At 35.9% G+C, this 126,495-nt stretch overlaps 2 protein-coding genes across 4 annotated transcripts; one reads left to right on the forward strand and one right to left on the reverse strand.

Annotated features, from left to right (window-relative positions):
* The first annotated feature begins 30,064 nt into the window (after positions 1 to 30,064).
* LOC131152395 (3-ketoacyl-CoA thiolase 2, peroxisomal) lies at positions 30,065 to 37,788 on the forward strand. 2 transcript variants are annotated; one of them, XM_058104250.1, is made up of 14 exons: positions 30,065 to 30,531; positions 31,707 to 31,783; positions 31,936 to 32,020; positions 32,175 to 32,301; positions 32,397 to 32,495; positions 32,580 to 32,647; positions 32,808 to 32,915; positions 32,995 to 33,072; positions 33,384 to 33,516; positions 33,592 to 33,688; positions 35,954 to 36,077; positions 36,170 to 36,278; positions 37,277 to 37,360; positions 37,450 to 37,788. In XM_058104250.1, the coding sequence occupies exons 1-14, from the start codon at positions 30,451 to 30,453 to the stop codon at positions 37,557 to 37,559; spliced, it is 1,380 nt and encodes a 459-aa protein (XP_057960233.1). In that variant the 5' UTR covers positions 30,065 to 30,450; the 3' UTR covers positions 37,560 to 37,788. The 2 variants fall into 2 exon arrangements, with proteins under 2 accessions (XP_057960233.1, XP_057960232.1); XM_058104249.1 differs by having other exon boundaries at positions 30,087 to 30,531; positions 37,277 to 37,788.
* Positions 37,789 to 47,597: 9,809 nt separating this feature from the next.
* Positions 47,598 to 114,964, reverse strand: LOC131152396 (uncharacterized). Of its 2 annotated transcripts, none has more exons than XM_058104251.1 (9): positions 114,549 to 114,964; positions 82,929 to 83,968; positions 68,407 to 69,091; positions 68,171 to 68,257; positions 61,644 to 61,844; positions 59,789 to 59,886; positions 48,405 to 48,504; positions 48,220 to 48,318; positions 47,598 to 48,126 (listed from the first exon to the last, which is right to left on the reverse strand). In XM_058104251.1, exons 1-9 carry the CDS (start codon positions 114,636 to 114,638, stop codon positions 48,064 to 48,066), a joined length of 2,463 nt encoding a protein of 820 aa, XP_057960234.1. In that variant the 5' UTR covers positions 114,639 to 114,964; the 3' UTR covers positions 47,598 to 48,063. The 2 variants fall into 2 exon arrangements, with proteins under 2 accessions (XP_057960234.1, XP_057960236.1); XM_058104253.1 differs by having other exon boundaries at positions 68,171 to 68,227; positions 114,549 to 114,952.
* Positions 114,965 to 126,495: the final 11,531 nt, after the last annotated feature.

The following is a 126,495-nucleotide window of genomic DNA, read 5'->3' on the forward strand; positions in this document are numbered from 1 at the left end:
TTATGCTTAAAAGATTATGCTTTAATCCATCAGCTAACAAAATATCATCAATTGTAAGGGAGGGTTCTTTACCTATTTTACCAATATCGACGATTTTACCTTTAGCGTTGTCACCGAAGGTCACATACCCTCCTTTTTTTTGAACTACGGTGATGAACTTTGTTTTATCTCCGGTCATATGTATTGAGCACCCGCTATCCAAGTACCATTTTTCCTTTGATGGAGTGGTCATAAAGCATACCTACAAGGAAGGATTTATGGAGTTAATTTTGTAACTTAAACCTTCTTAATTCTTTTTAAGTCATATCTATTTTTAGTGTTCACTTTTCATTCATTTTTTATTTTGATATACTTGTTTTTAAGTGGACAATTAAACTTTATGTGTCCCTTATTCCTACATAAGAAGCAAGTAGTGTGTTCTTGAAAATTTGTAGAAGATGTACTAGCATAGTATTTTGTTTCTTTTACAAAATATTCCATAAATAAGTTCTTCTTCTTTTTGTTTTCAATTCCATTATAACCAATTCCTTCTTTGTTACTAAGTATCCTTTGTTGTTCAACCATATTTTCAAAATTCTCTTTTCCTCTACTAAAATTATAAATGATTTTGTCTTTATCTTCAATTTTACTTTTAAGATTACTTATTTCTAAGTTTTTCTTACTTTCACCATTTACTTGTAGTTTTATTAACTCTTGAGACATGATAATTTTCTTCATTAGGTCATCAATATGAGATTCCTTTTCTTCTTCTTTTTTATAATTCTTAATTTATAGGGTTTGTGGTTGTCACACCATCAACACGATGCCCTGCACTACAGAAGGATGCAACTTTTGATTTTTTTTTTTTTTATTTTTTTTTGTTATCTGAACATACGAGATTCATGTATTAAACATTCGGAATTTGTATAATATATTTGTATTTAATTTTGAATTAGAATTTTTAATAATTTATGAATCTTTTTAATAATTGTGGTTTAATGTTATCTATGCGACAAGGTAATTATAGATTTTCACAGGAATTAATGATTTAAAAAATATTAATTTTAAATTATTAGTGAAAGTTTCTATAGATATATTAGTGAAGGATCAAAACAGTCACTAATACTATACTATTAATAACGAATATTGATCCTTCACTAAAGGCCAAGTATTAGTGACGGTTTTGATCCTTCACTTAAGCCCAACTATTAGTAAAGAATTTAAAACCGTCACTAATACTACACTATTAGTGACGAATTATGATCCTTCACTAAAGGCTAATAAGTACTAGTGACGATTTTGATCCTTCACTAATTCTCTTCTATTAGTGACGATTTTAGGATTCGTCACTAATAGTAGAGTATTAGTGTCGGTTTTGATCCTTCATTAATACTACACTATTAGTGACGGTTTTGAAATTCATCACTAATACCCTATTATTAGTGACGAATTTGTGTCGAGTCAATATAGAATTTATAGTGATGGTATTGAGGTTTTAGTGATGGTTATAATTCATCACTAATACTAAATTATTAGTGACGGTTTCAAAATTCGTCATTAATAATTAGTAGTAACAGCAGATATAACAACTAATTTAAAATCGTCACTAATGCTTATAAATTTGTCACTAATACTATTAGTGACTAATTTATAAATATTAGTGACGGTTTTGATCCTTCACTAATAACCATATTTTTTGTAGTGTAAACTTAGTTCATTTTAAGCACTCATGTGTCCAAGTTGGGCATATGAGATCTAAATCGAGTGTGGTCAATCATGACACCTCCGTGACATTGAGCTCAACGTGTCAGAGCTGACAGTGCCAAAAAACTCTATGTCAATTGAAAATTATGCACTTAGAGGCAAACTTAGTAAACTTGGTTAAATTTAACCACCCAAGTGTCCAATTTAGGGATACAAGGTCCAAACTGAGTTGGGTTAGTCTAGACACATCCATCACATCAAACTAGACGTGCAAGTTCTGATGGTGCCCAAAAGCTCCTCCCTGGGAGTTTTTTCCTCATTTTGAAGTAAAGTTAGAATACAAACAAACTTAGTAAACTTAGTTCATTTTAAGAACTCAGGTGTCCAAGTCGAGCATACGAGGTCCAAATCGAGTGTGGTAAGTCCCGACACGTCCGTCACATTGACTTGGATGTGCAAGAGCTAACGATGTCCAAAAACTCCTCCCTATGAGCATTTTTCCCACTTAGAAGTAAAATTAGAATACAAACATAATAATTAAACTTAGTTCATTTTAAGCACCCAGGTGTCCCATTCAGGCATACGAGGTCCAAACTGAATTACGTCAGTCCTGACACGTTCGTCACATCAAACTGAATGTGCCGAATCTAACGATGCCTAAAAACCCCTCCCCGAGAGCTTTTTTCCCACTTAAAAGCAAAGTTGGAATACAAATATAGTAAACTTAATTTATTTTAAGCATCCAGGTGTCCAATTCAGACATACGAGGTCCAAATTGAATGCGGTTAGTCCCGACACATTCGTCACATTGACCTGGGCATGTCGAAGTTGACGATACCTAAAAACTTCCCCCCGAGAGCTTTTTCCCCACTTAGAAGCAAAGTTAGAATACAAACAAACTTAATAAACTTAGTTCATTTTAAGCACTTAGCTTACAATTTGGGCATACGAGGTTTGAGTCGAGTGGGGTGAATTATGACTGATTAAACTTAGTTATTTACAATTGTATAATTTTTTAACACTATGTCCAAAAGTCTGATCATTTTGCTATCAAAACATTTTTAATTATGGTATATACATATATGTTCAAACATTATATACTAATTTTTTGTATAATTATTATTTTGTAGGGTTTACGATTGTCACAACACAATGACGATGCCAGGAACTACAGTCAGATCGGATGCGTGCAGCTTTTGACTTTTCCTCTATTCTTTGTTATTTTAATAGAACTATTTTTTTATTTTTTCAATTTCAATTTGTATTTGCATGTATTTGAATTATGAATAATTTGTATTTTAATTTTGAATAATTTATGAATATTTTAGTAATTCTAGTTTAATTTTATGTATGCTAAAATGTAATTACAGGTTTTTATAAGAATTTTCAAAAAAAAAAAAAAATTATTTCAAAGTATTAGTGACGGTTTTAAAAATCGTTACTAATAATAGCAGGATGAAGTATTAGTGATAGTTTTTAAACCGTCACTAAAGGACTAACACCGTCACTATAGGATTGACATTTTTTGGGCTCAAATTCGTCATTATAGGTCAAATATTAGTAACGGTTTTATAACTGTTACTAATATGACATTATTAGTGATGGTTTTAATAACTGTCACTAAAAGCGTAACTTTAGTGACGATTTATTGACTGTCACTAATAGCATCATATTAGTGATGGTTCTTAAACCATCACTGATACTTGGACTTTAGTGACGATTTAGAGCCGAGAACATGTAAATTTTATAGTGATAGTCTTAGACTTTTAGTGATGGCGTAGAACCGTCACTAATACTACACTTTTAGTGACTGTTATGAATTCATTACTAATAAGTATTAGTAACCGAAGATCTGGTGACTAATTTCAAACCATCACTAATACTAATTGAACCATCACTAATAAGTATTAGTAACAGTTTAGTACTATTAGTGATGGTTTGGAACCGTCACCAAAAACCTTATTTTTTGTAGTGTATATGGACATGACCATAGATGCATGAATATGTATAGATATATGCATGCATGCATATGGGAAAAATCATGGAGGCATGAATATGTGTATATGCATATAAGTGAAAGTAAGTAGGCATGCATATGAGTTTGAATGCATGTGAATGTGAGCATGCATGTGTACATGTGTGGCATGTGTTAGTTGGTATATATGAGTATTTTTTCATTGGTATGTGTATATGTGCGTGCATGTGAGCTTAAGTACGTGTGAATGTTATGGTTATTGTTGTTGATATTGCGGTTGTTGTGATAAAGATCGAAAAACAAAAGGTGCCTATACTTCTTTAAATGTTTGTTATTATCACTGTACTCTCATTATTGTCATTAAAAATTCAAACATATTCAAAACTTTAATTTCTTTTTTAGAAAATAGGACTAAACTTTTGAATTTTTTGTAAAACCTAGGTGATGGAGAACTAAAATGGCTATTAAGACCTTATTTATATTACTCTAAGGAGGCATTTTGTTTGTGTGTTTTTTTTTTCAATCACTTTGAGTTATCTTGGTGATTAATTAGAAAATCTATGATACCTTTTGCATTATTGAAATTTTCTCTTATGTTATTGATTTTTCCCTTTTGAATATTTTTGTGTAATCAAAACAATTATGGAACTCCAAAATAGGGAAATGGAGTCCTTTCAATACTATCAAGTTGAGAGTGATATCCATGATGGGCTATTCAATATTTAAAGGCTAATAATTAAATAAACATCAAGGATTCAATGTAGCCTTATCCGATTAAGTTCAAAAGGGTAATCATTGATAAGTAGGTACCATTCACATAACATATGTGTATTGAGTGTTAATTCCTTTCCTTTGTATAACTATAAGAACCCTATTCCTGTTACATATATCAAGACTACAAGATTTCTTGATCCTAGAATGCAGCTTAAAGATTGTCGATCAATACTAATCAGGTGATCTAACCTCACCCTAGTAAAATAAAAGGTTAGTCATGACTCCATTGAACATTTTGCAAACCCATAAACTTATGTTTATTTGGCTGATTGTCATCGAGTCGAGGTGCTTCAATATGGCCCTAGTTTAGGATGTGTCAAAATTAGCCATCGTGGCTAATTGTTTTTCCAAAATGGTGATCTTTGTTCTGTGTAGCAACACTGCATATGGTACTAATGTTGCTAATATCTACTTTAGAGATATTGTCAAATTCATGTTATTTCGAAAGTAATCACTTCAATTTGGGATTCCAAGTTTATGAGTCATTTTTGGTAATAACTTTGGAGAAACCTTTGAACACATCTTCAATTCAATGCCACTTGTCATAATCTCAAGGAATATCTTATTTTGCCTCCAGATAAATTTTCTTATAATCACTAAACTAGCCAAAGAACTAGTTGCAGTTTCAAGTTGTTTATGGTTGGAATCCATTGAGTTTATTTATATATTTATTTATTTTCATAATATGGGAACTCTAGTTATTATCATACCACTTTAAACACTATGATGCAACACCAAACTAGACGGGGTGAAAGTCACCCGTCCATTGATGTACCCCTGGTAATTCAATCAGGGTAAACTCTTAAGGAGGTATCAAACCTGTGACCTTGGGGTCACCAAAGTCACAACTCACCCTTACCACTTGAACTAACCTGGCTGGTCCATTGAGTTTATTGTATTTCATTCTCTTCCAACTACTTGAAGCTTTACTAATGAAGTTGAAGAAAGAGCTAAATTAATTTAGAAGTTGGAAGAGTAGATTTGTAGGATTATTGCAAAGTAAAATAAAAGGTATTATGCTTAAGCTGACAGGCAGCGACGGATCCAGGAATCACAGCCAAGGGGGCAAGGTATATAAATGTATATAAGATTTATTAAAAATGTTTTTCATCATTTAAATCATCTACTATTTCAAAAATTATTAAATAACACAAAGAAAAAGTTTTATTAATTAGAATCACAAGTAAATATACCCAACCAATGTTATAAAAGAGTCAAAAATTACTTGTCTCACTATGAGCACAATGTACAAAAAAAAATATATTGCCAAAAGATCAACTTTAAACTAATAATCCAACTTAGGTAATAATCCTATAATTGTACTCATCGCTCCTTCATAGCATAAAATGTAAATATATGAAATTAGAATAAACTTAGATTGATTTTTTTCTAAATTCACAAATTTAAATTCAAGACTTATTTACTCCTAAATAAAACTTTAAAGTATTTTACATGAAAGTACAGAGGATGGTTTAAAAAGTAGATATTCAGAATTTGGACTTCAAAGTTTTAATGTGTTAAATTGGAAAAAAAAAATGTAAAAATTGATTCATAAAATTTAAGAGGGGGGGGGGGGGGAAGAGGAAGATTTGGGTGTGATGGGAGCCAATGGGATACCATATTAAAGGAAAGTAATATTTTCAAATGCTTGTGGGGAGGGAGGGGGGGGAGCCCCTGCCAGCCTCCCTTTGAATTTGCCACTACCAACAAACATTGTATGTTTGTTGAATTAGAAAGCTATCTAATTTGGAATCATTTTGAAAAGAGGAGATTATCTTTGGGCCAGCTTGGAAAGCTGAAGCATACAAATTTTTTAAGCAAAATTGTGAAAATTCATACAAGGCTGAGCTTTTAGAAGAATATGTTGTTTCAGGTGCTTTCAGTGTTGTTGATTTATCTCCTTATTTTGGTGATGATAGCAAATGACTCAAGGACGAATTTTCTTTAACCAGGGGAGCATGAGATGGTGTTCTAAAGAATTCTAGTCAAATTAGGTCACTAGAATCTTCAAATTATGAGTTAATTGGAGTTTTCTACTGAAAGGTATAGTCGTTTAATTTAGGTGTACAATCTGTTAGTTTAAGCTTTATATGGGTTTGCATGCATTCTCTATGTAAGAAAACATTTTAAGGAGAGTAATTTGAGTCGTTTAGTCCAAGTTAGTTATTATTTATACCTAGAAAACATGAAGCAGTAGCATTTTCCTACCCTTGGAGGACTGTTTCAAGAAGCCATGTCTTAAGGATGTAGTGTGTTTTTCAATGAAAATTTGAGGCTTTACCCTTTGCTTTCCATTTTGTATCTCTTTGGTGAGTTATGAACTTTATCTTTTAAACTCTTTGTCTTTAAAGTTAATGGCTATCAATATCTTTATAGTGGCGAGTTTCTTAACTTCTATATTTCCTTGGTGGATTTCTAGACCTTTTTTTTTTTTTTTTTGATAAATTTTGACTCAAGGGTCATAATTTCTAGCTCAAGTAACTCACCCTGTAGGGGCTGGACCTTTACTCAAGTGCCCATAAGTTTTAGCTGGAAGGACCATGCATGTAATAAGATTCATAATCTCTATTTCCTATTTTGTAGTATTAAAATATGAATATTTCGTTACATAAACAATTTTTTTTCTAAACAAGAGATGAACTCAAACAAGGCTTTATGATCTTCATTGCATAACTTAGTCTTTTTTTCCTTTTAATGAAAAATAAAAATAAAAAGAGGCTTATCACTGCCAATGCAAATGACATTATTGCTATTATGGTGCTGCCTACTAGATAACAGAAAATTACACTGCATTTTTTTTGACAGCGTAACGAATCAGTAGCACTGCGCCATTATCCAAATCCCATAACAGTGCCTACGCAAGGGAAACCATCCTCAAACTCTCAACCTTCACTACATGCATTCTAAAATGATAAAATACTAGAAAGAGACTTAATTAGCATGTACAGCTCCAAGAGCGCACACAGAATCTTCGCCATGAACCTCTGTATTACCACTTTCTTCTCTAGTTCCCTCTTTAATTTTATTTTTATTTTTTTTACCAAGACAAAAATTAGCCACATGCATAGCATGTCTTTGACACATCATACCATACAAAGTAGATGCAACCAACTTGACACATCATACGACCATGTGAAGAACTAGCAACAAAACATACTATAGTGTTGATTTGATTTAACATATCTAACAGGGAAAATAAATTGATGGATGAAAAAAAATAAATTATCCCGTAGTTCCTACAACCAAAGGAAATTAAAACAATTAGTACGCTCGAGTATATGTTATATAACAAATTAAAATTAAGTGACCAATTCGAATTTAGTGTACAACTCTAGCCAGTGGGCAGCCATGCATCAAATTTACCCCCACACCACATGTCAAAGTGGGGCGCATGCAATTTGAAGTTTGGTTGTTGCGTGAGAAGAGAACACAGTGCCGACGACTGGGCGAGGAGAGCAGCGCGAGTTTTCCATGCTGGAAAGAGAAGTAGCCGAGAGTCCACCCAGCAAGCAAAAAGCGGATAGGAGGGTGCGGCGGCGAGCACATGGGCCTTGCTAGGCGGGGCTGGGTGGTCAACGTGCTCGGACGTACTATACTATTCATTGAGCCATTCCCAACGCAATTCACCTCTATTCTGTTCTTCCAAAACTGAGAACCCATGCACTGGCGTTGGCCTCCTCTCCCATCACTGTCTGCCATGTACTACTTGCTTGTATTCACCACTCACTATTTGGGGCATCAAACAGGGGAACTTGCTTTTGCTTTTGCTTTTGGGTTCTGTCTTTTCATTTTTATTTCACTGTTTGCTGCGTTCAGAGGAGAGCTTAGGCACAATGATAAGGATATGATCGTGTGACAAGGAGAGCTTAGACACAATGATAAGGATATGAACGTGTGACAAGGAGAGCTTAGACACAATGATAAGGATATGAACGTGTGACAAGGAGAGCTTAGACACAATGATAAGGATATGAACGTGTGACAAGGAGAGCTTAGACACAATGATAAGGATATGATCGTGTGACAAGGAGAGCTTAGACACAATGATAAGGGTATGATGGTGTGACATTGAGGTTACAGAAGATGTGGAAATAGTCTTTTATAAAAATATAAAATAAGCTTGTGTACTATAAACTCAGTCCCCTTTTCTGAAATCCTGCATACATGGGAGCTTTAAGCACAGGGCTGTTATTTTTTTGTTTGCTGCTTTTGTCTTCGTTTCCTTCTTTGGGCAAACACCGTCCAGCATTAAGCATAATCACTGCTGGCTTCTTCCTTCCTAGCCACAAAAAACAAAAGGAAAATGCAAAATTAAAGCTGCCACAAACTACGACATACAAAAAGTTGCAGCAATATGTCTTTTGTTTGTTTCGTTGCCTTAAGCTTGGATCACCTTATTAGTCCACAATAAGTCTTTGTCACTTTTAGTTTTGAGAATTTTGAGTTTTAGTCAAAGTAAAAAATTAAGATTGTTTTGGTGTCTTGGGATAAAGGCAAATTAAACGTGAGGGATGGTCGTAGTATTCGTGGGAAAGTGATGGTGCCAGTCCAATTTGTAGAAAAAAAGGACTAGTGGGTTTTGTATGTGACTAGGACATTGATGTGCCCATCTCTGGCTTGTTACAAGGGAGTCAAATTGTGGTCCAAGAGTTACAACTCATACTATTTTTATTGAGAAAAAAAACTAACATAAAATTAATAGTACATCTAAAAGGTAATAATGTTAGTGATTCGTATATCTAGGGCAATATGAAAGAGAGAATCCATGTCGATTTAAGGCTAGAATGGTCTTAGAATAAATGCTAATTTTAACAATAATATATTCGCCAACTCATAGATATGTGGACACTTGAATGGATTTATCTATTGAGTCTTCTTGGAGAAAGATCTTGAGTGTGCAATTATCACGTGTAATTATAATAGTTCTTGGTAATACATTTACAAGATGTAATTATAATAGAGTTAAGAAGGTATTAAATATTTCCATGAAGCATTCTAGATGCTCATTGTAGATCGTAGGATTAATTTATCTCCACCATTGGTTTGGGAGATGGAGTAGTATAAGTAGGGATAGAAATCTCAATTGTAATCATCCAAGTAAAGTGAGTAACATATTCTTCTTACTCACATTATTCCCCTTTCCTTCTTTCATTGATTGCTTTGTAAGCTTTGGTTGCGTAGGTGACTTTGCACTCTAAGTCTTCCAAGGGTGTCTTAAGTGTTTCATAGGAATTGGTGGAAATTTACAAGCCCATGACAAGTAATATCAAAAAATGGTTATGTGGGCATGTGACTAGGCAAGATGTCCTACTCTAGTGCTACCAAGACAAGAAAGAAACATGGACGAGACATGGATACCAACAAGAGAAGGAAGGAGAAGTCTTGATCAAGAAACATTGTGGCTTCCATTAATGCTTTGCTCACAAAGGTGGAGCTTCTATTGTGGTTTATGGACAAGATAGGTTCGAGGAGATGAGTTAATGCATCAATGGGCTCAAGTCAATGGATGATGAGCTTTAAGGGGAGATGCAAGGTGACAGGAATGGTCTATACTCATGAGGGGGGTGAATTGAGACTTAAAATTTCTTCCTAGGTTAAGTGTGTTGAGTTTTAAACCACACTCAATATTACACAACCTAAAGTCTTTCTAAGCAATCTCAAATTCCCCAAATAATCAAGTATGCAAATAGTTAAAACAAATATGACATTCTCAACAAATTAAATATTTACATACAAACACCACATCATATCCCTTTTAAGATTCAAAGCATGTATGTGAAATGATTAGCCGCCGAAAGCAAACATACATGTGGAACATACCTCATTTAAATTAAACATGTGTATGCAAAAAAATTATAACAATAAGAGAGCAAGCATACATGTGCGGAATTTAAAGTACAAAACATAAATGTGTGTGTGTGTGTGTGTGTGTGAGAGAGAGAGAGAGAGAGAGAGAGAGAGAGAGAGAGAAGATTTGTTATCGAGGTTCGGTCAATCCTGCCTATGTCCTCGCCTTGGACCCCCCAAGGATTCTGAGAGGAATGGTGTATTCCCAAGAGGGGGGTGAATTGAGTATTTAAAAAATTTTCTAGGTTCAATTTAAATCGCAATCAGTATTTTATAACCTAGGGTCTTTCTAAGCAGTTACTAATTCCACAGATAATAAGATATGCAAATATATTTAACACAAGATATAGCAAGTTAAATAAAGCATTCAAGTGCGGAAATTAAAGAGCATAGGGAAGAGAGTGACACAGAATATGTTGTTGGGGTTTAGCCAAACTTGCTTACATCCACGCTGAATCCGAAGCTCAAGGATTCCACTAAATGCTCACTTAACCGGACAGAGTGATGCCGTTTACACTCTCCTTACGGGGCGGAGACTCCCCAGCTCAAATTACGAGGCTGAGCCACAACCAATTCTCCTTACGAGGCGGAGACACCTTAGCTCAATTCACCTGGCTGAGTCAAACTATGCACACTTTATAGGATGGTGCAAATCCTAACTTTCCTAACCGAATTTGATCCAATCCAGGACTCATTACAGGGCCGAGTCTCCCTCTTCAAGCCACATCTAGGGTACAAAAGATAGAGAAAATATTTGTACAAATAATTGCTTCTCAAAAGCAGATGTGTACACAATATAGCTCAATGCACTCACATATGATATGATTTTAAGCTCCTGCAATCCTTGAAAATGATGTATATGTCAAAGTAATTTAAAGATTAAACCCTATTAAAAATAATTTTCAATGAAAAAGTAGGAAAACCTAGGGTTTTACTTTCAAATGGCTTATGCCTGAAGAAGTATATATGATCTTTGATATAAAATATGGAGTATGCAATAAATACTTCAAAGATCTTAAACCCTTAAGAAATATTCCCAACAAAGATTTCTAAAAACATAGTTTTAAGGGAATCAAGGGTTTTAGCTCAAAATAATTTTTTCAATGAATAACAAGTGAGCTTTTGAATCTTACAATAAATGTGCAAAGATTCAAAAGTTAGAATAAGTTTTCCAAAAATATTTATCAGGAAATATATATGGGAGAACCTTTTATCTTACTCTCAAGAATGTTTTTAAAAATAAGAAAATGAGAGTATAAAGCTTTGGATGAAGTATGAATGCTTCCAATTAGAAACTGAGTAACGAAGGGGTATATATAGAGTCTAGAAACAATATGACCGTTTAGGATGAGAGGTGTCTCACCCCAGCATTATGAACATTTCAGGTAACCCAGAGAGACGTGCAAGGCTGGCTCAGAGATGGAGGAGGCGGCTGAGTCAGCATAGTTTTGGAGTAAGTCTTGGGCCAAGTAGTAGAGCCCTCGGTGTTTTGGAATTTTTGGGGAATGATGTGCATGTGTGTATATATATGTGTATGGAGGATTTGTAGCACTCTAGTATTGTATATTTCAAGATATGGTTTAGATATTATGTTTTTCACTATTTAGGTATGTTATTTTGTGGACAAGAAGATCCTCAGTGCCCACTTGGGGTTTGAGATGTTATAGTATATATTACAGAAGTATTAGGGTAATTTTATTATATAGAAATAAAAAAAATGGTCAGAAATTTTGGGTCGTTACATTTTTGGTATCAGAGCCTAGGTTGTTAGGTTTTGTAGACTATAGTGTGCAGCAGAAATAATACCAGAATATAGGAATAGATCAGGAATTTGGTGAGTCAATGTTGGGGAATTAAGATGAGTATTTAGGATTTCGTTCTGTGATCGGAAAGCAGGATTTCCATAGCAGTTTCTGTGTTTTTCTTGGGGTGACAATTTTAGGAAAATCATAGTAAACTATTGTCAAGTTGTGTTTCTCAATTACTGGATTGATTCTTAAATTGAGAATAAGGACGATAGATTAATTGATGGCATAAAATTTCAATTAGATGAATATGTTAGATATTTCATGCAGATAGGGTCCTCAGATTATGTTTATGTCCTTTGCAGGATGGACCTTGGGGGTAGTAGTGCATATGCCAATGGAGATGATGGTGTAGGCCCCACTGGAGCGGGTGGTGGCGATTCAGCCTCAGTTCTGCGTAATGTGGCTCCGCAAGTTATGGCTGATATTGCACGAATCTCTTTAGAGCAGGGAGGCCCATTGACAGACCAGGGTTATACCATCGAAAAGTTTACTAAAATGAATCCTCTGGCATTCTCAGGGGGAGCTGACCCTGTGGTGGCCGAATATTGGATGCAAGAAATCGATAAAATACTGACGGTGCTCCACTGTAAGGATGAATAGAGGGTTCTCTATGCTACCTACAAGTTGACAAGCAAGGCTGAGAGGTGGTGGACGGCTGCGAAATTATTGGAGGAGCAGAGACCCACACCAGTGACTATGACCTAGAGCTGGTTCAAGGAGGTATTCTTCAACAGATATTTTCCTGCCACTATCACCGTCACTATAGGATTGACATTTTTTGGGCTCAAATTCGTCATTATAGGTCAAATATTAGTAACGGTTTTATAACTGTTACTAATATGACATTATTAGTGATGGTTTTAATAACTGTCACTAAAAGCGTAACTTTAGTGACGATTTATTGACTGTCACTAATAGCATCATATTAGTGATGGTTCTTAAACCATCACTAATACTTGGACTTTAGTGACGATTTTGAGCCGAGAACATGTAAATTTTATAGTGATAGTCTTAGACTTTTAGTGACGGCGTAGAACAGTCACTAATACTACACTTTTAGTGACTGTTATGAATTCATTACTAATAAGTATTAGTAACCGAAGATCTGGTGACTAATTTCAAACCATCACTAATACTAATTGAACCATCACTAATAAGTATTAGTAACAGTTTAGTACTATTAGTGATGGTTTGGAACCGTCACCAAAAACCTTATTTTTTGTAGTGTATATGGACATGACCATAGATGCATGAATATGTATAGATATATGCATGCATGCATATGGGAAAAATCATGGAGGCATGAATATGTGTATATGCATATAAGTGAAAGTAAGTAGGCATGCATATGAGTTTGAATGCATGTGAATGTGAGCATGCATGTGTACATGTGTGGCATGTGTTAGTTGGTATATATGAGTATTTTTTCATTGGTATGTGTATATGTGCGTGCATGTGAGCTTAAGTACGTGTGAATGTTATGGTTATTGTTGTTGATATTGCGGTTGTTGTGATAAAGATCGAAAAACAAAAGGTGCCTATACTTCTTTAAATGTTTGTTATTATCACTGTACTCTCATTATTGTCATTAAAAAGTCAAACATATTCAAAACTTTAATTTCTTTTTTAGAAAATAGGACTAAACTTTTGAATTTTTTGTAAAACCTAGGTGATGGAGAACTAAAATGGCTTTTAAGACCTTATTTATATTACTCTAAGGAGGCATTTTGTTTGTGTGTTTTTTTTTTCAATCACTTTGAGTTATCTTGGTGATTAATTAGAAAATCTATGATACCTTTTGCATTATTGAAAATTTCTCTTATGTTATTGATTTTTCCCTTTTGAATATTTTTGTGTAATCAAAACAATTATGGAACTCCAAAATAGGGAAATGGAGTCCTTTCAATACTATCAAGTTGAGAGTGATATCCATGATGGGCTATTCAATATTTAAAGGCTAATAATTAAATAAACATCAAGGATTCAATGTAGCCTTATCCGATTAAGTTCAAAAGGGTAATCATTGATAAGTAGGTACCATTCACATAACATATGTGTATTGAGTGTTAATTCCTTTCCTTTGTATAACTATAAGAACCCTATTCCTGTTACATATATCAAGACTACAAGATTTCTTGATCCTAGAATGCAGCTTAAAGATTGTCGATCAATACTAATCAAGTGATCTAACCTCACCCTAGTAAAATAAAAGGTTAGTCATGACTCCATTGAACATTTTGCAAGCCCATAAACTTATGTTTATTTGGCTGATTGTCATCGAGTTGAAGTGCTTCAATATGACCCTAGTTTAGGATGTGTCAAAATTAGCCATCGTGGCTAATTGTTTTTCCAAAATGGTGATCTTTGTTCTGTGTAGCAACACTGCATATGGTACTAATGTTGCTAATATCTACTTTAGAGATATTGTCAAATTCATGTTATTTCGAAAGTAATCACTTCAATTTGGGATTCCAAGTTTATGAGTCATTTTTGGTAATAACTTTGGAGAAACCTTTGAACACATCTTCAATTCAATGCCACTTGCCATAATCTCAAGGAATATCTTATTTTGCCACCAAATAAATTTTCTTGTAATCACTAAACTAGCCAAAGAACTAGTTGTAGTTTCAAGTTGTTTATGGTTGGAATCCATTGAGTTTATTTATTTATTTATTTTCATAATCTGGGGACTCTAACTAATTATCATCGTACCACTTTGAACACTATGGTGTAACACCAAACTCGAGGGGGTGAAAGTCTTCTGTCCATTTATGTACCCCTGATAATTCAATCGGGGTAAACTCTTAAGAAGGTATCGAACCTGTGACCTCCCTTACCACTTGAACTAACCTGGCTGGGCTCCATTGAGTTTATTGTATTTCATTCTCTTTTAACCACTTGAAGCTTTACTAAAGAAGTTGAAGAAAGAGCTAAATTAATTTAGAAGTTGGAAGAGTAGATTTGTAGGATTATTGCAAAGTAAAATAAAAGGTATTATGCTTAAGCTGACAGGCAGCGACAGATCTAGGAATCACAGCCAAGGGGGCAAGGTATATCTATGTGTATAAGATTTATTAAAAATGTTTTTCATCATTTAAATCATCTACTATTTCAAAAATTATTAAATAACAAAAAGAAAAATTTTATTAATTAGAATCACAAGTAAATTTACCCAACCAATGTTATAAAAGAGTCAAAAATTACATGTATCACTATGAGCACAATATATTAAAAAAAATGTATTGCTAAAAGATCAACTTTAAACTAATAATCCAACTTGAGTAATAATCCTATAATTGTACTCATCGCTCCTTCATAGCATAAAAATGTAAATATATAAAATTAGAATAAACTTAGATTGATTTTTGTCTAAATTCACAAATTTAAATTCAAGACTTTAAATTTACTCCTAAATAAAACTTTAAAGTATTTTACATGAGAGGACAGAGGATGGTTCAAAAAGTAGTTGGAAAAAAAATGTAAAAATTGATTCATAAAATTTAAGAGGGAGGGGAGAGATTTGGGTGGGATGGGAGCCAATGGGATACCATATTAAAGGAAAGTAATATTTTCAAATGCTTGTGGGGAGGGAAAGGGGGGGGGGGGGGGAGCCCCTGCCAGCCTCCCTTTGAATCTGCCACTACCAACAAACATTGTATGTTTGTTGAATTAGAAAGATATCTAATTTGGAATCATTTTGAAAAGAGGAGATTATATTTGGGCCAGTTTGGAAAGCTGAAGCATAAAAATTTTTTAAGCAAAATTGTGAAAATTCATACAAAGCTGAGCTTTTAGAAGAATATGTTGTTTCAGGTGCTTTCAGTGTTGTTGATTTGTCTCCTTATTTTGGTGATGATAGCAAATGACTCAATGACGAATTTTCTTTAACCAGGGGAGCATGAGATGTTGTTCTAAAGAATTCTAGTCAAATTAGGTCACTAGAATTTTCAAATTATGAGTTAATTGGAGTTTTCTACTGAAAGGTATAGTCGTTTAATTTAAGTGTACAATCTGTTAGTTTAAGCTTTATATGGGTTTGCATGCATTCCCTATGTAAGAAAACAGTTTAAGGAGAGTAATTTGAGTCGTTTCAGTCCAAGTTAGTTATTATTTATACCTAGAAAACATGAAGCAGTAGCATTTTCCTACCCTTGGAGGACTGTTTCAAGTAGCCATGTCTTAAGGATGTAGTGTGTTTTTCAATGAAAATTTGAGGCTTTACCCTTTGCTTTCCATTTTGTATCTCTTTGGTGAGTTATGAACTTTATCTTTTAAACTCTTTGTCTTTAAAGTTAAGGGCTATCAATATCTTTATAGTGGCGAGTTTCTTAACTTCCATATTTCCTTGGTGGATTTCTAGACCTTTATTTTTTTTGGATAAATTTTGACTCAAGGCTCATCATTTTTAGCTCAAGTAACTCACCCTGTAGGGGCTGGACCTTTACTCAAGTGCCCATAAGTTTTAGCTGGAAGGACCATGCATGTAATAAGATTCATAATCTCTATTTCCTATTTTGTAATATTAAAATATGAATATTTCGTTACATAAACAATTTTTTTTCTAAACAAGAGATGAACTCAAACAAGGCTTTATGATCTTCATTGCATAACTTAGTCTTTTTTTCCTTTTAATGAAAAATAAAAATAAAAAGAGGCTTATCACTGCCAATGCAAATGACATTATTGCTATTATGGTGCTGCCTACTAGATAACAGAAAATTTCACTGCATTTTCTTTGACAGCGTAACGAATCAGTAGCACTGCGCCATTATCCAAATCCCATAACAGTGCCTACGCAAGGGAAACCATCCTCAAACTCTCAACCTTCACTACATGCATTCTAAAATGATAAAATACTAGAAAGAGACTTAATTAGCATGTACAGCTCCAAGAGCGCACACAGAATCTTCGCCATGAACCTCTGTATTACCACTTTCTTCTCTAGTTCCCTCTTTAATTTTATTTTTATTTTTTTTACCAAGACAAAAATTAGCCACATGCATAGCATGTCTTTGACACATCATACCAGACAAAGTAGATGCAGCCAACTTGACACATCCAACGACCATGTGAAGAAGTAGCAACATAACATACTATAGTGTTGATTTGATTTAACATATCTAACAGGGAAAATAAATTTATGGACGAAAAAAATAAAATTATCCCGTAGTTCCTACAACCAAAGGAAATTAAAATAATTAGTACGCTCGAGTATATGTTATATAACAAATTAAAATTAAGTGACCAATTCGAATTTAGTGTACAACTCTAGCCAGTGGGCAGCCATGCATCAAATTTACCCCCACACCACATGTCAAAGTGGGGCGCATGCAATTTGAAGTTTGGTTGTTGCGTGAGAAGAGAACACAGTGCCGACGACTGGGCGAGGAGAGCAGCGCGAGTTTTCCATGCTGGAAAGAGAAGTAGCCGAGAGTCCACCCAGCAAGCAAAAAGCGGATAGGAGGGTGCGGCGGCGAGCACATGGGCCTTGCTAGGCGGGGCTGGGTGGTCAACGTGCTCGGACGTACTATACTATTCATTGAGCCATTCCCAACGCAATTCACCTCTATTCTGTTCTTCCAAAACTGAGAACCCATGCACTGGCGTTGGCCTCCTCTCCCATCACTGTCTGCCATGTACTACTTGCTTGTATTCACCACTCACTATTTGGGGCATCAAACAGGGGAACTTGCTTTTGCTTTTGCTTTTGGGTTCTGTCTTTTCATTTTTATTTCACTGTTTGCTGCGTTCAGAGGAGAGCTTAGGCACAATGATAAGGATATGATCGTGTGACAAGGAGAGCTTAGACACAATGATAAGGATATGAACGTGTGACAAGGAGAGCTTAGACACAATGATAAGGATATGAACGTGTGACAAGGAGAGCTTAGACACAATGATAAGGATATGATCGTGTGACAAGGAGAGCTTAGACACAATGATAAGGGTATGATGGTGTGACATTGAGGTTACAGAAGATGTGGAAATAGTCTTTTATAAAAATATAAAATAAGCTTGTGTACTATAAACTCAGTCCCCTTTTCTGAAATCCTGCATACATGGGAGCTTTAAGCACAGGGCTGTTATTTTTTTGTTTGCTGCTTTTGTCTTCGTTTCCTTCTTTGGGCAAACACCGTCCAGCATTAAGCATAATCACTGCTGGCTTCTTCCTTCCTAGCCACAAAAAACAAAAGGAAAATGCAAAATTAAAGCTGCCACAAACTACGACATACAAAAAGTTGCAGCAATATGTCTTTTGTTTGTTTCGTTGCCTTAAGCTTGGATCACCTTATTAGTCCACAATAAGTCTTTGTCACTTTTAGTTTTGAGAATTTTGAGTTTTAGTCAAAGTAAAAAATTAAGATTGTTTTGGTGTCTTGGGATAAAGGCAAATTAAACGTGAGGGATGGTCGTAGTATTCGTGGGAAAGTGATGGTGCCAGTCCAATTTGTAGAAAAAAAGGACTAGTGGGTTTTGTATGTGACTAGGACATTGATGTGCCCATCTCTGGCTTGTTACAAGGGAGTCAAATTGTGGTCCAAGAGTTACAAACTCATACAATTTTTATTGAGAAAAAAAACTAACATAAAATTAATAGTACATCTAAAAGGTAATAATGTTAGTGATTCGTATATCTAGGGCAATATGAAAGAGAGAATCCATGTCGATTTAAGGCTAGAATGGTCTTAGAATAAATGCTAATTTTAACAATAATATATTCGCCAACTCATAGATATGTGGACACTTGAATGGATTTATCTATTGAGTCTTCTTGGAGAAAGATCTTGAGTGTGCAATTATCACGTGTAATTATAATAGTTCTTGGTAATACATTTACAAGATGTAATTATAATAGAGTTAAGAAGGTATTAAATATTTCCATGAAGCATTCTAGATGCTCATTGTAGATCGTAGGATTAATTTATCTCCACCATTGGTTTGGGAGATGGAGTAGTATAAGTAGGGATAGAAATCTCAATTGTAATCATCCAAGTAAAGTGAGTAACATATTCTTCTTACTCACATTATTCCCCTTTCCTTCTTTCATTGATTGCTTTGTAAGCTTTGGTTGCGTAGGTGACTTTGCACTCTAAGTCTTCCAAGGGTGTCTTAAGTGTTTCATAGGAATTGGTGGAAATTTACAAGCCCATGACAAGTAATATCAAAAAATGGTTATGTGGGCATGTGACTAGGCAAGATGTCCTACTCTAGTGCTACCAAGACAAGAAAGAAACATGGACGAGACATGGATACCAACAAGAGAAGGAAGGAGAAGTCTTGATCAAGAAACATTGTGGCTTCCATTAATGCTTTGCTCACAAAGGTGGAGCTTCTATTGTGGTTTATGGACAAGATAGGTTCGAGGAGATGAGTTAATGCATCAATGGGCTCAAGTCAATGGATGATGAGCTTTAAGGGGAGATGCAAGGTGACAGGAATGGTCTATACTCATGAGGGGGGTGAATTGAGACTTAAAAATTCTTCCTAGGTTAAGTGTGTTGAGTTTTAAACCACAGTCAGTATTACACAACCTAAAGTCTTTCTAAGCAATCTCAAATTCTCCAAATAATCAAGTATGCAAATAGTTAAAACAAATATGACATTCTTAACAAATTAAATATTTACATTCAAACACCACATCATATCCCTTTTAAGATTCAAAGCATGTATGTGAAATGATTAGCCGCCGAAAGGAAACATACATGTGGAACATATCTCATTTAAATTAAACATGTGTATGCAAAATAATTATAACAATAAGAGAGCAAGCATACATGTGCGGAATTTAAAGTACAAAACATAAATGTGAGAGAGAGAGAGAGAGAGAGAGAGAGAGAGAGAGAGAGAGAGAGAGAGAGAAGATTTGTTATCGAGGTTTGGTCAATCCTGCCTATGTCCTCGTCTTGGACCCCCCAAGGATTCTGAGAGGAATGGTGTATTCCCAAGAGGGGGGTGAATTGAGTATTTAAAAAATTATTTTAGGTTCAATTTAAATCGCAATCAGTATTTTACAACCTAGGGCCTTTCTAAGCAGTTACCAATTCCACAGATAATAAGATATGCAAATATATTTAACACAATATATAGCAAGTTAAATAAAGCATTCAAGTGCGTAAATTAAAGAGCATAGGGAAGAGAGTGACACAGAATATGTTGTTGGGGTTCGGCCAAACTTGCTTACATCCCCGCTAAATCTGAAGCTCAAGGTTTCCACTAAATGCTCACTTAACCGGATAGAGTGATGCCGTTTACACTCTCCTTACGGGGCGGAGACTCCCCAGCTCAAATTATGAGGCTGAGTCACAACCAATTCTCCTTACGAGACAGAGACACCTTAGCTCAATTCACCTGACTAAGTCAAGCTATGCAGACTTTATAGGATGGTACAAATCCTAACTTTCCTAACCGGATTTAATCCAATCCAGGACTCATTACAGGGCCGAGTCTCCCTCTTCAAGCCACGTCTAGGATACAAAAGATAGAGAAAATATTTGTACAAATAATTGCTTCTCAAAAGCATATGTGTACACAATATAGCTCAATGCACTCACATATGATATGATTTTAAGCTCCTGCAATCCTTGAAAATGATGTATATGTCAAAGTACTTTAAAGATTAAACCCTATTAAAAATAATTTTCAATGAAAAAGTAGGAAAACCTAGGGTTTTACTTTCAAATGGCTTATGCCCGAAGAAGTATATATGATCTTTGATATAAAATATGTAGTATGCAATAAATACTTCAAAGATCTTAAACCCTTAAGAAATATTCCCAACAAAGATTTCTAAAAACATAGTTTTAAGGGAATCAAGGGTTTTAGCTCAAAATAATTTTTTCAATGAATAACAAGTGAGCTTTTGAATCTTACAATAAATGTGCAAAGATTCAAAAGTTAGAATAAGTTTCCCAAAAATATTTATCAGGAAATATATATGGGAGAACCTTTTAGCTTACTCTCAAGAATGTTTTTAAAAATAAGAAAATGAGAGTATAAAGCTTTGGATGAAGTATGAATGCTTCCAATTAGAAACTGAGTAACGAAGGTGTATATATAGAGTCTAGAAAAAATATGACCGTTTGGGATGAGAGGTGTCTCACCCCAGCATTATGAACATTTTAGGTAACCCAGAGAGACGTGCAAGGCTGGCTCAGAGATGGAGGAGGCGGCTGGGTCGGCATAGTTTTGGGGTAAATCTTGGGCCAAGTAGTAGAGCCCTTGGTATTTTGGAATTTTTGGGGAATGATGTGCATGTGTGTATATATATGTGTATGGAGGATTTGTAGCACTCTGGTATTGTATATTTCAGGATATGGTTTGGATATTATGTTTTTCACTATTTAGGTATGTTATTTTTTGGACAGGAAGATCTTCACTGCCCACTTGGGGTTTGAGATGTTATAGTATATATTACAAAAGTATTAGGGTAATTTTATTATATAGAAATAAAAAAAATGGTCAGAAATTTTGGGTTGTTACATTTTTGGTATCAGAGCCTAGGTTGTTAGGTTTTGTAGACTATAGTGTGCAACAGAAATAATACCAGAATATAGGAATAGATCAGGAATTTAGTGAGTCAATGTTGGGGAATTAAGATGAGTATTTAGGATTTTGTTCCGTGATCGGGAAGCAGGATTTCCATAGCGGTTTCTGTGTTTTTCCTAGGGTGACAATTTTAGGAAAATCATAGTAAACTATTGTCAAGTTGTGTTTCTCAATTACTAGATTGAATCTTAAATTAAGAATAAGGACGATAGATTAATTGATGGCATAAAATTTCAATTAGATGAATATGTTAGATATGTCATGCAGATAGGGTCCTCAGATTATGTTTATGTCCTTTGCAGGATGGACCCTAGGGGTAGTAGTGCACATGCCAATGGAGATGATGGTGTAGGCCCCACTGGAGCGGGTGGTGGCGATTCAGATGCAGTTCTGCGTAATGTGGCTCAGCAAGTTATGGCTGATATTGCACGAATCTCTTGAGAGCATGGAGGCCCATTGACAGACCAGGGTTATACCATCGAAAAGTTTACTAAAATGAATCCTCTGACATTCTCAGGGGGAGTTGACCCTGTGGTGGCCGAATATTGGATGCAAGAAATCGATAAAATATTGACGATGCTCCACTGTAAATATGAATAGAGGGTTCTCTATGCTACCTACAAGTTGACAAGCAAGGCTGAGAGGTGGTGGACGGCTACGAAATTATTGGAGAGACCCACACCAGTGACTATGACCTAGAGCTGGTTCAAGGAGGTATTCTTCAACAGATATTTTCCTGCCACTATCAGAGAGGCTAAGGTAGTGGAATTTCTAAATTTGTCCTAAGGAAACCTCACAGTTCAGCAGTATGCGGCGAAATTTATCGAGTTGTCACAATTTGCTCCCTACGTCATTCTAGATGAAGTTAAAAAGGCAAGGATGTTTGAGAGGGGCTTGAAGCAGGAAATTTATAAACAAGTGGTAGTTCCAAAGCTATAAGACTTCTCTGAATTAGTTTACAGGGCCACAGTAGCATAGGAAAGCGAACATAAAGATGTAGGAGCATCGAGCCAGAAGAAGAGGCCCACGCCTCCGGGTTTCCCAACAGGTCCAGTCGAGACCCTTGGAGAGGAGATAGATATGGTAGAGCTCCGAGACAGGAAAGAGGAGATCATGGGTACCAGGGCAAGCTGACATACCCTATTTGCCCCATATGCGATAGGAGACATATGGGAGCATTTCGATTAGGAAACAATGTTTGCTACAGATGTGGTAGACCAGGACACATAGCACGGGAGTGTCATTGGCCACCAAACAGTGCACTAGCCCCTAGATAGTTTCGAAGAAATTATCAAGTACCTAGGGGTGGTGGTCAGCAAAAAGGAATACAGCTCCGGCGAGAGTTTATGCATTGACACCGGGAGACGCTGAGACTGTTGGAGACATCGTGACAGGTATTCTTACTGCTTTACCATATAAAGTTGTTGTTTTGTTTAACACAGGTGCCATTCATTCTTTTATATCGTCAGGATATGCTAAATTATCTGGAGTCGAGGCACAGTTGTTAGCTATTGAATTGTTAGTAGCCACACTGACTGGATCAGTAGTGAGGTGTAGGAGAGTACTTAAAAACTATCCTGTAGGTATTCAGGAAAAAGTGTTACTAGCCAATCTTGTGGTGTTAGACATGCAAAGGTTTGATGTGATATTGGGTATGGACTGGCTAGTGGCTAATTATGCTACCATTGACTGCCATAAAAAAAATAAAAAATAAAAAAAAAGTGATATTCAGACCCCCGGGTGAGCAAGAATTCATATTCGTGGGATCACGTGTACACGCCTCACCACAATTAGTGTCGGCTATTCAGGTGAGGAGGCTGCTACAGGGTGGTTGCCAAGGGTATGTTGCATATATAAAGGAGATGTCAAAAAAAAAGAATTAAAACATACTAATATTCCAGTAGTTAGAGAATTTTCAGATGTTTTTCCAGAGGAATTACCCAATTTACCACAAGATCGAGAAATAGAATTTTCTGTGGATTTATTACCAGGGTCAGCACCGATATCTAAAGCACCTTACAAAATGGCTCAAACTAAACTGAAGGAATTGAAAGATCAGTTGCAGGAGTTATTGGATCAAGTTTTTATCAAGCCTAGTGTATCGCCTCTGGGAGCATCAATCCTGTTTGTAAAGAAGAAAGATAAGACTATAAGGATGTGTATTGATTATAGAGAAATAAATAAACTGACAGTTAAGAATAAATATTCTCTTCCCAAAATTAATGATTTATTTGATCAGCTCTAGGGGATCTAGATTTACTCCAAGATTGACCTTCAATCGGGATATCACCAAGTGAAAGTTAAAGCGGAGGACGTCTCGAAGAGAGCCTTCCAAACAAGATATAGGCAATATGAGTTCTTGGTAATGTCGTTCAGTCTGACTAATGCACCCGCAGTATTTATGGACCTAATGAATCAGGTGTTCCATCAATACTTAGACCAATTTGTTGTGGTATTTATTAATGATATACTAGTCTACTCAAAGAGTTTTGAGGAGCACAAATAACATCTGAGGCTGGTATTGCAGGTATTGAGGGAGAAGAAATTGTTTGCTAAATTCAATAAATGTGAATTATGGCTAAGGCAGGTCACTTTTATCGGGCATGTAATCTATGGGGATGGCATATCAGTAGATCCGATTAAAATAGAAGCAGTGGTAAGTTGGATAAGACTGGGGAATGCACAGGAGATCAGGAGCTTCCTAGGTCTGGCAGGATACTACAGACATTTTGTGGATGGTTTCTCCAAATTATTGGGTCCACTGACACGACTTACAAGGAAAAATATGAAATTCGAATGGACCGACGAGTGTGAGCAGAGCTTCCAGGAGCTAAAGCAGCAGTTGGCTATGGTGTCGGTGTTATCTATTCCATTAGGAGAAGATGGATTTGTGATATAAAGTGACGCATCCCAAAAGGGACTCAGATGTGTGTTAATGCAGCATGGAAGAGTTATTGTTTATGCTTCTCAGCAGCTTAAAGAGTATGGAAAGAATTACCCAGTACATGATTTAGAGTTAGTTGCAGTGGTGTATGCTCTAAAAATCTAGAGGTATTATCTTTATGGTGGGAGATGTGAAATTTTCACTGACCATAAAAGTTTGAAGTATTTTTTCACCAAAAAAGAACTGAATATGAGGCAAAAAATATGGTTAGAACTCATTAAAGATAATGATTACACTATCAGCTACCACCCAAGGAAAGCAAATTTGGTGGCTAATGCTCGGTGTGGAGTTAATAAAGGGTGATCATCAGGCATTAATTGTCAACCTAGTGTTATAGCCTTAATTTACAAGAAAAGATTAAAGATGCTCAGAGGAATGACGCAGAATTGATAAAGTTGATGGATAAAGTGCAGGACGGACAAGGAGAGGAGTTTACTATTTCAGATGATGGAGCCCTGAGGTTCTGTACTAGACTGTGCATTCCTACATATGCTAAAATTAAGAAAGCTATTCTAGAGAAGGCTCACAGATCCCTTTTACACAGTTTATCCTAGCAATACTAAAATGTATCGCAACCTTCGGGAATCTTTCTAGTGGAGTGGTATGAAGAGGGAAATAGCTGAATTCGTGAAGTAGTGTTTGACGTGCTAGCAGGTAAAGACTGAGCACCAAAGACCGGCAGGACAGTTGCAAACACTCCACATCCCTGAGTGGAAATGAGATCATATTTCTATAGATTTTGTCACAGGTCTACCAATGGCATTGTATGGAAAAAATGCTAAATAGGTGATTGTTAATCAGTTGACGAAGACCACTCATTTTCACCCTATTAAAGTTAACTATTCTATGAACCGACTGGCAGAGTTATACATACAGGAAATAGTTTGGTCTTATGGTATGCTAGTATCTATAATTTTAGATTGAGACCCACGGTTTACATCACAATTTTGGAGGAGTTTGCAGGAAGCTTTGGGGTCTCAATTATCATTCAGCACAACTTTTCATCCTTAGACTGATGGGCAAACAGAGAAGACGATCTAGATACTTTAGGATATGCTACGAGCATGTGTGCTGGATTTCGGGGTTAGTTGGACTCAATATTTGCCGCTAGTAGAGTTCGCATATAATAACAGCTACCAGGCCAGCATCAGGATGACACCTTATGAGACATTATATGGTAGGAGGTGTCGTTCTCCACTATACTGGGATGAAATGGGTGAAATGCAAGTTTTGGGACCAGAATTGGTGCAGCAGGCGTACGATAAGGTCTGACTTATTAAAGACAAAATCAGTGCGGTTCAAAGTCAGTAGAAAAGTTACGCAAATACTCGTCGCCGGGAGTTGGAGTTTGATGTGGGAGATCAAGTATTTTTTAGAATAGCACCGCTGAGAGGAACTATGAGGTTTCGAAAGAGAAGTAAGTTGAGCCCTAGGTTTATTGGCCCATTTGAGATATATGAGAGAATGGTTCTAGTCGCCTACAGGCTAAGTTTATCACCAACTCTATCTAGGATTCATGACGTATTTCATGTTTTCATGCTGAGGAAATACGTCCTAGATCCCTCCCACGTGATCAACTATGAGGAGTTAGAGTTTAGAGATACTTTGGCATATAAGGAAACACCAGTGCTGATTTTAGATAGAAAAGAATAAGAGTTACGCACCAAGAAAATACCATTAGTGAAAGTCCTGTGGATGAATCACGTAGTGGAAGAGGCCTCGTGGGAACTAGAGGAAGAGATACGATAGAAATACCCACATCTATTGAGTGGGGACCAGTATTAGACAAAAAAAAAAAAGAAATAGAGATAGTCCAAATAAATTTCGTTTTGTAATCTTCCAAAACCCTAATTGTAACCACGGTGTTCTTCCGTCATAAGTGATGGTAATTAATAAAATAAGTAGCAAATTTTCCTTAGAGGATGGTGTATAAAATAGATAACAAATTTAGAAAGCGAAATTTTATAAGAAGGAGAGAATGTAAAAACCTAGAAATTATAATGATTGAAAAATAGAGAGAGAGGAAAATTTAAAGGGAACAAAGCAGGGTTCGTCGACGAACGCCCTAGTTTCGTCGACGAACTACCATATAGGTTCATGGACGAATTGTAGTGTTTCTTCGACGAAGAGATACCGAGAGGGGGTAATTTAGACCCATTAGTTCATCGACGAGCTCTATACCTTCGTCGACAAACTCCCTTCTTCGGTTCATTGACGATTCCACGTGTCTCAACGACGAAGCCACATGACAACAGTTTATATATATCTGTAAAATCAGATTTTCAGCGAAATTTCATTTCCTATTTTGCTTTCTCTCTGTACCTACGGTTTCTCTCACTTCTCTCTAAGATTCCAGCTCTGTTTTTCCCCATTTTGACACTCAAAAGCTATCACGTTAATCCTAGGGAAATTCTTTACAACCTAGGCAGAGCAGAATCTTGGTTTGAGAAGTTTGGGCACCATCCTAAAATCAGGGTAAGAAGGTTATTTTAGGGTTTTATAGTTATTAGGCTTTTCTGAACTCAGATTTTGGGTTAGATGAAAATATACTGGTGTTTGGGATGGTTGAACTAGGGTGTTTTGGTTTCAGAATTTGGGTTTCGAAACACCACAAGCATGGATTGAGGATCCCAGCGGGTGTTATTTCAAGAATCCAGGTAAATGATAAATAGTATATAATTTAGACGAACTCAGTTAGTCAGGTAAAGAAAATATGTTATGTTAGTTAATTTAGAAATTTTACCAGTAAAGTATAGTATTTAAAGATGAGTTACAGAGTATGGTTTTTGAATAAATTAAAGCATGAAAATTATACAGTATTACAGATGATATTTATTGAGTTTTATTTCATTTGTATGGCATAAGAAATACTGAAAAATTACAGAATTTTATACAGATCTATAGAATCATGATTATACAGTTTTTACAGAATTATGATATTCAGCTTATACAGTTTTAATTATAGACCCATGGTTATACAGAATCTTACAAAATTACAGTTTACATGGTTATATAGAAATATAATAATACAATATTTTACAGAACCATGTTTATATAGTATTTTACATGACTATGTTTATACAGTATTCTACAGAACCATGTTTATACAGTATTTTACATAACCATATTTATATAGTATTCTACAGAATCATGTTTATACAGTATTTTATAGAACCCTGATATACAGAAGCATAGAATCATGACATACAAAAATATAGATTATACAGAATTACAGATTATACAGAAATACAGTTTTTATAGCATCATGGTTAATACAGTTGATATAAAATCATGGTAAAACATATAAATATTATATAGAAATAGTATTACATTTTATCAGACCCTAATGGAACAGAGCAGTTTATAGAGCACGGTACCGTAACTATACAGTATAGACAATGCAACCATATGTCTTAGATAGAGTATGGTATTGTTGATTGTGCCTCAGGTAGGGTAGAGAGCTCCTTGGCATTCGGACCAGGTAGAGTGGGTCTTTCGTGCTATAGGCATATCAGATATATGCATACAATTAGACTAGCACTGGTAGGCCAACCAGTGTTTAGTCCCGCCTACAGCCTGCACAACCTTGTCATGAGGGGTTAAATCATGACATTCAGTCATCGAGAGAAGTTTTCAGAATTATGTACATATACATTATACACAGTAAACAGAGATTACCTATTATAGTTAGAAGTATGATTAAATAGATATCTCAAAAATTTCCTTATTTTAAATGACATAGGTGTGGGTTATTATACATATATTTTTGCATGATTTCTCATTTATAGTTTTAATTAAAGATGACGTTTGCGTACAGACTCATATGCCACACACTGATAATTATATGTTTCTCCTTACTGAGAGGTGTCTCACCCCAACATTATGAACATTTCAGGTAACCTAGAGAGACGCGCAGGGTCGGCTCAGAGATAGAGGAGGCGGCTAAGTTGGCATAGTTTTGGGGTGAGTCTTAGGCTGAGTAGTAGAACCCTCAACATTTTGGGATTTTTGGGGAATGATGTACATGTGTGTGTATATATGTGTATGGAGAATTTGTAGCACTATGGTATTGTATATTTTGGGATATGGTATGATATTATGCTTTCCGCTATTTAGGTATGTTATTTTGTGGACAGGAAGATCCTCAATGCCCACTTGGGATCTGAGATGTTATAGTATATATTACAGGGATATCAAGATAATTTTATTATATAGAAATAAAAAAAAATGGTTAGAAATTTTGGGTCGTTACAGATAAAATCCAATAATGCTCTTGATTTTTCAAAATATAGCACTACACTCCTTGAGTTTTTGAAAACTACCAAAAACTTCTTAAAGTTTAATTTTATTTAAAAAATAAACTTTCCATTAGTTGACTATTAAGTATATGTGAAAAAAAAAAACAATTTTTTCTATAATATAATGATATTTTAAAATGACACTAGCTTAATAAATTAAATTGAACAAATTGGTTAGTATTTGCAAACTAAACAACTTGAAGACCTAGTTGATTTTTGAATTAACCGTTCTAACAAATACAATCGCTTTAGGTAAACCAATTGACATTAATATTACAAAAAAATTATTATTATTTTAAAATTTTAAAATATATATGACTAAAAATTGACTAATAAATCATAAAAAATATCTAGTAATTATAATGCTACAAAATGTTTTTCAAATGTATTTTTCATACAAATTTAATAACTAACCTCATCATAAAACAAACAAAACATAATTCAATAGTTCTAAATTCAAGTAATTTATCAAATATTATGTTAAAAAATAAATTAAAATTTTAAAATTCTTTATTTATAAATTAAAATTATAAAATTGAATATTAGATCTTCTATGTGTAACATATGAATGTTAAATGGATAAAAAAAACTCAATTTTATATTAATTGGTATTAAATTTTCCTAATTTTATTCAAATTCTAATGCTATTAAATGTGGTATTCAGTCAAATTTAAAAGGAGAGTTGCAGTTCGACCAAACATTTGATCTTGTCCAATTTTTTAAACTATATTTTATTTGTTGAAGATATATTTAGTCATTTAATTTACATAAAATACATCTAACAAATTGTTTGGAAGAATATAAATTTTTTTTAAGTATTATTCTAAATTTAAAGTATTAATTATTTTCATAATTTTTAAATTTTTTTAAAATAATAACTTTATTATGTTTTCATGTTTTTGTCAGGTTGTTGTATTTGATTCACTTATAATTTTAATCTTAATCTTCAAAATATTTTTTAATCAATTGACCAATTTTTTAAACTTAATTTATTAAATTAATGTTATTTTTTAAATTATATTATTAAAATTAAGTGGAACGGTAAATTATTACATTATTAAGGATTAATTTTATATATTTTTTATTAAATTTGACGGTTACCGTCACTTAACTAAAGATTCATATAAAATTTCAAAAAAATTGTGTAATAATTTTCAAAAATTCAAGGTTGAGCGTTATATTTGAAAATTTGTTGTTGAATTTTGTCCTATTAAAATTTTAAAAATTAGGTAACCCTTACGGCCGTTACCGTCTGGGGACGAGAGGATAACGCCTGACGGCACCGGCGAGCCTGACCTTGGCGCCGGCCAACGGCGGTCAACTGCTAAGTAAAACCACGCGCTAAAAGCGAGAGTAGACCAGTGTCATCGTCGTTACCTTCAACAGAAAGCCTCCGGACGCCGTCATCTTATCCCTTCTGACAACAGCTCTTCTGTTCTAACGCTCAGGCAGACTACAAATAAGCATTCGCCCATTCTTATCGCTCTTCGCTTTTCCTCTGCACTCTTCTTCGATCTACGACCTCTTTTGGATTGCGAAACTTCGATTCAGTTTTGCTCGGCGACAGACTCAGTTATGGATAGAGCGATTTACAGACAGAGAGTTCTGCTTGAACATCTCCGTCCTTCTAATCAAAACCACGAGTCTTCAGTATCTGTAAGTTCATGATTCCCCCACTCCCTTTCTAATTTTGATTGTTCGGTTTAGGGATTTCCGACTGATTTCGTAAGTGCTTTTACATTGTAATTTGATGTTTTGTTGTCGTTCGTGGAGCTCTGAGTAGGTGGATTTGGGTTCAATTTTCTTTCCGATCTATGGAATTCAATTTTTTTCGTGTTTTAGGGTTCTTGTTTAATGAGACGCGCGTAAAATAGATCACGGACTCGGTTCAATTTCCTTTTTCTTTTTTTTTTTACCTTGCATTTTAGATTTCTTTCTGCTTTATTATTATTGTGAGTATTAGAAACCCCTTTGATATTTTATGCTTAATATTCACAGAACCCTAATCCGATTATGTGTTCCTTCTGTTTGAATGCTTATTCATAATGTTAGTAGGTAAGGGCTGATTGGTCTCATCTGTGTTTTTTTCTTTTCTATTTTGCTTGTAATATATTGAAGAAATAGGCCGGGACAACACTTCTTCGTTGTTAGTGTTTTTCTGTTGCCAATTTTCAGCTGGCATAATTGAAAATCAGATTTTATTGTTTTGGTTGCCACATAAGTCATAACGTTAATATTTAACAATCACGTGTTTGGACTAAATCGTTTTCACTCAATATTTTTGATGAAAATTTGAAATAAATTTACCATTTGAATTTAAAATAAAATTAAAATAATAAAAGAGTAAATAATCCAAAAATATCCACTATTTTCAATTTCATGTTCAAGATGATTGTTATTGGAATGCTAAAAAGTGAGTGTGAAAACTTAATGATAAATAATTATAATTATGCTGTCTTTAATTTATATATATTTTCCATTTTCACTTTTTTGATAATATTTATTCATTGTTATTTCATCCAAGGAAGAAAAATAAAAAACTGTGTAATTAGTTTTTCATTTGTTTCAGTTCTGAGAATATTCATAACCAAACAAGGTGTCAATTTTCAGTTTCAGTTTTTAGTTTTCACTTTTTTCTTTTCATTTGCATTTTCATAATTTTTGAATACCAAATGATCCCAAAATTTTCAGTTGTTCAACTGCAGTTCTTGTTGTTCTATTGTTTTGTGGTCTTGTTTGGCTGATTTTGTTTCAAATTTTAATTTCCTTCATGCATTTTTCCTTTAAACTTGGGTAACATTTTTCTGAACAAGTCTTTATTTTACTACTAGGCATCTGTTTGTTTGGCTGGTGATAGTGCTGCATACCAGAGAACTGCTGCATTTGGCGATGATGTGGTTATAGTGGCGTAAGTTGCTTTACTGTGCAAATGTTATGTGTAAACTGATGTTGTTTTTAAACAATTGAACTATAACATTAACATAGTTATAGTGGCATCAGTTGCTTTACTGTACATTTGGGCTTTGTATTTTTATAAACTTGTGCCTTTACTTTGTATAGTGCATATCGTACTGCAATGTGCAAGTCCAAAAGGGGTGGTTTTAAGGACACTTTTGCTGATGATCTACTTGCGCCTGTTTTAAAGGTTTGTTGTATTATCTTATCTTATTTTGGGTTGATTTAACTTTTCTGAAACTTGAAATGTAATTGACAGATTCCAAAGCACACAATTTTCCCTTTTTATTTTTATTTCCCGAATTTTGTTTACTTGCCAATTCTATTGATTACTGTTGGTGTAGGCAGTGGTAGAGAAAACAAACCTGAACCCAAGTGAAGTTGGGGATATTGTCGTCGGTACAGTGCTTGCACCAGGTTCCCAAAGAGCAAGTGAATGCAGGATGGCTGCATTTTATGCTGGTTTTCCTGGTACATGTTTACTTATTTATGTTTTCTGTGTTAATTCTTCATGATTCTTAGCATGAAACCCATTTGACTGCTTGAATATATTATTTGTATGGCAGAAACTGTTCCAGTTAAAACTGTAAATAGACAATGTTCCTCTGGCCTTCAGGCAGTTGCCGATGTTGCTGCTGCTATTAAAGCCGGATTCTATGACATTGGTAAGAATTCATTCACTTTAGAGGATTTGGTGTGATTACATCTTTATGAGCATGGAGCGTCATCTTCTTTATTTTTCTGTGTAGGTATTGGGGCAGGGTTGGAATCTATGACAGCAAATCCAATGGCTTTTGATGGGACAGTCAATCCAAAAGTCTTCTCTCCCACTATCTCTTACTCCCTGTCTTTCACACACACGTGCACATGCACGAACACAAGCTCGTGTCTCATGCCCTGATTTCTTCTACATGCACAGGTTCTCAGTTATTTTTAATGGAATTTTTATCCGCTTATAATATCTTTAATTGTACCAGGTAGCAGAATTTGAACAAGCCCAAAATTGTCTTCTCCCCATGGGCGTTACTTCTGAAAATGTGGCTGCTCGTTTTGGAGTAACAAGACAGGAGCAAGACCAGGCTGCAGTGAGTTGAATACATTAAGATGTGTGGTTGTTGCTCCAATGTGGTCATCTTACTGCCTTTTGTGAATTTATGTTTGTAGGTTGAGTCTCATTGGAAGGCTGCTGCTGCAACTGCCCTTGGTAAATTCAAAGATGAAATAATTCCTGTAGCCACCAAGGTTAGACTATTTTGCAGTTATTTTGCAAAATTTTAAAAGAGTTCATTTAATACCTTTTAGGAAGTGAATAAGACAAAACTTAGGAACTAGTGAATGAAAGAGTGCACCTTGCTTTAGGAAATGATGATTTAACCTAGCTTATTGTGTAACTGTAAAAAAAAAAAAACTGAAAAATTGTGTTGAATCATTTTTTTTATGTATAGCATTACTCTTTTTTGCAATTCATTGTTCCCATTCTTCTTTCAGTTATTTTCTTTGCATGTTTATGTGTTGTTCTTGTTTCAATATTAATAATAATTTCATCCAAAAAGATTGTTGACCCAAAGACTGGGGAGGAGAAACCAGTTACAATCTCTGTGGATGATGGTATTCGGCCTAAAACGACAATTTCAGATCTGGGAAAGCTGAAACCTGTGTTTAAGAAAGATGGGAGCACTACTGCTGGTATTGTATATTGCAGATTATCTAGCCTTCCCATTTGGCTCCTTTAGACTTCATTATTTGGGGCTTGCATTGTAGGGAACTCCAGCCAAGTGAGTGATGGTGCTGGAGCTGTTCTCCTTATGAAGAGAAGTGTTGCAATGTGTAAAGGATTACCCATTCTTGGTGTATTTAGGTATGTAATTCCTAGAATAATTCTCACTAAATTTAGAATAAGCTCTCCATTGTTATGGCCTAGGCAATAGCATACGTCTGTCATGCACTTCTCTAAGTTCTTTTGATCTCTTTGCATTGGCCAAGGTACATTTATTGCTCATATTTAAGGTTTCAAGTCTCTGCTTATTTCTTCTTCTTCTTCCTTTTTTTGCATGGGCAGGGGAATGGGGTTGTTTGAGGGTTGAGAGGGGTATCTCCAATATAAGTTGCAGTTGTCAAATTGTTCCAATTGATGTTCCCTACAAGTTATAAATGTGGAAAAAAAAAAAATGTCTCTAACTAAATAGTTTATGTATATATTTAAAGAAAATTTTATTGATAGCAGGAAGAATATGTAAGGACACAAAATCATCCAAAAAAAAGAAGAGAAAATAAAAAGATAAATGACAATAGGAAAGGGTTAAAGGTACACTGCAAGCCAATCACGTTGAAGATCCAAGAAACCTGAGCATCCAAAAAGACTAGAAGAGAAAACCTCATGATGATGCAAAAAGATGATTGTCCCAAATCAAAGCACAATTCTGGAAATGCAGGAATTTCTCTCAGGCCAAACAACCCATGAGTAGTAAAAACTGCACATCGTCATACTGAATAGTTTAGATAATCCTCTTGCTTCCTTTTGCTGCCCAAAACATTTAAACCCAATCTGGCTGTACATCCAAAAAACAACTCCCAAAGCAACCAGATGAAAAACAAATTCAGAGTGAAGCAAAAAAGAAAATCTGATCTCGAATTAAGTCTCTAAAAAAAGCCTGATTTCATAAAATAAGAGCATTTCTTCCCAGCCAAATCACCCAAAAGACAGCAAAAACAGCATATTATTAAAGTTTCCTCACTTCCTTGTGCCTCCCAAATCCTCTGAAATTAGTCAATGAAAAATCCTCTAAAAGAGCCTGTGTACCCAACACTCTCTGTACGCACCAAAGAGCTTGTTCCCTAAGGACCAAGCCAAAGAATAATGAACAAGAACATAAGCATGGGTCTCAACACTCTCATAATGCACCACACAAACATCATGAGACTGCGGTTTTTAAGTTGTTCTAATAACACATATTGTTGGTGTTAAGTCTATTAAGAAGGCCATCCATTCTAGAAGAAGGAACCTTAACTTTCCACAAACTGTTGGCAGCAGGAATGAGTAAGATGAGAAGCATGAAAGAATCCTAGAAGAACCAAATTCCAAACTCTTGACTCCAATGTTATGAGGAGTATAAGAAAGCTCCTCCACTCTCTATTATTAAGATTTCTAGGAAATTGGAAGTTCCAGTATATCCTTCTGTTAACAACCATAAAAGAAGACATAGGTCCATTTTGACATGAAGAAAGATAAAAGAGCGAAAGGGAAAGCAACTAAAGCCAAAGATTTCCCCAAAAAATGATCTATCTCCCTCTTCAAATTTAGTACCCAAGGGGAAGCACCTGTGAAATGAATAATTAAAAGATTATGTCATCGAATCTAATAGAATACATTTTGTTGACAAATCAAATGCCCTGTAAATTTGTATTGAAATTTTCAAGTTGTTATGCTGCATATTTTACTCTGGTTGTAAAATCTATTTCTTTTTCTAACAAAATGCACGCACCAAAACTGTCATCCACACACAAAGTATGTGAGCCACTTGAAGCTTCAGCGGCTCAGCCTACCAGCTTCTGGAAAAGGTCCATTTGTAAGGACTGCATAACCTGAAAGATTTAGAAATGTCAATCAACTTCCCCATGGGAGCTCCATAGATTCCATCTAGTGGAGCGGAAATTCTGAGACTGCCTGCTGATGCTTATTATGCTAGGGAAAAAAAAAAAGGCCCCCTCTACCGAATTTGAAATGGCTGTCATAGCTGGCTGCCGTAGAACTTTGTCCTGCATGAGGATACTGATGATGATGCTTCCCAGCCTTTCATGTGATCATGTAGCATCCACAGAAACATGTTGAGTCCTATGACTTCACTGGCCCCTGAAAATTTCACAATCAGTCCAGCCCAAGACCGCATTTATTATGTTTTTAAACTAAGTGTTCAAACTGCCACTACAAGTTTATACTTTAATATGCTTTACTTCACTTAATACCTCGTCTGAATTGAGCATTACATGGTGCCGGGCATTCCTGATTCTATGCAACTATTATCCCACAGTAGTGTCTGTTTCATGACTAAGCCTCAAAATTGATGAGAAATGACTAAGGCTACTGCTCAAATAATAAGGAAACTATTTGGTGCTACCTGTGCAGGACATTTGCTGCTGTTGGCGTGGATCCCAGCATCATGGGCATTGGCCCAGCTGTTGCAATTCCTGCTGCAGTCAAGTCTGCTGGTCTTGAACTACAGGATATTGATCTTTTTGAAATAAATGAGGTATTGATGAATAACAAAATAGCTTATTCAATTACTCTGAAATTTTTGTGACTTGCCAATTGTGAAAGTAATCCATTTATTCCCTTTTACAGGCATTTGGTTCCCAATTTGTATATTGTCAGAAGAAGCTGGATCTTGATCCAGAAAAGATTAATGTCAATGGAGGTGCAATGGCCATTGGGCACCCTTTAGGTGCAACAGGTATATACAGCGCACAAATTCCAGCGAAAATAGATTTCGTGATCTGTAACTTGGAAGTACTGACTTATGGTTTCCCCCCTTCCCCTGACCAATTCACTTCTCTATACCATAAGAGTTAAGAATTGTTAGATCTTATGTCTGTACATACGGTCTACATGCTCTTACGCATGGATGCGTATGGTCTTTTAGCACAGATGATAATGGGGGAAAAATGCTTGTCAGTTTGGAATGTTGTTGGATAAATTTTTAAATTGGTTGGAACTAGGGAATATATTTTCTTAAATATAGCGCATTAGATACTGTCAAGTCTTGGCATTTTTACTGATTATGGTTGGAGCTGGATGATTCTTGGATTTGGTGGCCCATGGAGTGATGGTCATATTATTGCAAAAAATTCTTGGAAAAAATCTTCATATCACTTCATGTGTTTAACTTTTCTCTGTGTCTTGCAAATGTATGTTCAACAACCATGCACATTTGCTTGCTAACATCGATGCTTTTTCTTTGGGATTTCGAACCCTCCTTTGTTCCAGATAATTGAGCATTTCTTCCTTGTATTCTTGCGAGTGTTGAATCTTTGTGTTAAGGTTGTTATTACCAAACCTGCATTCTAATCATGGAAAATAGTCTTTCCAATTATGGAGGTAGGGCTGCATTTATGTTGCCCTTCATACGCCAATGGCATAGGAGCCATGTGCACAGGTGGTTATTAAAAAAAAATCCTGGCAGTTGATGATGGATTATTAAATGAAATTTGAGTTGGTTTCGTTGGATAATTTTCTTGGCCAAAATTCAGTTAATTTGGGAATATAACCAATTTAATGATAACTGAATGCTCACCCCTAGCCATGTGAGGGCCCCTGATGTGTTTGTTGCTTCATCCTTCCTTGCAGATTTCAAGTTTAGTGTAATTACATTGGGTGTTCTTCATTAAGCTCTGTAATTTAGCATTCTGCTGTCTTTGCATTCTCTTAACTTACCATGGGTTTATTGTATAGGTGCCCGCTGTGTTGCTACTCTATTGCACGAGATGAAGCGCCGTGGCAAAGACTGTCGTTTCGGAGTGGTGTCAATGTGCATAGGTTCTCTCCCTCTCTCTCTCCCTCTCCCTCTCCCTCTCTCTATGATATGGCTGATGACCAATATGTGTGACCCACTTGGTGCACTGCAGGGACAGGAATGGGAGCAGCAGCAGTGCTGGAGAGGGGTGACTGTGTTGATGAACTCCGCAATGCACGGAAAATTGAAACCCACAATCTTTTATCGAGGGATGCCCGGTAGACTTCACCATGCTTCTCCCTGCGTGTCAATCACCTGTCTATTCAATAAAATTTATAGCTGGAAGAGGGATTCATAATAAGGTGGTGTTGTGTAATCAATGACATTATTGAGACGCAGGATTCTATAGCAACCCTCCTCCCTCTTATATAACTTATACCAAGCAAAGGTCTGCCATGTTTTTCTCTTCATTTTATTGCGTATAATGCATTAGTGACCGTGCTTAACAGGCTTTTGATTGGTTCAATGCTTTATAGAATAGTGTAATAAGGTCTTGCATCTATTTAAGGGACCATACCAAACTCGATGACAAATGTGGACATGAAAGGAAAAATGTGGAAAAGGGTTCTTCTTATTTTTTGACTTGGTAAATGATGTTTCCATAAAGTTATCGACATGAAGTTCCCTTCAAATAAATCTCATTTTTAGAGGATTAACCTCCTTACGCAAAATGGTTTTCAGTAAATGCCCTATTATTGACAACCCAGCTCGTCAGAAAATGGCATTCGTCTATGTAAAGCGAGAAACATTGATGGTGGTTGCAGTTGTTCAGGGCTTTAGGCTTTAGAAAGGAATGTATGGAGTTCTTCATATTAGCAACTTTGAGGGGTTGGTTTGCTACGCCTATCTCAATTTTCTTCTTACAATGTGGACTTTAATATAACTATATTACGATTAAACCATGTTCAAGTTTAAATTTTACACTTCCAAATGCAATCTAAGTATCCAAACATATATGGTTTAACTTATTTTTTAAAACTTTGCCTATAAGCAATTACTCCATTCTATGTCAGCTCCTAAACTTTCTATGGTCGAACAAAGAGCAAGCGATGTTGGGCGAAATTGAAGAGAAGCCTTTTTTATTTCCTTATTAATTATTTATAATCATTTTTATAATATTAAATTTCTAGGCCTCATACATTTCTTTAAACTATTGTGTTTTATAGAAGTTCTAATCTAAAATCCCATAATATTTTTTATTTTTATAATTAAGAAAATTAGCTTTTACATTTAACAATATTTATACAAACTACTGCTAGATGCATTATAAAAATTTTTTAAAAAAAGAAACATTACCACGTATTGAAAACTTCAATTCTAAGGGGAAAAAAAGGAATTTTTTTTTTCTTTCCTTTTTTTTTTACTTAAATTTAAAGAAAAGATTTTGAAATATTTGTTGATATTGTTTATATATTGAGTGAGATAGTTTTCATGTTCAACATTCTTATTTTAATTAATTAACAATTTTTATACTTATTCTAATTATAGTTAATGTGATGCTAAACTGTATACACACACACACACACACTAATATAACATTTTAAATTTCTCCATATGAAAAAAATGTTCGAAAAATGATAAGAAACTTTCATTTTAGACACAAATATGTGCCATTTATATAAAATCTAAATTTTTTATTTGATTTCCAAGGTTAGTTTATCATTTAAAAAAAAAAAAACTTATAAAATAGGAATATAGGATAATATATACCTATATACACATTTTTATTTAATCCTTTCAATGTTATTAAATAAAGAAATGAGGTCATTTCTTTCAAATTAAGAGTTATGGAACCACATGACACTTTAAACTAACAATTAATCTTCATCTATTTAATTAAACTCATCATATAATCTAAAATTACCTAAGAGGCATCCAATGGTTAGAGTCAGAAAATTCTGTATTAGAGATATTGAGCTCAAACCTTGGAAGGGGGAGAAGGGTTATAGAATGAGCGATTGACATCTTTCATTATATAGTTCAAACCTAATTAGCTTCAATCAACCAAAAAATATACATCATGTGAGAGGGCATCATGGAAGAAACAAATATTAAAAACCCACTAAGTTTTCTATAATAGCAAACTGCTCCTATAACTTTGACCCATTATATAAAAGACTTGCTAATTTTTTACTTAACAATTTGCTAAATTAAACAACAACAATAACAGACCTTAAGTCTCATTAGATGTGATCAGTTACATGAACCCTTTTTTGACAATTCAAACAATTGAAGGCAAATTCATCAAATGACTTAAGAGTTATTAAATCCTTATTTAATATCTCATTTAACGACTCTACCCGTTTTACTACCAATAACACTAATTAGGTCGCTTCTCTTCATCAATGCACTACTTGGTTTGCATTTCAAATATTCAAACCATATAAATATATGGGTAGGGTTTTAATTCAGGGGATGTTGGACTTATTGAGCTAACTATTGGGACACCTATGTTGAATTTTTTTTATTTTACTACAGTTGATGTCACTCACCACGCACCCGCCACGTGCCAAGCTACGACAACTGTTTGGCATTTGACAAGAATCGTTGTCAGCGATCCAACTGTCGAGAGAAAACACACATTGGATGAGAAAGATTGCGCCACATCACTCACCAATCCCAAATGTGTGGTCTTGGTTATGCCACATGTCCCCATCCGTACGATGACACATGTCCCAGGCAAAGGAGGCAGGGGGGCGGGCTGTGGCGCCAAAAGTTCTCGAATCTCTCCCTTCTCATCTATCTTTCTTCCAAATAGCTCCGAATAGCTCTCTCCCCTCTCTTTTCGTTGCTTACTCTCTCTCTCTCTCTCTCTCTCTCTCTTTGTTCTCTTAACTCTAGAGGAGGGGAAGAAGAGAGAGAAAATAGAGAACAGGAGAGAGAGAGGGAGTTAGAAGGGAAGGAACGGAGGAGCGAAGGATGGAGAGGAAGAGAGAGAGAAAAAGAGAGAGAGAGAAGAGTAGAGAAGAGGAGATAGAGAGAGAGAGAGAGAGAGAGAGAGAGAAGAGAAAAAGAGAGGGAGAGAAAAGATAGGAGCGAGAGAGGGGCGAGAGCGGGAGGGGGGAAGGGGTACAGGGAAGCGGGGAACGAGAAGAGAAGAGGAGAGAGTAGAGAGAGAGCTGCAGATCGCGCGCGAGAGCGAGCGATGATCTCTCTAGGATCTCTCGAGCTCTAAATGTATGTCTCCCCTCATATCTCACCCCCGCCCTTTCTCATTTTGCTGGTTTGGACAATGCCAACCATGGCAAAGAGTTTCAAGCTCTACCTTGCTTTCTAGATCTAAACACAAATCAACCAAAGGTAAAGATCCGATCCATTTCTCTTTAATTTATTTTTTTTTTCATTCATTTTTTTTTTTTGAGAAACAAACAAGGGAAACTGTGGCTTAGGTTTAGTCTGAACTAAAGTTAGGCTCGAGTTGAATTAAACTTAACCTAAGTTGTAGGTTTGGTTTAAGTTGGTTGGGCTAGGGTTTTAATGTAACGACTCGAAAAATAATGATATTTAAATAATAAAGAGAGAGGAAAATGGAAACAATAATAGAAGGAGGCAACCGCCTTCGTCGACGACATTGCATTTTGGAGGTGATAATTTCAAAAAATTTCCTAGGCCTCGTCGACGAAGTTCTGTCTCGTCGACGAGAAGATACCGAGAGAGGATTTCTGGAAGTCTGAAATTCATCGACGAGGGTGCAGGTAGGGGTGAGCAAACGGTCGGTTCGGCCAAATTCGGTTAATTAACCGAATTAACCGAAAATTTCGGTTAAAGAATAGTGTTAACCGAACCATTGGGCTTCACCGAACCGAACCCGACCGAATTTATTTTCGGGTAATTCGGTTAACCTAATTTAACCGAGAAATATGAGGGAAGGGGGAATTGGGAAGGTAAATCCGAACAAGGGAAGGGGGAAGTCAGGAAGGAGTCGGGGGAGATGATTGAGCTCGGGTGAGCTTGACGCCGATGACGATGAGGAGTCGGGGGTTGTTCTAGTTGACGATGGCTGGACCAGTGGCGAAGGCGATGGCATCACGTGAAGAGGTGGTGCCGTGTGCGGAATGAGGCTCGTGAGCGAGAGAGAAGGCAGGACCAGTGAGGGCTTCTGGGACTTCTCACTCAAAGAGCAGTTACTGCGTTGCAATGTTGGTGAGAACTGATGAGGGCCGCGACGGGCGCCCGGCGATGGACACAGATTAAGGCATCGCGTTGAAGATTGGTGCCTGGTGGGTGCAGAGGAGCTCGGGGTAGTTGAGCGAGGAGGAAAGGCGACGACGATTGCCTCTGACTTCAGAGAGCAGTGATGTGTTGGTGATGATGGCCGGGACGGCTGACGGCGATGGCGACGGGCGACGACGACGGCGGAACGAAAGGCATTTGAGGACTTACATGTTCTGGACTTCTGTGAGAATGCTCGCAGTGAGAGTGTGAAGACTGTGAGAAGTATGAGAGGGAATTCGGGAATGATGTGAAAAATTGTGAAAATCCGATTTTAATTAGTACCTTTATATTTAAAATTTAATCATTGTAAAATCGGTTAATCGGTTAAACCAAATTAATATTCTCCATTAAACGAACAGAACCGATTTAACCGATAAGATTGGAAAAACATACGAACCGACAGAACCGAATTTTTTAACCGAACCGAACCGACCAATTTCGGTCGGTTAATTCGGTTTTCCCCGAATTATGCTCACCCCTAGGTGCAGGTTTGTCGATGAACTTTCTACAGGACTCGTCAACGAGGTGATGTGACTCGTCGACGAATCCCGTAGTATAAATAGTGCTTAAACTCAGTTTGTACGCAGAAATTTCAGCAAAGACTCTCTCTCTCTCCTCTCTCTACGGTTCCTCTCCCATTTTTCTTCGATTTCGGCCCCGTCATTCGCCGGATCAACGATCTGAGGCCACCACGACGCTCTTGGCGGAGTTCTCTTCAAGTCTGTTAGATCAGATCATCAGTGGGACGAAGTTGGATTTCCTCACAAATTTAGGGTAAGGTCTTTTAAGAAAAATTTGGCTTTCCAGCAGTTGTAGAAAATGTAGTAGACGTAAAAATAATGATGTTTTGTTCTAAAATATATGATTTTCAGGGTGTTGAGTAGAGAACCTGACGGGTGAAGGACCCATCATAATAGGGGGATTTTAGCATAAATCAGGTAAGGGAAATATGCTATGCTGGGAGTTTTAAGAATGTTAACAGAGATTCCATAGATACATATATACCAATTTATTATACAAATTTTACAGAATAAGAGTTTTAATGTTTGTGTGGCCTGAGTAGATATTTATCGAATGTAGAATTTATACAATGTTTCAACATATAATGTTATATAGTGTATATATATATATACAGATATTCACAGATATTTAACAGACAGATTTATACAAATTTTATTCAGTTCAGTATATTATAGTATTTACAGAACGTCTTATTTTCCTAAAAGCCATAACACACAGTTTATACAGACAGTGATATATCTCGCTTATAGTAATTACAGAATATATGATTATACAGTGATTACAGAACAATTTACAGTCCATGCATACCGTTTTTACAGTTTATTTTAGAAAATATAGTTGATACAGATACAGTTTATCACAACGTCATGGTTTATACAGTTATTACAGACTCATGGTAAAATAGATAATTGTATATAGAGATATATTATACAATATCAGATCCTGTTGAACCATACAGTTTGCAGAACACGGTACCGTTGCTATATACAGATATACAGTATAAAGTGTAACCACCTATTCAGATAATACGTGGTATAAAGGTCGATCGTATAGAGCCCACGAGTGGACAGGCTCCCCATCAGATATGGGTTGAGGAGGGCTGGTCAGACCGATTGAGTATAGTGGTTTATCCTGGTCGGCCAACCAGGATAGATCCCCCCTACGAGGTTAAATCATGAGGGGTTAAATCATGACACACAGTTATCTACAGAGAAGTTTTCAGTTATTATATGTATATACAGATTTACAGAGATAGAAAATATACTTATATATATTAGAAGTATTTGGAGTAGAAACCTAAAGTACAGATATGATAAGCAATAGGGAAAAGGTGATGGTTTATATTACTAGCATTGTATTTACAGAAGATTCAGTGATACATGATTATATAGTAATGAGTTCATAGTATGGTAACTATTTGTCACACACTAGTCAAGCATATTTCGTCTTACTAGCGTTGGCTGTATCACATTATTTTTTTTAACACTTTTTAGGTGAAAAGGCAGGGCAAGAGACCCGGCTAGAGATAAAAGGGCCTTAGTATTGCCCTGACAATAGAGTGAATATTTTAGGAAGTATTTTTGTATAGCCCTAGCCTAGTTGAGGGTATTTTTGGGAAGCAGTCATATATGTATATTTTGAAGAACATTTTAGCACTCTGGTATTATATGTAACTATATATGGTTATATTCATTTGATTTCCACTTCTCGCTGCTTAGGTTGATGGTTTGATTTAATTCAGTTTGGTATCAAAGCATTATAAATGTTATAGTATATAAATAAATAAATAAAAAACACCCCAAGTTAAATAGCAGGTCGTTACAATTAATTTGGGGAATGTTGGACTTACTGAACAAACTATTGGGTCACCTATGTTGAACTTTTTAGAATTTACTATAGTAGGGTGACATCATGTTGGCGTCACTCACCACATGGCAAGCTACGAGCGTTGGGCTTTTAACACGAATCGTTGTCAGCAATCAAACTGTCGAGAGAAAACACACATTGGACAACCAAGATCGCGTCACGTCACTCCCCAGCCCCAAGCGCGCAATCTTAGTTATGTCACATGTCACTTTACGTACAATGAGACGTGTCCCATTAATTATTTCTTTTTTCCAAAATTTTTTTAATCTCTCCTCTCTCTTTCTCTCTCTCTCTCGAACAACCCTCTCTCTCTACTGCTCATTCATCTCTTCTTTCGCTATCACAACTTATATCTCTTTTTCTCCGCTAAGCCCTTATCACGCTCTCTCTCGCAAAACACAATTTTCTTCGCCGAATATCTCTCTCTCTCTCTCTCACACACACACACACACAAACACATTTTTTAGGTTTGGACAAAGCCCCACCATGGCAGAGAGTTTCAAGCTCTACCCTATTTTCCATATCTAAACACAATTCAACCAAAGTTAATTTTATTTTCTTTTTCATTCATTTTGTTTCATTTTTAAAGAAACAAACAAGAGAAACTGAGGCATAGGTTTAGTCTGAACTAAGGTAAGACTTGAGTTGAATTAAACTTAACCTAAGTTGTAGGTTAGGTTTAAGATGGTTAGGCTAGGGTTTTAATTCGGGGAATGATGGACATATTGAGCTAACTATTGGGACACCTATGTCGAATTTTTTTGAATTTACTGCAGTAGGGTGACATCATGCTAACGTCACCCACCACGTGCCAAGCTACAACGGCCGTTTGGCATTTGACATGAATCATTGTTAGCGATCCAACTATCAAGAGAAAAAACACAATGGATGGGAAAGATCGTGCCACGTCGCTCGCTAACCCCAAATGTGCGATCTTGGTTGTGCCACATGTCATCGTCCCTACGGTGAAATGTGTCCTATTAATTATTCTTTTTTATTTTTTTTTTCCAAAAATTCTCGAATCTCTCCTCTCTCTCTCTCTCTCTCTCCTTTGTCTGTTCTCTCTCTATCTCTCTTTATTGTCTCTCTTTCTCCCGAACTCTCTATTGTCTCTCTCTCTCTCTCTCTCTCCTCTCTCTCTCTCTCTCCTTTGTCCTCATCTCTCCCCCTCTCCATTCTCTCTCTATTTCCTTCTCTCACACAACCTTCTCTCCCTTTTTCGATTCTCTCTCCCTACTCTCTCTCTCTCTCTCTCTCTCTCTCTCTCTCTCTCTCTCTCTCTCTCTCTCTCTCTCTCTCTCTCTCTCAATTTATCTCCCCTCATATCTCACCCCCTCCCTTTCTCATTTTGCTGGTTTGGACAGGCAAAGAGTTTCAAGCTCTGCCTTATTTTCCAAATCTAAACACAAATCAACCAAAGGTAAAGACCTGATCCATTTCTCTTTAAAGTTAGGCTCGAGTTGAATTAAGCTAATCCTAAGTTGTAGGTTAGGTTTAAGTTGGTTGGGTTAGGATTTTAATTCGGGGAATGTTGGACTTACTGAGCAAACTATTGGGTCACTTATGTTGAATTTTTTAGAATTTACTATAGTAGGGTGACATCATGTTGGCATCACTCACCACATAGCAAGCTACAATAGGCATTGGGCGTTTGACAAGAATCGTTGTCAGCGATCAAATTGTCGAGAGAACACACATTGGACAACCAAGATCGTGTCACGTCGCTCCCCACCCCCAAACGCACGGTCCTGGTTATGCCACATGTCATTGTCCGTACAATGACATGTGTCCCATTAATTATTCCTTCTTTTTTTTTCCAAAAATTTTTGAATCTCTCTCTCTTTATTGTCTTTTGTTCTTCCGAATAGCTCTCTTTATCTCACCTCTCTTTCCATTGCTTACTCTCTCTCGCTCTCTGTGTTCTCTCTCACTCTCTACTCTGTCCTGCTCTCTCTCTCTCTCTCTCTCTCTCTCTCTCTCTCTCTCTCTCTCTCTCTCTCTCTCTCTTTGTTTCCCCTCATATCTCAACACCTTCCTTTCTCATTTTTCAAGTTTGGACAAAGCCCACCATGGCAGAGAGTTTCAAGTTGTACCCTATTTTCCATATCTAAACACAAATCAACGAAAGTTAAAGACCTGATCCCTTTCTCTTTAATTTTATTTTCTTTTCCATTCATTTTGTTTCATTTATTAAGAAACAAACAAGGGAAACTAAGGCTTAGCTTTAGTCTGAACTAAGGTTAGACTCGAGTTGAATTAATCTTAACCTAAGTTGTAGGTTAGGTTTAAGTTGGTTGGGCTATGGTTTTAATTTGGAGGATGTTGGACTTATCAAGCTAACCATTGGTGCACTTATGTTGAATTTTTTTTTTGAATTTACTACAGTAGGGTGACATCATACTGACGTCACCTGCCATGTGGCTAGCTATGACGGGCATTGGGCATTGGGCATTTGGCATGAATCGTTATCAACGATCCAACTATCGAGAGAAAACACACATTGGACAGCCAAAATCATGTCACATCCCTCCCCAAACCCAAATGCGCAATCATAGTTATGCCACATATCACAGCATCTGTGCGGTGATACGTGTCCCATTAATTATTCCTTTTTTTTTTATTTCTTTCTAAAAACTATTGATTCTCTCTCTCTCTCTCTCTCTCTCTCTCTCTCTCTCTCTCTCCCTTTTTTTTTTTTTTTTTTTTCTGTCTACCTTCATATATCACCCCCTCCCCTAGTTTAAGACTTTGGACTTTAAACTGATTTAAAAAATTATAACATAATAATAAAAAATGTCTGTCTACAATTATGTTTATAACAAATGATACCATAATAATAATATTACTTTCTATGTAACATACACTATCACATGCATGCACATATATTAATATATTATGTAAATAGTTATAAATATATATACATACCTATATACGTACATGCATATATACATATATATATATATATACACATCCATATGCATACGCAAGTATTTATGCATCCATGCATCACATGTCAAAAAATAGAATTTCTTTCAAACTAGAATCGAGAAAGTTTACCTCAATGCTATGTGAAATGAAAATCACAAACCAAACATTAAAAAGGGATCAATCATGATTCTAATTCTTCGAGTCAATAATTATTAATTACCAAAAGCTACCGAAGCTCATCACGTGTTGGAGCTTCGATAAATTCAGCTCCTCCATGCACATACTCTTTTGGTGTAAATCTAATTTCCAAAATTATTGCTCATTTCAAGAACGCAAATTTTGATTTGTAGCTATTAAGGGTATAATAAGCACTTGAAGGAGTTGCGTCCACTTCCATCTAAAATCATGAATCCCTACAAGACATCTTCACTTTTTGGAAGCCATGAATATTATTTTTCGCTAGCGAGGAATGATAGAAGCACCCAAAAAAGCCACGTAGGCTGGTAGGGTGAAATTGGACTAGCGTGTTCAAAGATTCGTGTGGACACAAGTTGCATCAAGAATGTTTCAAACGAGTGAAAATTCCAAAAAGTGTGAACCTATATTTGAGTTCACAGCTTCAATTTGAATTTATATAGATTCAATGTAAAAATCAAATTATTTTGAATTTGGTCTAAATCCAGAAAAATTCAAATCAGAAACATAGAATCATGCTCCTAAACATTGCCATTGAGGGCATCAAATTTGAATCATATCATTAAAATATGACACTTTCTATTATGTGCCGCCTTTGAGAGATCTGTGCAATGGCTTCATTAAAATCTGAAGTTGGTGTAAAGATTGATTGTAGCCAAGAAACCAAAAGCTTGGTTCAATTTCAACCCCAAAAACTTGGGGCTATACTGAACATGATACAAATTAATTCCTGAAAAAAAAAAATGGTATATGCACCCAACCCATTCAACGGCACCAACTTAAACAAGAGTCTTCAAAAAACTTAAGATACCATCGGATTTTCTTCCCACAGACGGGACTCGAGTAAACAAAACACTGCAATGCAGCACCAATGCAAAAACTTTCTGAGGCTGTAGAAGAGAATGTTTACAATTACCTCAACCATCAAAAAATGATAATGCTTGCAGATTGGTACCTACCCAGCTCAATTAAGACCCAGAGCACCTGTATCCTTGTAAAATCAAGTTATGGAGGACTTGCACACAGGGCATGAGGTTCTTCTGCTCAGCCATGGATCAATACACTGCCACAACAAAGTTCAGAAAGAAAAATTAGATCTATAAGGTAACATTTTAAAATAAATGCTTTATCAAGTCGTTAGGACAAGAATTCGAACATCTTTATGAAATTTGTGCAGGCAAGGTAGATGGCGTATGGTATCTCCAATGGTGGGCGTTTCAAGACAAACAGCGCAAGCTTCTTCAAGGTTCTCTGACTGCAAGACAAAAATAAAGCAGAAGCAATCAGTAACAAGCAAATATACTCCCTAGTGCCAACCTTCTGTGTGCGCACGCACTATACCTCTACTGTTGACAGTGGCAAGCTATTAATTTGATGAACAGATGCACCACCATGCTGGTGATTGTTCTCATCAAGGGCCAGTAACATTTCATAATCATTTCTGCAAGAAAGCAAAAGCATGAGTGATACAGGACAAATAATAGAATTCAGAAATACAGAGTTCAAAGAATTAGCTAAAAGAATTACAAGAAGAGGGGACAAAGAAAGATGTGAAGAGGAGAAGCAGTAGGACAGAACCAGAACAAAGGAAGAGGATGACAAAATAGAGAAAGAGACATAATGTAGGAAGACAGAACAGCAGAGAGGCGAGAGAGGAAGAAGGAAAAAGGAAGAATAAGAGAAGCAGGAATCATGTGGGAGAGAAGGACAGAGAAATTGCAGCAATCTGATTTCAAAATAATAACACTGTACATCAACTTGCACATCCAGCACTTGTAACACTTCTACTGCTAACACATTTTTACAAACTAACCCCAACTAAACACATAATTACAAAATATCAAAGGAAGTCACTAAATTATACAAAAAGATTCTAATAAAAGCAAAATTTAATAACCCTAAGCCTAAAATGCATGCACTGAATGGGCAGTCTATAGGGTGTAGATGGTCCTCCATCAATAAGGCATGGATTAATATGAAACCTGTACATTAAATATCTTTGAAGGGAAAAACATACCCAATTTGTCTCTCCTCTTTCCCCTGTGCACATGGGGAAGGGGATGGGGCAACAGCTCTTTATTACGTAAACAGTATGCATTGTGGACTTTGAACTCCTTACTTTCAAGAGTTAGGACCAATTGGAAACCCACCAGTGCAACAAGGATACAATGCCCAAGGTAGGTTGATAAAAAAAGCCAAGCAAAGAAAAAGAAAAAGCAACTCAAGAGAGATGTAGTACAAACTACAGGGCAAGGAAGGAGTATAGAATAAAACTACATTAAAAGCCAAAAATGAAAGAAGGCAAAGGGCTCACATTCATAACCAAAATAAGGGCCTCAAATTTATTCCCCTTAAGGATTATATATTGTTACTGGTTAGCAAGCAAGAGTATTAACGCCATTTGCTGTACATTGAGTTTTATGAATAGAACATGGGACCTAACTATTCCTTTGGTTCCCCATTTCCCACAATTCTACAACAATGGTATCTTCATATCAGAGAAAAGAACAACCTACAACTTAAAACCCTACAGAGCCGCCGCCCGCCAAGCCAAACCCCCAAGTCCCTAAGTGCTATGCCTCTTAATCATCCAGGAGCACTATTCGCACCTAGTCAAGAACCACCAACAATCACCAAAAAACCGCCTGACAAAATCTGTTAGATCAGTTTACCGAACTCTAGTGAACCTTGAGAAAACCAACACCACAACCCTACTAGGCATCACTGATCTGCACTTGTATCTACCAGCTGTCTCGCGTGCCCTCACACAATGATTACAGGCCTAGCTCTGACACCACATGCTGGTGCATTAGATTTCGCAGAAGCCTGTTTTTTATCCATTCTGATTCATTAAGGCTCCACTCCCCCCTCGCTCAAGCCACCAGTTTGGCTAGCATGTTATAATTCCCAAAAATCTATCTTTTGCTGTTGGCTCACGTTCAGATTTTGTGCGAGCTCTATGCCTCTGCTCATGACTGAGTTCCTATGCTTCCTGATCGGTGGTAGTTGGGCTGCCAGTGTATCTTATGTCCTGCTAAAGACAATTGAATTGTTAGTGTAATGTTAGTCTCCTTCATTGTTTCAGTTTTTCACCCTTTGGGATGGAGTCCATGCATACCAAGAGTTTAGTTCCCTTGTCATTGCCACAAATGACTACAAAGTTAAATAGATGTAGTTACTTGCAGTCATTTTTAAGCCTGGCAAATAATATCCGAAAGGAGATCCAAGTTCAGGATGTGTTAATTGCAAGGATGTGTCTGCACCTTTATCTGTGAGAAGATCTAGGACTACGTGAAACTATTGTACTCCAGTAATATGAACCAGCATGTATTACCTTTCCTTGGAGTATTTTCAACTACAATAGCAAGGTAAGAGTTACTTTTGCAGATGAAGTGGCATTCAGGAGGAACTCAATATAATGCAACCCCCATAGCGGCAAATTGTTAATTGAGATGCAAAAAACAAGGAAGACAGTTCTGTGTCTATTCTCATGTGCATCGTGCACCCTCGACCATCCATCTTATAACTCTTCCTAGTTCTTTTGCTCTAAACTTTCGTACAGCACAAGCTGCTGTCATCCCAGTACTCAGCTTGGCAGTTATAGAGGCTCCCAAACTGGTTTATGAAACTGTGGTGTTAGAGATGGGTGCTGTAAAGATGCACCCACGCAGGTATTTATAGAGGACACAGCGACCATACAATTAACTAATGTTGGATCTCTATGGCAAGCCCCTTCACATTGCTAATGCTGCTACCACATCCTCAGCAGTCAGAGCAGCATACAATTACATATATGAAGAAGAGTATATACTATGTTCATTTCAGGCATCTCAGCAAGCCTATCTTCCCATTGCATGTCTTGCCCAGAAACATAAGCCTATCACCTGTTTGTCATCCAATATATCTTCTTCTAGACCTTGAGTCATAGATTCTGCCGCTTCAAATGACCATGTGACATACTTCATCACTTTTTTAAAGCCAATGTGCACCATACACAATGCCACCCTTGCAAATGAGTCTTTAGTGGAACAGGCATTACAAATCTTTGGGACTATTTAGTTGTGGAAAACAATTCTTAATTTCCATTTTTCAGTTTTTATAAAATCATAAAAATGTAATCTTATTTTTAAATTTTCCAAAATTTGTATTAAAGGGGTAGAAAATAAAGGGTTCATTTAGTTGAAAAAATACAGTTTCCATTTTCATTTGTAGATTTCCAAATAATTATGAATATTTCTCCTTTCATAATTTTCCAAAAATTATATAAGAAATCAAAAATCTATGAAACAATAAAAAAATATTTTCCAAATTTCTTATAAAAATTTAAAATAAATTTGTTTGTAATTATTTGAAAAATTGGAAATAAAATATAAAATTAATTTCCGCCAGTAAATAGTGCCAAAACTTTTTATTGCTTTCTAGTTTTTAACTTTTTATAAATATGCCACAAAACTGAAAAATAAGCTAGATTTTTTTGTAAATTTTTGGAAAACTAAAAGTTGGAAAATGAAAAATGCTCTCCACAAGGAGCACAACTAAACACGCCTTTAGTAACTCCATCTCCATTTTCTAGGTTCTGCATATTCCTAAAGTTTCCTTTTATCTTGTGTATTAGTAAACTATCAAAATGTATAAACTTGCTAGAGCTAGAGAAAGAAATAGTAAAGACTTAGGTAATGTAAGATGTATAAAAAGTGAGGATGATATTGTCTTGTTTAAGGAAGAAGACATAAAAGAAAGATGGTAAAGTTACTTTGGTAAACTATTCAATGAAAACCACGTAGAAGAGTTAAACTTAGAAATTGACAAATAAGGAAAAGACTAAAAATATGAGAGTTATTCGTAAAATTAGAGTTAACAAAGTTAAATTTGCACTAAAAAAATATGAAAAATGCAATATCTACAGGAAGTTTGGAAAAGCGTAGGTCATAATGGAATTATATGGTTAACTAACTTATTTAACACAAATCATTAAAGCTAAGAGAATGCCAGACCAATGGAGTAAAAACACTTTAATACCTGTATACAAAAATAAAGAAGATTCAAAATTGTAATAACCATAGTGGAATTAAACTTATGAGTAATACAATGAAATTGTGAGAAAGGGTAGTTGAACAAAGATTAAGGCTAGAAACAAAGGTTACAAAAAAATCAATTTGGTTTTATGCCTAGAAGATCTACTACAGAATCTATATATCTTTTAAGATGATTAATGGAAAAGTTTAGGGAAAAGAAGAGAGACTTGCATATGATATTTATTTACTTAGAGAAAGCATGTGATAGGATACCTAGGGAAGTTCTATGATAGGTTTTAGGAAAAAAAAAAATAGGTGTACGTAGTAAGCATATTAATGTCATTAAGGATATGTAGATTGGAGTAATGACTAGTGTTAAGACTATAGGTGGAGCGACTAGAGAATTTCCAATCATAATATGTGTACATCAAGGATCAATTTAAGTCCATATCTTTTTCCTTTAGTGATGAATGAACTGACTAGGAGTATCCAAAATGAAGTTCCATGGTATATGTTGTTTGCCAATGATTTGTCTTAATTGATGAAACTATGAGTGGAGTAGAATCTAAGTTAGAATTGTTGAGAGAAACTTTAGAATCTAAAAGTTTCAGGATAAATAGAAATAAGACAAAATATATGAAATGTAATTTTAGTCATAGTAAGAGGAATATTGGAGACAAAGTTAAACTTGATGATGAAGAAATCAATAGCACTAGTAGATACATTGGATCTATTATGCAAACTAAAGGAAAAATTAAAGAAGATGCAATGCATAGAGTTAAAGCAAGATGGACGAAATGGAGAAGTACCTTGAGTGTGCTTTGTGATCGTAGAATACCCTTAAACTTAAAAGTGAAGTCTTATAGGACAGATATAAGATTAGTTATGTTATATGGATCAGAAAGTTGGGCGACTAAGAAACAGCATATCCAAAAAGTAAAAGTTGTCAGAGATGAGAATGCTAAGATGGATGAGTGGTATATAATGTTAAAAGATAAATTATGAAATGAACATATTCGCGGTAAGTTAGGTGTAGCTCCTATAGAAGATAAGGTAAGATAGGGACAACTCAGATGGTTTGGGCATTTGTAATGTGGGCCACATGGTGTGCCGATAAGGAAAAGTAAGTTACTGTGAGGGGCAGTAGAAGGGGTAGGGGTAGACCTAAAATAACTTGGAATGAGATAATGTGTAAGGAATTCATAGCCCTGAATTTGCGAAAAAATTGTCCATGATTGCATAAATTGGCGGAAAAGGATTCATATAACTGATCCCACCTAGTGGGACTTAAGCATGGTTTTAAGTAACGGTTGCGACCACTACGTAACGGTTTTTTGGGTTACCGATACCATTACACACCGCAAAATTGGCAGGAAGAAAAATCACGGTCTGTAACAGCCGTTACATAACCACTACATGATTGTTACACCCAAAAAAATTATTTTATTTTTTACTTTTTCTTCTCACTTTTGCCCCCTTTCCATAAATCATTCCCAATATACTATGGCAAGAGGAGGAAAAAATTATAATGAGGATGACAATGATACAAAATTTACTATTTTTTAAGATACTCATAAGAGATGCATTAATTAATAATTTGAAAATACTAACTTGTTAAGAAAATATTTTATTTTGATAATATTAGTAATTTGATTTTTATGTTCTATATTTTTTAACTTCAACTTTCTTTCTTTTCTACTTATTTTATATTTGTATTATTCGTATGTCTTATGTGTCTAATAGATTAATGGAGTACATAATGTATTTTGTTTTATTAATTAATTTATCAGACATAAGAATTTATCACACATAAGAAAAATAAGAAGTATAAATACGCACACGCATGTAATTTTTCTATCAATGGTGGTTTAAAACAAATGTAAACTTCTTGCCTTTACTAAATAACTTAGTCAATTGAACTAAAGGATCCAAAATACACTAAAACTCTTTCTAAGAAGGGTTAAAAAATTAAAAGATGCAAGTACACTAATATTGACAAAGTTGTGTGTGCTTGAAAAAAATTCGCAGCCATTACACCCACTTCCTATTATGTAACATCCGCTACTCCCGCTTTCTGTTACACCCGTTACCGTTATGTTACGCTACCCGCTACCGCAATTTAAAACCATGGACTTAAGACGTGGTTTGTTGTTGTATTAGTAAACTATCAAAATCCTTGGGTTGTTCAATCACCTCTTTGAAGATGAGGACGATTGAGGGAGGAAATGATGTTTGGGGAACTTTACTACTTTGATTTGCTATCCTCATCCAGTGCCTGTACTGCAGCAGCCACACCTATTCAGATTCACCATCACCTTTTGGTCATCCTTCCTTGGATAAATTAAGGTTGTTAATTGCTAGTCTTAGTCCTCAAACTAGTTTAGAATGCATCTTGTTAGTTAGGGAAGCATCATTATCACTTTTTCTTCCAAAGTCGATAAACGGGCAATTAGTCCCATTTCTGATAGTTCGTCCAGACGTATGAAGCCCTAATTCAGTATTTTATAAATTGGGTGTTCAGTGTTTTATTACCTTTATTGATGATCATTCAAGAATGAATTAGCTTCATTTAACGAAAGTCAGCTCTGAATTTTTAGATGTCTTCTATACCTTGTGTTTTGTGTTTAGAATTCCATTGACATGTCTGTATGAATTCTAGGAAGAGATAATGATGAAGGCTACTTCAATTTCCCTTTTACCACATATATGACTACCTAAGAGATGTTTGACAAATCCTTTTTGTATTCATACCTCATCACAAAATGGGTTGCTAAAAAGAAAAACAGACATATCATGGGCATCATCTGATCCTATATCAAAATGTCCTGGAGCAATGCAGTTCTTACTACGTGCTCCAATATGAACTGAAATATCATCAGTTCTGGAAGGCAAAATACCATACTCCGTCTTATTTCTTTTTTATTTTAGATAACAAAACAAATCTAGTAACGAGATCAAATAATTACAATGGTAGGAGGATAAGAAATCCTCCATAAAGAAATGCAAGAAAGAATGTGAAAAAAACAACTAAAAACTATATCATAGCTGCCTTCCAAACCCTTTGGATATCAGACAGCGGGAGACCACCAAAAACCCAGAAGAATGTGCCCAAAAAGAAATAAAAGGAGTAACTTTCTCCCAAAGCAAGTCCGAAGAAGTCTTCTGGTATTTAAAAGTTCTAGCATTCCTTTCTGGCCAACACAACCATAGATTTATACACACTGCACAGTTCCAAAAGACCCTGGCTCTTTCATTCTTCCCCAAACCCCCAAAGTTCACCATCAAAAAATTATGAATAGTTTCCAAAGCCGCCCATTCCCCAACAAAAAATGAGAAAACAAGTTGTTCTACATATACCTTGCTACCTGAAATAGATACGGCTAGTAGTCTCATATACCTCGTGGCACAGCATACATTATTCTATTAATCTTGTGGAGAGTTGGAGCCCAAATGAAAGCCTGAATTTTATATGGAACCTATGCTTTCCAAACAGCTTTTTTTAATCAAAAGGGACTAGGACTTGTGGGTTTAGTAAGATTAGAAAAGAAATAGCATCCCAATCCAAAGCCTTGTATCACCAACAAAGTTGGCAAGAAAGAATTAAGCATGCCCAGCAAACAACTTAACTGAATCAACTCCGCTTTCATTGAGACTGTTAAAGAAAGGGAAATCCCAAGAAAAAAGCCCCTCCCCAAAAACCCAAATATCCTCCCAGAAACAAATTTTATCCACAATTCTAACTTTGAAATGTGTGAGAGGAAAGAGAAAGCAAGCTATTAGGAAACAAACTCCAAAGGGCTCACATGAGTAACTTGTGCCACACCCCCTGAAATCCCACTCATTCCTGTGCATTCCATATTTACACTTTATTACTTGATGCCACAAAGAAATAGATTCTAATGGAAACCTCCATAACCATTTCCTAATTACAGAGGTGTCATTAGAAACCACATTACCAAGCCCCAAGGCTCCCTCAGACTTAGGCCACTTAATAACAACCCAACTAACTAGGTGGTCCCTCTCATCCTTCTCAATACATGATAACAAGAAATTTCTCATTATCTTCTCCAACTTCCTAGCCATTCTAGAAGGTATTTTGAAAAGTGGTAAAATAAATAAATAAATAAATAAGGATATTAATAAGAGAGGTCACTAATAAGAATACCACTTAAAAGTGAGACAAGTGTTCTTCCATCCCTCTAATCTTTTCCCCACTCTCTCGATCATCGGATCCCAAAACACATTTTGACAAAGGATTAGCCCCTAAAGGAAGGCCAAGGTATGACAAAGACTAGGATAGAAATTCATAACCCGCTAAAGATGTAAAAAACTCTAACTCCCTACTACACAAATTGATACCTAATAAGCCAATTTCTCAATAGATTAATGCTCAACCCATGATACATTCTCAAAAGTTCTTAGCAAAGTTAGACCCATATGAAATTGCACAATATTATTAATTCTCAGGAAAAATATAGTGCCGTCCCCAAACTAGAGAGAAGAAACCACCTCCTCCTCCCTTCATATCGAAAGATTGCTAATAAACCTCCAATCCTAAGCGTGATAAGTCATCATACTCAAAATATCAACTACCAAGGTAAACAAAAAGGTGTTTAACAAGTCTTAACCCCAGTGATACACTAAATCGATCCCTGGGCTAACCATTAACAATCGCAAACAAATGAGTTGAATTGGGGCACTTTACTATCCACTTTCTCCAAGAAACCCCAATTAACAATGTCATAGGCTTTTTAAAAATCCAATTTAAAGACTATGCCCTTCTTACCTCTCCTCCGCACATCCACCACCACCTTATTGGCTACCAGTTTGTCTTTAATGAGAGAAAATTGGGCTAAAAACGCCATATTTCTCACCACCTTTTTAATCCTTCTCGAAAGAACCTTAGTAACACCTTATAAATGCTAGTAACAAGACTAATAGGTCTAAAATCCTTCACCCTACTGGGCTTTTCTTTCTCAATAGAAAAGCAATGAAAGTAGAGGAAATGCTTTTGCACACCACTCAGCTCCTGCGGAATTCCTCGAAAAAATTCATGAAATCCTCCTTTAGCACTTCCCAACTAACCTAGAAGAAAACCATCCTAAAATGGTCAGGACTTGGTGCCTTACCACCATCCACACCAAACATTGCCCCTCCAACTTCCTCCAAAACAAACAGCCTCTCCAACAAATTAGCTCTCACTTCCCAAATAGGTCTCCAATCAAGCCATTTCCACCATTAACTTATTCCTACACTCATCATTATATAACCTTGAATAAAAGTCAATGGTCTCATCCCCAAGTTGTTTATGATCTCTCACCATCCTCCCCGAATATAACTCCAATTACTTAATGAGACTTTTCCTCCTCCCATTAGCCACCCTATATGAAAAAATCTAGAATTACAATCCCCCTCTTTGACTCAACCAACCCTTAATTTCTTGCATCAACTCTTCTCTTCCCTCATCAAAAAGCACCTCCAATTCATTGTTAAGGCAAACCCTATTATATTCCTCCCCAAATAAGCATCAGTCCTCTATTCTATCCATACTACCAACATACTTCAAATGTTATTTTCTTCTCTTTAATATTTCCAAACACTACTTTATTCTTAAAGCTTTAGCTTATTTTTGACAATTTTCAATTTTTTTCATCAACTTAGAGACCTTCTACCACTAAACATAGAACTCCTTCCACCAATATCCAATAATATAACAAAAGGAAGGGTGTGAAAGCCACATTCTTGAATCTAAATGGATCTAGCATCAATGAATGGGATTAAAATCTAGAAGAATCAGGCAATGATAAAAGTAGGCCTAACCAATACCTCTCGCACAACGTTGAGGAACAATTATTCACACACATTAGTAAAAAGAAATCTATCGATGCAAGCCAAGGCTTCCTTGTTCCCAGATGCCACCCAAGTAAAACAACCATTGTTCAAGAGGGCATCCCTAAGGCCACAATCCCATATGGAAGCCCCTAAATCCCCAAACTTCTCTCTAGAGGTCCTAAAAACATTGGAATCTCCCGCTACCACCCACCAGGGATTACAAAGCCAAAACAAACTAGCCAGCTCTTGAAAAAAAATGGTCCAAAAATAGAGTTAAACCACCACTCCAAAACACCCCAAATATCAAGCAAAACACAAAAAAAAAAGCCAAAAATAAACCCTTTACAAACAGCTATCCTAGTACCCCATGCCGATAACTAATCTCCCAAAGCTCCTAAAGAGGGGAAAGACGCCCACTCCTTGAATATATAATCCCAGATACTCTTTATTCCTAAAGAAATAAGTGTCAATCTCACCAAATTTATCCTAGACCTCTATCATTCCACAATAAAAGCTTCACTTGGTAACACTATTAACCTTCGAAAACCATCTCTCTCATAATTAGCAGAGGATGCTAATCTAACCAATTCTCTAAATTTATTAGCTTTCTCCTTTCTCATAAGCCCTATTTCTTAAGCCTAACCAAATCCTTTGAGAGGTGTCAAGCTAAGAGCCTAATCATCATGAAGCTCCTAGGCCTCTTGACTTTCTCTCCCGTCCCCCTAAAAGGTAAAAGGTATTTTGATTTCCCTCAACCTATAATTCCTTAGGGTTATTCTATAATTCAAAGTTAATATGAGAAAACTACCCAATTTCGCTCTTGGATTGTCATTTCCCAAATCACTTGTCATCACATTGGAACTTGGGCCTCATGTGGGCCCATATCCTCCATTCGATTTTCAAGACCTAGCTTTAAGTGGCTCTCCTTTAGTTGGGCTAAGTGTTATGCTCCATTGTTTAAAGCCCAGCAAATTTTTTTCTTTTATCCCAATTCCCATTATTTCCCTATCTCCTAACTCCTTTGGTTGGGCTAAGTGTTATGCTCCATTGTTTAAAGCCCAGCAAAATTTTTTCTTTTATCCCAATTCCCATTATTTCCCTATCTCCTAAAATCTCCAACTGTACCTGGAATGCTTCTTCCCTTGTAATTGTGGTGAGAAAACATTGAAATCCCTCCCAATCCCCCCGATTAAGGGGGGGTGGCCAAACCTTTCCCCTGAACAAAAAATTTCCTTTCTTGGTTTCCATGCCAAAGTTCCTCCTGCTCGCTACTCTATAGCCTCACCTAAATCGGCGGTGGATTATTTTCTTTGATGGTGAAGCTAGTCTTTGCTCACAAACTATAGAAGCACATTTGGAACCACAATTCATGCAGTGATTATCGGCATAGACCTATGATTATCAACTTCATCTTGTTTTGCTTCTACAGTTCCTTCCACAATCCCAGAAAACCTCTAGCATGTTAGTAAATGAATTAAGGTTATTTATTGTTCACATTATAAATAGAATAGGAGACCTAACTATTCTTTAGATTCTCCAATTACTATAGTTCTTCAACTCATATATCCACCATGAAGTGATTTATTTAAGTTTGTAGTGGTACAGTTCCTTAGTTCTTTCTTTTGGTTTCAGTTGTGTAGTTTGAAGGACCATCATGCTGCGCCCCCATTTTAATAGTAAAACATTCACTTAATAAAAAAAGACCATGTCCATGTTAAGGTCTTTCTTTAACCATAGTGACACAAAGCACAATGTTGGAACTCCCAGCCATTTGGAAGCTACAAGAGGCATCTAATCCCAAATACATATTACATACTTATAAATTAACTAGGAATTATACATCTATACCAATTATTATCAATAAAACTAAAATCTTACTCATTGAAATCACGTTGAACTCCCAAAATGCTAGTAACTCTTCTCAACCCATTAAGGTCATCAACAGCTGACTCTAATGCTTCCAATATATCCATTCTCTGCATTAGAAAGCAACAGGTTTAGTTTTCCATTGGAAATTGAAACACACCGAAGCCAATAACTATCATCTAATCATATAATATATAAAGCAAAAAACCAATTAAAGTAGTTGACAGATGGCCACATGGCTCAAACATTAACTACTACTGCACTAAATATTGGCCAAGTGCATATTAAATGTTATTTAGAGCCTTTTATTAAACATTACATAAACATTATCCTTTTCAATAAATTTTTATTCTTTTTCCTCAATTAATGAATTAGAAATATCATGCTTTCAGTCTGAACTCCAATTTTACCCACTCGATCCATAATATTCTTTGTTGATTTTGTTTCTTCCAATACTAATCTCAATCCAAAAGAGGACTGCCTCCCCCATCAAATTGCAATTAGCTGTAATTGGCATCAGTCATAACACCCAACACACAGGGGCAGTATCATAGATCTTCTACGCTAGTACCTACATAATGGTTTATCCCTAGTTGAAACCCACTGATTGCCTGAAAATTTTGGACCTCTTGAGATTCCTAACCTAGAAGTAGGCAGCTATATCCAATCAAAAACGATCCTAAATTTGTCCCCATTAATCAAGGTCTTAAATTTCAATTTTGACTCACATTTGGAAGCTCCAAAAGTAAGGAAATTTTGAAGGAATTTTGATTTTAATGTCAATTTTGAAAAATAATGGAAATCAGTCGTAAAGTAGGGAATTCTTTCATGTAACTTTAGAATAGATTTAATAATATAAGCTTTAAGACTAAAATATTACAAGTTAAATACATCTATGTTGTGTATGAGGTGGAAAAGTTGTACATATAATTTGTGTATCAAACATATTTGTAATATAATGTACATTAAACATATTCAGTAAATACAAATGAAATTCCTAAATCATTTAAATATCGTTTATTATACAAATAATGATAACGTAGACAAGAAAGGTTAGATAAAAAATGTCGTTTGTAAGTATTTTTTTCATATAATTTCAAAATCCCTTGTAATAATCTTTTTGTTTCAATAAAATTAAATTAAATTAAATTAAGAGAGAAATTTCACTTTGCTCCTAAATCTCTCATTTGAATTCCAAGGAAATTTTGTTCTATAGTTAAACTTCGACAAGTTTCGCTAAAATTTCAAGATTTCGATAAATTTCAAATGATTCATTGAAATTTCGATGGAAATTATGTAAAACGGAATCAACTGCCATTTCGATTTCGAGGGTGATGGAAATCAGGAATTTCAACAGAAATTTTGACAATTTCGTGGAAATTTAAGACCATGCCTCTAGTAAGGTGATCCTAAAGTGCCCTTAGTTTTATATCAATTTAATAATGTGCTATACAGCTTGCAGCAACAAATAAAACATTAAGTGGACCATTGCAAGATTTTTGCATAAAGATTCATACTTTTCAATATCTTTCTATGTGAGTGTGTCTGTGTGCCTAAACAATCTCAAATTACTAATGTAGAATAACTGAAGTTGTTGCCCAAGTCAAACTTCTTAAGACCACAGAAAACACAATTTGTCTTTCCGGAAGAATCACCACCAAATAGTTGTTATGAAACAACAAAAAATTAAAAAAAAAAAAAATGCTATATGAAAAATTCAGTTAACAGAACATCAACCAAATCACCAAATCTCCCTCTCCCCATCCACAATCACCACTCTTTTGCAGCATATTGAAAGCAACATTTACGCGAAAATAAGCAAAGATACGCATAAAACCAAATAAGAGATTGGAAAACAAACATATACCATGTCCAAATCCATGTGTACAGGAAAAGGGAATATCCTTTCTCTAGATAATGTTGTACGAGGCTGGTTTCGAACATGTCTTCTTAGTTGTGCCATTCTGTTAGAGGCAGCAACACGAGCCTGATTTCCTCTCCCAACTGGATTGCTATGATTTGACCGTGATTGGGACTGTCTACGTAAGTTGGAAGCTAATGAGCCTCTCTGCATAAAGCATAAAAGAATTATCATTCAGAAAACATATTATTAAGAACAAAAAAATAATTCAGCAACTTGAGAATAGAAATCAGTCACAGGGAACAAGTAAAAGAAAAGCTCATTACAACTCAAAAAAATGTGTAAATTAAGAGGCAAAGCATTTGATCTAGGCTAAAATACAAAATCAAATTTAAAAAAAAAAAAAAGCATAAATTATATTCTTTAGATAAGAAAAGCAATATATTAAGAGAGAAAAATTTAAGAATTACAAAATAGTGGATATTTAATGGTGGATATCTATAAACACACAGAATATTTAAAACTGCAAATAAAGCTATGCTCTGTATGCGGTGAGCCCAATGATCTATTACCCTCTCAAGCAATGTTTTAAAAGGAGAAGGCATAAGGTGAGGCATTTTAACCATTAAGAGGCGAGGCGTAAGCCTTTTGAGATTTTGGTTTTAAGGTAAAAATATGTTAGATAAATTATATATATTTAAAATAAAGTAAAAATTAAGAAAGAAAACCACAAATATTATGTAAAAAAGAAAAACTAGATATACTTGGCAAAACACATGTTGGCCATTCAAAAATTGCTCACTTGAATGCATGACATAAATCATGACAAGAGATAGTTATACCATTACAAAGTTCAAACTATTTACTTGATAGATACAACTCTAAGTTATTCTAGAAAGGTTGAGGCTCAATAGTTATAGAAATAAACTCATATTATGACATTTCTTTATACAAACATGCAGTTAAAATTTTCTAACAAATTCTAACTTGAGAATCATACACCCAAAATGCGTAAGCCTCAACTAAAAAGGCACAAAGGGCGTGTTTTTTTTTTTTTCGTTGTAAAAATGTGTAAGCTTTAGCATGTAATGCATTAGCCCTTTTTAAATTTGGTATTTTAGATTGAGCCTCAAGGCATTATAGGCATGCCTTACCTTGAGGAGAGCCTCGATTGAGCCTTTTAAAACATTGCTCTCAAGTGTAATCACATAATTCAATGATCCATTGAGAGGTTTAAAAAACCTCCAAATATTCAAGAAAAAAAGAAAAAACAAAAAGTTTTTGAGCATTTTCCTCCAAAATATGCAATTTCGCAGAGATTACACTAAAAATTCAAAATGACTGCAAAAGACCAACCACATGAAAAAGGTTACAATAAATGGATTTGGAAACTTCCAATATGCCTGGCTATAAAGGGGCCATTTTGTATCACTATAGTACTTAAAAGGCGCGAGGCGTAGAGAGGCGAGGAGGCCAGCGTCTCATCCCATGCAAGGCGAGGTGACCTGCTAGAGGCGTAGTTTGGCGTGATGAGGCGCCGTTAGTCACACCTTGAAAATTTTGAGCCTGTTAAATGAAGAAATAGTCAGAGGCCAGAGCCCTAGCCCTCATTCAATTTGAACAAATAGGAGCCCTAGCCCTCTTCGACCCTTTGAAGCCCCACGACCCTTCGCGAGTTCGTCTTGTACATTTAGAACCAATAGGAGCCCTTGCGAGCCTTCAAACCAGCAGCATGAGTTCATCTGCGAGCCTTCGAACCAGGTGACTTCGTCTTCGTCTTCTTCTTCTACCTACTTCCTTCCTGCTATTGCTTCTTATAATATTATATGTAATTAAATATGTAGTTTAATGTAAGTTTATAACTAACTAATACATAATATTCTTTTTACTGAATTTAGCTACTGTTTTTTAATTTATTTGGAAATGCATTATACAAGTCTTAAATCTTAAATGGGTTATTGGCTGTATTAGACTATTAGCTACTAATACAAAATGACTTATTGCCTGAAATATATGATACATTGTTTTTGCAATTAGGATACCAAGTCTAAAATCTTAAATAGACTCTGGAAGTGGAAACTCTGCCTCTGCAAAGAAAGATCCTACATGGAAGTATGCACATTTGGATGATCAGAAAAATAGAAATTATTTAACTTGCAATTTTTGTGGCAAAGTCATAAGGAGAGGAATATTTCAGGAAAAACAACATATTGTTTGAGGATTTCGAAATGTAAAAGAATGCTCTAAGTGCCCTGCTCATGTACGTGAGGAGATTAAGGAGTATTGTTGAAAAAAGATATAGAAAAGGAGGAAAATGAGTTATTGCCTAACTTTGATGATACAGATCATTATGATGAAGATGAAGAAGATAAGTTCAAGAAATTGGCACTCGTCGCAAGAGAGTGCTTACTGATGGAAGTAGAAGTTGAAATCAAAGTTCATACCAATCCAACTTGAAGAAACCAAAACAGAATGAGCCTATAAACTTGTTTCTTACTCCTGATCCAAAAAAGCGGTTCAAGCTAGGAAAGAAGGGAAGATGAAACAAATATCAATAAATGAGGCGTGAAAGAAGGAATTAAGAAAAAAGGCAATGGGAGATTTTGATAGGTGGATGTATGATGCTGGAATACCATTTAACGTTGTATATTTGAGTAGCTTTGCAGTGCACTTGAATCGATTGGACAATGTGATCCTGGAATAAAGTCACTTAGCTATCATGAAGTGAGACTTTCTTTCCTAAAGCAAGAAGCTAGTCGAATGAAAGAGTTGTTGAAGGTCCACAAGGAGTAATGGGCAAAATATGGCTGCTCGATTATGTCTAATGGTTGGAGAGATTTGGTTGCTAATAAGGACATAATTAACTTCTTAGTTAACTCTCCAAGGGGATCAGTGTTCATCAAGTCTATTGATACTTCTAATCTTGTCAAGAATGCAGATAGAATGTACAAATTGCTTGTTGAGATGGTAGAGGAAATTGGAGAATCAATTGTGATTCAAGTAGTAACTGATAATGCTTCAAACTATGTTGCAGTAGGTAAGAACTTATTTCTAGAACTACATTCTATAGTGTATATATTGTTTATTTTAATATTTTAATGGTTTCACTCCTTCATTTTTTAATAGGGAGATTGTTGGAAGCAAAGAGGCTACATTTATATTAGACACTGTGTGCTACCCATTGCCTTGATTTAATTTCAAAGGATATTGGGAAGATGCCTTCAATTCATAAAACTTTGAAAAGGGCAATGTTTTTGAATGATAATATTTATAGCCGTGTTGGTGTGGCGAACCTGATGAGACAGTTCACTGGAAAAAAGGACTTACTAAGGCCTGCAATTACAAGATTTGCAACTGCCTTCATCACTCTTCGTTTAATCTGCCTTCAAAAGAACAACTTGAAGAAGATGTTTACTTCTGAAGATTGGAATACTACTAAATGGACAAAGGAGGCAGTTGGCAAAAGAGTAGCTAGTATTGTTTTGATGCCCACCTTTTGGAGTACCATCGTCTATTCTCTTAAGTTGATAGGCCCACTTGTCTGTGTACTCCGTTTGATTGATGAGTAAAGAAACTTGCAATGGGATACATTTATGAAATAATGGAAAGGACTAAGGAAGCCAAAGCTAAGGCTTTCGGTGAGAGAGAGGATAAATTCAAGGAGGTATTTGAAATTATTGATACGAGGTGGGGATGCCAACTCCATCAACAGTTGCATGCAGCTGCACACTACTTGAACCCACAATTTTTCTATTCAAACCCCAACATTTTGCAAGATGAAGAAATTATGGCAAGTTTGTACAAATGTATTGCAAGGTTACTACCAACCCTTGAAACGCAAGATAAAGTTGTATATGAGTTGGCAAAATACAATAGCGCTAGTGGCGTCTTTGGAATTCCTTTGACAGTGAGACAAAGGACGATGCAAGCAACGGGTAAAGTGGCATTTTTACTACCTCTTTCTTTTTAAAATTATTTTTGCTATTTACCTAGTAGGTATTCATTTAAAATTTATTTTATAACAACACAATGATGGATGTCATTTGGATCATCAACTCTAAACTTGCAAAAGTTTGCTATGAAAATTCTTAGCCTCACGTGTAGTACTGCCGGCTGCGAAAGAAATTGGAGCATATTCCAACATGTAAGTCATTAGGATATCGTGGATTAATTATTAAAGAACATTGATGATAGTAATGAGTCGTTGATTGGTAGGATGGATGGCGATTTCAATGAGGATGATGAACTTGTGTTTAACATGATGTTTTGACTTGGGATTCTGTTGCTAGTGCTGCTGGACTAAATAACCCCCCCCCCCCCAAAAAACATCACACTAGATCAAGAACAAGTGCAAATATGTCATCATCGTCTAGAGGAAGAGCTTCATCTAGCAATGCAGCCAGTGCTAGGGGCCGGACCACAATGTTGGAACTTGTAGATAAGGATGAAATCCAAGTGGATAGTGCAGAGATGACAGAAGAGGAAAAAGATGCTGGAGAAAACAATTCTAATGATGAAGAGGAAGATGATGATACCTTGGTAGACTTAGTTGATGAGTGATGATTGATGATTGAGGAGGATATTTAGATTTTAGACTTTGAAATCTTTTATTGTACTCTTTTTTTTATATATATTGAACTACGTTAAATTGTTGATGCTTTTGGCCTCGACAATTTCATTAAATTTCCAATTTTTCTATTGAATGTTTTGGCATTTTAAATTCTAATATTACTAGATATTCATATGTTCATATATCAATTACCCCAAATAAGCATTTTACATTATTTTAATAGTTGTGCGCCTCACCTTCGTGATGACCTCGACTTCAAATACCCTTTGCGCCTCAGCTCGCCTCGTGCTTCTGACTACTATGGGTATCACTATCAAAAATTAGAGAAACAAAAACCAAAAACCAAAAACCAAAAACAAAAACTAAAAACTAGAAACCAACAACCTGATTTGCTAACATTTATAAAACTAATACAAATTAAAAACTTAGTTAAAAATGCTCATTTTCATCTTTAAATCAAATACTATTATAAAAACATGATTAAAATATCAAAATTACAAATAATACACTTGAAAAAAATTACTATAATAAAAATAAAATTTATTATAATTACTTTACTTAATTGTTCTACTTTCAAATTTTACTTTACAATAAAAATTTTATTGGACGTGACAATTTAAAAATAGCAAATTATTTTGTAATTGGATTTATTATTATTTTTAGAAATTTATGTATATTTTCTTTTAATTATATTTAAATTCATATGATCATTTAATTTTGATTTTAATTTAAAAGTGTATAAAATAAATAATTTAAACTTTAAAAACTATTTCTGGATATTAAAATTTCTGACAACAAAACAACTGAAAACCATAAAATCTGGTTTTCAGTTTAACAAACAACTGAAAATCGGCAACAGAAGCAGAAAATTGACAACATAAACAAACGCATTTTTATAATATGTTTCTTCACTATGGAGAAACAGAGACAAAAATTAGAAAACAGCAATGATACCAAACAAACCCAAAACATATGAAGTGCATGTTTTTCTCAAGTGTCAACATAATTAAAGTAGATAATTTAGAAAATTCTCCAACAAAAACCCATCCACTCTTGCAGCCTTCATCTAAGAGAGGGTATCAAGATATACGCATGCACACACACAATATAGAGACTTCCAACCATCTGCTTCCTAGGAAACCACATCAAACAATATATGAAGAGTTTTCAAGAGCCCCTAATTAAGATCCATTTCCAAAGGACATAATCACAGGAACAGTATTTAGTTGTCAGACCCCTGCAATTGTTTTTCTGAACAAAATGTTATAGACAAGACGCAAGCCTAAATGACATATAACGCACTAGATGTACATAAACTTGGCCCAATTCGCTTGAATTTGACATTATATTAGCTTGAACTTGACACTTGCTTAACCTATAACTGATCTCAATCAACCAGCCATAATTATAGGGAACACCCCAATGGTTAGAGCTTCTGTTGGAGGTCAGGTTCTAACTTTGTGAGGGCATAGGAAGGGGTATGGGATGGCAAATGGGCAACCTCCCATTGCCTCCAATTTATCAAATAAATAAATAAATAACTATTCATTGGGAAGTGTCCTTTAATTTCCAATACATATTTTTCACATACCATAAGTTCCCTTCATATGTATACAGGCACTAAAATTAAGAGGCATGAGGAGAATGGATGGTCATAGAAAACAGAGAAAAAAGGATAATTCAATGAAAACAACATAGTTCCTATGAACTGCAACTATCACTAGAAACTCAGATGTCTTTGAATTTGTCAAATTTTACAGATTTCAATTTCAGGGGCTCAGTGTCTTTGGCTTGGCCAGTTTAAAAACTCCTTCAGACAGGAATCCTATAACTAAATCAGATATTTCAAAACCAACAATAAATCATATAATTTTCCTTGTTAGTACGAAATGCTGTTATTAAAAGCATTTATTGTCAGCTGCAATGGTATCAATTAATTAATACAGGTTGAGATCACACTTACAAGAAGTGAATTGAGGCGACTTCCACTAGAAGAAGCACGTTGTGCACCCTCCTCCTGCTGCAGCGTCCATGCAATGTGTTCATCAATCTGTTTTTAAGATGATAAACATATGAAGAAAAGTAAAAGTTGCAATTCTCTTTTTTTTTTTTTCATTGGCTATGTCAAAGCATGTACTCAGATAATTAGGTATTAGAGGAAATAAGCAGCAGAAAAAAGGCCACACCACCACCACTTACTATGGGCGCCTCATGATATAACTGCTCTTGGAGTTCACGAGCCAATATCTCATCTGCTTCTACTTGTCTTGCTCGAGCATCTGAATCATCATCATCTGTGCAACCGAAATCTTGAGAACCATTGTGCCTGATCTCAGGGGACAACTCATCAATTTCAATAATTGGATGCAGTGCACCCTGATGGTGATGATTCTGGTCCCTAACTGATCTTGAATTCGATGACTCCCCACTTGAACGAAGGAGCACAATCTCTGAATCATTATAAACTGACGTAGAGCATTCACCAGGATGACTGGGAGTTGATCCTTGCTTCTTTTGCCTTTTGGTAAGCGCATTTGCCGAACGATGTCGCCGATTTACTCGGTCTGGCACAGTCAAAAGACTCGAAGTCGTTTGGGAGAAAGGCTGAGCAGGGCCATGTGGAAACAAGACTGCATCACGAGCTTCAGGATAGCTGGTCACAATGGTTTTTGCACTTTCACTATCTCTTCTCTCTGCTTTATTTCCATTTTGGGCAACAAAACATCTGTCGCTCCTCCTGGAATGTCCTCCAACCCCATCTGGAAGATATATTACCTTTGAACGATTGCGTGTACTTCTCCAACCACCTAATCCCTGAATGCCTTCAAATGCATCTCTACTGCCATCACTAGTTTTATTGGCTTCTTCATTGTGAATTAGTGAACTGCTAAACAAATGATCCAATTAGTGTTTCAAGATAAGAAAAGTTAGGGCAGATACTTAAACCTAGTACACAAGGTTCCCAAGCCACGTAGGAATCTGATATTTAGTTATTTTTGCCTTTTAAATGTCAAATTCTGAAGATGTTGCCCAACCATGAGCTATTCTAAGCTTTTCAATTGATTTGTTATGGGTATTTAGACATCATTTTTTTTTTGTACACACATAAAGAAAGATATTTTTACCTATTTTTAGTAACTCATAGAATACAACTGAAGTACATAAGCATAAGAAATTAATAAAAATAAGAGGTGTGCGCTCCATGAATATATGAGGAATAAAATGTCAATATATATATAAAAGAAGACCAATGATCAACAATATCCTCAAGGCCTCCAAAACCAATTTCAAAAAATAGATACCATAGGAACCAAGACTAAAGTTTGGTTATATGCAGTAAACACATGAAATCATGACCAAACTAAAAAAATAAAAAAATAAATAAAGGGCAGCCTGGTGCACAAAGCTCCTGCGTATGCGGGGTCCAGGGAAGGGGCAGACTACAATACAGATTTTGTGCATCAAGAATGAAGAATGACGAATCAAATTGGAGTGTGACGGAACAAACTCCAAAAAGCATTAGCAAGTTACATGTTTTTTTATCATTAATTTATGATTACAGATACTTGTGCAAACATTACATATATTATAAAATATGATGGTTAAACCAATTGCACATTGCATATCTGCAATTTATTGGATCTACTTAAATGTTCTATGCAATGTACATAAAATACACTTAGAACATAATATGTCTTGTGCTTTTGAATTTTGATAACTATGCATACGGTCCACACTTTTTGATAATTTCACTCAGTTTTGCCGCACTTTGCCTTGTGCCTTGAGCCTCGGCTCCAAAGACCTTTGCACTTTCAAGTACCTTAATTAAATCATAACTATGCACAAGTCCTATATTTTTGGAGATATTGTCACGTACATGGTAGGGGCAGAACTCTTCACACCTTGCAAAGGGCCATGTGGCTCTAGTTGTAGGACTCTTGCTTAAATAGTAAGCCAAAAATATACCAGCATCTCACCACATGAACAAATTCACAACCATCAACTGCAAAGTAAGTGGAAGCAGCAAGCACACGTGAAAGCAAATGACAGTCACAATGTAAACTGTAATGCAATGCAATTCATTATCAACACCTCTGTAGGCAACATGTGTTTAGCAAGGGAGGCGAGTAGGCTAAACCATCTACAAAAGCTAGTGAGTTTCACAATGATTGATGAACATTCACCCTCCCCTAAAGAGATTTCAACTATATTCTAGCTCTAGCACTAGGAAACCTTAAAATGACCAAGGAGTCATGCACCCGTAACATTAAAATGACAAAAGAGTCATACTCCCATTTTGCACTAAGGCATTATCCTGCTCAAAGAAAAAAATTAACCATTATTTACATGATGGTTACCATCCCATGTATACAAGACAAACGGGCAGGCAAGCATAATGCCCTAAACAAGCTTGACTCGTAACATTCTCCCCCACTCTTTGTTGTACAGAGACTGCCCTTTAATGAATTCACTATTTTTTTTTTTCCAGATTTAAATTAAGAAGAAGAAGAAGAAGAAGAAAAATAAGAGATGAATAAGTAAAAGGAATCTATAAAGAATAAAAGTGGCAAAACCCACTTTGAAGACAATGCTCGAAGGTGAAAATTCTCAATTGAATATCCAATTACTCACCCCCCCTCCCCCCCTAAAAAAATAAAAGAAATAAAGGATATTACAAGCCTTTATATAGACCCAAAACCCTAATAACAATCAATTGTTTCCCTTAAAACTAATAGTCAATGGTTTAAGCCTAAAAAAGGATGATCAGAAAGCTTCATACATAAACAGGAGCCCTGAAAATGAAAAGGAAAAAATAATAATTTTTTAAAAAAAAAACCCGTTGAATTTGCTGCCTCAGTAGCATGAAAAGAACTGCAATACAGTGACATGGTAGTGGTTCACCGCAGTAGCGTTTCCATGGTGCCTAGCATACAACAATAATTTGTTTATATAATAGAAAAATTATATTCACAAGAACTAAATGGAAAACAACCAGAAAAATTACATGAGTGCTGCTTGCTTATCCCTAACACGATCTGGCAGAAGCAAACCCCTAAAAAGGAACCTTGTTTCCATTACCCACTTTGAAACGGGTGAGAGAAGAAAAAACTATCAAGTATCAACCTAAAACACAAACTTTCAGGGGCTGGTATGGAAAACAAAGCTACTTTCTCTAGAGTAGAGCCCACTCATTCCAATGAACCCTAGAATTTCTTTTAATCACCTTGTGCCATAAGGTATTTACCTCTAGAAGGAATCTCCACAGCCATTTTCCAATTAAAAAGATGTTTTTAGAAACAACATTCATGAGTCCCAGCCCCCATCTGATTTGGGTCTAGTAAATATCCATCTAAATCCCAGAGTAAATAGGCCTGTAAGGTACTTCATTAGTGATCCTTTTCAAACCTTGGCTTGTACATGAGTCTGGAAGTAATGTACTTCATTAGTGATCCTTTACCCTATAATTTCTTTTAATCACCTTGTGCCATAAGGTATTTACCTATAGAAGGAATCTCCACAGCCATTTTCCAATTAAAGAGATGTTTTTAGAAACCACATTCATGAGTCCCAGCCCCCTTCTGATTTGGGTCTAGTAAATATCCATCTAAATCCCAGAGTAAATAGGTCTCCAAGTAAGGTACTTCATTAGTGATCCTTTTCAAACCTTGGCTTGTACATGAGTCTGGATTTCATAGTTCTGTATGTGAAAAGAAGTATAAATATCTTCATATACCAGACGCTCACTAATGAGTATGAGAGTATCTCATCTTCAGATAAGCAACTAATTCATTTTTTTCCCAAAGCAAGTTCACTGCCAACTGTAGTGGCACCACTTTCTATTTTGTCCCTTTCTAATGCATTTAACCTATTGAACTTGTGATGCATACAAGTCTTTTTGTTAGAATTTTGATGCATAACTAATGGAATTCTTTGAGCATCTCCATTACTTAATAAAATGTTCTTATTAGTATTGGTATAAATGGTCTTGCCCATGTGTTCAGTTATAGCAGCAACCCCTGAATCCAGAGCCACTTGGCATTCCAATTCACTTCCAACAAGCAATTCTCATGCGAAAAAAGTGAAACTGCTTTTGCATATTAGAACTCATTAAAGCCCGCACCCCACCATAGAAAGTCATGCACCATCCTCTCAAGAATCCAAGCCACTCTTGGGAACTCTGAAAAGAGGTAGCAAGTAATTAGGGACATTAGAGAGGGCAAGCACTAATGAGGGTGGTACAACCACCAAGGAAAAGTACCTCCCTTTTCCACCCCTCCAACCTCTACCCAACCCTCACAAGCAAGATCCAAAAAAGCCACTGAATTAGGATTTTTCCTCCAACAGGAAGACCAAGACAAGGATAGTGACCATTCCACAATAGTGCAATCCACCATGGCCTTAAACCCCTCCCAATCCCACTTCTCAGTTCCCACCTTGATGCCCGCTAGCCCCCTCTTTAACAAGTTGAACCTTAATTGCAAAATCCTTTCAAATATTTATTAAAAAAAAAAAAAAAAAAAAGATAAGAGCCTTTTCTTAGAACTAAGCATTTACCTCCAGAAACATCAAAGTGTCATTGGCAAATTAGAGAAGAGGCACCTCGACCTCAAATAGCCTCCTAAACAACCCCAAGTACTGCACATGTGAGAGCCTACTCAAGACATCTACCGCTAGGGTGAACAAAAATAGAGAGAACATGTCCCTTCCATATGACCTTGAGAAGCTCTAAACCAATTTTTGGACAATGGCAAAAATGTTGGTCGAGCTCAAACACCCTCTAATCCATCTCCTTCACACGTCCCAAAAACCTTTTCTACACATCACGTTGTCTGAAAAACCCCAATTCGGCCTATTATAGACCTTGAAATCTAACTTAAAGATAAGCCCACCCCCCCCCCCCCCCCCCCCCGCGGGGGTCCCCTCTCATATCCTTTCCCAACTCATTGGCCATTAAAACTACATCCAAGATCCATATATCTTTAATGAAGGAAAACTATGCCATTAACACAATCTCTCCCACTCTTAAATAAGACTTAGACAAAAACTCATACAAGCTAGAGACTGTGACCATAGGCCTAAAATTTCTCCCCTTGATGTTCTCTCCTTCTTTGGGATGAGGATTAAGAAGGTAGAGTTCGCCTTGTCACTAACTACCCTATTTCTATGGAATTCCCCAAAAACCTCATAATATCCTATTGCAGTATCTCCACTCTTGGAAAAACGCCATCATGAAACCATAGGCATGACCTTAAATTTCCGCAAAATGACAAAATTTTCCAATTCGCACCACCCTCAAAATCCAAATGGCAATCAATTTATGATTTACAAAATGTCCATCTAAATTTCCACAAATCATCCGAAATTTATACAAATCTCAAAATTTCAACAAAATTTGTCAAAATTTTAACTAAACAAAAAGAATTCCTTGAAATTCAAATTTGAAATCCAAAACTTGAATTGAAAGTTCTCTTTTAATTTACCTTCTTTTTATAGTAAAACTAGAGATTATTATAAGGATATGAATTATAGCTTCCAAATTTTGAAGTTATATGCAAAATGAAACTTATGCATGAGCTACAACATTTTAATTATTAAACCATTTATGCCTAAATTATGTGTATTTTCATACTAAATAATTGACTTATGAACTAGTTGAATATATTTAATATGATTATTATAACACAAGTACTGCACATTACACACCACATAACTGTCCTAGACGTATTTTGTTTATAATATTTTAGTTCTAAATCTTACATTATTGTGTCTATTAATAATTTTTAATATTCCATAAAAGAATTCCATTCTTTACTACTCAATTTCCATCACTAAAAACAAAACCTACATCAACATCGAAATTTCCATCAAACTTTTTGGACTTTTGAAGCCATGAAATTTTAGTGAAAAATTAAGTTTCAAACCTTAACCATTAGGGTTGGGGCATTCACCCTACACATGTCAACACTGTTGTTTTTAGCTTCTTCAACTTCAAAAGGCCTCTCAAGCCACTGAGTTGAGGTCGTATCAATGGGATTCCTTTCCAAATCCTCTAGCTCAATCTACTCAAGCATTCCTTTCTAACACTAGCCCTAGAATCTAATTTGAGATCATTAATAAAAGGGCAAAAAGTACCCACCTTCCCCCCTAGGGTTTGCCAAAAAGACAAAGACCTCCCCTGAGGTTTCCAAAATCCAACAAACCTCCCCTCAAGTTTGAATTTATGGACACTCATACCCCCTCATGTTAATTTTTTCTGTCAAAATAAAAAATAAAAAAATTTCCAATTATGCCCTCGACCCTCAGGAGTTGCTAGCTTTCTACATGTGAAATTTTTTTTCCAATTATTTCCTCAACCCTCAACCCACATGTTGCTGGATTTTTTATCAATTATTTGAAATATAATTTACATATTTCGTTTTGGTCATAGGTAAAATTGTAGGAAATTTGATGGGAGCTGTAAATATTGAAGCAATGAGAGCCAAAAATTTATTATTTTTATTTTAATTTGATATGAATGCAAAATTGAAGACTGATTTCCACTTAAAAAAGATGTCTCCTTTGTTTTGAAGATAGGCAAGGTGGGCCGAATAAGGGTAAAGAAGGGGAAAATAAATTTTCAAAGGCAAATGAACCAAGCTGCAGTATGTAATTAAGGGAAAAAATATTTTTAAAGGTATTATGTAAATGAGGGCAAAAAGGGGGAAAATTTTTTCCATCCACGACACATTTAGGAAGCTAGAAGCTAGAAGCTCCTGAGGGCTGAGGGCACAATCAAAAAAATTTATTTTTTTAACTTCTGTTTAAATACTTAAAGAAAGTTGACATGAGGGGGGTATAGCTGTCCATAGATTCAAACTTGAGGGGAGGTCTATGGGATTTTAAAAACCTCAAGGCAGGTCTTTGTCTTTTTGGCAAGCCTTAAGGGAGGTGAGTGTCTTCTGCCCTAAATAAAATTCTTCCTCCTCCCATTAGCCACTCTATGAAGAACCCCGCGTTGCAATTCCCTTCAATAGCCCACTCCACCCTGGGTTTTGCATGCCAGTTCATGTCATCCCTTAATAACAACACCTCCATATCATTCTCATCGTGGCCTCCTCATCTAATAGACCGCACTCCACCGGCCAATCCAAATTAGAAATTCCACCAAAAATGTTAGTTTTGTAGTCTCTTTAACATTCCCAAAAACCTCTACATTCCATTTTTTCAAATTCATCTACATGTACTTTAGTTTTCTTATTAGTCTGGCCTAGAAAAAAAAAAAGAAAAAAATTTTCTCGTTAGTTTTAATTCCTCTCGTCACTAGACAAGATACTCCTCTCACTAGACCCTTAAGCACCCTAAAAATGGAAGCATCAAACACATGTTCTCAAACCTAAACCCACTGCATCGGGTTGGAATGGAGTATTGGGCAATGACCTAAAACAAGCCTCCCAAGGGTTTTTTGTATGACTATGGGTGGGTGTCCCCCCACACAAGCCTCTCCAACTTCCTACTCAATTTCTAAGTTTTTTTTCTGAACCTCAAGCTCCTCTGCCCTCAACCTAACTCTCCCCCTACTAGAATTCACAAGAGACCAACCCAACTCATCTCAAAGATTTTGGGCATCTTGGTTTTCCCTCTCATCCACTAATAAGTCACAATTTTTTAAGATTCCCAAGTGGTAGACTCCTTATGGTGCAAAGATGATAAAAACATTTGTTTGGTGCAACATCAAATTTGGGAGAATATTATCAGAGAATTTGTTTATTTGGTAAGCCTAATGAAGATCATTGCTAAGGTGCGTTGACAGTTGACTACAAAATTAGGTTGGAGTTAGGCGCCAAATACAAATTAGAAAATGGTTTGAGGGCAAGTTGAGTTCCCGAAGGAAGAAGGCCATTTTCTTCTTGATTCAAAACATCATCTAGGCTTGTACCCATACATGGTCTTAAATTTCCATGAAATTGTCAAAATTTGCGTCAAAATTTTCAGTTTTCGTGACCCTCGAAATTGAAATGGTAGTCAATTTTTGTCTTGCATAATTTCCATCGAAATCTCAACGAACGTCCGAAATCTATTGATATCTCGAAATTTTAGTGGAACTTAGTCAAAATTTGAACTATGCAATGAAATTTCCTCGGAATTCAAATGAGAGATTTACGAGTGAAGTGAAATTTCTCTCTTAAATTATTTTTTTTATTTTTTTTATCGAAACAAAAGATTTGAAACTATATGAAAAAATAAACCTACAACAACATTTTACTTAACCATTCATGTCTAATTGATTCACTAATTATGTTTAATGTACATTATCTTACAAATATGTTTGATGCACAATATTATATTACAACTTCTCCACCTAACACACAGCATAAATGTATTTACTCGTAATATATTTGTCCTAAAACTTACATTATAATGTCCATTAATCATTTCTAAAGCTTCATAAAAGAATTCCATGTTTTACTATTGATTTCCATTATTTTTCCAAACCGAAATCGAAATTTCCTTGAAATTTTCGTACTTTTGGAGCTTCGAAATTTGAGTCAAAATCGAATTTTAAGACCATGCACCCATAACAGAATTAGCACCATCTCTGTTAGACTCTTAGCTACTTTTACAAACTTCTCAATTTAAGGTTCTACAAAAGCCTTATAAGCATCTTTAATTTATTTTGCTTCATCTTTATCAAATGTCCCTTCTTTCTTCCACAGTGCCCAATTATAAAATTATTCACATAAGGAAAAAGACTCTGAATTGTCCCCATCAAAGTCTCAAGAGTATGCTTCTCCTTCAGTTTCTGCAATATGCTTCCCTTTATGCCTCGAAATTTGATTGCCTACCTCCATCTTCAACTTCACCCTCTTGTAAACTTCTCTACTCAAGGCCTCGTCAAGCACACGCAAGTCTTCATTGTGCAATATTCCTAGTCTCCCCAAGATAAAACTTTGCTTCTCTTGATTGCCTATGGCACTAGTGCTCGCAGGGCCCGTGGTTTTATATCATGCTTGTCCTTGTTACCACATGTTCAGGTGACCTAGGCCTTGGGTGAGGTGTTCAAATTAGGCATGGGAGACCCCAACTTAGTGCCTCTTTGCAACTCTCATAATCTCTCGAATGTGCCTCTTCCATTTGCTTTTTAAGTTGGACTGGCTTGAAGACCTCCTCAGAGCCCACCTTAGCATGACTAAGTGATGGAGGACCACCTACATATTTCCGGCCACGCATTTGGCACACCTATTTTAGGTGAAGATTAAGGAAATTATGCTTGAATTAGGATTTCATTAGTAACATTTAGCGACTTCCCTTGGTATTGTGTAATTTCATGCTTCATTACAATTTTTTTTTGCAAACAAGGATCAAGTCATAGATGTCGTTAAGTACTTGGGAGATGAGGGCGAGCTTGTTTATGATTTTGAGGAGGATGACCAACATGTTAGTGTGGCTAGGTGTGCCTTATTCATTACCATTGATAGTGAGATGTGGAAACGAACCACTATTTTCCACACTTTCATCCGTTAATGGTGGTAGTAGCATGAATGTAGTCTCCAAAGTTGCTCTATAAAGTTTGAACCTAAAGGGAGAGCTACACCCTCATCCTTTTAAAGTGAATTGAATAAACAAGAGAAATCTATCTATTATCGAAAGGTGTCTTCTACCCACTGAAATCAAAGATTATAAGGATAGTGTCTATTGTGATACACTCCCAATGGATGTGGCCCACTTCCTATGAGGGTGTCCAAGGTTATTGGATCATGATGTAACAATCATGGTAGGGAAAACACTTGTGTGTTTAGGCACAAACATAAGAAGGTCATTTTGTCCCCTACCAAGCCCATTCCCAAGGATCCCAAGATGAGAAACAAGATAGCCTTCATGTCCCAATCCAAGAAAGCATTCACTTGCTAGATCATAGGGATTTTGAGCGAGAGAATTTAAAAAACATGTGTATTTTAGCAATCATCACTCGAAAAGTTCCTTCTAAGGATCGAGAGTTTTCTTATGAGCATCCACCCAAGGTAGCGGGGTTGTTAGTTGAGTTTCTTTGATGCTATACCCACTGAGTTACCAAATGAGCGAGACATTCAGCATGGCAGAGTTCCAATTTCGCAATATCTTATTTGCCAAATTATAGGATGAACCCTAAAAAGCATGTAGAATTGAATAAGTAGGTAGGGAAACTCCTTGACAAGGGCTTTGTGAGACATAGCCTCAATCGTTGTGTAGTACTAGCTCTTCTAACTCCAAAATGATGGATCTTGGAGGATGTGTGTGCATATTAAAGCCATCAAACAAAATGACCATCAAGAATAGGTTCCTTATCCCTAGCCTTGAGGATATTTTGATATGCTAGCTGACTTTAGTTGATACTCCAAGATTCACCTGCACAGTGGGTATTATCAAATTAGAATTAGAACATAAGATGAGTCGAAAACAACCTTTAAGACCCAAGATGGTTTATTTGACATCCAACATGTCATGCCCTTTAGACTCTCCAATGCTCCCGGCATTTTTATGAGGGTCATGACGGGAAAATTCCTAGCGATATATTTCAATGATATACTGATCTATAGTAACTAGGGAGGAGCACCAAATACATCTTTACAAGGTCTTTGACACTTTGAGAGAAGCAAAGTTGTTTGCTAACCTCAAGAAGTGCCGCTTCTTATAGTCTAGTGTGCTCTTTCTTGGTTCTATCATCTTCAAGCCAGGAATAGCAACTTATCCAAATAAAGTTAGAGCCATTAGGGAGTAGCCTAAACCAAGACTATTACTACGGCTTGTAGTTTTAATGGCCTTGTTAATTTCTATAGGTGTTTTAGAAGGCATTTTAGCACCATCATGGCTCCCATCACCGAGTGTATAGAGAAAGGGAAGTTTCATTGGACCCCTTCAGCAACTAGAGCTAATAGAGAGGTATGTACTTAGGCATCTAGACTTGAGTAGTCTTTGAGGTGGCTTGTGATGCCTCTTGGTTAGGTATAGATTGTGAATTAAGGAGGGATGCCTTACAACATTTTTCAATCACAAACTCCTGGATGCTAAACAAAGATAATAGCACATACAATAAAGTGTATTGAGATCCCTTCAACATTAGAAATATTACTTGTTACACGAGTTTGTACTCTTTTCTAACCACCTTGCTTTGAGATATTCTGAGCTTATAGAAGAAGTTGAGAGCGAAGCATACTAGTTGGGTAGAGTTCCTCAAAGAATACCCCTATGCTCTTAAGCATCATTCCATTGTTAGGAATAAAGTGGCTGATGGCTTTAGTACAATAGCAGTTATCCTCCATATGGTGAGAATCGAGGTCATTAGGTTTGATCATTAAAGGATGAGCATTCTACTTGTCTTGATTTTGGGCTTATCTTTCAGGATACAAGTGAGAGCCATTGTAGAGATTTTAGATTTCGTCATCCATAAGGGATACCAGTTTAGAGGTACAAAGTTATGCATTGCCCATACTTCTTTTAGAGATCTTTTAGTTTGGGAATCGCATGTTGGAGGGTTAGCTGGCCATCATGGAAGATAAATCCATTGCACTAGTCAAGGATAGGTTCAATTAGCATTCCTTACAGAGGGATGTTGCCAAGATAGTGTCCCAATGTCGCACCTATTAGTTAGCCAATCAAAGAGACACAACACTAGTCTTTGTACCCCTTTTCCATTGCCACACATGCCTAGGAGAGACCTAAATATGGATTTTCTTATTGGAATCCCCAAAATAGCTCAAGATATGATTCCATATTCCTTGATGTCACTAGATTCTCCAAGATGGGAAATTTTATCCCATGTAATAAGACTTCTGATGCATTTCATTAGGCTAAATTGTTATCTAAATAGGTTGTCAAATTGCCTGGGTTGCCAACTATCCTAGTGTCTAATAGAGATATTAACTTTTCTACTTACTTTTCGAAGACACTTCGGGAAATGTGTGGGACTCAATGTTTCTTCTACTTTCCATCCCAAAACTAATGGTTAAATTAAGGTTGTGAATCATAGTCTTGGTGACCAACTTAAGTATGTTGTGGGAGAAAAATATGGCAATTGGAACTTGGTGCTACCGATTGTTAAGTTTTCTTAAAATAATTTTGTAAACAAATCCACAAGTAAGAATCCTTTTCATTGTGTATTCAACTACAAACACTGTGCACCTATTGATCTTCTTCCTTTGACATTAGATGCTTGTAATTTTGAGCTTGTTAAGCCTTCCATTCATCACGTTCATGAGTTGCAAGTTGAGGTTAGGCAAAAACTTGCTATGAGTAATGGATTATAAACTTGCTGCAGATATGCATCGTAGAGCTACAGAGTTTAATGTAGGTTATAGTGTCATGGTTCACATTAAACCTGAACACTACCCTAGAAATTCATTTAAAAAGTTGCATGCCCCTGCCATTGGCCCTTTCTTGATCCTTGAGAAACTTGGACCAAGTGCATATGACCATTAGTCTAGTTCTTAATGTTGAGGATTTGACACCTTACCAAGGCAGCTTCAAGCTTCTTGTTTTGTCATTTGGTGCCCACGTAGAGCCAATAGCTTATCAGCCTCCCTCTACTTCTCAGCCACAAGAGATAGTCAAGTCTATTTTGGATGATGAGTCTGTGACGTCTCTTCACAGTGGTTTTCGTCAATACTTGGTTCAATGAAGAGGTCATCATGAGTCAAATGCTACATGGCTTATTGAGGAGATTGTCTGTGACAACGCACCTAAGTTGCCAGTCATATTTGCAGTCCCACTCTCCGGAGTAGAGTTCCTTTTATAGGATTGTCCACATCCTATAGGCTGCCCATTCGACACACCTATTATAGGCATAAATTTAGGAAATTGTGCTTGTATTTGGATCTATGTGTTAGTGACATTCGTATTCTGGTATTTTGTAATTGTGTTTAGTTGGGATTTTTGTAAAATATGTGTTGGATATGCAAGTTATTGGACAGTTAATGTTTTGAAACAAAATATTTTAAAATTATCTCTCTCCCCTACGCCTCCTTCTTCTTGCTATTTCTCCTTCCCACCTTTGTTCTGCTCTATTCTCCCTCTTTTTGTTTCTCTCGACCTCCCCCATTTATTCTCTCTCTTTCTATCTCTCGATTCTGTCTCTATTTGTTTCTCTTAATGACCTACATCACTAAGTAACTTGTTAAACCGAGCCCTTCTAGTGTTAGGCATGAATCCTAGAAAACTCAGCCATTTTTGACTAATAATTGCCCCTGCAGTTTCTCTGTAAATGTGCTGGACATGTAATTTATTGTATAGTTAATGTTTTGAATCAGAATTGTACCTGGAATTCTTGTGCAATTAATGTTTTGAATCAGAATTGCACCCGCAATTATTGTATAGTTAATTTTTTTGAATCAGAATTGCACCTCTCTTCTACTCCTCCATCCCATCTCTCTTCTGTCCTATTCTCCCTCTTTCTGTTTATCTCACTGTTCTCCTCTTCTATTCTCTCTGTCTTGGGCATGAATCCTGGAAAACTCGGCTTACTTGAGCTAAGCAAGTCTTTCAAATTTGAAGACTTACACAAAATGGGTGTAGACTTTCTGTATTTGCTCCCTCGTGGTTGTTTTGCCATCCACGACAACTCCCCGTTCACGAACCACCTCATCCAAAATCCTCCATGGATGGCAATGTTGACCTTCCAGTTTTGAAAAGACCAAATGAGTTTTACCTATATTCATGGAACTGCAACCCAAGCATCACATCTTCTGGTGTGGGTTGGCGAGACTTCTCCTCCACTTTCCTGAGCGCTACTTCCCAAAATGTTTTCCATCCCCACACCTCCACTCCATTTGGTAAGCAAATCCTTCAAATGGCACACTTGACAAGTATTCTTTCCGTCCATACAAATTTCCCAGGGGCATCGACTCTCAAGCGAACCAAGACAATGAGGTTGGGTGCCCTAAATGTCTTCACCCAAAGGTTAGAGGGTGAGAGGAAACATCAAACCTCCTTCGACAGCCAAAAAAGTTCCTAGTTTGTGAACATAATGGAGAATAGGTGTCTCTTGGTTTTCTCTGTGACCCTCCAAGTCCTCCCCTGAGTCCCATTCTTTTCAAACAATAACTGTTTTCTGCTAATTGATACAGCTCTGGGTCTTTATCGTCCCAATTTCTGGATATATCATAATAATGTACCATAACTTGACAAAAATTATTAACTCAATTAAATACAAATAACTAAGCCTAAATAAACACTAGACCAAAGGAAATAATCCCCCTTGCACTTTCTCTGGGTCTTTGACAGAATCTCCTTTCTCAGAAAGATGGCTTCAAACACTATCTTTTCAGATATATGTTAGAATTTGTCAATAGCCTAACAATCTTTCAATTTTTGTAAAGCTGGGACTTCAGCCACAAATTTGCTCCTTGTACTTCAGATTGCTTTTCCTGGCAATCCTTTCAATGAAATTCTATTTTACTGCTAAAAAAAATAATTGCACAACATTGTTTCAGCTTCCTTCAAAAAATGTGAACAAAACTAAAAATATGTTGCCTGCTTTCGCAATAATAATAATAATAATAATAGTAATAATAAAATAAACAAGCAAAACAATATTAAACAAAAACAAATCATGTACTAGCATACCTTATTCTCTCTAAAAACCCTCCCATGCATTATACAAGACAATCAAGGCACAGTAAAAAGATATGAAATCACAATTAATGAAATGACCTTAATACACAAATGAAAAACAAATCAATTAACCAAAAGCAGCAGCGTAAAGAAATTACCTGCTACTAGACAAATGTCCAGTTCTGGCATCCTGCTCCTTTGATGTACAAGGATGAGTTATTACTCCCTTTCCCTTGACTTTATCAGCACTATTAGCTTCAGCAACTGAATTACAACTATCAATCAGACAAGTTTTACCATTCAATACAGTGTTCTTAGTATCATCATGCGGAACTTCTATGGGGCCATTACTGTGCTGTTCAGCCAACTCTTTAGCCCTAGCTATATTATGAGGAGAGATGCACCCATTACGTACCAACCTTTTTTGTCCAATGACTTTAGGTAACTTAGTAGAATTAAGAGATGCAGACACACTTTTTCCACCTTCAAATTGAGGCTTCCTGGAGAAATAAATCCCTTTTCCATTATCCATACCTGAAGTAATACCTTTACATGTATGTTCATCCGTTTTTCCCACCCTCTTACATGGTTTAATTGATGCATTAGAAGAACAGTCATTGTTTTCTAGTGATTCTTCTTCTAGTTCTTTAACCATAACATCAATTGATGCACCACGCAGAACAACATTTTGAGGTATTCTTTCATGTTCACTTTGCTTGGTTAAATCTAGAACAGTATTGTCATCACCTTGGAAAGCAGCTGATTTAGAAGAAAATTTAGAGCACAGAGCTTTGCCTTTATCCACACATTGAGCTCTAGATGAATGGTTGGAATCATGCTTGAAGGTCTTGTCTGCCACCATTCTCCGAAGCAAATGAGAATTCAAGGAAGCAGAAGAACTCTCTGATGGATAAACAAGGGAATTAGTATGACGATCAGTTTCATCAGGATTGCCCTGCTTTTTGCCAGGACAGAAATGCAGTTGTCTGTTGTGCCTATTTTCAGAGACCAGTCTACCCCTGTCCCGAGGTCTTATAATAAAACCTTCATCAAAAGAGTTGGAATTTCCTGAATGACCAGCAACCAATGAAACACTATCTTTTTCAACCGACTCCCCCTGATTAACAATCTGCAGAGCTAGCCTGTCAGGAGTGTCAGGAACATCAATTACCTGATCAATGTCCATGTCCTCCATATTCTGTATCAGTTAAAAGATTCCAGTCAGTATTCAGTAGTATCCAATCAATCAATATAGTTATATCCTTGATGAACAAGAAATTTTAAATTCCTGATAATTATTTACTAGACACTGAAGATCAAGCTGAAAAAAGAAAAACTAAACTGAGGAGTGAACCACTCAGAATCAATTAAAACATAGAAATAATAATTATTATAAACCTGGAGAAAGCACATATCTTGATCCATAATAGATCAGGCAATAGGAATGGACTCCTTTTCTAGCGCATTGGAGGAGAGGGGGATGAAGCTTAAATGCAAGACCTTAGTCTTGGTAAGGGCTGCTCTTGGTCCAAAACCAACCCTTAGTATCAGGCTCTGACCCCTGTAAAATCAAAATATATATAGGATGAAGCTCAAATGCAAGACCTTAGTCTTGGTAAGGGCTGCTCTTGGTCCAAAACCAACCCTTAGTATCAGGCTCTGACCCCTGTAAAATCAAAACATATATATATATATATATATATATATATATATATATATATATATATATGACACCACAATACAGCAACAAAAACCAAATCATTGCCCAGGACCAATCCCAGCCAACCTCAACAAATCCAGTCACAGTAGCTTGTCCAAGAGAATCTCATTCTTATATCAACCTAAGAAAAACACTAACCTTGGGCATACACTACATGCGTGCTCCGTGGCTCAATTACATTTTAAATTTAAAAAAAAATAACTGTAACTCTTTAAGAAGTAACTGCATTTAATATTATATCCTTTTAATTAGCGAAAAAAAAAAAATGGGTAGTTTACTTGAATATGGAAGGCAGTTACATGGGAGAACATTAGTTGGTTTTGGATAGCAATTGGGAGGGCATTTCGTCAAAAGACCATGCCAAATGGATGACTTCCCCCGTTCTTTGTAAGTTTGTGGTATAGATGGAATTTCAATAGAAACTACTAAGTAGAAAAGGGCAGTATCCAATATAGGCATGATTACCATGAACTTCAAACGATATGGGAATAAATAATAAAGTGACTATTAAATGTTCTAATATATAACTACAACCTGATATATATTTATCATTTCTAATAATTAATATTTTTTCAAGCTAGCTTGGTTCAATGGGAATTATTTAATAATTCTATTGCATAACAATTTTTATTTTTATTTTTTTTGGAGAATTTTTTGTATTATTTTTTAGATAAAGAAGAAATATCATTAGAAGAAAGAAGCAATTTCAAGAAACAGAAAACAAGTAATCCTCCTAAAAAGCGTTTACTAGAAAATGATAAACACACAAAAAAAATTGTGCACTAAGAGATGAATTAGAAGGAGAAAGGGGAACAAGAAGAAGGAAGAAGAGAGTAGAAAGAAGGGAATGCAATTGGGGAAGGAACACACTTTCAATTCTCAATTCAAATTCAACAATAGCCACTTCTTACATGGTTTTCACACAAAATTTATAAGAAAGTCTGTAATCCAAAACACATATACCCCTAAAGATATATGAAATTAGAAACCCCCTAAAATACAGAAATATTACAAACCCACCCCAAAAGACATACTCCAACTACAAGCAAACTAAACACACTTAATAAACTACTAATTAATTAAGCACATTCAGGTTTACGACCCTACAGTCCCTTGACAAACTAAACACACTTAACAAACTACAAATTAATTAAACAGAATCGGGTTTAGGACCCCACAGTCCCTTGACCCTATTTTTATGAAATTGGCCTCCAAATTGGGTCAAAATGATTCATCCAAATACCCGTTTCCTGTACTACATCAAGAAGAGAGTAAAGAGAGAATAATAAATTTTACAAATTTTAGAAGTAAATATGAAAATAAATATTTGTTAGCCATAATTGAATGCAATTAAAATGAAAATATTTCAGCGAAGTATGGATTTTGTGTTCACCAGCAAAAAGGAAGTTCAAGTGTGAACAAGAAGCAACGAATTTAATCTAATTCATTTCAAAAATATATCAGAAGCCCCTTTATGCCTCGAGAACAGATAAAGTGCAACAACAAAAAAAATAAAGCATTAAGAGAGGACACAAATACAAATAAACAGGTAAAGATGTCTTTAAAAATAAAATTAAAAGAAAACAAAAAACAAAAAACAAAAAAACAAAAAAAACAAGACAAAACAAAAAAATCTTACACAACTAAATTGAAGGGGAACGTTACTCCCTTCCCATAATGGTCAATATAACATCAAAGCAATGGCCACAGAGATTGAAGAGGCTGCCATCTTGCCTAAAGCCCCCTCTCTAGAGTTACTTGGGGTATCTCATGCTATGCAAGTATAAAATATAAATTATATTATCTCCCTAATATTTATTTTTGTTATAACAAAGATAAAATATTTATTTCTAAAAATAAAATATTAAATTTAAAAATTTAAAAATAGTTGGTAAAAATTTGTGAGTTTAAAAAAAAAAAAAATACATGCATTTTCAATTTATGCCTTAAAAACCTTACCAAATTAAACTAATAAGAAGAAATTAAGGGAATATGTGAGCTCCATTCATCTAAAGATTTAATTAAAAAAAGGAGTCCATGTCATTTTCTTTAATTGTTTTAATTCAAAAGTACTAAAAACCAAAAATGGGATTTTGAAGGCTAGTAAAAGACTACTATTTTTGCTTTTATATATAATTTAAGTATTCTCTTCAATTCACAAGTTAAAAGATATAAATGTGGTTTTTTTTTTTTTTTTTGACATCTGTAAGTGACAATTAAATGAATGATGAAACTTGTGTGGACATTCCTCACAAATTTGTAAAGATAGACAGTGAGGATTGTTAGCCAAATCAATGCCTCCTCGACATTTCAAATCGGAATGCACTTTTGAGAGTACATACAAGAGGAATGGCTAGGAGCATCAGCGGCATGGTTTTAAATAAAGGCCGCAACCGTTACGTAACGGTTTTTTGGGTTACCGATACCGTTACATACCGCGAAATTAGTGAGAAGAAAAATCACGACCATAGCAGGTGTTACGGACTGCGACAGTTACGTAAAGGCCGCTACAACCGTTACATAACCGTTACTTTTTCTTCTCGCTTTTTCCCTCTCTTTCATAAATCATTCTCAAATATACCATGTGGCGAGAGGGGGAAAAGATTATAATGAGGATGACAATGATACAAAATTTACTATTTCTTTAAATACTTACAATAGATGCATTAATTAACAATTTGAAAATACTAGTTAGGAAAATATTTTATTTTGATAATATTAGTAATGTGATATTTATGTTCTATATTTTTCAATTTCAAAGATCTTTCTTTTCTAGTTATTTTATATATGTATTATTTGTATGTCTTATGTGTCTAATAGATTAATAGAGTATATAATGTAATTTGTTATATTAATTAATTTAGCACACATAAAAATTTACCACTAATAAGAACAATGAGAAGTATAAATACACACACACACACACACACGTAATTTTTCTATCAATGGTGGTTTAAAACAAATGTAAGCCAGTTGCCCTTACCAAATAACTTAGTTACTCGAATTAAAGGATCCAAAATACACTGAAACTCTTTCTAAGAAGGGCTAAAAGCTTAAAACATGCAAGTACACTAATATGCACAAGGTTGTGCATGCTTCAAAAAAATTCACGGCCGTTACACCCGCTTCCCGTTATGTAACATCCGCTACCCCCGCTTCTCGTTACACCTGTTACCATTACATTACGCTACCCGCATCCGCGATTTAAAACCATGATCAGCGGCTTAATATTCTGGTTCTTGTCCACTAGAATTTGTCCCTCATAAATAGGTACGTAAATTTTTTTATTAAATTCAGGTAATCAAGTATCAGGCATTGGTAGGTAAAACATTTTTTGATTACGTTAAAATTCTATGATGAGGTGGAGTGTTGCTAAAAAAAGGGATGGATATAAACCCATCAATTATAAGTGTATCAATAGGACAAAACATTGAACTGTCGATGTACAATAATCATCTCAACAACTTGACTATGATGAATTGAAGAAGGCACTTCATGGGGATGGTTCTTTTTTAAATGAAGACCTACTCAGTCAAAACAAGGTTAATAGCTTAGTAAATAGATGATGGCAGAGCTTTTGGTTAAGTATGAACAATTTTTCAAAAACAGCGAAGTTCCAAGACAAGGTGATTTAACCCTAATGGAGTGAGGCATTGAGGCGTAAGCTTTTTAGGAGTTTTATTTAATGGATAAAAACATGTAAATAAATTACATATATTTTAATATTAAAGAAAAATTAAGAAATTTTCAAATAATAAACTTTAAAAATCAAGTATAATTTTTAAACTACTTGTTGGATATTCTAAGAAACTATCATTCATCAAGTAAATCATACCAAGAGATAGTAATAACATTGAAAGGTTCAAATTATTTTCTTGATCTAAGACACGACTCTCAATTATTTTGGAAAGGTTGATGTTCAAGAGTCCAAAGATAAATTCATGTTAAGGCATTCCTCCTCCTAAAAACATGATCATAATTTTCTATTCAAACCTACCTTAACATTCACACGTCCAATATGCTTATGCCTCAAATAAAAAAAAATATGCAAAAGCCATCCCTTTTGTACATATGTCTTGGTGTACAATACGCTGGCCTTTTAAGGACTTGGTATTTTAGACTGTCTCAATGTATTCTCATGTCTCACTTTGAGGACAGCCTCAATTCAGCCTTTGAAACACTAATGTTGTGTTTGGGAGAATGGATTTTGGGCCTTGGATTTGGATGTGTGGATTTGGGAAAAATTCAATAAATTTGCATATTATATTTCTTCCAAATCCACACAAATCCAAATACAAGGCCTCTCCCAAACACAGGGTAAGTTTCAATAAATACATAATTTTCATTTATTTTATTTTCCATTTCGCTTTAATTGTTTTAATGGTTGTCATGAAGAGACAAATATGTTTGAGCTTGGAGTAGCGACTGATTTTGGATCATTTGGTAAAGAATTCAATACTCATCCTCAATTTACTCTTTGAGATGAGGATGGTGATGAATGATGATGGCTTGACAAACTTTTGTGAATGCACCATAATCCTTGAGATGCTCTTTTGAATAATTTGGATCTGAGATAAGGAATGTGATGAATGATGATAGCTTTCAGAACCTTTTGGGAGTGCATCATGATTCTTGAGATACTCTTTAAAATAATTTGGTTCACATAGTGATGGAGAACCACCAATGGAGAACTTTAGATGTTTAAACTGTAGCTATTTAGTATGGGAAAACCCTTGTTAATTTAGAAGTTTAAATAATGTAGGTTTTTGCGTATTTAAGTACTTTGGGGTTATTTTGTAATTCCTTGTTTTATTGAGGTTTTTATGTAAATGTTAGTAGTAGTTGGTATAAATGCCAAACATATAAGTTACTGTAACAGTTAATGTTTGGAACCAGAATTGCATCTTCAGTTTCCCTCTCTCTGCCTCCCTCTCTCTCTCTCTCAAAGGTTCTCCTTATGCTGCTTGTTCCTTCTTCTTCCTCTTCCTCCGCCATCTCTGTTCTGTACTTGCATTTTCCATTTCTCTCGCTGTTCTATTTCTATTCTATAAGTTCCGTCTCTGATTGTCATGCTCTTCTTCTTCTTCTCTCTGTTTCTCTGACTTTATAATTGTTTCTCTCGTTGTCCTACGTCAAATTGGTACCAGAGCAAACCACAATCAGCAGGCAGCCACTGTTCGTCGGCCTGCAATTTTCCAGGAAATGACAGCCATGTCACTGGTTTTGAAACTGCATTTTCCAGGTTTAATTCTATCAGATCACCAGCACCATCAAATCAGAACCTTTCAAAACACAAACATCTGAAACTTCATCGCTGTCTGACGCCTAAAGAGCCCCACAACGCCAACTGAAACTTTTTCCAGCTTACACCCCCCCCCCTTTTTTTTTTTTTTTTCAAATTCCTGCACTTCCAGCAGTTTCCTTGATACACCATCACCCCCACTGGAATCCCCACCCATCAATCTGCCAACAGCCAGAACCTATCACTGGAGGCACCTCTCCAGCAGTGTGCATGCTCTACACGCCGGCAACACATGAGCAACTGCCTAAATTTCTCCTGTATTTTCCATATCTGAGAGAGATTACTTCCATCCGCAATAGATAGCATTTCCTTTGAGATTTTGAAGAAGAAATGAGGAAAATTCAAGAGCTAGCGCATGTTACATGTTTGAAGGATAATATCAGCACCAACACTGGATTCAGACTTCATTTGCTGCATTTTGTAGCTTTTATTTTTGTGGAGACTTCAGAAATAGGGAAGTTAGCTTGAGATTTTTGATAACACAAATTTCAGAGTCTAGAAGGGCTGCCTGCATTCAGATTGAGCCCAGCCATAGTGTGTTGAGATTTACTGCAACAACTTAGCTATCCTTCTTGCAATTTTGATGTTGGCCCCAAAGAAATCGGACTTTGATTGCTTGGTAAATATTGTTGGAAGGATAAGTTCAATGTGGGAGTACCATTCTTCAAGTTTATTAGGGGAGCATCTATAAGCATCTTAGCTTGCATAAAATTACATAACTTGGCCTCCACAAAAATTGATTCAATGTTGCTTATCTATTTGGTACTCTTGTCTAAATTTGCATTGGCCCATATTTAACCCCCGGTTAGAGGGGGAAAAAATGATGATTCAATTCCACATTTCTAGTTCCCAACAAGTTTGTAGTTCTCAACAATTGATGAAACCTAGGTGTCAATATTTTGATGGTTGTTCAGGTTCTTAGATTGGTTGGATGACATGGAGAATAAGGTTCCCTTTGGTTTGCAGGATGCCTATTCCTACTTCCTAGGAATATATATTAGTTGTAATAGGTCAGTTATGATTAGTTAGACAAAAAAATTAAGTTGTTCCTATAAAGAAAATAACACTATGATACTTTTTATAAGTCCATAATAAGGAATAGACAAGGAACTATTCCCAAATTTCACTAAGGGAATGTCTATTACTTTCTTATTATATGTTAATGAAATAATTAGGAAAACACAAGAAATAGCTAATCCCTCTGCTCCCAATTTTTACGTTTTATTCCATCTTATTATAAGGAAATTTAGGGCTGTTCAAAAATATCTGAAAATTGATCCAATCTGAAAATCCCAACTGAACCGAACGAAAAATTTTGGTTAACCGATTCGTTGGGTTTGGTTTCAATTTAGATATTTTTAAGTTTTCATATATCAATTCGATTTCGGTTTGTGTTGGTCCCAAACCAATGGTTACCCAAACCAAAACAATATATATTATATATATTTATAATATTATCACATAAATATAGAACTATATTAATATAATTATATAATGTTTTAAATTAAAAATGAAATTAGGACTACCAAAATGTGTGTTACTAATTACACCAAATAAGAACTAAAACCAAAAAGATATTTAAACAAAACCTAAAAGTATAGAACTACTAAACTAGTGAACTCTCCAACTCCTCCAATTCCACTCATCTAGTCATCTCCACTCTCCACACTCTTATCACTCTCAGTCTCCACTCTGACGACGACGACTACACCGAGCAACTGCGTCACTGTCACCAACCAATAGCGAGCACAAGTAGATCTATAAAGATCGAGACTTCTACAGCCTCCAACCTCCATTACCTCCTTCGACCGTCACACTAGTCAGCATAGTTTCCGACTCACAAGTCCCCAGTCCCACCTTTTGCTCTCCGCCTCGTCGGATCTACCCATGTCTGTTGCCTCCGCCTTGCCACCTGGCCAAATCTACCCATATCCATTGTCAACTTGCCGTCAGGTCTACTGGCTTGACAAATCTACAAGAAACTTGCAACGGATCATTTTTCTAGCTTGCTAGGGCCTTCCGATTAGAATCAGTCTTTGTTGCGTGACTCAACTTAAGAATTGGTACTTTATATTTTTTGAGACCTATGACAATGTTTATACTAATTACTGAAAAGTTGGTTCAGATCAAATATCCGAATCGAGCTGTCAGTTAACCAAAGTAATCAATTTGGTTTTAGTTCAAAAATTCTTTGAATCAATGAGATTGGTTCGGTTTGGTAAACAGAGGTTCGGTTCGGATACCCAAACAACAGCCCTACAAAGAATAGCTATCCAACAAACCAAATATAACTTTACTTTTAATTGATACAGACTATTTGACCACAAGAGTATCCACTTGAATAAATAAATAAAAAAACCGGTTCAGCAAAGCAATATTGGCAAAAAAAATTTTGAAGGAACAAATACTATCATTGCGAACCCTTACTATCACATTGTCTAAAATGAGATACATTTTAAGATAAAATTATGCCCACATTCTTATACCAAGCAATTAGTGGACCAATTAGGTAGTCTTGAGCAACTTTTTTTAACATCACCTTAACCTTAAATTTAGACACCTCATTATCAATGTGCTCTTAGTAAGGAACTTAAGGGTACTCTTGTTCAAGAAAGGGTTGAGGGATGAAGTCAAAAGGCATATAATTTTGCGAATTTGAAAACATCCCACTACTTTGTCTAAGGATAACCACATGGTTTTGGAAGCTTAGAGATTTCTCTAGCTATCAACCCACAACCTAGAAAATCACTTCCTATTTTAAAGAACTTCATCAATGTAGATCAATTTCTCCATGGTTACAAGGTTTTCCTAGATCCTCCCAAGATGCTCAAGAGAAACCTCAAATTGTTGAGATAAACAATCAAATATCAAAAGTGCCCATGCAAATTGTTGCGTAATTGAGCATCATGACTACATAAATGATTTACAATAATACTAGTACATAATTTTTTTTATTCTTTTGTGGAAATTAGTCATGAATCTTCTAAAAATGAGGTCGTACACTTGTTTTTAGTGACCCTAAATGCTGTTGGAGCCGCAAGGCCAAAGACAGAGCTTGAATTGTCACCAAACTTGATTGTTGAGACTTGCAATGAACATCAAGAGGAGTTGCCTAGTACTAGAACAGATATGCTTGTCAATGACCTTGGTTTTCAACCTCAATTTTCCACTTCTAACTCAAAGACTGAGGAACAAATGGTTGCTCCAGAATTTGATGAAAAATCTTTAATCATGAATCCTATTGTTGAAAATCCACTTGAGATGGTTTCTCCTCAATTTAGTAAACTTGTGCCTCCATCCCTCGCATCTCCTCCCTCTACATTTTCCTTGACCAAAATCAAATGAAACATTGTCCATCATCCTAGAATATGGACCGAATGCATATTTGCTTGATTTTCCAAGAGATTTGAATATTAAATTGATTTCTTGTTTGGAGGGCTTGTTATTTTATCACAAGACATTGCAGCCTTCTATGCTACTTGCAGTTGGAGGATCATCTAGATATTCTCCAATGGTGATTAACGATGCAATGCAGATCATGCCTCCTCTTGGTTTGCTTGTATGTTTAACTTTGTTCCCACTCATAGAGTAAAAGCTGCTATTTTCAGAACCTAAGGTCGAGTTTTGTCTAACAAGCAGAGTTTGATGGAAAGCCACCAATGGGGAACTTTAGGTGTTTATATTGTAGCTACATTTTAAAATTTTAGTTTGGAAACACTCTAGTTATTTCAGAAATTTAGTTAATTTAGGTTTATTTTGTGTATTTAAATACTTTGGGATAGTTGTAGTGGGTATAAATGTTGGACATGCAAGTTATTGTAACAGTAAATGATTTGAATCAGAATTGATCTCTCATCTTTCTTCTTCTTCTTTCTTCTTCCTTTTCCTTCCCGTCTCCGCTCTGTTCTGTTCTTCCTCTTTCTATTTCCCTCACTGTTCTGTTTCTAATCTGTAACTTCTGTCTCTGATCTTCTGTTCTGTCCTGCTGCTGCTTCTGCTTCTTCTTTCTTCTCCTTCTTATTCTTCCCTTCTGTTCTCTCTGTTTCTCTCCCTCAATTCTGTCTCTCTTTGTTTCGCTTATTGTCCTATATCACTTAGTTTATGAACATTCACTACGAAATATTTTTTATATGTTAGATATTCTGTTTTTCCCTTTTATTGATTGACTGATTTGAGGCAACTGTTAATTAGCTAATTAGGCTGCCTTTTACTTCTATTTTCTGCCTGTGTCCTGATGCAGTTCTTTTTTCCTTGTTATGTCACTAGGGTCTCTTGCAATTTTAAATTTCAAAAAAATCCTACACATAAGAAGACTAAGGAGCTTTCTTCTCTCCTAGGTTTGTTCGCTTCTTGCATTTGCAATATTCATGCTGGAAACACTCGGGACAGGTGTTTGGATAATTCTGAGGTTTATTCATGTAAATCATTTTACTCTCATCTAAACCATTCTCTTCATTCATTCCCCCTTGTAAAATTAATTTGAAGGTAAAGCCTTTTGTGTGGTTTTCCATTCTTGACAGGGCCAACACTAACATTCTGTTGCAGGCTTATAAGCCATACACGTCCCTTTCCCATGATGTATACATTATATGTTATGGCAATACTAAGGATTATGCGCATTTATTTCTTCATTGCTCAGTGGCTTGGCAGCTATGGAGTAAGCTTTTTTAGTCAGGAGAGTCTTGGATTTGTCATCATACTTTGAAGAATTTTTTGTTGGTTGATTTTGCTCACTTTAGGAAACAGAAGAAGCTGAAGGTTCTGTGGCTGCAAGCTGTTTATGCAGCTATTTGGGTGATCTGGTTGGACAGGAATGAAAAGATTTTTCATGATTGTGCTTCATACATAGATCTTATTTGGGATAGGGTTGTATGATTGGCATCATTGTTAGTGTTCTATGGCTTTCTTTGATATTCAGCGAGGTTGCTAGCTTAGTTTTTTGGTTTTTTTTTCTTGTGATAGTTTTCATTTTTATTTTTATTCTGAAACGTGAGGACTTCTAATCCTCTTTGTACTATCTGCTTCTCTAATAACAAATTTATCCTTTTTCTATCCAAAAAAATTTATTTGTTTCAAAAGATTAATATATTTGTGAATTTTGTTTTAACTTCTCTAAAATTTGTCATTTTTGTTAAAAATGTGGTATGTGTTGGGTGCCTGAGCTTGCTTCAGTTTGTGCTAAGCAAATCTAAAACGTTAGGTTGTAAACATGCCAGATCTTTTGTTTGTCTGGAAGTGTTATGACTGCTTAGCGTAATAATACATGTAATCATTTATCCATCAGTACCCTACAATTCTAATATAATAATAAGCATTAAATTTTCTTTAGGATTATCATAAATGAATTAACAACTATCCAAAATGGTAAAATAGGAGGAGAACAACATGCCCTCCAGAGATCAAAAGAAAACAAAAGGGAACAAACAGAGAATTACAATAATGCTGCCTTCCAATCCCTAACCAGACCAGGCAGTGGCACACCCTGAAAAATCCAAAAGGAACAGGCCCAGGAAGAGGCCAAGTACACTGCTCCATCCCACAACAAAAAAGAAGAGGTGGTGTGATCCTTGGAAATTCTCGCATTCCTCTCAATCCACAAGTTCCACAAAATACCAAAGACTGCACTGCACCATAACAATCCCCCTTTCCTACTCATGCTGAGACCCCAATCTCACCAACAGGAAACCACCCACCACCCAAGGAGAAACCCAAAAGCTTCACCGAAGTACGAAAAGAGGGCATTCAAGAGATGGGAAGCAATCATGCAATAAAGAAAGAGGTGAGCATTCTTTTCATTGGACTCACAGCACATCACATACGTGTCAAGGTGAAGAGCCATTGAAGGGCCTTCCAATCTGTAACAAATCGTGCATGTTAATCCTGCCCAGAGTCAGCATCTGTGAAAGCCGAATCTGCTAAGGAACCTTAGCTTTCCAAATGATGCGTCTCTAGGGGAAAAATTTAGGGAAGCAAAGGGGATCTAAGGAGGTGCAGGAACAAATATTTGGAGGAAAAGATACTTGATTAAACAACCTCCAATCTCTCTCATCTCCCTTAACTGGAACAAACTGGTCCAAGGAATTAGGTAAAAAGAAAGTTCATCATGCTCAATTTCATTGAGATTCCTAAAAATAAAAGTCCAAGAAAAATAGGCCTTTAGAAGAAAACAAAAGTGCCACTGGGGGCACTGAATAGGTGAGGAACCATCAGCTCCAAAGAATCCTCACCCGCCAAAGCATCCTAAGTAAAATGGAAAGTTCATCAAGCTATGTATGTTTCATTGAGATTCCTAAAATGGAAGCCCCAAGAAAGATAGTACCTCAGAAGCGAAAAAAGTGATAATGGGTGCAGTGTGAAGGGTAGAAAGTCTAAATAGGTGATGACTGATGACCAACAGCTCCAAAGAACCCTCATCCACCCCAAGCACCCTCCCAAAATCGCAACCTATAGCCATTCCCAACTTCAAATCAGGGACAAGGAAGACAAGCAACTTAGGTAATGAACTTCCATGGGCTTGCATAAGAAACATTGCCACTTCCTCTAGAATCCCACCCATTCCATTGAATCTCATACTTTCAACAACTTGGAGCCATAAAGAGTTAACCTGTACGGTTACGTTTGGTTCACAAAATAGCCATCCTTTGGAACATGATGGAATATGGCGAAAAATTTAGGAATAAAGGTAATAGCTATTCCTGGTCTATTATTTATTATTTCATTCAACGTGTAATAAGGAAGGAATGGACATTTCCATAGTGAAATTTGGGATTAGTTAGTCCTTGCCCATTCCTTGTTCTACACTCATAAAAAGTTTCACGTTATTATTTGCTTTATGGTAATAACATAATTTTTTGTATAAGCAATTGTAACCAACTTATTTTAGGCATAGGTTTAGGAAAGACTTCTTTGTAATTTTAGGGATTTTAGTATTTGTAAATATGTGTTTAGTTGGGTCCTATTTGTAAATTTGTGTTAGTTGTATTAGTGGTGTAATTGTTGGACTTGCAAGTTATTATACAGTTATTGTTTGAATCAGAAGGCAGTTTCCCTCTCTGTTTCTCTCGCAGGCTCTGCTGTTCTTCTTCTTCCTCCTCCTCTCTTCTCCTTCTTCCTTCTCTTCTCTCTTATGATTCTGCCTCTCACCTCTATTCTGTTCTGCCCTTCTCCGTTTCTCTCACTCTCTCTCACAGGCTCTGCTGTTCTTCTTCTTCCTCTTCTCTTCTCCTTCTTCCTTCTCTTCTCTCTTCTGATTCGGTCTCTCACCTCTATTCTGTTCTGTTCTTCCCACTGCTGCTGTTGCTTCTCTTCTTCACCTTCTTCTCTCCTTCATTTCTTCTTCTTCTTCTCCCTCTTTTCTTCTAATTCTCACAATTCTATCTATCTATATATATAACATCTGTCCTGCATCAAATTTGTATCAGAGCACACCACAATCACCATGCAGCCATTCGAAGTCTGAATTCCCAGATATTCAAAGACTGTACACTGCCGAAACTTCCCAGAAAATACCAGTCGTGTCCCTAAAACTCGAGCACCCTTTTCCACCAGCCAAACCACAACACCTTCCTTGCCACAACAATCAGACACCCCGAAACCCCTTCCCCTACAATACATCCCCAACCAACAAGGGGGTGGCCCCCACGCACCACCAGAAACCACCCCAGCTGGCAGCCCTTCTAAATCCCCCATTTCCTGCATTTTTTTTCCTGCAGAGACCATTACTGGAATCCTTGCCTCCTGATCTCCTTGCCTCCTGATCTACCCCCAGCCACAACCCCATCACCAGAGGTCCCTCGCCGGTGGCTCATGCACTCCACACATCGGCCACACACATGGGGAAGTTGCTGGAGTTCTGCTGTTTTACCCAGATTCGCGAGATACTGCTTCGAGAATTTGACCTGTTTCCTAAGATTATGAAGTTTTCGGAGTAGAAATTGAGTTATCAAGTTTGGTTTGCATTCCTAAGATCACATACAGCCCAAAATTGGGCTGCCTGAGCAAATTTCAGACTTTTGAAGCATCATCAGCAGTCAGATCAAGTTCCAACTACTGTTTGATGGCTGTTTTCCTGAGAATCAGGGAGTAGGGACTTGAGAAATTGCTGGTCTAAAATTGGAATTCGATGGCAAACTCAAGTTGTGCTCCAATTCCTTGGCAGGGTGAAGAAACTCTTGCATTTTCTTGATTATTGTTTGTATGACTAGGGAAAATTCCTAGTTGCATACTTCCAAGTTTCTCTTTACTGTCAAAAAAAAAAAAAATCTGCCCTTTGATTTGTACATTCCCCTAGCTAACTCATCATTGCATCCTTGTTCATATTCATACATAGTCAATGTTGCCATGTTATGTATGATCATATCCATTCATATGCATTATGTTCTATAGCTTTATGTTTGTGCATTGTAGTAATATTAGGATTCATATCATTCATAATCAAGTTTAGTCCTCCTCAGCATAATTGTAGCATATTGCATTAACCATGATCACCAACAAAATCATTAACCCCAACAAACTTGCACCCACTAACACCCAATCCCTGTCTGCCCCATTTGACACTCTTCAGGAGTTTGTGGACCAAAAGTTTGAGCACCTCACACAATAGTTTGACCAAATCTTGAAGATGTTAGGTAAACGCCCTATTGTGGAAGACATAGAGCCATCTGCTAGGCACCCTAACGATTCCCCATATTCAATAGGGTCAGCCTAGGGTATCCTTCCTACTCTTGGGGTTCCTTTACTACCTAACAATATGAGTCAGGCTCCAAAACATACTAGTAAGCCAGTTCAGCAACCCCCCCCCCTCCCTAGCCTCAAGTTAATCTAGAGTCTAGGTTTGATGAAGGTAACCTTATGGAGGGCTTCTTTAATTGGTACCGTATACGGGTGAGGATAAAGTTCGGTTTTCCAAGATGAAACTTGTCGAGCCGACAAAGGGGTATTGGCAAACTGTACAACAAACCTTGGAACGGTCGGTTGAACCTCCTATTACTCGGTGGGAACTGATGAGACAAAAATTGAAAGAAAAAATACATCCCTCCTTCCTTTTGGAGCCAGTTGTCCAACAAGCTCTTAAACCATAAACAAACCACTACCGTAGCTAGCTACATTGATCGATTTGAGGAACTGATGCTTAGGAGTGTTGTTGTTAAGGTCACACATCACACTGTAGCGAGGCTTGTGAATGGTCTTAAGGAGGATGTCTGGCAAGAGGTCGAATTGTTCTCTCTAGGCTTTAGAGGCAGCCTATCAAAAAGCCCTTGCCATCAAAAGGTACCACAAGAGCTCTCGTAGGTCTTCATCTCAGATGAGTGAGTCATGTCAGTCCAAGTCCTTTCCTCCCCCTAGGCCTACCATCCCTCAATCTACCCCTAAAGAGAGTTCTATGAAGAAAATAGAGTCACATCATGTTGTTCGCTCTAGTGGACCCAGTATTCCTCAAGGTAGTAGCTCATCTGTGCAGTATCATCATTGCCTTGCTAGAGGTCATATTGCTGCCTGTTTTCCCCAACGAGCTTTTGCTTTAGAGCATAAGACTAATGATTTGCTCGATTGAGAGGATCAGGTTGTAGATTCTGTTGAGTACGTGGGAGATGAGGGGGAGCTTGTAGATGATTTTGAGGAGAATGACCACCATGTTAGTGTGGTTAGGTGTGTCTTCCCCACTACCATGGATACTGAGAAGGGGAAGCAAACCCCTATTTTCCACATTTTCATTTTTCGTGGAGGGAGGACATGTAAGCTTGTTATTGATGGGGGGTAGTAGCATGAATGTGATCTCCAAGGTTGCTCTAGGAAGATTAAACTTTAAAGGAGAGCCACACCCTCATCCTTTAAGGTGAATTGTGAAAAGAGGGCAAAACCACTTGTTACCGAGAGGTGTCTTGTACCCATTCAGATATGAGATTGTAAGGATAAAGCCTACTGTGATGTACTCCCGATGGATGTGGCCTATGACCTGTTAGGGCGACACTGGTTATTTGATCATGATGTCACTAATCATGGTAGGAAAAACACTTGTGTGTTTAGGCACAAAGATAAGAACATCATTTTGACCCCTACCAAGCCCATGCCCAAAGATCCTAAGTTAAGGAACAAGATAGTCCGTCAAGCCCCAGTTCGAAGAAATTTTCACTTGATTGATCGAAGGACTTATGAGCGAGAGAGCTAAGAAAATAGGTGCATTTTAGCTGTCATCACTCGAGAGGTTCCTTCTGAGGAGCAAGAGTCTTTATGTGAGTGCCCAACTAAGGTAGGAGAGTCGCAAGCTGAGTTCCTTGATGTTGTGCCTAGTGAGTTACCTAGTGAGCTACCACCTATACGAGACATTCAGCATACCATAGATCTCATTCCAAGTTCATAGCTACCATACTTGCCACATTATAGGATGAACCTTAAAGAGCGTGCTAAATTGAATAGGTAGGTAGGAGAACTCCTTGACAAAGGCTTTGTGAGACATAGCCTTAGTCCATGTGTTGTACCAGCTCTCCTAACTCAATAAAAACATGGATCTTGGATGTGTGTGGATAGTAAAGCCATCAACAAAATCACATTCGAGTATAGGCTCCCTATCCCTAGACTTAAGGATATGCTTGACATGCTAGCTGGCTCTAGTTGGTACTCCAAGATTAACCTGCATAGTGGGTATCACCAAATTAGAATTAAACTGAGGGATGAATGGAAAACGGCCTTTAAGACCCAGGATGGTTTATTCAAGTGATTGGTCATGCCATTTGGACTTTCTAATGCACCTAGCACTTTGATGAGGGTTATGACACATATTCTACAACCATTCATAGGAAAGTTCCTAGTGGTCTACTTTGATGATATACTAGTCTATAGTAGATCTAGAAATGAGCATTTGATACATCCTCAATAAGTGCAACTTCCTATAGTCTAGTGTGCTCTTTCTTGGTTTCGTCATTTCTGCGCAAGGAATAGCCACTAACCCAGAAAAGGTTAGAGCCATTAAAGAGTGGCCTAAGCCTCAGACTATTATTGAGGTTCGTAGTTATCATGGCCTCACTACTTTCGATTCATAGGGCATTTCGGCACCACCATGGCTCCTATCACTTAGTGTTTCAAGAAAGGAGAGTTTCATTGGACCCCATCAGCTACTAGAGCTTTTAGAGAAGTAAAACAGAAGATGACCGAAACACCTCTACTTAGGCATCTGGACTTCGTAGAGTTTTTGAGGTGGCTTGTGATGCCTTTGCGATAGGTATAGGTGGGGTCTTGAGTCAAGAGGGACATCCTATAGCATTTTTTAGTGAAAAATTCTTAGATGCCAAGCATAGATATAGCACATGTGATAAAGAGCTTTATGCTGTAGTGAGATCCCTCCAACATTGGAGACACTACTTGTTACCCCAAGAGTTTGTACTCTTCTCTGACCACCTTGCTTGGTGATATTTGAGTGTGAAGCATGCTAGTTGGTGGAGTTCCTTGATGAGTAAACTTTCGTTCTTAAGCATCGTTCTGGTGTTGAGAACAAAGTGATTCATGGCCTTAGTAGGGTAGCAGTTATTCTCCATATCTTGAAAGCTAAGGTCATTAGGTTTGATCATCTAAAGAACAAGTACTCCACTTACCCTAATTTTGGGATTATCTTTCAGGAGGTGAATGAGGGCCCCCATAGGGATTTTGTAGATTTCATCATCTGAAAGGGATACCTATTTAAAGGTACACTAGGTTATGCATTCCCCATACTTCCTTTAGGGATCTTTTAGTTTGGTTTGCATGTTGTGGGGTTAGCTAGTCACCTAGGGAAGGATAAAACCATTGCCTTAGTTGAGGATAGGTTTTATTGGCATTCCTTGAAGAGGGATGTTGCTAGGATAGTGTCTCAGTGTCGCACCTTTCAATTAGTTAAAGCTAAGAGACACAACACTGGCCTTTATACCCCTCTACCATTGCCACACATGCCTTGGAGAGGCCCAAGTACAGATTTTGTTCTTGGACTCCCCAAAACAGCCAAGGGACATGATTCCATATTTGTTGTTGACAAATTCTCCAAGATGGCACATTTCATTCCATGTAATAAGACTTCCGATGCATCTCATGTAGCTAAATTTTTCTTTAAAGAGGTCGTCTAATTGCATGGGTGGCCAACCTCTATAGTGTCTAATAGGGATATCAAGTTCTCTAGCTACTTTAGGAAGACACTTTGGAAAATTTGTGGAACTCACTTGTTGTTTTCTTCTGCATGTCACCCTCAAACTAATGGGCAGACTGAGGTTGTGAATTGTAGTCTTGGGGACCTACTTAGGTGTGCTATGAGAGAAAAACAAGGCAATTGAGACTTGGTGCTGCCTACTGTTGATCTTGCTTATAATAATTATGTGAATACGTCCATAGATAAGAGTCCTTTTGAGTGTGTATTCGGTTACAAACCCCGTGCACGTATTGATCTTGTTCCTTTGCCACCGGACGCCCATATTTCTGAGCCTGTTGAGCCTTTTGTCCATCACATTCATGAGCTGCATGGTTAGGCGATAACTTGCTATGAGTAATATGGATTATAAGGTTGATGCAGATATACATCGTAGAGCTAGAGAACTTAATGCAGGTGATAGTGTCGTGGTTCTCATAAATCCTAAGCGCTACCCTAGAAATTCATTTAAAAAGCTCCATGCTCGTACCATTGGCCCTTTCCTCATCCTTGAGAAACTTGGACCTAATGCATATTTACTTGATTTACCTTCTCATATGACCATTAGTCAAATTTTTAATGTCGAGAATTTGACACCTTACCGAGGCACTTTTGAGCCTCCTGGTTTGCCATTTGATGCCCATGCAGGTTCAATCGCTCCTTAGCCTCCCACTATTTCTCGACCACAGGAAACAGTTTTGGATGTCTCCTCATGGTGGCTTTCATCACTACTTGATTCAGTGGAGAGGTCGACCTGAGGCGAACACTAGATGGCTTGCTGAGGATGATGTTTGTGACAGCGCTCCTGACTTGCTGGAGTCATATTTGCAGTCCCACTCTGCAGAGCGGAGTTCCTTTCAGCTGGGGGGAGAATGATGGAGGACCACCTATACACCTTAGGCCATCCATTCGGCACACTTATTTTAGGCATAGGTCTAGGAAAGACTTGTATTTTTCGGGATTTTAGTATTTGTAATTATGTGTTGACTTGGGTCCTATTTGTAAATATGTGTTAGTTGTATTAGTGGTATAAGTTCTGGACATGCAAGTTACTGTACAGTTATTGTTTGAATCAGATTGCAGTACCCCTCTGTTTTCCTCTTTCTCCCTCTCCCTCTCCCTCTCCCTCTGGACATGCAAGCTACTGGCTCTCTGGCTCTGCTGTTCGTCTTCTTCCTCTTCTTCTTCTTCCTCCTCCTCTCTTCTCCTTCCTCCTCCTCTCTTCTCTCTTCTGATTCTGTCACTCACCTCTATTCTCTTCCCACTGCTGCTGCTGCTTCTCTTCTTCTCCTTCTTCTCTTCTTCCTATCTTCTTTTTCCTTCTTCTCTTCTTCCTATCTTCTTTTTCATACATATATATATATTCTAACATCTATCCTGCATCAAACTGCCACGGCCATTTTCCAATCAGAGAGATGTTCTTGGAAACCACGTTACAAAGGTCTAGCCCTCCTTCCGATTTTGGTCAACTAACCACCTCCCAACTAACTAGGTGATCTCTTTTATTATCGCTGAAACTCAATGAGAGAAAATCACACATCATCATCTCAAAGATCCCAGCAACACAACTAGGCACTTTAAAAAGAAAGTATATAAGGACGTTAGAAACGGCAGCATTAATAAGGGTGGCATGACCACCTGAAGATAAGTACATCTTTTTCCAATCCCCCCCCCCCCAACCTTCTATAAACCCTTTCAATCACAAAATGATCAAAAGCTACAGAGTTAGGGTCACCTTCAAGCAATAGACTGAGGTACGATAGTGGCCAGTCCAAAATAGACAGCCTACCAGCCTTAAACCCCTCTAAATCTGTACCATCCACATTACTGCCTGCAATCCCACTCCTGGACAAGCTGATCTTTGGTGCTGAAGCCTCTGCAAAAATTTTCGCATAATAATTGCCTTTAAGAATTTCACAACGTTGTCCTCAAGAAACAGCAAAGTATAATCTGCAAACACCCTTTATCACCCCCATATCCTGAGCATGCAAGAGCATCCTACTCAGGACATCCACCACCAAGGTTAAAAAGAACGGAAATACTAGATCCCCTTGATAAGAGCCCCTTTAGAAGCCCTATCTAGGCAAACTGTTAACAATAATAGAAATACCAATCGAACTCAGACGCTCTAAACCACTTTCACCACACAACTTCAAGGCCTTTCCTGCACATAACAGCATCTTAAAAATCCCAAATTCACCCTGTCATAAGCCTTCCCAAAGTCCAGCATGAAGATAAGCCTCTTCCTGCCCCTCAAAAGTTCCTACACCATCTTGTTGGCCACCAGCACAATATCTAAAATCTATCTTTATTGAAAGCATACTAAGTGATGGAGAACCACCAATGGATAAATTTAGATGTTCATATTGCAAAAACTCTTGTCACTTTAGAAGTCTAGTCAGTTTAGGTTTATTTTGTGTATTTAAGTACTTTGGGGTTATTTTACAATTTCTTGTTTTATTGGGTCTTTTACGTAAATATGTGTTTTATTGGGTCGGTTCAATGCATCTGGTTCCTACCTAGTTGGCAATTCTCAGCAATTACTGGACCAACTATGCAGTCTTAGGCAACTTTCTTCTAGTGTCACCTGATTATTACCTTAAATTTAGAGACCTTAGTTATCAGTGTGCTCTTAATGAGGAACCTAGAATGGTCATTTTGTTCAAGAAAGGGTTGAGGGATGAAATCAAAAAGTATATAAATGTTCAACAACACCCCGCTACTCTATCTGAGGCTTAGCATATGGCTTTGGGAGCTGAGAGATTTCTCCAGCTAACAACCCATAGCCCCACTTCCTATTTTGAATAATTTCATCAGTCAACATTAGTTTCTCCATGGTCACAAGGTATTCCTAGATCCTCCCAAGATGTTCAAGAGAAAACTCAAATTGTTAAGGATAAACAATCAAATATCAGAAGTGCCAGTGCAAATTCTTGTGTAATTGAGTGTCATGACTAATTAATGATCTGCAAATTACTAGTGCACAATTTTTTTATTCTTCAATATGCAACTCATGAATTTTCTCAATGGTCACAAGGTAGTCCTAGGCCCACCCAAGATGTTCAAGAGAGAACTCAACTTGTTGAGGATATCAAAACTGCCCATCTAAATTGTTGTATAATAGAATATGATCATAGTAGTCGGAGGCACAAGGCGAGCCGAGGTGCAAAGGGTATTTGAAGTCGAGGTGCGAAGCGAAGGCGCGCGCCTCACAATTATTAAAATGGGGTAAAATGCCTACTTGGGGTAATTGATATGTGAACATATGAATATCTAGTAATATTAGAATTTAAAATGCCAAAACATTCAATAACAAAATTGGAAATCTAATAAAATTGCTAGGACGAAGGCCAAAAGCATCAACAATTCAACATAGTTCAACATCAAATTCATAAATAAAATTTTAATTTTACACTATTAATGTTTATTTTTTTCTTAATTTTTAATTACATTTAAATAAAATTTTATTTTTAATAGTATTTGATAATAAATAAATAAATTTTCTCTTTATTTTCATTCTTTTATTTTTTCAAACAAAATCCTTAATCCAAACATACTCTTATTAAATATCTCAAATACATTTCAAATGCACCTCTTAACATGAAGCATGCATGCATTATGCCACTATAGTAAGAGAAACAAAAGAGTGGAAACAAAAGAGAAATGAATAAGATGAAGATTAGATTAATGAGCAAAACCTTTTATGTCTGATTAATTAAAATAAGTGAGAAACTAAAAGGTGCTTATGTTAAAATAATAAAAATAATATTTTATTTCTCAAATTTATGTGTTTCAAAATATTTAATATAATTTTAAATAATCACACCTTGCAATTCCAAAACAGTAATAAAATAATCAAAATAGGATTGGATGGATAAGCATTCATTCTGGTCTGGACACACCCAAGTGTCTTCACTAAGGAGTAATCAAGTGTAGACGTCCCACAGCTAGCTGCTCGATCTTAAGAAGAAGAAGAAGAAAAAGAAGCAGCAGGCAGCAGGGCGCAGGTAGCAGGACGCAAGCAGCAGAAAGAAGAAGAAGAAGAAAAAGAAGAAGATGACTTACAAAGGTTCGAAGGCTCAAAGACGAGCTCGCTGCTCATTCAAAATGTCAAAGACGATGTGACGAATTCACGGCTGGTTCAAAGGCTCGCAGTCGAACTCGCGAAGGCTCCTGCTGGTTCGAAATGTGGAAGACGAAGTCGCAAAGGGTCGTGCTAGTTCAAAATGTCAAAGACGAACTCACGGTGCTGGTTCGAAGGCTTGAAGACGAGCTCGCGAAGGCTTCTAGCTGGTTCGAAGGCTCGCAAATGAACTCACGCTGCTGGTTCAAAGGCTCGTGAAGGCTCCTGCTGGTTCGAATGTGCAAGACGAACTCGCGAAGGGTCGTGGGGCTTCGAAGGGTCGAAGAGGGGTAGGGCTCCTGCTTGTTCAAGTCAAATGAGGGCTACGGCTCTAGCTCTGGCTATTTCTTTCAATTAACAGACTCAGATTTTTCAAGGGGCGCCTCATTGTGCCTGTCGCTCCTCTACGCCTCATCGCGCCTCATTGCGCCTCTTGCAGGTTGCCTCGCCTCGCCTCGCATGGTATGGGGCGCTAGCCTCCTTGCCTCATGCCTAGGCACGCCTCTTTTAACTACTGTGAATATGATGACTACATAAATGACATGCATATAACTAGTGCACAATTTTTTGGTTCTTCAGTGGATGTGAGTCAGGAATCTTCTCAAAATGAGGTCATAGACTTGTCTTTAGTGACCCTAAGCATTGTTGGGGTCTCTAGGCTAAAGAAGGATCATGATTTTTCACCACAATTGGCTGTTGAAACTTGCAATGAACAGCAATATGAGTTGCTAACTACTAAGACAAATATGCCTGCCAATGACCTTGCTCTTCAACCTCAATTTTCCATTTCTAACCCAACAAGTGACTAACAATTGGTTGCTGTAACGTTTGTTGAAAATTCTACAATCATGGAACCTATTGTTTAAAAATCCTCATGGAACCTATTGTTTAAAAATCCTCTTGAGATTATTTCTCTTCAATGTAGTAAACTTGTGCATCTACCCCTTTCATCTTCTCCCTCTACATTTTCCTCAATCAAATCTAGTGAAACATTGTCCATCATCTTAGAGTAAGGACCAAATGCATATTTGCTCGAGATGCCAATATATTTGGATATTAAATTGATTTCTTGCTTGGGGGACTTGTTATTTTATCAGAGAACATTGCAACCTTCTATGCTACTTGCAATTGGAGGAAATTCTACGTATTCTCCAATGGTGATTGACGATGCAATGCAGATTGTGCCTCCTCTTGATTTGCCTACATGTTTGACTTTGTTCCCACAAATGAAGCTAAAGCTACTCCACCACTACAAAACTCGAGGTCAAGTTTTTTCTAACAAGGGAAGTTTGATGGAGAACCACTAATGGAGAATTTTAGATGTTCATAATGTATCTAGGTTTTTATATTTTAGTTAGGGAAAACTCTTGTTACTTTAGAAGTTAACTCTTCTTCTTCTAGTCTTTCTTCTAATTCTGTCTCTCACCTCTGTTCTCTTCTTCCCCTTCTCCGTTCTTCTCTGCCTTGTCTGTCTCCCTACTGCTGCTGCGGCTTCTCTTCTTCTTCTTCTATATATATATATATAAATAATATATAAATTCTAATACCTATCCTATATCATTAATCCATTGTCACAGCATCCTCCAAAGCCTCCTACAACCCCTCTTAGATAAAACTTTTGATAGAATCTTGTACAAGATAATGAGCATAAATCCCTCACCCCCATAGACCTTTCTTTGGAATACAAGTAAAAGAGGTGGGGTTCACAATATTTCCCACCACCAAATGTTTATGGAATTCCTCAAGAAACTCTATAATGTCCTTTTGCAAGATCTCCCAATTCTCATAATAAAAGGTCATCATGAATCCATCAGGGCTGGGGGCATTTTCCCTACTCATCTCAAACAATGTTTTCCTAACTTCTTCTTCCTCTCAAAACAACAAGGTGAGCTCACCTCAATTGGATTCCAATTGAAGCCCTCCAACATCAACCTACTTGAGCAATCTTCAATAAACACATGCTTGTAGAATTTCATAATCACCTCTCCAATCTGAGTATGACCCCTAACCTTGTTCCCTGAATCTAATTCCAATTCCACAATGAAATTCTTCCTAAAATACTCAAAAATAGCCAAATTTAACCTAAATTAATTAAACTTGTAAAAAATGTAGATTTACTAATTTATAATTGTTAAAGCTTGATATTCATTGTTGACCCACAACCTAATAGCTCAAGCTTCTAAGTAAAGTGGTAATCTAACAAAAACAAAATCCATAATTTCTAAATATTCAAACAAAATATGATCAGTAAGAATTATACGCAAGCGATCCTCCATCAAACTTCCCTTGTTAGAGAAAAGTGAAAACTCAACCTCAAGCTTTACAATAGTGCAACAAGAGCCAAGAATGTGTACTCATAAACCATTAAACTTGTAATTCCACATTACCCATTTTCAACTAACATGCAAATATCAATAGCAAATTATTGTAATTCTCCTCAAGCTTACCAATCCCAACAAAATCCATTGGTGGAGAATTATCACACTTCGGAAGATGATTCAAGGTTTGGGGCCTATATATCACAAACATATGACAAGATTAAACTACTTAATCCTCTACAAAGCACTTGCTTTGAGTTGAATTCCCAACATTGAATTTTGCTTCAGCTCTTCTACAACTTGGAATTTTTGTTCCACTACATTTGCTTGCTCTTCAAGGACAGAAACACATGGCCTGCAATCCATACACCATTGGAATTGCCATTTACACACTGATAATCCATGGCAATACTAAATTGAGGTTCACTTGCAATCTCATCTTTTCTACGATCATATGTGTAGTCCATAACAACAATTACCATTTCATCTTTGATAGGCTGATTTGGGAACTCAAGTTCGTCTACTATTTCCTCTTCTATGTGATTGAAGTGTAATCCATAACAACAACATTTTATGTTTCATCCTTGATAGACCATTTTGAGATTGGAAGTTCATATTGTCCACAGCAAGATCTCTTTCTTCTCTTGGGATGGAAGATGATCTCATCATAGCAGTCAAGGAAAAATATAATTAGTAACATACTTTTCATTCTAAACCAAAAGAAGTTTTGTGTTTACTTTCTTGTCTTTGGCAGTATTATATTCTATCCCACTGGCCACCAGTCAACCATATAGCCAACAAGCTTATAATATGCAAACATAGTACTTTTTTTCTAGTATCCCATTCCATTCAAAATTAAAGATAAAACATCCAATCTATGAAATCTTTCTTGGAAAAGTTACCGTTGAAACAAGGAATATCCTGACGATAAGGCATTGAAGCCCATGTATTTTTTTTCTAGATTCATATCTTGCCAAGAATTAAAATATGCTGGCCCAATTCAAATTTGTTCAAGTTCAAAGCAGTATAATCAGTGCTAAAATTACTTCCAACCAGCCCTAATTCAAATTTCTAAGTCTAAGCAGTATTTCTGAATTACTCGCACACACTCGAAGAAGACTCCACTAATGAACATGAAAAAGAGTGCTGACACTGATTTGTCCTCCAAAAATACATGTCCAACAATCAAAGCTGCATTAGAAACAAAAATGAAAAATGATGCAGTGCTGCAGACCCCACTAATAAGCAGTATTCCAGTACTGGATTTTCTTCCAAAAATAAATACCACACAATATCAGTTGAATAACTTCAGATCATTTCAAAATCACAGAGGCAAACCAATATTCACAATAAATCTCAAAAGTATCACAGCTGAGCCTTAATCTGAATGCTGGCATATGAATGACAAAAACACTGAAAATAGCAATCACAGTCCAAGACAGAAGAAATGGAAAATTATGTTTACCTTGCTAAAGACTCAGCACAACTTGCAATGGGTCTCACCTTATTCATGCATTTTGCTCAAGCTTCCTCTCAATTCCTCAAATCCTCACAAAACAATGCCTGAATATGGTGCTAGCAAGAAGATGCAGAGTCTAATCCTGGATGCTGGAGCAACAATTGACTCTCCAGTCTTATGTGAAGGAGAACCACCAATGGAGAATTTTAAATGTTCATATTGCATCTAGGTTTTATATTTTAGTTTGGGAAAACTCTTGCTATTTTAGAAGTTTAGTCAATTTAGGTAATTTAGGTTTATTTTGTGAATTCAAGTACTTTGGGGTTATTTTGTAATTTCTTGTTTTATTGGGGCTTCTATGTAAATATGTTTTTTAGTTAGTAGAGGGTATAAGTGCTGGACATGTAAGTTATTGCACAGTTATTGGTTTGAATTCAGACTACTGCAGGTTCCCTTCTCTGTCCCTCTCTCTCTCCCACAGGTTCAGCTGCCTTTCTTCTTCCTCCTCCTCCTCCTTCCTTCTTCTTCTTCTTCTTCCTCTCTCATCTGTGTGCTGTTTCTCTTCTAATTCTGTTGCTCGCCTCAATTCTATTCCTTACCCATCTCTGTTCTTCTTCTGTCCTGCTGCTGCTGCTTCTCTTCCACCTCTCCCTCAATCTTCTTCTTCTAATTCTCCCAATTCTCCCTCTTATGTCTGAATTCTATAGCTGGAAATTAGGGTTCCACTTCAGGGGCACAACTTCAATTTTATTTTTGAGAAGTTGCAGATGATGAACATGCAATGCATGGTGATCGAGGTTCCCTTTGATACCAAATATATGTAGGACAGGAACACAAAATCAGAAAGAGATAGAAAGATGCAGAGAATTAAGGGGGAGAGAGAGAGAGAGAGAGAGAGAATGAAGAAGAGAAGCAGAGGAGGAGGAGAAGAAAAGAGAAGAGAAAAGAGCAAGGCTGCTGGACAGAACAGAAAGTAAACCAGAATAAAAAGAAGGGAGGAGGCAGAAGGAAGGATAAGAGAGGGAGACATTGCTAATGAAGAGGAATCAATCAATGTGTGAAGACACAGGTCTCCACACACTATCCGTATACTAAAAGGAATATCCTAGAGCCCAAAGTTGCATATAAAGAAGTCAAACCTCATCATCCTTTGAAACACGCCCCCCCCCCAAAAAAAAAAAGGGGGGATTGGGGTTTATGTCAATAGGGCTACAAATAACATGAGATCCCACAACTATCCACCACAAACTACATAGGCCAAAGAAACTAGATAACTCATTTAAAAAAAATTTAAAAAAAAAAAAGTTCAAAGAGTGACATGCGCAAACATAAGTAACCCCTCCTCATAAGGGCCACAACCTCTAAAGTCGAGCAAAACAGACAGCAAAGGACCCCACAAGACACTTCTTAAAGGAAGCAACCTTTTAATTATCATTTGACCAGGACACCTCCAAAGAGGGGAGGACCACCTAGTCTCTCCCATTAAGAGTCCTGAATGCTCCTAATCATGAATAAATCAACTACGCCAGTTTGGTCTCCTAAAAAACAGTCAAGCTTAGTCCTAGTAACAAGTTCCTTAACTATTCTCCTCATGCTAACCCCAGCACCCCCGGCCCCACAACGCCCCTAGACATTCCAAGACAGAATCTTCATTCAACACTCTTTAGCCCCCAAAGATTTGCCTACCTCATCAATATAACCAATGAAGCTGACCTCTCCAACTCTTTGCTTAATTTCTTAGTCTTTTCCTTAACCCCAGACTCATCTATCCCCAAATTGACTCTTTAACCACTAGAATTCACCAAAGACCAACCCAATTTGTCCAGGAGATTATAGCCATCTTGGTTCTCCCTCCTATCCTCAAAAAGGTACACAATTTTGGAGGGCCTCCCATAGGCTAACTCATTCAAGACTCCATCAAAAATGGGAGAAAACTATTAAATGAAATTGCGGAGAGCACTATTAAATGAAATTGCATTTACCTATGGGGGCTTTGGTTGTTCATTCCCAAGGAGCTTAGTCGATGAAAATTGATCAGAATTAGGGGCAATGGAAGTGTATCAGAAGATGGTTGGACAACAAGATGTGTTCTCAAGGGAGAATGGCCAAGGTCCTCTCAATTCAATACATCATCTAAATTATTGTCTCTCTCAAAAGCCCCACCTTCTTTTTCAAATTCTTCAACCCCTCCATCCTACCCATCCTCTAACACATGACTTTCCTCTAGATTATCCTTCAACACGCCACCATTCCTTTGCAAGTACTTAATCAACAACCCCTCATTCCCATGTTAGTATGAGGAGAATGAAGAACCTCATCTTTGAAACCTAAAGAGTATGCATCTCCTTCAAACTCCATGATTTGTTTCCTTTTATTCATCATAACATGTTCTCCTATTGCTAGCTTTTATTTCACCCCCTTATAGACCTCCGATTCAATGTTCTATCAGCAACCGAGAATCCTCAGACTTACATAACCCCTAAACTTTCATTGACCACAGCCTCTACTCTTGAAATTCCAATTGGCCTCTCCTCCTTTTCATGACTAATCTAGGTGCCTCCCCGGGGCACCTTCGCCCCGAATGGGACGTCGCAACAGCTTGGCGACTCCACCCAATTTTAACATTGTCCAAACCCATTGAATAAGGATAGGAGACATGCTAGAAACTTGTTGTTAATAGGAAATAGAACTCGAACCACACTCATTTTCCTATAGTTTTCCTTTAGTAGCTTTGGGTTTAGGAACCCCATGCACAAGCAAATCATTGTAACTAAGATGGCCTTTCTTTTGAGCTTCTATTACTTGCTCACTAGACCTCTTTAAAAGCCTCCTCAAAGCCAAAACTACCATTGGATCGACTAGAGTTTATTTTTTGAGTCCTTTCCGCAATGGACCTGAAATTTCAACTCTCCCCATGGTCAAACTCTCCATTCTCGTTCCCATGACTCCATCCACGACTAAATTCATCAAAGTTCTACTATTGTAGGTGAGGTGGGGTGATGTAAAGTAAATATAATAACATAAAAATAGAGGGGGAGAGAGAGAGAGCGAGAGAGAGAGGGCTTAAGCTTAGCCAAAGTTTTCCCAAACTATATTAAAAAATAAAAAAATTAAAACTAGCTACAATATAAACATCTAAAGTTCTTTAATTGGTGATTCTCCAATACTAAGCTTCCAGTCTAGAGAAGACTAATTGTTCTATAACAACATTCATAGACCTGCACTCGAGATATAACATATTACATGGAGATTGGGATACCTTCCTCTTCTTTCCCAAGTGTTGCTTCCCAAAAGTTCTTCCAGCCCAATGCATCTCCTCACTAGCTGGAACTCCCTCTAAATGGCTCCCTTAATCAGAATTCTCTCCATTAAAATAAAACGCCCAAAGTCATTAGCCCTCATGCAAACCAAAACAAAATGGTCGAGTGCCCTAAATGCCTTCACTTTTTTTCTTTTCTTTGATAGAATCTTCACCCCCTAAATGTCTTCAAGTAATCATGAAGCCAATGCCCTAAATCATTATAAAATTAAAATATTTTTAAAAAAATAATTACGTAATATGCTTACATATTATGAATTTATAACATATGGATAATAGTTAGATTTATTAAATCATCATAGTTCAAGTCACCAAAAATACCTCCCCGGATGCTAAACTGCCTACTTCATGCCTTCTCTTGACCCCTGATAGACATAGGAGCCTTGTGCACTAGGTGTTGTACTTATGACAGTTCAACCGTGGCCCAATCCTTGACCCCCTCACTTTCCAGGTCACTAAATAGTTCAGGTCTCTTTTAATACAGAATAACGAATCACAGCAAACTTACAATAACCTTTTAGATAAAGAACATAACTTAAACTATAATTTGAAAATGAAATAATATGAAGAAAATATAATCCCATGATTTTTCAAATATCATTAAGTGGGGATGCTAAATCAAAAATATTTTGATACAAAAACAAGGTAAACAAAAAAAAAAAAAGAGGATAGCCAAGAGGACAGTGAGGGCAACAGCCTTAGGAAAGGAAATGGACACCCATACAACCAGACGAGCAAAGTTAAAGCATGAAAAAGGCTGGAAAAAAAAAAGTACCAAAAATCTAAACTGACACCTAAATTTAAAACTAAGAGCAAGATGCTAAACAAAACTAACTCATTAACCACTGGGATTTTTAATATCCGTTGAGCAATATAAAAATATGGACCTAATGTGGAAGTACACATAAATACATTGACCAAACAAACTAAGGAAAATTTGGAACTAAAAATTCAGAAGCGGCACAAGAAAATAATCAACGATTGCAGAATCGCGTCATAAATGAATACGAAATAGGATAAGAAATCCAAAAAAAAAAAACCGAGTTCAATAGTTTCATAATCGATATGCTCATTTACAAAACTGAATTTTTTATGACAATCAGTGCAATTTCCGATACCCATCAAGCAAAAAAAACCACAGAATATAAAATTAAAAGAAAATAAATAAGCAAATAAGCAAAATAACTCGCCAAAAAAATCATGTCTGTGGGAATACAGAACAAAAGATTCAAGGAAAGCATAAAAAATGATCAAACCCAAAATAATCAAAGCATAAAACGCAATGTGATTATTAGCAATAAAAAAATACGAAGTTCAAGATTTTCAAAATTAACCGCAAACCCATCCGCATAAAGGATTAAAAAAAAAAACACGAAAATACAAGCGCACCTGGTTCTGCTGTTCATTCAAATCCAAGACAGCCAGAAGGCCTGAGGTAGAATTCAGGCGCGAGATGTCCAAGGGAGAAGGCGGTGCCATACACAGTCATCACGGATCTCTGCGTCTCTCTATCCGTCTCAATTTATTGCTCGCTGGAGCGCTCCATCAGTGAGAAAAATGGTAACCCTGGACCCATTTTGACGTCATATGAAGCACTTCTGAGTTCAGACGAGAATTGCAAGGGGCAATGGTGGATTCCTTCGGGTGCCCTTTGGAGGAGTGGCTATGACGAACACGTCCTTGCGCAGCGCTTCGTACGCTTAGGGCTGCTCAAGTAATGAGAAACACAACCAATAGGATTTCGACACAACGTAAAAGGAAGGATGGTTTCATAAAAATTTGAGACTTTACAAATCTTAAATTCAATAACCAGGCCCTCATCCTTAATAACAAATTTTTTTTTCTTAGTGGGTGGGGTATTTAGACTTCCTGCCTATGGTGACACTTGATTTGTCTTTCCTATCAGTTGTATTAATTTTTATTTTACATCTAAATATTAGGCCCTTTTAATTGTGAAAATTTAATTAAATTTTTATTTTAATTTTTAAAAAAATTAATTAACATAACAACAACAATAAAACTAAACCTTAGATCTCACTAAATGGGGTCGGTTGTATGAATCTTTTTCTGACAGTTTATGTGATTATTAACCATTTCTTTTGATAAATTCAAGAATATTAAATATTTATTCACTATCTCTTCAAAAGTTATTTTAGGTCTACCCCTACCCCTTTTGTTGTCTCTCACAGTAACTCAATATTTCTTATTGGTGCACTATGTGGCCTACGTTGCAAGTGTTCGTACCATTTGAGTCGTCATTCTCTTATCTTATATTCTATGTTAGCTACACCTAACGTGCCGCAAATATGTTTATTCATTAATTTATCTGTCACTCATCCATCTAAACATTCTCATCCAGCAACTAGAAAAATTAATTAACCTTTTAAAAAAATTTGCAACATCCCTTCTCTAATCTCTAATCTCTAACACTATAAAGTAGATTCTTTCTCTGGTATCTTCTTTCAAAAATGTCTAGTTTATATATATAATTACCAATGATTATTTCAAAATGTTCTATTAACTATCCACAATTATTATAAAATACCATTTTAATTATATTAAATTTATCCCCATATCTACTCATAGTTATCACAAAATATCCTTATAATTATACTATCTAAAGTATAATGTTATTTTGGGATAGTTGTAGATAATTATAAACAGTTATAAGGATAAATTTGACATAATTATAAGGATATTTTGAGATAGCTATTGATAGTTAAAAGGAGTATTTTAGAATAATCATGAGTAGTTATAAAGATGTTTTTGAATAATTATGAGTAATTATAGGCATAAATTTGACATAATTATGAGGGTATTTTGGGCTTGTTTTGGTAATTAAAGAAGTATTTTGAAATAATTATTAGTAGTTATAAAGATAAATTTGACTTTTTTAAAAGAAAATGTGAAAGGGGAAATCCCCTTTATAATATTAGAGATTAGAGATTAAGTCTCCATATTATCATCTTAACTCTCCATTATTTTCTAAAGGCAAGTAATTGTTTTTTTTAAAAAAATGGATCAAGGAGACGTGTAGTGTGTAAGGGAAACGAATGTAATTTTCAGCATGTATTTTCTTTCCTCATTCCTCCCTAAATGCTCTCAATTTGTAAGTTACTTTACGTTAATTATTTTAATATAATATTATTATAGTTGATTAATCATCTTATAAATGGCATATACCTTGGAGTTAGATTTTGTTAGTTTATTTTAATACTATATTATCAAAGTTGATTAATCATATTTATCATCTTTGAATATGGCATTAACCTTGGAGTTAGACTCTATTCAATTAAGTCTTTGGAAAGAGCATATATTTTGGAGTTAAGACTTTTATTTAAGTGACTCTTTGGAAAGGGCATGTACCTTGAAGTTAGACTTTTATTCAATTGAGTCTTTAGAAAGAGCATATATGTTAGAGTTAGATATATATACATTTATTGAGTTTTTGTTTTGTGTTTCTTAAATAAGTTTTCCTTGTTTTAAGGTTTTGTGTGCCTATAAATACCCTAAAGCATTGGCTCTAAACATAATGTTGTGGATGGTGGCTCATTCTTATGATGACAAACTTATACAAAGGAGAAGGACATAGTATAACAGTCTGGGAGAAAATCGTTGACGGTTTGTTGTGGCCTTTTTGAAACCATCAACGATTTCACTGAAAATCTCTCTGTATCTCAAATCGTCTACGGTTTTAGGAAATCTCATGAAAATCGTCGACAGTTTCCTTTCTGGGCTGCGAGACAAAAATTCAAATTTTGAATTTGGACGATATGTTGGTTGGTTTTTGGGGGGTAACCTCCGAAGGAAAGTCTATTTATGCTTATCTAAGTGTATTGTGACAAGAGAGAGAGAGAGATCATTGAGAAGTGTATTGTGTACTTTGATATTTCCTTAATGAAATTCTTGTAACGCCTCGAACCTAAAACTGATGTTCAGAGTGTTATTTAAAAATAATAAATCTCTGATACCAAATAATTATACAGTAGCACCTAATAACCTAAAGCTCTGATACCAATTGTAACGCCCCAAACCCGAAACTGGGGTCCAGAGTGTTCTTTAAAAATAATGAATCTCTGATACCAAATAATTATATAATGTAAGACCTCAATATTTATATACCAGAGTACTAAAAACCTTTTATTACAAGAATATCTACAATAACAAATTTAAATAAATTATTAGAAATTCAAAGATAAACCATAAATAACAAATTTAATTATTAATCTAAACTACTATTTCTAACCCCACCACGCTTCCGCAGCGCTACTCTAATTCCTGTCTCTCTGCATAGGGCATCTAAAAAATATTTGATAATGATAGGGTGAGACACTTCTTAGGAAAGATGGAATAAATTATTATCAGTGTGTGGCCAATGAGTTTAGTGTATGCATAAAATAACCATTTGTTAATAAACAACAACAACTGTTAATACATTTATAGACTATATTCACACATACACCATTATTTATAAGCAAGAGTTCTAGAAAATGGGGGAGATTACAAACCCATAACATGTAGCGTCCCTTTGCTCTCATACCTTATATAACTTTGCCCATTTAACTTGGGCGTGGCTACATCGGATACCTATCAGGACACTCGTCTTACTCAGTAAGATCTCGGGCGGAGAGTTTACCTCGCTTCAATCACATGTAATGCCACAGTATAAAATACATTTAATACTTCACTATAAATGACTTTCACATGCAAACTATAACTCACACCTATATAAATACTATAAACTGTAAGTTATTAATACTTTTGCAGCTATAAGCTGTGTAATGTAAATATTTTGCAACTATACTCTGAGAATTGTAATATCTAAAATACCCTGCTCTGTTATACTCTATTAAATATACTCTGTTTTCATATACTCTACTCTGTTATATTCTGGTTAAATCAACAAAACTTACCCCCGAATGGATAAACAACATATTTCCCCTATGATGGGTTGTGCGGACCGTAGGCTGGACTTAACCTTGGCCGGCTTACCACCAGGTTAAGTCAACTATACTCCATCTCTACTAGTATGACTGGTCTTCCCATGCTAGTCTAGATTCCAGAGGAAACTCTACACTTCACTGGGCCAATCGACTATTTAATACCAACACTCTCCTCGAGACGTATGATTGCACTAACTCTTCACTATTATAGCTACGGTACCGAGCGATCTATGGTCCATCGGAGTTCTTAAACCATACTTTACAATTTGATAAAATTTCCCGTGATCTATATGTCACCATAATTATTTACCATACATGTATTCTTTTCAACCATTCCAGAAATATATATATCAACACATTTCCAGTATTTCCATCAAATAGTTCAAATCACATTTTCACGATAATACCACAAAATTACTTAGATTTAATTATGCAATAAAATATAATTAAACCTCATCCCATATAATTTATTCAATAATTATAATTATATAAACTACTAGAAAATGGAAATTTTATACCCAATATTTGTTTTATCGAAAATATCAGTTTAATTATATCCACCATTTATTTAACTCAAAATATATATTTAAAGGAAAAATGGAGATAGCCAACCCTGCTCACTTTAATTCTCTACCAAAACATGTTTAACAACTCAAACTAATAATTTCAACCGGTCAAATCATTTAGAAAATCTACTATAATAATCTAAAAATCAAATACTTTAATTCAATCGGTTCAACTTTAAAATAATTATTATTATAAAATCCCTAAGCTCACAAACATCCATTTAATTAACTCACAATAATAATAATAATAATAATAATAATAATAATAATAATAATAATAATAATAATAATAATCTAAAATCCAATTTTCATATACCAAAATATTCAGAAAAACGTATATATAATTTCTGTAATTTCATATTACAATTTAATCGGTTAAATTATAAAAATTTCTGACATAATTTATTCCCCTTATCTCACCCAAGGAGTGGTACCTACGATACTCCTGCAACAAATTCACTTTGATTAAAATGTTGGTGGTCGAATTTGGAACCTAAAGGTATTTTCCGTTCTTCGAACGATGCATGTTTGGCCAAAGAAAGTGGGGAGAGAGAAAGTAAGATGAGTAGAGAGAGAGAGAGAGAGAGAGAGAGAGAGAGAGAGAGAGAGAGAGGCGTGAGGAGAGAGAGAGAGAGAGAGAACTAAGCGCTCTCTGGATTTCCAACCTAAAGGATTGGATCCTTCAGGTAACTTAAGTTATATATATATATATTATAATATTATATTATATTATATTAATATATTATTATATTATATTATATTATTTAATTATTAATTATTAAATTATTTATTTATTTATTTATTTAATTCTCTTTTTTTTAGGATCATAATCCTAATCAAGTATAACTATTTTTGGGATCGTTACAATTCTTGTGTTATTGTTTCCGTGGATATAGGCTTTACCGAATCACGTAGATCTTATTGTTGTTCTTGTTGTTTATCATTTTTTGGTTGTGTTTTTCATTTGCGTGTTGTGTTTTTTCGTTGTACATCCTATATATCTGAACCATATTACAACATATTGGTATTAGAGCGATTGTTGTTATGGCATTAGGATCGTCTTCTACAAGATTTGACATTGTCAAATGTGATGGAACCGGGAACTTTAGTTTATGGCAGAGGAGAGTGAAAGACATTTTTGTACAAGGAATAGGAAAGGCTTTACTTGACATTCAACTAGATGGAATGGATGTGGCAACATGGGGAGAATTGCAAGCAAAAGCCGCTTCTACAATACGCTTGTGTTTGGCCGACAAAGTACTCTATCAGGCGATGGAGGAGGATTCTCCAGTGGCCATATGACGAAAGTTAAAGAGTCGGTACATGTCCAAATCTCTCAATAATAAACTTTTTCTTAAACAACATTTGTATTGGCTTAAGATGGTTGAAGGATCAAACTTAGATCAACATATTAATGCCTTCAATCAAATTATTAGTGATTTGATGAGAGTTGATGTTAAGTTTGATGTGGATGATAAAGCTTTGATGTTACTGAACTCTTTGCCATCAACTCATACCTATGAAAATCTTGTGACCACTACTTACATGGGGAAAAAAGACTCTTGATCTAGAAGAGGTAACAAGTGCCTTTGTGACGACCCGAAAATTTCATCCTATCTCTTTAATACCACCTTGTAATAACCTGAATATCTCAACTTATAATAATCACAGATAAAGACAGCGGAAGTCCTCAAACATTAATTACCAGAGTACTAATTATCCCAATATAACAATATTATTTCCAGTATTACAATTAACACCCCTAAAAATTCTAAATACATCAAAACATAATTTAATAAACATTTATTCTAAATAAAACCTTCTATCTAACCCACGCTTTCGCTACGCTACTCTGACTTCGGCTAATCTTCTCATGGCATCTGAAATATGTTATATAATCATGGGGTGAGACACCTCTCAGTAAGACGTAATAAATTAGTGCTAGCGTGTGGCAATGATTATATATATACATCTGATTCATTTCTTAATTAACTTAAATGAAATAACAATTTAAACTATACTCATATCTATACAATTTCATAACACATATTTTTTTTTATTTTCATTTCATAACTCGGCTCAAAAGCCCTATACAAATAAATTACAAGTTACATGATCTACACACATATTAACATTTACTGCATGATTGAGGCATTTCGTGCCGCCGTCCCTTAACTAGCTATTCATACATTCATTTACCATGATTGAGGTGTTTCGTACCGCCGTCCCTCAATCAGCTATTCATACATTCATTTATCATTATTGAGGCGTTTCGTACTGCTATCCCTTAATAAGCTATTCATACTATACTCTCGCTGAGTTTGAGGCGTTTCGTACTGCCATCCCCCAAACAAGCCATTCATACCATCACTCTAACAAACACCAGTATGTTTTGGTGAACGTTTTCGTAGTGTGGTTTTATTAGCAAGTTTCAATTATCCTAAGCGTCATTTGTGTGTTGTCGTTATTATTAAATATATGTTTCATGGTTTAAGATTATATGTTTCATGTTTTATAATTTCTTTGATTTATGTTATACAACATGCGTATAGGGTGAGAGTTTCTAAATATATTCGTAAGTGGTAATGAAACAGTGTCCAATCATTCACATGAATACAACATAATATCATACTCTAACTCTGTATAAACTACTATCATTCCATAGTTCTATATAGAGTAATATCATGTCGTAACTCTGTCGTACAACTACTCTATGTTAAACACTATCAAATCATTATTCATCCAACACTGTCATGTCATTATGTTGTATTTAACACTGTCAAATCATATTTTGCATTAAACAATGTCATATCATATCAAGCTAGCATATCTACCACACTCCCTACATCCCCTGAGTTCGATATAAAACATATTTTACCCTATATCATCATAAAATGATCTAACAAGCTTACTTATGCAGTAACACAGTTATTTCTCATGTCACACAAAATAGATGATTATTCACAATATAATTTATGCAATGTCATATTTATATTCTGTGTTAATCTCATTGCCACACAATATGGGTATTACTTCACAATATAATATTTTGCTTGGGAAAAACATATTTTATTCACCTATTAATTAAATTCCAAAATATTCCCAAAAATCTAATTTAATCAAATACATGCAGTTTAACTTAATTCCAAAATATTCTCCAAAATCTAATTTACTCAAATCCCTACAGTTTGATTTAATTCTAGAATATTCCCAAAATCATATATTCAAATTTAAACGGTTAAATTTCAAAAATAGGTTGACCTAATTTATTCCCCTTACCTGATTACTAAAACATACCCGTGAGGAACCTAACACAATGTCTACGGTGTTTGCACAAAACCTTGTATTCATATGCCTAAATTTAATTAGCTCAACCCTAAAGTTATAATTATTTTAACAGTTCCTAGGCCCACGTACTCCAATTAACCGGTTAGATTCTGAAATAACAACCAACCCAATATTCATATACCCATATTCTCCAATTTAATCGGTTAATATTTTTAAAACAATAGACATAATTTGTACTCCTTACCTTAGCTTTGGAGTGGTGCCTAGGATCTCCAAATAAAAAATTTGCTCCGATTAAATTGATGAGGATCGACCCTAGAACCTTGTGGTTGTATCCGATTGTCAATTTGGTTGAAGATTTGAGAGAAATTGAGGAGAGAGAGAGAGAGAGAGAGAGAGAGAGAGAGAGAGAGTTTACCTTATCCCAAGAGTAGTGCATACGATGCCCTAATCACGAATCCACTCTAGTTAAAATGTTGATGGTCAAGAATGGAACCCAGGGGTATTTTCCGTTCTTTAATCGGGCGAAAATCGGGGAAGAAATTGAGAAGAGATAGAGTTCGCGGAGGAGAGAGAAAGTTGAGACGGAGAGAGAGAATTGAGAGCGTGAGAGTGGGGGTTGTATGAAATTGATTTGAATCCTGAAGGACCTTTAGGATACATTTCTATATATATATTTATAATATTAATATATTATATTATATTTATTTAATAATAATAAATTAATTAATTAATTAATTTTATTTTAAAAATTATTATAATTATTTTTTTAAAGATCATTCCACTAATTTTGTATAACTATTTTTGGGGTCGTTACATTCTTCTCTCCTTATAGAAATTTTGTCCTCGAAATTTGCTACATATAATTTCAAATAATATTCATTCTCCTCCTACCACCAAAAATTCTATGGATGAGTCCTAGAGTTACAATACCGGTCCCTAAATCAATTCATTCCCAACTCCTGCCTCCAACTCATCTCATGAACAAGTTTCTAATTCCTGAAGTATCACAATCTTAGTTCTTAAAACTATTTCATCACATTTAGAATGACATATTCCTACTTAGTACTCGCAATAAACGCATACTCAATTTTGCGTTTTGGCCAATTAAAAAAGGTCTTTCATCTGGAATGTAACTATCAACTTTAAAAGAAAGGAATGCTCAAGTAATACATTAAACTTGACAGTAGGGAATGTTATTAGCAATACCAGGACAACCAAGAATTCAATAATTCTTGGCATATTTGTTAAGCCTAAATCCCCATTACCTTTGTGATCATTTTTTAAAACCTCCCAAAATTTTACCTAGAGTCCTTGACAACCAGAAAGTTGACACCATTGAAAAGGTCAAACATTTCTCGTTCTCAATCTCTTCAGTCACATAGGATTTTATGATATCTATTTTTGACCTCCAAAATAATCTCTCTAAATATGTGTACTAACTTTTTATTAAGCTCTTCTACGTTATACTTTATTTCGTCCATTATTTTTAAAAACCTCCATATCCATGGCATTTGTTTTTACTAGACATTAGAGCCATCCTATAAAAAAAAAAAGAATAATAAAAATATATATTCAATGAAACAACAAATCCCTTGGATCTTTTTAACTATTTCTAGTTTCATTTTTTTTTTTTTTTGGCATCAGAATTGGGTTCATTTTCCATTTACAATATTTCTCTGCTTCCACATAACTTGAATGCACCATAAGCATGCAAAGAAGATTTCCACAATTCCACAAAACTATCTTGCACATTCCACTAAATTTGATTTACATATATTTGAATCTACTATGCATTGTGATCTTTTAGACACTGGCATTACACACGGTTAATCTAATAGTAGTGATTTCCTCTTTCTAGAACTTCTCCACACTATGAGAGTTGTGATTGAACTTCAACCATCATGGGAAAGACTTTTTATTTTTATTTTTCCAATGAAGTATCATTTTTTTCCATCATAGTATTCAAACCAGATTTTCCATTCATTCTGCAAATTGTTTGTTCCCACACATAGCCCAATCTCCACTTACTTTTGATCAAGATCAAATAATATTTATGGAATGACTTTCTTTACTATGTTCAAATCAGACAAGAACTTCCATCTTTTAGATTTGTTACTCTCCTTTAGCTTATTTGTAAGTGTATAACTAGAATTACCCTTGAGATGATCCCCAAAATTCTCTCATGAGATCTTGGAAGCTGCTTCTTTCAGTCATTATATTATCAAACCAAAAAGGGCCTTCACATTGGCTACCACCTTCTCCATCCAATAATATAGAACATTGATTTGATAAAATTCTCAATAGGCTATTTGTTAGACTTTTAGATAATGATCTTCCAATTAAATGTCACCAATAACATGCATTACCATTGTCCCATAGATTGCCAAAACAGAAATATATTCACAATTATCAGGTCAATTTTTAAAAAAAAATATGAAACTGGATATTAGTCATTATTCATTAATCATCAACCTAATCAACGACATCTTTACTTATCATTAGAAAATAATACTCCCCCATGGTGCCTTTGGCTTGACAAAAAATCCACTCCACACCAAAAAAATCTTAAATACCACCAATAATAGCCTTACTCACAAGATAAATTTAGATTCTTTAAAATGTATAATATCTGCCTTCAATTTGCAAATATTATTCTTTGCAATATGCCTTCTCTCCATCCCATTTAAACCCTATCGTTTCACAATATTAATAGTATTCTCTTTGTGGTAACAATTTTTCAAATAAGAAATTTTAGCTAATCTCCATCCACCCCATCTCTATTCAATTTACACACAACCCCTAAATTTTCTGTCATAATTACTTAAACAAAATAATTTACTTAGCTCACACATGTCTTTTCAACATAGCTTTCAAATAAAAGTGATCTTATGATTTAGAGTTAATTTTTGAATAGCCATCAGCCACTTGGTTAATTAGAAATCACATTGTTGGAGGTAGAAATTAATTTTGAACCTATCTCACTTTAGGAAGTGATCCAAAGTCCTATGGCTGACTTATGGAAATATGGGACAATTGAATATTTCCTTTAAACACAAGAAACACAAGAGAGAATAACATACACCAAAGAACAATTTCTTTTCATAAAACCCTAGAATAATCAATATCTCCAAGGACTTCACCATTAAAGAATCCCCTAGGATTTCTAAGCATTTAAATCTGAGGATAACCACTAACATTCTTTCAGTTGTTCTCAGATCCATGCACACTATATCATAAGGAACCATACAGAACTAGGAGTATACTCTAATGTGCAAAGGTGTTCACATTCAAAAAATGCACAAAATTCTATTTCAACTATTCCAATATTGCACATGGTAGCTCATTCCTTGCAGTGATCATTCACACAAGACAAGATCATAGTGTAGCATTTCGGAAGAAAAACGTTAATGGTTTGTCATGACTTTTTTGGAACTACCCGTTGTTTCAGAAAAAGTCATAGAAAACCCTCAATGAATTTTTGCTTTCGGCTGCGAGATCAACTTTGAAATTCCAATTTACTTGTTGTATTTTACTCCACTATGTATCCTATATTCGATCGCTATTACAACACCCAACCTACCCATTCCTATCCTCACCCTACTTCATACCCATACTTTGGTAATAATCATCCCTAGAGTCTATAGAACCTATTTCCTAAGCTCTGATACCAATTGTGAGGACCCGAAAATTTTGTCCTATCTCTCTGATACCACCTTGTAATAACCTGAATATCTCATATTATAATAATCACTGATAAAGATAGCGGAAGTCCTGAAATATTAATTACCAGAGTACTAATTATCCCAATATAACAATATTATTTTCAGTATCACAATTAACACCCCTAAAAATTCTAAATACATCAAAACATAATTTAATAAACATCTATTCTAAATAAAACCTTTTATCCCACCCACGCTTTTACTACGCTACTCTAACTTCAGCTAATCTTCTCATGGCATCTGAAAAATGTTATATAATCATGGAGTGAGACACCTCTTAGTAAGATGAAATACATTATTATCAGTGTGGCAGATGAGCTTTATTGTGACAATTATATATATATATATACATATGTCTCTTATATTACCCTTAAATATACTCAACATCAGTATAAACAATATGATGCAGTTAGATAAGTGTACTAACGTAAGTTTTACGATATATCACACATAAGGTAAAGCAGTTTATAGTAAATCTACTAACGTAAGGTTTGCGATATATCACAAAAAATATAATGTAATTCAATTACATCTAATAATGAAGGTTTTACAACACGTCACAGATAATTAAATTTACACTTCTACAACACTTCTATATGCCACATAGACCTTCTCTTTCGATTTATACACCACATAGGCCTTCGACATCAGTATAGACTTCACATAAAGTTTCTATACTGAGCATCACCACTTCAATTTATACGTCACATAGGCCTTTGACATCATTATAGACTTCACACATAGTTTCTATACTGAGCAGCACCACTTCAATTTATACGCCACGCAGACCTTCAGCATCAGTATAGACTTCACA

The sequence above is a fragment of the Malania oleifera genome, chromosome 3 (assembly GCF_029873635.1).
Source record: "Malania oleifera isolate guangnan ecotype guangnan chromosome 3, ASM2987363v1, whole genome shotgun sequence".
In the NCBI taxonomy this organism is placed as follows: domain Eukaryota; kingdom Viridiplantae; phylum Streptophyta; class Magnoliopsida; order Santalales; family Ximeniaceae; genus Malania; species Malania oleifera.

Excerpts from the sequence above, each read along its gene's own strand:
- LOC131152395 (XM_058104249.1), top strand. The coding sequence starts at position 30,451 with ATGGATAGAGCGATTTACAGACAGAGAGTTCTGCTTGAACATCTCCGT. Across the intron at positions 33,517-33,591 it reads AGATGGGAGCACTACTGCTG|GGAACTCCAGCCAAGTGAGT; the intron begins GTATTGTATATT and ends CTTGCATTGTAG. Across the intron at positions 36,078-36,169 it reads ATCTTTTTGAAATAAATGAG|GCATTTGGTTCCCAATTTGT; the intron begins GTATTGATGAAT and ends TCCCTTTTACAG.
- LOC131152396 (XM_058104251.1), bottom strand. The coding sequence starts at position 114,638 with ATGGCACCGCCTTCTCCCTTGGACATCTCGCGCCTGAATTCTACCTCA. Across the intron at positions 59,887-61,643 it reads TACACATGGATTTGGACATG|AGAATGGATATATTGGAAGC; the intron begins GTATATGTTTGT and ends TTTCTAATGCAG. Across the intron at positions 48,319-48,404 it reads TGCCACTGTCAACAGTAGAG|TCAGAGAACCTTGAAGAAGC; the intron begins GTATAGTGCGTG and ends TTTGTCTTGCAG.